This window comes from Oncorhynchus masou, chromosome 13, assembly GCF_036934945.1.
Source record: "Oncorhynchus masou masou isolate Uvic2021 chromosome 13, UVic_Omas_1.1, whole genome shotgun sequence".
In the NCBI taxonomy this organism is placed as follows: domain Eukaryota; kingdom Metazoa; phylum Chordata; class Actinopteri; order Salmoniformes; family Salmonidae; genus Oncorhynchus; species Oncorhynchus masou.
The window spans coordinates 52514488-52657387 of record NC_088224.1 but is presented as its reverse complement, the minus strand read 5'-3'; the positions used below and the strand labels follow the sequence as shown (position 1 = coordinate 52657387).

Below are 142900 nucleotides of genomic sequence, written 5' to 3'. Positions count from 1 at the left end.
GAGAGGGAGTCAGGAGAGTTAGGATGAGGTATAACTCACACACACACAGCCTGGAGAGAGAGAGGGAGTCAGGAGAGTTAGGATGAGGTATAACTCACACACACAGCCTGGAGAGAGAGGGAGACAGGAGAGTTAGGATGAGGTATAACTCACACACACAGCCTGGAGAGAGAGGGAGACAGGAGAGTTAGGATGAGGTATAACTCACATACACACAGCCTGGAGAGAGAGAGGGAGTCAGGAGAGTTAGGATGAGGTATAACTCACACACACACAGCCTGGGAGAGAGGGAGACAGGAGAGTTAGGATGAGGTATAACTCACACACACACAGCCTGGAGAGAGAGGGAGTCAGGAGAGTTAGGATGAGGTATAACTCACACACACACAGCCTGGAGAGAGAGGGAGACAGGAGAGTTAGGATGAGGTATAACTCACACACACACAGCCTGGAGAGAGAGAGGGAGTCAGGAGAGTTAGGATGAGGTATAACTCACACACACACAGCCTGGAGAGAGAGAGGGAGTCAGGAGAGTTAGGATGAGGTATAACTCACACACACACAGCCTGGAGAGAGAGAGGGAGACAGGAGAGTTAGGATGAGGTATAACTCACACACACACAGCCTGGAGAGAGAGAGGGAGTCAGGAGAGTTAGGATGAGGTATAACTCAGAGGGTGAATCTATGGGAACAAAAAGTGTCTGGTTCCAGATGTCATATTTCTTGAAAAAACGTTCATGAATGTGATGAATACACCTGCTTAATGGGTGGAGTATCATTTTTCATCCCAAAGCTCTCCAGCTACGGTAATCTATGGATAGCATGCCCTCCCTCCCTCTCTCTCTCTCTCTCTCTCTTGATTCACACCACTTCCTCCCCACAGCGGGAGAAACTTAAAATCCCTCATCCAAATGGAGATACACCCCCATTCCAGCAATCTCTCTCTCCATATCTGTCAGTTCATCTCCCTCTATCGGTCTTCATCTTTCCCTCCCCGCTTCTTTACCCTTCTCCCTCGCTGTCTCAGTCTCCCTCTTTCGCCTCTCCCCTCCCCTGTGTCATGCACTTCCTCCACCTCTCCATCGAGCTCCTTTCTTTCCTACTTCTTCTGTATCAGTAGCCCTCCCTTGTTTTTTCTCCCTCTCTCTGCAGGGGGACTTAGACACTGGGAACCTGGCCATGGTTTCTCTCTCCTCCTCCTCCTCCCTTCCTTCTCTATCTGGGAACAGGCTGTAACTCTTGCCTTCTCTCCTTCTCTCTGCACCAGCTTTTCTTCTCTGTTTTGTTGCCATTCTTCTTTTCATCTCTCTTTCTTCCTCTCCCTCTCTCTCTCTCTCTTGCTCTGTCTCTCTCACACTCTCTGCTTGTCTATCTCTCTCTCTCTGCTTGTCTCTCTCTCTCTGCTTGTCTCTCTCTCTCTCTCTCTCTCTCTCTGCTTGTCTCTCTCTCTGCTTGTCTCTCTCTCTGCTTGTCGCTCTCTCTCTGCTTGTCGCTCTCTCTCTGCTTGTCGCTCTCTCTCTGCTTGTCTCTCTCTCTCTGCTTGTCTCTCTCTCTCTGCTTGTCTCTCTCTCTCTCTGCTTGTCTCTCTCTCTCTCTGCTTGTCTCTCTCTCCCTCTCTGCTTGTCTCTCTCTCCCTCTCTCTGCTTGTCTCTCTCTCCCTCTCTCTGCTTGTCTCTCTCACACTCTTTGCTTGTCTCTCTCTCTCTCTGCTTGTCTCTCTCTCTCTGCTTGTCTCTGTCTCTCTCTCTCTCTCTCTCGCTATGTCTCTCCCTCCTCCCAGAGCTTATAAAGCATTCTCCTCAGCTGGGTGCAGAAGGGCACAGGCAAGCTGGTAGAGCTAACAAGCTCCCCAGAGAGACAGGTGTGTTGGTGTGTTGTATAGCAAGGAAATAATTGTTATGACTTCCAACGACTATAAAAGCACAAACCACAAATGCACGTAACACACACGCACACACATACACACCCACACACACACACACACACATACACACGCGCACACGACACATTCAATGAAAGAAGGTGACGAAGAATAGTGGTGCAATAGTCCTGCTACACACAACCTGACCAAAGCCAGTTAGAAGAAAAGCTGGTAAGTCAGGCCCTTGTTGTTGTGGCATTCTGTCCCTCACCTGCCCCTGTCCCTGGGCTAGGGAGCCAAACTCTCCTACATCAAACAGCCTGTGGAGATACAGGCCCACTCATCACTCTGCATCCTCCTTTCTTCCTCTCCTCTTTCCCCACCTCTCTCAGCCATTCCGGGCATACCTGCATTTCAGCGCTCCATCTGACCGCTCCGAGCGCTCAGTCTCGACCATCACCGCGAAGAGCTGCGGTCATTAAGTCCCCCATTTAACCCCAAAATAGGGCGAGACCAGGACCACAACCTGAACACTGGAGTACCTCGGTTGGATATGTACACTGGCTAGCACAATTGTTAAACACTTGCCTTTTAATACTGTTAAATATGGCACCATCTTGACTGTTCTGTAATAACAGTATAGTGTCAGGACAACATTATGCACTGTGTCAAACCACATTTATAAATCATCCTGAATGCTCGTATCTGCATTGCATTGAATCGGACACATCCCCAGACCTGAGTAATTCAGGTTGTTAAGTGTTACACTATTGTCACAGGTTATAGTGTCTTCAATGCTGAAATGGATGCAGGATATCAACTCTACTGCTCTCCTCCTACATTATAAATGTCCCACAGCACGGTTGGTCTGCATTGTACTGTAGTAGGGGAAGGCAATGTTATATTAGCGAAGAGCTTCAGAGCTGGGTGCAGTGGATCCATGTGGATCTTCCTGTACATTCACACGCCCTAGTGCTACAAGGCTGTGGCCGCTGGCCCAACACACACACACACACACACACACACACACACACACACACACAAACAGGCTTCTCATCTCACACAAACACACACACATACACACCCACACATACAGAACGACCTGATATTGCTCCTGCACTGAGGGCTGTGTCACCCCGCCAGTATGGGACCCTTTTAGGCCAACAACCATAGCCTGGGGTGGAGCTGGGAGGGGAAGAGAAGAGAACACATTCAGCCAGCGCTCTACCAGCGCTCTACCCCCAGGCTTTCCCTCTAGGTCTGTGTGAACTTGAACTTGAATGTGATAGGCCTATGTTCAATTTAACTGAATGTGAATTGATTTTCTAAGTGGTCAAAGTGGTTTGGGTGTGGTGTTTTGGAAGCACATTCATTATTACATTGTTATTACCATTATAAGGATAACTGAAAAGAAGACTGAAAAGATTTGGCATGGGTCCCCAGATCCTCCAAAAGTTATACAGCTGCGCCATCGAGAGCATCCTGACCGGTTGCATCACCGCCTGGTATGGCAACTGCTCGGCATCTGACCGTAAGGCGCTACAGAGGGTAGTGTGTACGGCCCAATACATCACCGGGGCCAAGCTTAGTTTTTACACTGCTGCTACTTGCTGTTTATTATCTATGCATAGTCACTTTACCCCTACCTATATTTACAAATGACCTCGACTAACCTGCCCCCCCCCCCCCCCCCCCCCCACATTGACTCGGTACTGATACCCCCTGTATATAGCCTCATTATAGTTATTTCATTGTGTTACTTTTTAATTTCATGTTTTACTTTAGTATATTTAATAAATATTTTCTTAACTCTGTTTCTTATTGTTGGTTAAAGGGCTTGTAAGTACGCATTGTATTCCGCGCACGTGACAAATCACATTTTATTTACAAGGTAGCCTATGCTACGCTGGACTATTCCTGGTCATCTGCAGAACTTCTACATATCATAGAGAGAGGATGGACTGCATTCATGAAAATGTGTGAGGCAGCGAGGCAAGTGTGCGTACCCACACACACACACACAGGGACAGACTGACGACAATTCCCTTGAATCCCCTCTCACCTTGTAAGTGTAGTAGTAGTTAACACATAGAAGACAGCCTTACTCCATCCACAGACACCATACAATGTATCTTGCTATTTCACATAAAGGATGTATTTGTTTACACCGTTATAGCCTACAGGAGGCTGTACTCTGAACACTTCCCTCTGCAGTTCTGGTTCAAACAATTCACTTCGCGGATGGGTCGTCTAGCCCCTTTTCAACGGGAAAGCAAAGCAATTACAGTGTAATAGGCTTAGAATCCCCAAAACAAAAAAATGGTGTAACCAAAGACCATGCTTGGTAAAGACGTGAAGGTTTGCTCCTGTAGCCTACAGAAAGGACACGCCCATGGAGCAACAAGTGGACGACACGCGACTATTAAGACGCACAGAAACAGTTGGGCACAGCGCCATTTGGAGCAAGCGGAGACATATTGACAAGAGAAACCGGGAAGTAGAATGTGGGCACCATTATTAACTATGTGGGAAGAAAACACCGACTGTAAAAGTCAGGGCAGGGTTAGCAACGGCCGAAAATAGCGCTTAATCGGTACGGCTTACCTGCGGTTTCAGAGAAAGGGCGACGATAAAAATCACGGTCCACTGCTGTCCCCGTTCTTTCCTCATCTCTGTCCTGGTGCTGATCCTCCCTCCTCCCCTGCAGCAATCAACCGGCTTTCGTCCGTGCGCTCGTTCTCTCTCCATCTCAACGTCAAAGGATCGAGGACGTAAAACAATGCGGTGTCCCCTCTACTCTATAATATCCCTTTCTCAACTCTCTTTGAGCGTCGGTTCATCGCGTCGTATTTGGCATTATTGTCTTTCTTGTGCTGTTCCCCTTGGGGAGTTCCTCCTGCCTGCCCGTCCCTCCTCGACCACTCTCCCCGGCTTCTCCCTCTCTTGGTGCGGTATCCAGAGTGGGTCTTTCCACAGAAGAAGAAAAAGCACTCTCACCCCACCGGGTCGATCTTCCCTCCACCTGCCGTTAAGGCTTTGAATGTCAGACCTGCTGGCTCCCTGACTTGAGCTCTCTTCCCAATTACACTCTCCCTCTGCGCAACGCACTCGCCCTTCAAACTAAACACATACGCATACACCCTTTCCTTCTTTGCGCAAAGGACTCACATTGATAGCCAAATGAAGTATAATCTCCCTCTCTAAAGTCAAGACTCTACTCTCTCTTGTTTATCCACTGCAAGCTTCGTCCCTCACTCTTTCCGTAGGCTTTGGTCACTTTCGCTCAGGGCTAACAGATCCGAATCACCCAGGTCCCGATCAAGTAACCGTGCGTATCGACGGTGGGAAAGAACTCAGCGAAAGGGGATGCCAGCCAGTGACAAGAGGCTGTGTGTGTGTGTCGGGGGGGGTTAAACATGAGAGAAAGTGTGTTAATGTGCGCGAGGGGTGTGTGTCCTCAGGCAGAGGATATCCGTCTTCTTGTTTTATATGTGCACGCGGTCTGTAATTCAACTGGACTAACGTAGTCGAATAATGTGTCCAGTGGCGACCCGTCATTCAGGGCAAAGATAACAAAAAAACTTGTTTTGCATGTTATTTTGGCCTTAATACATGTCACATATCGGTTTGCAAACAGTGTTAAAACAAAATAGCATTGAGTTAATTAATAAAGCTGCATTCAAACATGGTCTCTTTTTTGCTTTCTTGAATAAGGCAGCTCTAAAATGCAGGTGTTTCAGCCTAGCTCAGGGCATTATGTGGTAGTGGGGTAGCCAGCGGAAAACAAAGAGCGTAGGGGTTGGTAATGTTCTCTAGTTGCGCCGTAATTGGCTCAGTGTTCTGGTACTCATTGGGACACCACGTCACCGCAACATCTACGGGGAGAGCTAGAAAGTTCAAGCCCCTTGGGTGCTGCCACAGATTTACATAAGAAGTGCCCATCCAAGAAGGCTCAAGGTCATTGGCCACAGATAAAATGACGTCAAATCACGTTATATCTACTGTAATTTAGTTTGGACTGATCATGTCAACATCATACTTTCAAAATCTTAGCTAGCAGTCATCATCATGAATCAAGTCAACTATCTACTGGCAAATCTTTTTCAATCCTTTTCATATGAAGATACATTCTAGATAAAACATATCAGTTCTCATCGGCCATTGGACCTACACATTACACAACAAGTTGGTACTCTCAAATTCAACAATGAGTGGTTTGGAAGGAATCACTGGCTAACTAAAAGCAATGCAAAGCAATCACTGGCCTGCTATTCGTTGGAGAGGGTGTGCGGTCCAAGTCTGGGTTTAAGGGTCTCTTTTCCAAGCTGAAAAGGATAAACATTCATATGCAACAAATTAGCCAGAAAAGATGGAATACATTGTCCATGCTGTCAATCCAGCATGACTTCTGCCACTTTCAAAGCAACTGGAAACACAGAACTGGGAAATCTCAGACTTGAATGAGTTCAAGACAATTGGGAACTCGGGGGGGAAAAACGAGCTCCGACTGGGAAATACGTTTTGAATGTTCATTCAACCTGGAATTCCAAGTCGGGAACTCTGACCTGAAGATCACTGACGTCATGATTCAAACTTGTTTTTTTTCTGAGTTCCCAGTTGTCTTGAAAGCACCATAAATCCAGATAATCACAGATTTTGATGACAAAGATTGATGGCAAAATTTGTCCACAAGAAGGACCGCCGCTCCACCTTCCTGTTCAAGTGAGCATAGCACAAGGTGAGTCCGACAATGTATTTTATGCTGCTGCATAAATTATATAATATGCCAGGAAGATATGTATATTGTAGCTAAAAAAAGAATACTAAGTGTATGTGGTGTATTAAGCTGTTAGTAGCCCATGTGCCTCACCCAATTTGGTCCCTTTTCCCCTCATAACTTTATCCTATGCTTCTGACTTGGTGTACAAGGAGAACATTGTAAGAACTGCTCATGTTCTGAATTATGTTGCTGTACATTTCAAAAGCGCTGAACAAATAGTTATATCGACTACACCCATTTTAGCTAGCTCATTAAAGTCTGAATCTAAATTACGGATTGCTTCTTATCCTCTCATTGTTCCCTTATGCCATAGTATGTACATCTCAATTGTCAGTAGAAACCACATTTGTTTAAGCAAGTCAGCCATATCTTCTTTTTTTACGAGGCAGTGGATGAGGCTGAATGAACTGTTTCGCTGACAGACAAGGCTCCGCTGATAGCCAGGTGTAGCGGTGGTAAGGATTCATGCCATGGTGCTGAAACGAAACCTCTGCTGTTGGGACAGCTTTATGTAGACGATTTGCGGGCACCGTTATAGTGCAATCAATGTATTGTTCAATGTTGTGTTGTGTTGTGTAGTGGCTTTGCTGGCATGCATACATTTTTTGTTGTTGTTGAGTTTGCCCCGCCAAGATTTACATTCTAAAATCGCCACTGAATGTGCATTACCCTAGTTTCCAGCCTCGGTTAATCCAGTATAGATCAAAGCGCTGCTGTGCCAATTAAGTAGGCTGTCAGTCACAGCCTGCACTGTCAGTAACTGGTCGGCGAACTGAAAGAGTTTCCATGGGACTACCTCCGCGCAATTAGGGGACCACATATTATGTTAGTGGAGAATGAGGCCTGTCTGCAAAACAAAGCCAAGAAAAAATATCCTAAAGTTTGTCTGTTAGATCGAGTTTGAGTTTGAAGGGACCCCTTGCCATTGAGAGTGGACATACCGGTGGCTGAGCAAAGTATTTTGGCGTTCATGCTGTGCTATTCTTACAAAGCTAGACAGCGGTTGATGATTGGCTCGTTTTAAATGGTTTGATTATGCGTGTACACGCAAGGACAGTACACAATTTCTCCCAGCTTTGACCGTCTAGTGTCTGTGTGTGTGTGACTGCTTATGCATGTTTACAATTATACATGCCTGGAAAACTACACACATGCCACCGCTTCATTATACCGCCAACTATAAAGAGGTAGTTACCATATAGCCATAACAAAAGTTTTTTTTAAATGATTTCTTCTAAACCTTATAGCCTAGTTACAATAAACTATAACTGAACAAATCGACATTTTATATCGCCACCTTCAATATTGATCTTATATCCAATTTAATGAAGCATTGCATGTATTACTGCTTTGAATTTGTCCTCCGGTGTGACTTCACAATTAATGTCAATGTCAACGTTTTAATGATTTTCAAATAGACAAGAAAAGTATTATTACAAAAAAATACAATGTTCTCGATGATAACCAAGTGTCTCGCTGTCACATTTTGGTTAGGATTCACAGTAATTTCACTAAACCTTGATTTAAAAAAAGCAATTATCTTACTTGTGTATTATTATCATGTTATCTGGCTCAAGCGAAACAAAAAAAGCTGCCTTAACCGACATCCACGTCTTCGGCGCCCGGGGAACAGTGGGTTAACTGCCTTGCTCAGGGGCAGAACGACCGATATGTACCTTGTCAGCTCGGGGATTCGATCCAGCAACCTTTTGGTTACTGGCGCAATGCTCTAACCACTAGTGGATCCTCATTAAAGGATCTGAAGTGTAGCCTACTCGATTCCAGTTACAGGGCCACCAAAGAGTCCTGTATTGTTGTTTTCCCTCACCACCTCCCTGAATCAGGAGTGGAGAATGTGTGTGCCTGCTGACTCCCTTGGATGCGTAGACATTTCTCAGGCTCCTGCACTGAAATCCAACCCTGATTCCCCTTTACCCAGGGTCACCATGATAGGCACAGAAACAGCCTCAAATGGGCACACATTCGAATGATAAGCCTGTGCCAAAAAGCGAGAGTACACCCGTATGCATAGCAGTGCTGAGGCAGCACCAGCACCAAGACCCAAGCTCACTTGTGGGCCCTGAGTGGGAGGCCACAATCTACCCACAGCTGAAGCAGCATGAGAGGTGTTCTATTGAAGGGGTTTTGGAGTATACCTCACAGCAGAGCCAACTACCACAGCCAGCACCCAATATCTGCCTGCACCATCATAGGAACCAGGCAAAATAACTAGATCGATCCGGAGCAATGTTCACCTGGAGCAATGTTCACCCGGAGCAATGTTCACTTGGAGCAATGTTCACTTGGAGCAATGTTCACTTGGAGCAATGTTCACCCGGAGCAATGTTCACTTGGAGCAATGTTCACCCGGAGCAATGTTCACTTGGAGCAATGTTCACCCGGAGCAATGTTCACCCGGAGCAATGTTCACCCGGAGCAATGTTCACCCGGAGCAATGTTCACCCGGAGCAATGTTCACCCAGAGCAATGTTCACCCGGAGCAATGTTCACCTGCCAAGAGTGAGAAACCAGGCGTGGGAGAATGAATACATAAATATTGCACTCAGAACCACTTAAAATGATCAAATTGCAACAGGATACAAACAGGTCTAATGTAAATGAGTGTTATTTGATTAAAAATAAGTCCCAAAAAAATGATTTAAATTAGTTTATTAATGGGTTACGTCCCATGGAGTCACAGCTATTTCCTCTGGTGTGACACCATCTTAATTTCACACCAAGGGGAGAAAAAAAGATGTCACTGTTGGAAATCTCAGGCTGTAGGCTCCATTTTGGGTCTTATTGTTAGCAGTACAGCCATCCATATGATTTCACCATAACATTGTTTTCATTACTTTTTATACTTCAATTGTCCCCAAAAATTCTGATTGTTTTTATATATACGTTCTAAAAGCTTCACAGCAAATTACAAATACAGGTGCAATATTTTGCAAAATATTCCTGATAAAGTTTACAACCTGTTCATGCCATGTGCTCCAGCCAAGTCTTCCATACTTCCTTCTTGCAAGAGAACCCTCCCCAGTGCAATAGTGCCCAAATGCTGGCTTGCTGTTTAATCACATAATTGTGTCCCACACCTAGTGGACGTTGCTTTTAGGGACAAATATGTAATCAATCAGAACTATGAATAGACTTGGGGCCTATTGTCTCTTGAAATACACTTCTGTGTTAAAACTAAAATAATAGGTGAAGAGAACGTGACTCATTTAAAAATATATATAATTACAAAGTTCCGCAACCTTTACTTGGGACATTCACACCATTGGACTATCGTCACGTTTTGTTGAACATTTTTAGAAAACAAATAATACACTGCATGAATTCACTCATGACCAAGTAAAACAATGTTAAAAACTTTGAGTAGTTTAGGCTATTACAATTGTAGCCAATTGAAGTTGTTATATTTGTGTTTGACATCATGGTAAAAAGAAAAGGGGTGTAACGTCAACTACCCAAAGCATCTGGTTTCCTGTATTTGCATAAAGATAACATTGTATGGCGCCATCTTGACCTTGAATGGATTTTATATAAGTGGATGAGAAGCATACGATGAAAGAGAGGTGTAGGTTGCGTCTTTCAGGCATTTTGCCACTGGATTCACTAAATATTTTCCACCGTCCAACTAGTTCCTGTCCGCGCGTCCGTTGGAACCAACACTACAGGACAATGTGTCCGCTTCATGTCTGAAATATAATGAGCCAATTTTGGTGACCCCGGTCCTCCCCTCTCTTTCCCTCCCTTCACTGTGAGAGCAGGAGTGGACTTGTTGCTGACATTGACGCCCCTGGCAACCAGTAGGCCTAGTGTCTCCGTTGCCCCGCACTGCAACGTGACCCGTGGACAGAACAGAGGGCTCTTGAAGCGTGCAGTGCTTATTAGCATAGAGCACCAGTGACCTCGAGACGTGCTGAATTTCAATCATCCTCCCTCCCTCCCTCCCTCCAGAATGAAGCGATCTGCAGATCGATTCTACATTATATTGGCACCTGGTGACGAGTGAAGGGCCTGTTGTTGTCATCTACAATGGCAGCTCAATGTACAGAGCGACTTGGTCGATAATTGCTTTGAATACCCAACATTAGTGTTTGGGTGGTTGGCGCCATCTGATGGTGACACATAAGTAATGAAAGATCATCAAGGGGCCCCAAACTATCCAGCAGTTCTAACTGGTGACGTTTTAGGACATTTTAATGGGCACAAATTAAGGATGTGTGTATATATAGGGTCCATGCATCATTGGAGGCTGTTTTCAACAGGATCTAGGCTATCCGTATAATAGGCCCAGTATAACCATTCAATAACCCCATAGGCTACTTTACTTCAAAGCAATAACAAATGTACACAATCACAGTAGCCAGTTTACTGTTAAGTGTCAAAGCATGAGAACGGCCAGAGTGCTTTGAAGAGAGCTACAGATCTACTCCGGATAGTGAGTGATGGCCAACCAGTGCTCCCCAATGACGCAGCAAGCCCCCTACACAGATGAGCAGTAGGCTTCGTGTGAAAGACCCTTCAAACAGGACAGGAGTAGCCTATAGTAAACTCCCCTTAAAAATGAAAAAGGTGAAGTACTTAATTCAGGGTTAGCTTAAACTGCTATTGTCTTTGGAATGCTATCGATGTTCTAATCAATATATACGTAGACGTGCTTGGAGATGTCCCACGCAGATGGAGGATAAGGTGCCTCAGTTCCCCCGGCTGAAAGGTCCCAGTGTAGTGAATGGTGAGTCATTAGGCATGTCGCCAAGAGCATGGGACACTGACACACACACACACACACACACACACACACACACACAGTGCCCCAGCAGCAAAGGTCAGTGCTTTCTCAAGGCAAAATAAGGGAGTGTGGAAAGACTTGGGAAAACTGCAGAAGAATAAGCATTTTGTGTACACTGTAGAGCTGACCTAAAGAGAATGATTCAGGGAACAGTAGAAGTCAACAACATGAGGCCCTTGTTTGCACTGGATACAGTTGATGGTACAGGCCGCTCCCTTCTTAAACCCAGCTGGAGAGGGGAAGGTGCTCCTTCTTGACTAGCAATTACTCTCCAATATTCTAAGAGCCTGTTCTGACTAAGCCTGTAGTGAACACGATGGGAGACAGAGAGCTGGCTTGAAGCGCAGGGCGCAGCAGGTGTTTATTTGTAAAGGACCACAGGAGGAGGCAGGTAGCTGGGTCCAGGGGCAGTCAGAAGGTCATACACCGGGGGTCAAAAAAGGCAACAGTACAGGCAGGGAAAAGGCTAGTAACGTCATCCGGGAGATCAGGCAATAGTTTGATGATAGGACATCCGAAAGGCTAAAGTACAGGCAGGGGAATAGGCAAACGGTGTCGTTAGTGAGGCGGTCAAAAACAATCATCCACTGGAGGATTCAATTACGGGAAGCCCAGCGCTCAGAATAGAAGTGTGTCACCAAACAAACAATACCTCACAGTGATGGGGTGCAAAGAACTGAACTAAATAGTGTGTGATAATGACATACGGGTGTGTGAACAGGTGATCAGAATTCAGGTGATTGGGATCTGAGAGTGAGCTGCGTTCAAGGGATCTTCGTGTTTGAGAGTGTGAGTTGGAAGCAGATGTTACAAAGCCATGGGGAAAATCATGGGTCCGCCAATTCTAACTCATGAATAAACTAACTTAGGAAACTGGTATGTTTCATAAACATAAATGTGTCATAAGCACAGGCAAAATAGTATGGTTGATGTTGTCTTGGTTAGGTCAGGGTGTGACGAGGGTGGGTATGCTTGTTTTGTATTGTCTAGTGTTTTTTGCAAGTCTAGGGGTTTAGTAGGTCTAGGTATTTGTATGTCTATGGTGGCCTGATTATGGTTCTCAATCAGAGGCAGCTGTTTATCGTTGTCTCTGATTGGGGACCATATTTAGGTAGCCATTTCCCTTGGGTATTTGTGGGTTCTTATTCTATGTTTAGTTGCCTGTTTGCACTATCCATATTAGCGTCATGGTTTGTTATTTTGTTCAGTGTTTCGTTCTTTATTACAGAAGAATGTACGCATATCACGCTGCACCTTGGTCTCCTCCTTACAACGACCGTGACACCATGAGTAACTTGGTCAAAAAGAATGGAACCGAAAGGAAACTATTAACAATCCACTGTTTGACTATGTAATGCTTAAAATAATCATAATGAATCATCGTCTCATTGACTGAAAGTCAGATTCACTCCAAATGTGGTCTTTGGACACAATAGTCCCTATAAAGAGATAGAAAAAAAGGATGCTGATGCATTCAAAGATGGCCACACTATAGTGTGATTTTGGAATAAGTGGGGCAATGTTTGCATTTTGGTCTTCTGTAACCTCTTTTGACATCTATCCAACATAGATCTAGTTTTGTTCCGTGGAATAAAAATTGTGGATCTAAATGTTTTTCCTCACAATCCTGGTCTATCAGACCATCATTTTATTATGTTTGAAATTGCAAAACATAATCTGCTCAGGACCCCCAAAAAAGGATTATCAAAAGCTGCTCTATAAATTATCAAACAACCCAAAGATTGTTAGATGCCCTTCCAGACTCCTTCCACCTACCCAAGGACATTGGAGTACAAAAATCAGTTAACCACCAAACCGAGGATCTAAACCTTGCGTAAAACCCTAGATGCAGTCGCACCTCAAAAAACAAAAAAAAACTGTCACAAGAAACAAACTCGCGGGTATATAGAAAATACATGAGCCCTGAAGCAAGCTTTCAGAAAATTGGAACTGAAATGGCGCTCCAACAAACTGGAAGTCTTCCGACTAGCTTGGAAAGGTCGTACTGTGCAATATCGAAGAACCCTCACTGCTGCTCAATCAGCCAACTTTTCCAACCCGATTGAGAATAAAAACAATCCAACATATATTTTTGATACTGTCGCAAAGCCAACGAAAAAGCAGCATTCCCCAAGTGAGGATGGCCTTCACTTCAGCGGTGATGAATTCATGAATTTCTTCAATGAATAGATCATGATCATTAGAAAGCAAATGATATACTCTTTGAATATGCATATTTCTCCAGAACTCAGTTGTCCTGAGTCTGCAGTGAACTGCTAGCACCTAGGATCAATGGAGACACTCAAGTTTTTATATCCTCTATCTCTCAACATGTTCACGAAAATAGTAATGGCCTCTAAACCTCCCAGCTGCCTACTGGACCCTATTCCAACTAAACTACTGAAAGAGCTACTTCCTGTGCTCAGCCCTCTTATGTTGAACATAATAAATGGCTTCCTATCCTATGTGTACCAAACTCACTAAAAGTGGCAGTAATTAAGCCTTCCTGAAAGATGAAACGCTCCAGTCTGGTTTTAGACCCCATCATAGTACCGAGACAGCACTTGTGAAGGTGATAAATTACCTTCTTCTGGAGTCGTACCAAGGCTCTGCATCTGTCCTCGTGCTCCTAGACCTTAGTGCTGCTTTTGACACCAGCGATCTACACATTCTTTTGGTGAGATTGAAAACCCTAATTGGTCTACACGGACATGTTCTTGCCTGGTTTAGATTTTATCTGTCCGAAAGACATCAGTTTGTCTCTGTGGATGGTTTGTTTCGATGTTCCTCAAGGTTCCGTTTTATGACCACTATAGTTTTCACTATATATTCTATGTCAACTTTCACTGCGATGCAGACGACACACAGCTGTACATGTCGATTAAACATGGTAAAATCCCAAAATCACCTACCCTGGAAGCCTGTGTTTGAGACATAAGGAAGCGGATGGCAACAAATGTTTTACTTTTAAACTCGGACAAAACAGAGATGTCAGTTCAAGGTCCCAAGAACGAGATCTGCTGTTTTATCTGACAATTAATCTTGATGGTTGTACAGTCATCTCAAATAAAACTGTGAAGGACCTTGGCGTTACTCTTGACCCTGATCTCTTTTGATGAACATCAAGAAAATATTTAAAGGTTCTCCACCTTGGCGCAGGACCATGGCATGTTCGAGACATTGAAGACTGCCGAAGAACCTCTTCCATAGCCTTCCCCAGTTGCGCCAGCGGTCGTAGTATTGACGAAATAGGCATCCCTGGAGTTGACGTGACAATTACATAGACTTGCTCCTAGCTATCTCTCCAATTTGGTCCTGCCGTACGTACATACGTACATACGTACATACGTACATACGTACATACATACATACATACATACATACATACATATGCTACAATCACAAGACAAAGGCATCCTTATTGCTCCTAGAAATTCTAAGCAAACAGCTGGAGGCAGGGCTTTCTCCTATAGAGCTCCATTTTTATGTAATAGCCAGCCTATCCATGTGAGAGACACATATCCGACTCGGTCTCGACCTTTAAGTCCTTACTGAAGACTCATCTCTTCAGTAGGTCCTATAATTCAGTGTAGACTGGCCCATGGTTGCGAAGGTGAATGGCAAAGCACCGGAGTGATGAACCGCCCTTGCTGTCTCTGCCTGACTGGCTCCTCTCTCTCCACTGGGATTCTCTGCCTCTGACCCTATTATGGGGGCTGAGTCACTGGCTTAATAGTGCTCTCCCATGCCGTCCCTAGGAGGGGTGCATCACGTTGTGCCAGATTTTCTTTTAGCTATTCTCAACTTGAGTGGGTTGAGACACTGACGTGATCTTCCTGTCCGGTTTTGCCCCCCCCCTCAGGCTTGTGCGGTGGGGGAGATCTTTGTGCGCTATACCCCAGCCTTGTCTCAGGGTAGTAAGTTGGCAGTGGTGTGGGCCCCCCCCCCGTCTCAGTCTCCAGTATCTATGCTACAATAGTCTATGTGCCGGTGGCTTGGGTCAGTCTGTCCTATCTGGTATAGATCTCAGTCTGTCCTGTGTGATCTTAAGTATGCTCCCTCTAATTCTCTTTCAGTTCAAATTTGGTAGACTAGGACAGCAGGTTAGATAAACCTGGCCACCATTATTATATTCCTAATTACAATTCCAATGACAATTCAATTTTGTGTGATTAGGAAACATCTAACGATTTCAGAAATGTATAGTGTTTTGGACATATACAGTGCCTTTCGAAAGTATTCACACCCTTTGACTGTGTTGTTACAGCCTGAATATAAAAAATATGACATTTAAATGTTGTGTCACTGATCTACACACAATAGCCCATAATGCCCAAGCGGAATTTGTACTTGTGCTTTGATAAATTGTCCGATAAATTGCATGGATGAACTCTGTTACAGAATTTGTAGTTCTAAAAGTAGCCAGACCCTTTGCTATGAGACTCTAAATTGAGCTTGGGTGCATCCTGTTTCCGTTGATAATCCTGGAGATGTTTCTACAACTTGATTGGAGTCCACCTGTGGTAAAATTAAATTGGACATGATTTGGGAAGGCACACACCTGTCTATATAAGGTCCCACAGTTGACAGTGCATGTTATAGAGGCACAGATCTGGGGAAGGGTACCAAAGCATTTCTGCAGCATTGCAGGTTCCCAAGAACACAGTGGCCTGCATCATTCTTAAATGGAAGAAGTTTTGAACCACCAAAACGGGGTGCCGCCCGGCCAAACTGAGCAATCAGGGGAGAAGGGCCTTGGTCAGGGAGGTGACCAAGAACCCGATGGTCACTCTGACAGAGCTCTAGAGTTCCTCTGTGGAGGTGGGAGAACCTTCCAGAAGGACAACCATTTCTGCAGCACTCCACCAATCAGGCCTTTATGGTAGAGTGGCCGGACGGAAGTCACTTCTCAGTAAAAGTTACATGACAGCCCGCTTGGAGTTTGCCAAAAGGCACCGAAAGGCTCTCAGACCATGAGAAACAAGATTCTCTGTTCTGATGAAACCAAGATTGAACTCTTTGACCCGAATGCCAAGTGTCACGTCTTGAGGAAACCTGGCTCCATCCCTACTGTGAAACATGGTGGTGGCAGCATCATGCTGTGGGGATGTTTATCAGCAGCAGGGACTGGGAGACTATTCAGGATTGAGGGAAAGATGAATGGAGCAAAGTATTGAGAGATCCTTGTGAAAGCGCTCTGGACCTCAGACTGGGGTGAAGGTTCACCTTCCAACAGGACAACAAGCCTAATCACACAGCCAAGAGAATGCAGGAGTGGCTTCCGGACAAGTCTCGGAATATCCTTGAGTGGCCCAGCCAGAGCCCGGACTTGAACCCGATCGAACATCTCTGGAGAGACCTGAAAATAGCTGTGCAGCAACGATCCCAATCCAACCTGCCAGAGCTTGAAAGAATCTGCACAGAAGATATGGGAGAACTTTCCAGAAGGACAACCATCTCTGCAGCACTCCACCAATGAGGCCTTTATGGTAGAGTGGCCAGACGGAAGACACTCCTCAGTAAAAGGCACATGACAGCCCGCTTGGAGTTTGCCAAAATATATATATATTTGAAATTGATTTTTCACCTAAAAGTGTGGGGCTCAAAACAGGTGTTGCCCTGCCCTGAAGGACTGATCGCCACTGTCATCGAGTTCATCTGACTCTGTAAGTAAAAAAAAGAAGGGCTTAATGGCAAAGGCGCATAAAGACAGTGCAATTTGAAAAAGTAGATTGTGCTGATTTATTGTTTCAAGGCTGACCTGAACTCACAGGCACAATCAATGCTAAAGACATTCAAAGAGAAATGTTTTAAATTAAATCTCCAAAACTTCTTTAAACGAATTGAGCACAAAGGGAAAATAGCATTGATGAAATGGGCCATCCAGACATTGTTGTCTGATTCATGGTAGAAATTCAATGAAACTACAGTGGCTGAGGCCAGACAGGGCAGGAATTGAGTCCATAATGATGATTTACACGGTAGCACAGAGCCATTTGATTATGAAACAATGCTCCAGAAAGAATGAAATCTCATTACTTTATAGGTTATAATAATGAAATGGAAACGTTATCCCAAATATGTTTTACTTGATTGTAGAATTAAGGGGAGGGCATCAAGTTCTATCAAAAGTGCAGACAAGAGGCCAGATCAAAGTTTAGACTAACTGTCCCACCAGTCCACTTACTGCAACATGCTGGGAAAAGCATCATATTTCTCACTGCATGAGTTAGACACGTAGATGCAACATTGTAGTGTCTGTAAGAACATGGACATCTCCATTTTGCAGTAGTGTAAAGTACTTAATTAAAAATACTTTAAAGTACTACTTAAGTTGTTTTTAAGTTTTATTTTACTTAAGTCATTTTCTTTTAAGGTATCTTACTTTTACTCAAGTATGAAAATTGGGTACTTTTTTCACCACTGCCATTTAGACGTAGTCAATGTTCTTCTACTTGTATGAGATCGTAAACAAACTGAAAGGGTGAACACTGCCACCTGGAGTGTGTGTTTGAACAGGTGTAAAGCTAAGACTGGAGATGTAATGCCACCTGCAGTTATGGAACATTTAATTGCATATAATTCATTGGTTGATCCATAGAGATGGAAAAAGGCCTCATTACATCTGTGCCAGTATGGTGTCTGTGACAGCATGGGCAGTGCTGCAGGGTAGCCTAGTGGTTAGAGCATTGGACTAGTAATCGGAAGGCTGCAAGTTCAAACCCTTGAGCTGACAAGGTACAAATCTGTCGTTCTGCCCCTGAACAGGCAGTTAACCCACTGTTCCTAGGCCGTCATTGAAAATAAGAATTTGTTCTTAACTGACTTGCCTGGTTAAATAAAGGTAAAATTAAAAAAATTAAATTGAGGCCATCTCCATTTTGAAGTAGTCCATTGTCTTCACGATTGACTGATTCTTCCTGATGACCCAGTTGGACATGTCACCGGGAGGGATCAGACAATGAAGTTGGAAGTCTCATCCAGTTGACTACATACAAAAATGGTGGAAGCACTCAATGGCGCTGCCCATGTAAATACAGCCATAAGAGGCCTTGATCATTCTCTATGGGCTGATCCCTCCTGATGACCTGGATGGAATCATGTGATCCTTCCTTAAACCATAGGAAGTCCCACCCAATTGACTACTTCAAAATGGTGAAAGTCCTCAATGGCACTGCCCTTGCTGAAACTGGCTTTTGGGCACTAGAGTCCTCTATCATTCAATGTGGTTAGACACTAGACTCCTGACACGCCATGGAAAACACTGATGAACACTGCCTTCATCGTTGTGGTTTTGATGCGGAAACACTGATTCAGTATAAGATGTACATGAAGTTACAGTAGGCTGTTTGATACATTTTAACTAGGCAAGTCAGCTAAGAACAAATTCTTATTTACAACGACGGCCTACCCCAGCCAAACTAACAACGCTGGGCCAATTGTGCGCCGCCATATAGGGACCTCCAATCACACCCGGTTGTGATACAGCCTGGAATTGAACCAGGGTCTGTAGTGACGCCTCAGGCACTGAGATGCAGTGCCTTCGACCCCTGCGCCACTCTGGAGCCCATCCCTATAGACATAATGATAAATCTGGTCTAGAGATACGAGATGTACAAAAACCCATATCTGGGGCCATATGTAACAAACGTCTCGGAATAGGAGTGCTGAACTAGGATCAGGTGTTGTATCCACAAAGCATATCAGAGTAGGAGTGCTGATATAGGATCTGTCCATATAATCATAGTCATCATGATCTAAAAGTTGTGGATAGGGGCCCAGGTCCCACTTCTCCATGTAATATTAAATTGTGCTCTAGAAGAGATAAATCAGTAGACGGGTTGGCTGCCATTACAAAACAATGCGCTCATCGATGGGGCCGGAAGACATGCTGCGTTCTGATTTTGAACGTTCAGCTTGCAACAATAATGAGACGCTGCAATGAGGGGAATCGTAGACTGCTGGTTTTATCTTGTTTGGAGGTGTCGAGACTGATTTCATGTCAATGCTAATATGGGAAAGAGTTGCTAGGTAACCCACAACTGTAACAATGTATTTGAGAGACAAGTGCTCATTGTGCAAATGTATTTGTTTCCAGTAAACATTGAGACAAAATACAGATTGTCAAAAATCTAAGCCAACCTAGCCTGTTTTGTCTCCGAGTCACACACACACACACACACGTGTCGGTTTTGTTGCTAAACAACCAGCCCATCTGTATAGCCCCCGGGTGTCTCCCCGGACATAAAAGCAGAAACGTACACACAGCATTAGTCATTATAAAAAGCACACATTTTAATCAAACATAAAAGCTCCAGGTACAATGTCTGGATGAAACAGACCCTGGGTGCAATGCTTTTTAACAGATAAACAAAAATGAAAATATACTTACATACAAACACCAGATTTTGTCCTCATGGAATGGGTGCAGAAACTGACATACTTGAAAACGCATCTTAACCTGGCTATGCAAATGTCAGCTAACTAACCTCTATGTCGGCACCGAATCACTAAACCAACATAGTCCTGACACTTCATCGTTTTTGAGCCTGGCGTCAGCATTCCAATCATCACAATCCTGCCCTCATGCCGTCTTCTCTAAAACCGCTGGCAACCTACCATCAGATACAAAGAAAGTCATCTCCAGTTATTCTAAATTAGTACGGGAGCACAGGAAGGGCAGTAACAAGACAATTACAAGAAAAAAATAAGTCTATGCTGAACTTCAAAACTAAGAAGGTAAAAAGACTTGCTCTCTTATAGGCGTCGGTGATGAAGGGGATCGTCCAATCACCACTCCTTACCTTCTGGTGGAGGCTGAAACAATTCTTATGTCATAATCTGTAAGCAGAGCAAGGAGCAGCAACAAATGTGTAAGGGAGCCTGGGAGGGGAGCTTGGGGAGGGGGGACGACTTGTCCTTCACTAAGAAATCACAGTGCGATACAGGTTAGTAGTCGGCTCTATGCTGGTATAGTTTAATGGGGAAGAGGGGTCTCTGTGTGTGTGGGGGTGTGTGTGTGATTGTAAACCACTCAAGAGCACTCTGGTGTGTTATTTCTTGGCGAAAGAGATCTTCATGGCGTTGGTCTGGGTGATCTTGAAGCCCTGTAGTGCCTCCCTGGCCGCTCCAGCCTGCACGTCATTATCAAACTCCACAAAGGCGATGTCGTGGCGACCAGGCACCAGACGCACCTCTTTGAACCCAGGGAACCTAAAGTGGGAAAACAGTCATCAGGACAGAGCATCGGCGCAGACTTGTTAAAGACATCAAGGGTCTATACTTGTCAACATGTTCAATCTCACCATACACAAACACTAGTTAACATAACCACTATATTGGAAACTGAAAAGATATGTTCCAATACTACAGAACATGGAGGAATAAACATGACATTTTTCACACTGCACCAAGGAGTATAGGAGAAGGGGGTGAATAAAATGAAGAGGTACTAACTGGTTGAAGAGCATAGACAGCATGAGCTCGTTGGTCTCCTCTGGGAGGTTGGTGAGGAAAAGGATGTGGTTGGGAGGGTTTTCTGCAACCTGGAGGTAAGGAAGATCACATTTATATATATATAATATAATATAAATATATATTTTTTTCAAAGTTACAGAGCGAGATTATACAGTCAGACGAATGACAAGCAAACTCAAAATTACAATGTTCCACCTAACAGACTTGCTGCGTAGTTATTGGCTCAGCGTCGTCTGGGTTAGGGTTCGGCTGCGGTTGGCCATCATTGTAAATAACAATTTGTTCTTAACTTACTTGCCTAGTTAAATAAAAGGTGCAACAACAAAAAATATCACAAGATATAAACGAACACTGATAAACACACGTGATCCATACCTGGGCGTGGGGCATTTGCCCGGGCATCATCCCACCCGGAGGCATGGCACCAGGGAGCATCCCCCCAGGGCCCATCCCTGGAGGTGGCATCATGCCTGGCGGGGGCATGTAGGGGGGCTGCCCTGGCATTGGCATCATACGAGGAGCTCCGCTCATGGGTGGCATTCCCTTCAGAAGACCAAGAATGTTCAATGAAAAATCAGCTGCATTATCATTTAGCGATACACGTAGAATAACACACAATCCGCCATTTTAGATAGACATGTCTTAAAAGGAAACATGTTAAGCACAATGCCTAACAGTGGCATTGTGGATACAAACGTGGTTGTGTGTCTTCAGGCTCTCAGTACAACACTTACGGGCATTGGTGTTGGAACTCCAGGGCCCATGGGTACTACAGGGGTCCCTGGCACACCCTTTTTGGCCCCTGCAGCCTCTGGGCCCTTGACCTTGGCCCTCTTCTCCTTCTTACGGTCACGCTCCACATAGGTGCCCTTCATTTTAGCGATGATGTCAGAGTCCCCCTTGGCGTACCCAATACGCTGCCATGAGAAAGAGGTACAGTTGACGACGACAGGACTATTTACAGGATTGCATATTAGAGAATCATCATTATCTGTCAGGCAAAAGCTAGCCGATGTGTACCAAGTTGTTAAATTGGCAGTAGCTCACCATAGGTTTGTCATAGAATGGGAACCCCTGCATGGAACGCAGGGCATTGGAGGCACTGTTGACCTCCTTGAAGATGACAAAAGCCTGACCCCTCATCTTCAGGGAGCGGGCAACCAAAATGTCCAGGATTTGACCAAACTGAGAGAAGATTGCGTACAACGACTTCTTCAGTTCTGGGGGACAAATGGTACAAACAAGACATGTTTAGGCAAGGAGCCATTGGCATGGTTGTTGAGTAAACACAAACACGAGAGCGAAAGGGGGAAGCCAGCTTTAAGCTCTCACCATCTTTTTTAATCTTCTCGTTCAGGTTGTTGATGTATATGGTGTGGTTGAGGCGCATATCCGGAGCAGCCATCTTCTGTGAAATTAAACAGGTCAGTGTTAGCGCACTATTGCCTCGTCTGCAAGTAGCTAGATGAAGAATAAGTTGGTAGCGAACTAGCAAATGATAAAATATGTGAAATAGACAAAAGAAAATAACCATTAAGAAGTTGTATTTACCTTTCAGTACTGTGATGCACAATGTAATCAGTCTCGAAAGAGATGAATGAAACTAGCGACACGGGTTTTTGTGCTGGAGCTTGCTAGCTAACGTAACAGACACCCTTGATAGCTAACAACGCCAACTATTTTTAATTGGCTGGTGTAATTTCCGGATCCTGTCCAGAACAGCTTTTCATTTGATTGTTTTAGCCACCCTCTTAACATCATTGGATATGCAGTGCTACATTTCAGACGCACCCGCCCCTTTTAACATTGCCGCTCATTCGCGAGAGTCAGCCTGAGCAAGATGCTGCGCAGATGATCAAATGGATTGGCTTTTACGGCTCTAAAGAAATAGGCTTCAACATACCCTTATGATATTATCATCGCGCAATCTATTGAGTTTGAGAGCCCATCAATATGTTTCAAACAGCTATTATTTGGTTCAAAAGATGAACTGCTTTTCAATTATTTTGTTATTGATTGATAGCTAGCAAAGTAGGTATTCTGTTCTGTAACATTGCTGAAGCAAGTGCCACATTGTAGCCGCAGCTGCCACTTTAAATGATCGCCGAGTTTGTTACCAAATATGGCTTTATTCCGCAAGCAAGCTACCTGCTAGTCCTAACGTGTAAAAACTTCAAAATAGCTCCCAGGTCTGCGCTTGAAGTCGTCTCGTTACAACTAAAGCAGCCACGCTATAAGAGTGTTAATCAAACTGCATGTCATATGAACGTATTTCAGAAACATATTTCGCAACGTATGTCATGGTGTAACATATCTAGCTCGACGTTGCATCAGATGGAGAAGCTCTGGCAGTAAGTTAAGCAATAAGGAGATCAATTTAAATGTTTTATGTATCACTAAATCATTAATGCAACTTTAATCCATCAGTGGGCCATATGTGTCATTTCAATAGCTTCCTGTCATGTAGTTAAATAAAGGTTAACAAAATAATTATATATATTCCCTTCTCTCAGTCTCTTATCACACAGAATTGCACAGCAGTGACAGAGGGTAGTTCAATGGAACATCCACCTCCTCCACCACCACCAGGACCACCCCCACCGACAGCTGCCTCGGGGCCAAGCAAGAAGAAGCTGTACCAGGCCATAGCGGCAGGAAAGACCCCTGTCGAGGGGGATCATGCAGAGGCCCGGTTGCTGCTCAGTCAGAGGGAGGGCAGGTGAGGCGAACTGCCTACAGAGAAACAGAAGTTATCAGACAAGCGTAGCAGCTAAAGCCTATTTAGGATCTCCAACATGGAGGTTGGAAAATCACTGAAAGAACTCTGCAGGTAGCGTAGCTGTTTATTTATTTATTTAACCTTTATTTTACTAGGCAAGTCAGTTAAGAACAAATTCTTATTTTCAATGACGGCCTAGGAACAGTGGGTTAACTGCCTGTTCAGGGGCAGAACGACAGATTTGTACCTTGTCAGCTCGGGGATTCAAACTTGCAACCTTTCGGTTACTAGTCCAACGCTCTAACCACTAGGCTACCCTGCCGCCCCAATATGTTAACTGTAACCGAAAGGTTGCTGGTTCGAATTCCAAAGTCGACTAAGTGAAAAATCTGAGCAAGGCGCTTAACCTGTAATTGCTCCTGTAAGTCACTCTGGATAAGAGCGTCTGCTAAATTACTCAATGTAAAATGTCTATACAGTTTTTTTTAAATTTTTTATATGGCTTACAGGTTATGGAATGGGGTCATCAGTCACACATTGGGTAACACTCTCCGCCTTTATTATTAGTGTACTGGGGTGGGGGTGTTCTGCGGGGTGTTCTGCACCTGGGCATTCAGTTTCGAACAGTTTCTGTCCATGAAAGCAGCACTGTAGTGACCCTGTGGGAGTTTCAACTACAAATAGAACACAAATGCAAGAAAATAGATGACGCTCTGAGATATCCCACCAAGACCAAGCTACTGTACATACTACTGGGATATACTCACTATTCAATAACTCATTTGTTACCAGGTGGCAGTAGGACAGTCTGTTTTGCGGTGTGGCTGACTGTTTACTGGTTGATGTAGTTTCAGGAAGGACCTGCAGTGGATGCTGTTTAACAAGTATGTGCCTTCCCTCATCCAAGACGGCCCACAGTAAGTCACGTATAAAGCTTTATTTAGGCTATTCAAAATGGAGCCGTCCTCTGTTGAAGTAACCACTGATCTAATACATGTGCATTCCTCTTTCTTCCCAAAGCTGAGGTACATACCCCTGCCTGATTGTGTGTGTGTTTTTACCTGTAGATGTGGTCTGGTGGCTCTATGGATGGCTGGTCACCTACTACAGCCCCCTCTGAGTGTATCCATGGAGGCCGTGGTCCAGACAGCGATGGACAGGGGCTACACAGCACAGGGGGAGATGTTCTCCGGTAATGCTTTAGTCTTCTACGCTGCGTACTCTCAACGACACCAGCAGAGCTATACTTTATTAGTGAGACTAATGTGTATGTGTGTGTGTGTCTGATTCAGCTCGTGACATGGCCATGCTTGCAGAGGAGGTGTGTGGGTGCAGGGCTGAGCTCCTGTCAGGAGGGATGAGTGGAGACAACGCTACAGCCGTCCTGAAACACCTGGCTGACGGACAACCCGTCCTCATCCCGGATCCTTTATGCTCTCTCACATTCAGGCTGTTTGGAAGGACCCATCTGCTCTAGTCAGTCTGTCTCAGGTAGTGGTTGTTAGGTACTGATAGATGGTGTTCTTAAGGTATTAGGTTGTTATCGTGTATTTGACAATTTTACAATGACATTTTGAAGTAAATACCATGTTAATAGCTGACTTATCTGCAATATTTATTATACAGCATATGAGTAATGATGATGTGATGTGTACTGTATGTGTATTTGAGGTCTTTGACTGCATAAACACAGATATGACGAGGATTTCAACCATGAGCCATGCCAACGCACCGGACACAGGGCACACTGGGCAGTGGCCTCAGGTTAGACCGGAGCTCCGTGACTGCAACACACACACGCAATTCCCATGTCTTGACATTTGACCCTTCCTATAACCTCTCTATCTCTCCCAGGTGTCTTGTTGGGTCTGGACCAGGACAGCGTGAGCAGAGAGCACACCCAACCGGACCCCACCCTGCCCTGGCTACTCCTGCCCCAGGACAGCCCCTCATGCCCCTGTCCCACTGTGGGGGCAAGAGAAGCATACATCCTGGCCAAGCAGGGCAAGAGCCTGCGCTATCAGCTGTGGGGCCTGGACAAGGTGGCCCAAAGCAATGCTCAGCTGAGGGAGATAGATCCCCATAGGGCTGGGGACAGTACCCAGTACGTGGTACCCAAGGGAGGAGTGGAAGTTGGGCTGGCAGGCCAGGTCGTGTTGGTCCACACTGGGAGACAGACCAAGTGATCATGGGCCTTCTCTCCTGGTGCACTGCTATGGTACAAATTGAGACTCATTGGCCTGGACACAGGAAAGCACGACAGTCTATAATACTGTAAGTAGATGACATGTTGAAAGGGTCTCAGGATGCTTTCCTAGGTTGGCATTCATTTCTTCTATAGGACACCGGAGGATGATCATAAGGCAGTTCTTATCTGTCTACTACTTCTCAGTATGAAACGTTAGAATGTAAAGTGGACTTTTGCCAAATCTGTGGCTCCTCTTATGGAGCCTGTTTTCCAGTACCTGAACAGATCCTGTGCCTTACTGAAATGTTTCATTCACTTCACATGGTCGAACGGGGCTGTAATATTGCATACGATGAGAACCCCGTACCTGTCTGTATTTATACTGATTATCAAGCAACACAAGTGCACACAGAATAAACATATGTACTATTTACTATTGTCAATAGTTCATAACGTTGAAATGTGACCATGTCTATACGAGCGTTTCTGGGTATGTGTAAGAGTTAGACATGGTTTTTCCACAATGTAACGCTCACAGGAATCATAATATACTGTCCCCTCCATATGTATTTGGACAGTGAAGCCAACATTTTTTAAATTATACTCCACCATTTTGGATTGGAGATCAAATGTATCATGAGGTGACAGTACAGAATGTCACCTTTTAATTGAGAGTTTTCATACATATCTATTTTACGGTTTAGAAATGAAAGCGCTTTGTAAACCCCCCCCCCCCAATATGTTAAACAGCATCTCAATGTATTTTTTTTTAAATGCTGGAATATAGAGCCACATTTAAAAATACATTTGCTTCACTATCCAAATAGATGCGTAGGGGAATGTTGAAACCCTTTCCACCAATACGATTCATACTTCAGATAAGTTTTGTGTTGAGTAATGTGGAGACGAGGGGTTTCAGAGTAGAGAGACTTGAGCTTAGTTCCAGTTTATTGCAATCAATGGTATTCTAGACAGAGAGAGCAAGGACCCGTCTCAATCCTCTTAACATTCATATTTGTGCCCCAGCGTCTTGTAATGCACGGTCTCCTGAAGTACAGCACAGCGGAAGGGCTTACCCAAACTATAAAATATACATCTTAGGCCTACCCTTAATACACAGTCCAGCTCTCAGCCAAACACAACAACCCAAGCAGTCCGAAAGCTGGTAACAGTCAAGTTAAGATCAAGAAGAGGATACATGGTACGTAAAGACATACTTTGTAAACAATACATTGTTCCAGAATATATATATATATACTTCCAGAATGTGTGTTTTTTATGGTGTGGAATATTTGAGAGATGTCAACAGTAGAAACAGGATTCCAGCCATGTCAATGCTGACAGTCACATAATCGGTCACACACAGAACCTCTCTATTTCCTAGCTAGAGAAATCTGCTCACGCCACAAACACACAAACTGTGTTGTCGGACTCTGTTGAAGAATATGGAGTGAGACTAGGATGGGAATGTGACCTGACAGATCTACAAATCCAGAGACACAAGACCTGACACCGTACAGAAAAGGTGTCAAATACGGTCACCGGCAGAAACACTTTTTTTTTTTTACACTGACGACTGTCATTATGTGAGTTTGTGTTTGCATATTTATATCTAAACTTAGAGGAATGGCAGTGTTAAACCAACATTATCTCGAAAGAAAAAAAGTCTAACTAAACAAGGGCAGATGCAGAACCCGCCTTCAATTAGAAGAAAAAAAAAATTGTCACCACAATGTCATCTTTGATAGCAATGATTCTATATTAAATCAGATTCACATTAATGTCTGATGTGTGGATGAACGTGTCATAAGAATCAGTAGCTCATTCATTCCAGTTTCAGGTGACTTGTTCAACTAGTCATTTCAGTTGTCAGGCCAATCGTTACCCATCTCAGAAAAAGTAAGTATCATTAAACTAAAGGAATAATGATCACAATTATACAGATGAGTCAACTGCCACTCACCAGAAAATGGTTTGCTTATAAAGAACCTGGGACACCAGAGTGAATCCATATTCAGGGACACACAGGCAGGACTAGTTTTGTTCAATGACTTTTGTGAGGTATCCATTTGTGCAATACAGTCTAGTTATCGTGACCACCAAGGCATGTGCCCACTAGGAGGGAAATTAAAGAAGAAAAAACATTTATCCCATCTGTTAGTTCAGTGGTTCCCAACCTTTTTCAGGTTACCGTACCACCAACTGAACGTTGCTCTGCCCAGAGTACCCCCTGAAGTACCCCCTCGTGTGCATTTTACCAGTAGTCTTATGGTCTCCTGCGTCTTCTCTAGTACTCCCTGTGGATAGACCAAGTACACCCAGGGGTCCCAGTACCCCTGGTTGGGAATCACTGTTAGTTTATCTGCTGGGTCAACTCCGCCAATCAGACACCACGCGGGTCAGACTAAATCAACAACAGCCTCCAGTTTTCACCATAGAAAAAATATATATGTTACAGACATCAGTTCATACTTTGGGTTAACTCTCCAGCAAACTTTGGAATGATTAAAAAAAACAACAAAAAAACTATCTAGGCACAGAAAAAAAGCAAAGAGGCTATTTGTGAAGGCAAACAAATTAAATAAAACTGTATTTACATTAAAAGGCTGAGCACCGGATAAAGTTGAAAAATGTTTTTCCAGTGTTTCTAGTGTTGACATATATATAAAATAGTTTTAAAAGCATAAAGTCAAGTGGTCCATAGTGAAAATAAAACATTGCTCCTCTAAGGTCACTTGAGGAGGATATATCCCATTGGAAAAGTCCAGTACATTATCATCATACTTGTGATAATATGAAGGTAGTGTGTGTGTGTGTCAGTGATAGTTGACGTCATAGCTCTTATAATGAGAGAAATTGATGAGGGATGACACACCACTGGTTGTGTGGACAGGTTTCCTCACTGTCCACCATGCTCCGTGTGCTCCCTCGCTCTCTTTCGCGGTCATCATCCTTTCCCTTCATCTCTCCAGTCTCACATCTAGTTTGCGTAATGACCAGTTCCATCTGTTCGTCCCCAACTACAACCTCTGCTCTGACAAAGATGAGAGTGTTCTCTCCATCCTCTTTTTCTTCCTCTTCCAGGCCAACTCTTTGTTCTCTCTCACACGGCCCTCTCCCTCTCTCAAGGGCTGGGGGGGAGCATGGTACTGAGAATGTCTATGAGATTGTCCAGACCCCACAGGTAGCCATCCTCGTGGTTGCCCTCCATCCAGGGGGTCCGGTGGTCCAGGGTGAGGAGGGCAGGCAGGGGCACCGTCTTCCCAAAGTCTATCATCCACACACAGGCCTGCCCCGATGCATCATGCACAAACAGCAGGGAGCTGCCCACCACCTGGGAGAAAACAGGACAGTTGAGTTCAGTGTGAGTGTTTTAAAGATGCACTATGCAGAAATCGCTCCACCATTTCCTGGTTGATAAAATTCTAATAGTTCGCCTAATTTCAGATTGTGACAAAAGAAGCATGTATAGTGTACAGAATCATTGTACAATCTAAACCACTTTGACATATATTTTCCATAACCAAAAATATTGTATTTAAAGCTGTTTGAAGCTGGCCGTGCTAGGCCGTCATTGTAAATAAGAATTTATTCTTAACGGAGGTGCCTAGTTAAAAGGTTAAAAAGATCTTTAACTCACATTACTATGTGAATTTGGTCAGGAAGCCAAAAAGTTGCATATTGCAGCTTTAATAAGGAATTTGGATCATGTTCATATCAATTACATTGAATCATAACCCAGCAAAGAGGTTTGTTGAGGGTAAGTAATCATACCAAACGTTACTGTAAATATTGCCTTCATTTATTGCCTTTAAGTAAAGCAGAGTACAATGGCGTTTGTGTGTGTGTTACTACCTCATGTGTTCTGAAGAACTGGGATTTCTCCAGCACGGATCGCATCTCTTTCAGACGTTGCAGGTAGAGTTTCTACCAGAGAGAGGAGAAAGGGGAGACAAACAGTCAAACAGACAGTCAATCTGAAGGGGCTGAGTAGCTCCCCTAGAACCCAAGTTCCCTTATGTGCCACCTGACTAAATGTCCCTCTAGAAACACGTACCAGGATCTGAATGTTCCCATCCACAAAGTCTCCCAGGGCATGCATGACCTGTTCTCTGTGTTTGGTCGTCTTAAAGTTGGTGTTACACGTCCCGTCTGCTCTCTGCACAGCACAAATGACAAACAACAGTATTTAGTCTCGTTATTGATGCAGTGAAAATAAACATTTAAAATAAAATATGAAGTAAGCTTTGTGTGACATCTTTTTGAGTGCGGATTCATCATACCCATTTCCTTGTCCCATTATTGTGACCTGGACGAAGTTACTGTGCACATACATTTGAAAAACTACTTTTCCCCCCTTAAAACTACTATTCTGACCCCCAGTTGAACCCAGTGTGCCCCCTGACCTTGATGCCCTCGATGCGGAAGCCCAGGGTGGCAGTGGAGCTGAGGGTTTCTCTCCACTGCATGTATCTGGGCTTTAGGATGCCTTGTTGGGCTCTCTCCTGATCCGTAGGGGCCCCGGGGTCCACGGCCACCATCTTCTCATACATGTCCCTGCGGAGCCGCGGATGCTCCCTGGCCTTCAGTAGCTCCTCCTCCAGGTAAGTCCTGATAGGACAGGGAAGACAGGGTTAGTGGGCCAGCTCGTTATCTAACAGCGGAGTTATCCAACAATAGTGATCTCCTCTCCACCATTGGTCCTGGAGAGCATCAGGGCGTGCAGGATTAAGTTTTGAACTGATGAAGGTGGACTGACAGAAAGCTCAGCTACTTTTTTGCCTCCTGGACCTTCACTAAATCGGTTTTGAGTGTGTGGTAGATTCTGCCTATTATTTTCCAGCTCAGTACTGGAAACACCTAACTCGGGGCCTCCCAAGTGCCGCAGCGGGCTAAGGCACATCATTGCAGTGCTAGAGGCATCACTACAGACCCGTGTTCAATCCCGGGCTGTATCACAATTGGTCGTGATCGGGAGTCCCATAGTTCAGCGCACATAGGCCCAGCGTCGTCTGGGTTCGGGGAGGGTTTGGCCAGGGGTGCTCTAGCGACTCCTTGTGGTGGGCCGGGCACCTGCAGGCTGACATCGGTAGTCAGTTGAACAGTGTTTCCTTCGACACGTTGGTGCGGCTGGCTTCCGGATTAAGAGGGCGGGTGTTAAGGAGCGCGGTTAGGAGGGTCATGTTTCGGAGGACACGTGACTAGACCTTCGCCTCCCGAGCCCGTTGGAGAGTTGCAGCGATGAGACAAGATTTAAATTGGGGAGAAAAGGGCGGTAAAAAAATAAATAATAATACATTTAAAAAATACAAACTCTTCCCCCTGTCTCTCACCTGCTGCCCATCTTGCAGTCCATGATGGAGGGAGAGTCAAAGTCAGCCAGGAGGTCGTCCATTAGGTTGTAGTCCTGTTCGTTCCTCTGCACCACGCCGTAGTAGCCAGGGACATACGGCCGCAGAGTGTCCCCCATCAGCTTCGACAGGCACAGCTGCTCACACTCACAGTAGCGCTTCAACAAACGCCCATACTCCCCCGCCTGGAAGTTACCTACGAGAGAGAATGTGTGAAAGAAAGAGGTCAGGGACAGAGAAACACAGAGAGCGTGAGAGAGAGCAGAGAGTGGTGTATACCTGCGTGCCCGGCGAGCTGCACCCAGGGATAGCGCTTCTTAAAGGACACAACGAAGGGAGACCAGTGCACCATAGTTTTCAGCTTCTGCCACTGCTTGGTCTGGAAGGAGAGCAGCAACAAAATGGGTTACACACACCACCAGTCAGCTAAACTAGTGGTTTAAACATGTGGTCGTCCAGACTCATTCCTACTCGGGCCACAGCAGAGAACTGGATAGAACGTGTCGTCTCGCTTATCAGTGGGTCATAAGACCATTTGAGAGGTTGGTCAAAATAGTTTGAAAACAAAAGGATCTACAAAAAGACACACCACACAGAGACATTTCTGCAGAATCGACAGGAGGGGGAGAGAGAGGTCCCAGCCCGCTTGAGCCAAGGCCAGGTACACAACGTTCCTCACAGCCCCCATTCGCAAAACATTGACCAGAACTGGCACACTGGTTCCACAGTAAAAAAATAAAAAATAATAACAAAACACACCACCCCTGGCCTACACAGGAACACTGTGTGAGTTTGATTGAGTTGGTGTGAGAGTGTGTGGGTTTGCTGCGAGTCTGCTTGAGTATCTGTGAATGTGTGTACGTGCAGTGAGTGTGTGTGTGTAGAGTTGGTTTATCTTTATTGGAAAAATACAGCAAGGTCACTATGCAAGGGCCTTTGACGCAAGCAAGCAGAGGAGAATATACACAGCATTGATTATACACACACACGTCACTGACTAGGACATGATACTGTATGTGTGTGGGAATTCACAGGAGGGAGAGAGAGAGAGAAAGGGAAAGAGAGACAGCGAGAGAGATAGGGACAGAGATGGATAGAGAGGCAGAAGGAGAGCGCAAAAGGTAGGGAAGACAAAATGTTTGAGAAAAGAGACAAGAGAAAAGAAGAGGGAAAGCAGAGGTCCTCATCAAATAAGTAATTCAGTGGAAGGACAGTGTATCATAAACCAGTCTTTAATGATCATTAACAATCCCCAGTCTGTGAAAGAATGCATGCCCCACTACAGCCCAGCACAACCAAACAAACCCAGACCATGTTTGTCTGTCTGCCCGACTCACACATTCTTTCTACTGGACTGCTGTGACGTTGTGCTGAATACAGAGATAGGAAAGAGTATTACATTAAAAAAAGACTATTCATAAATTGTATCTCAGAATAGGACTGCTGATCTAGGATCTGTCCAGGGCTCCCGAGTGGCGCAGCGGTCTAAGGCAGTGCATCTCAGTGCAAGAGGCGTCACACTGCAGTCTCTGGTTCGAAATCCAAGCTGAAGCACATCCGGCCGTGATTGGGAGTCCAATAGGGCGACGCAAAATTGGCCCAGTATTGTCCGGGTTTGGCCGTCATTGTAAATAAGAATTTGTTCTCAACTGACTTTCCTAGTTAAATAAAAAATATATAAATATTATTCATTATTATCTAAAAGGCAAACTGATCCTAAATCAACACTCCTACTATGAGACACTTTGTGGATACTGAATGCATGGTAAAGAACAGAGACAGGGGAGGCCCGTAAACCTAGTCGTCAGAGTCCCGTGGCTGGTCAATGCCAACAGAGACTTCCGAGCTCCAAAGCTCTTTACCAGCTTAACCCAAACATAACCCTTGCCTCGGCGCGGACGACACATACAAACTCACAATTTTCAACCTCTCCCTGTCCCAGTCTGTAATCCCGACAGACATGTTTTAAGGTGACCACCATCATCCCTGTTTCGAAGAACTCTAAGGCTTCATGCCACAATGACTACCGCCATGTAGCACTCACTTCTGTAATCATTAAGTTCTTTGAAAGGCTGGTTAAGGCTCACACCAACTCCACCATCCCACTCACTCCAATTTGCATACCGCCCCAACAGATGCATAGATGACGCAATCTCAATTGCTCTCCACACTGCCCTCGCCCACCTGGATCAGAGGAATAACCGTGTGAGAATGCTGTTCACCGACTACAGCTCAGCGTTCAACACCATTATCCCCTCCAAGCTTAGGACTCTGGGTCTGAACACCTCCCTCTGCAACTGGATCCTGGGCTTCCTGACAGGCCGACCCCAGGTGGTGAGGGTAGGCAACATCACGTCCACCACGCACAGGACCCTTAACACAGGGGAGTGTTCTTAGTCCCTTCCTGTACTTCCTGTTCACCCACGAGTGGGTGGCCACACACACACACACGAATCCAATACCATTACCGAGTTCGCTAGCAACAACAGTGGTTGGCCTGATCACCGGCGACGATGAGTCAGCCTACGGTGAGGAGGACCTGACAGTGTGGTGCCGGAGCAACAACCTCTCCCTCAACGTCAGCAAGACCAAAGGAGCTGATTGTGGACAACAGGAAACAGTCATCAAAGACTCCAACCAACCAACCCATAGACCGTTTTCTCTGCTGCCGCACGGCAAGAGGTCCCAGTGCATCAAGTCAGACAACAGGCTCTTGAACAGCTTCTATCCCCAAGCAATACGATTGATAAATCGCTAACAAAATAGCTACACAGACTGTATTTGCACTGTCTCTATGCACACTCACAGGGCCCTACATACAGTCACTCCATGTGCTCACTCGTACATAATATACTGACTCTACACCCCCACCCCCATGCAAGCTGCTGCTACTCTGTTTATCTTATCTTAGATCCTGTTGTAGAGTCACCTCACGCCTATAGATATCTACCTGTGCGTTCAGCTAAGCCAATAACTTTATCTATCATCCTCTTTCTCTGAGCTGAGCATTGGGTGCCACTCCAGGGGGTCTATACCCCTTCTAAACGGCTATCTTCTCCTCTTTCACTCCTCCCTCTCATCCACTCGTTTATCTCCCACTCGCTCTCCTGCAGCTCAGGCCAGACAGCTTAATGAAAGGCCGGGGGGGCAGATGTAACTCAGTCCCCTCTATTATATTTCACCCCCCATCCTCCTATCTCCACCTCCTTCATTATTACCTGACCTGACTGACCCTGGAGGGGGAGACTGGTGACACGGAACCTCTCACTTTATCTTCTTTCTCGTTCCCTCAATCTTGCCCAAACTCTGCCCTCACTTCTCCTTTTCGTAATCCTCATACTTTTCCCTTTCTCAGTCTCTCTCTCTCTCTCCCTCTCCTGCCTTCACTCACTGCTTCCCACTGTCATCCTAATCCCTCTCTACTCCACTATTAACAGCAGGGCTCTACTCCACTATTAACAGCAGGGCTCTACTCCACTATTAACAGCAGGGCTCTGTCCCTTTGGCCCCTTCCTCCTACACCACACTCTTGGAATGTGTCTGGCCCCTGTCACGAAGATAGCAGCCATGAAACGCACATGCATACACACACACACACGCCAGTAGTGACATTCTGGACATCCGTGTTGTCCGCAAGAGGAACAGGAAAGCTCTGTTCTGGCAATGAGGCAAAAAAAAAAAACGGTTGTGAAGCTCTGGCCTACAGCCCCCGATGTCTATTCGGGCCAGCAGCCATCATCATAAACCCCCCCCTGGCTTACCACCGCCTTAGCCCAGAGAGAGAGACGGTGAAACCGCCAACGCAGAGCACCTTATTAAAAACACCCATTACTACAGCTTTTCCTAATAAAAAGACAGCTCCGAGGTGTCACAAACCCGGTCAAATAAAAGACCAGATCTGATGGTGTTGGACCTAATAGAGCCAATACACACCTGACCCGGCCTACAGACCCGTCCATATTAGCCCATGCCAAAGCAGATGTATTTCTCTCTGAAGGAGGATGATCTAACTCGTCTGTAGATACCTGCCTCAACTAGATAGGACAGGGTCTGTAGCAGCGACTACACGCATACCAGAGAGAGGAGATACTGTGTACCTGCCCACCTCATGGCTACTCCTAGAGAGAAAGGCAGCCTTATATACTGGATTTACACCAGGGGCCCGCTGTGGAATGTTCAGATATAAATACGCTATGTGGAACAAACGTGCCTCTCTGACAAGTCGAATAAGGAATCACATCGGCTCTACTTGTGACATTTGTATTGGCGACGCTCGACAATGTGGTCCTGACCACGTCCATGCCCACATGGACAGAGACAGTCTTCACCTGGCCATACCTAAGTATAGTATAGTATAGTATAGTATAGTATAGTATAGTATAGTATAGTATATAGGACTTTAGAAGGCCAGGGTCATCTGACTTCACCTCCTGGCTATACCATGCTAATGTAAAAAGGCCCGGGGGGGTATATGGCCAACGCCATCTTAAGCAACGCAGAGTGCCTGGATACAGCCCTTAGCCATGGTATATTGGCCATATACCCCAACCCCCGAGGTGCCTTATTGCTATTTTAAACTGGTTACCAATGTAGTAATTAAAAGAGTACAAATCTGTTGTCTTACCTGTGGTATACAGTCTGAAATACCACGGCTTTCAGCCAATCAAAACCACCCAGTGTCTAATGTACTGTATCTAAACCTGCCCTCACCTGTTGACATTCATCTCCCATCTCAGCTCTTCCCAATAGTAAATCTAATCTGTGTCTCATCTCTTACCTGGCAGACTGCGCAGTAGTGGAGCAGCAGACCGGCGCTGACACAGGCACACACAGACACAGAGAGGAGGTGAGAGCGTAGCCAGTCCCACACACTCCGCACAGGGTCTCCAAGCGTGACCTCCACGAGCGTCCGGCGCTCCATCAGACTGTCCCTCAGTTAGCCTAGCGGGGTTAGCATTTAGCCTTGCCCCTCTTTCTGTATGTCACTGTTAGCCTAGCACGAGCATTTAGCTTTACCTCTGACTGATAGAAGCTGTCTGTCCCCCAGTTAGCCCTGCAGCATTAGCAGTCAACCAATGGAATTGCCTGGCTTTGGTAACTTGTGTTCTGGTGAACCTCCCCTCTCATATGAGGTTACACTATAATCCCTCTCCCACTGAGCCCTCCCCCTCTCTCACTGCCTTATCTTTAACACCAATTCGTCTCGGTCTTCTCAGCTGCATTTTGTCACCCTCTTCCTGTACCACTGTCTCCCTACATGATATTCTCTTCTCCCTCCCCATCTCGGGCTCACTCTTTAACTCGTCACTCTGCCTAATCTGTAACTTAACGTTCAATTTTCCCTCCAAATTCATTATGATCTCTGCTGCCCCCCTGTCAATTTTCCCTCTCCAAGTTTCTTTCCCCTCTCTCACACCAACTGCCTTCCTGCCATCCTCTCACAATCTGTTTATAGTAGTCTCTCCCTTTCTCTAATCCCTCCATCAGCCTGTACTGAGCCGGTGTCCTCAGAAACCCAGAGTCCCTAGTGACATACATGACTGTAATACCTCTTTAGTCTACACTGCTTTTGACGACACATACTAGTCACAGGAAATATACTTCTGTAGTGTAAGGAACTTCTATGAGAGATGTCTCCCACACTAGCTCCGGGGGTAGTGTGGGAGACATCTGCCCCACATACACCCCCCTGAGTAGTATAGCGTAAAGACAATGGCTCTCCCACACTTCATGTTCCTGCAGGAATGACCTCAATACCAGCAGACAGCATTTTTTGCTCTGTTAGCTAAATTGAAAATAAAAAAGGTTTTCAAAATATCCACACATATTTTACTCATGTAAATCCAGAGAGACACGTGAGAGAGAGAGAAAGCGAGAGAGAGCAATAGTGGGGAAAAGGCAAAAACCTTTGAAGTGTGTGAGTATAATGCAAAAGACATCTATCTACCTAACTTAGCCAATTCTGCTTTGTCATCATGCTGGAGCCTAAGTAAATTACTGGATTGGATATTCAGAGGAAAACAACATTTCCAAATACCACTAACCCAGTTCTTTCCCTTTCTCTCTCAAACCCAGAACTCCTTGGAAAACAGTGGCAATTGTTACTGATTGGACTATCCGGACTAAATAAAGAAAATGTAAATCCACTAGAGTACTCCCCCTATAGCTCCCTCTAAACCCTTCCCCCGCAGTCCTGTCTCTCTTAGTCCCTCAGCGAGAGAGGTTTGAAGCGTTTGATTTACAAAGGGGGTACTCCCTGTTTTAGTGCTCACAACACCAGTGTGCTGTAGTCGTTAAACACGTCCTCCAACAAAATTCTGTTGAAAAGTGATATCCCAAGTATAAATACAGTGAGGTACACATCCTAAATGGCAAAAAAATATATAAAAAATAAAAACATTTGAGTAAAATAGTTTTTTTTTTTAAGACAACCGCAAACTTCAAGGAGTTAGTCAGTCGCTCTGGATAAGAGCGTCTGCTAAATGACTTAAATGTAAATGTAAATGATGGGTACATGTGATGGCAGATTGATGGCCCTCCCCCTTGCTTGAGGAACAATAGAGAACAAAAGAGGAAAGCCCCCCCCACACACACACAATGGCGTGCCATACCCGGACCACCTATTGAGATGTAGCTTTTGTTAAGTAAATCTTGGGATATCGCTTTTCAACAGGAATTTTTTGTAATTTTTTTTTTTATTATAAATTAAAAATCGCTGGATGAGGTCTTACTTTTAGGTGTGATGCTGCTCTTTTTCAGGCCTTGTTTACATGTAAACCAAATCCGCTCCCTTCTGCTCTCTGTGGCATGAGCACAGCTCAACCACAGCCCAGTCAACACAAAAAACAGAAGTCTGACACAAATGTGTGTTTTAATGCTTTTGTGAACACTAACAAATGTGTGAGAGTGCTGAAAGTTTGCAATTGTGAGTTGCATAACGGGAGTTTGTGTACGAGTTGGTTCTTGTGTGCGCACATGGAGCGTGCCCTGTATGAGCTGGTATGTGTTGTGGGGTATATTGTAGTGTGTGTGTGTGTGTGTTTAGAGAGAGGGTACTTTATCACTCCTCCACTCATCTATATTTTCCTCTGCATTCTGTTCCACTGCCTGTCAATCAGCGGAAAACCTTATGCCGTGGTGCAAGGCTAGACGGGGGGGAAGATCGTGTCAGAGAAATGAAGGGATGATGCAGGCAGAAATTAGACTATGAAATAGGTTAAAAGTAATGTGAATAATGCAAGACGTTACATTCAAAATACAGACCGAGAGAGAGAGAGAAAATGAAAAAAAAAGAGAAACAGCGCCATATATGGCAATGATGTCGCCTAGCAACGCAACTGCCTTCAGCCCAATTTTCCATGACACACTCTGAGCTGTGAACGCCAGACGGCAGAGTGTGTAGTGTGCGAGTGTGTGCCTTAAACTCTGAATATGTATTTGTGTGAGCAGGCAAGTGTCTACTTGGTATATCATTGAGCACAAGGTTTAACAACTGGTTTGGCCACACTTTGAAAGCCTACAGTAAGCCAATAACAACAAAGGCCCTAATACTACCACCACCGACAACACTCCTCAGTGATGCCGTATCACACCAGCTAGATCCAAAATGGATGCCCCAGTACAATCACTCACTCCTCAGTACTTCCCTCTGTTCCAGGTATTCAATCATAACAGTAGTGTGGGATCTACAAGATGGGAACTGCTGACCAACCCTCTTTCACCCAGATGACATTCATGCATTAACAAGGATGACACACGCGCGCAAATATGGAAATATCTGAACTCGCAGAAGATAAAGCGAATCGGAGATAAAGCAAATGTAGTGAGGAAAAGAGAGAGAGAGAGAGCGAGACAACGTAGGTAGGAAACGTTGACAAACAGCTTCTATCTCAAGGCCATCAGACGGTTAAACAGCCATCACTACCATTGAGTGGCCGCTGCCAACATACGGACTCAAATCTCTAGCCAATTTAATAATTACAAATTGGATGTAATAAATGTATCACTGGTCACTTTAAACAATGCCACATTATATAAATGTTTACATACCCTACATTACTCATCTCATATGTATAAACTGTACTCTATACCATCTTGCCTATGCCGGTCGGTCATCGCTCATCCATCTATTCATATGTACATATTCTTATTCATTCCTTTACACTAGTGTGTATAAGGTAGTTGTTGTGAAATTGTTATGATTACTTGTTAGATATTACTGCATGGTCAGAACTAGAAGCACAAGCATTTCACTACACTCGCATTAACATCTGCTAACCATGTGTATGTGACCAATAACATTTGATTTGAGTAAAGGGATAGAGCTATGGCTAAGTGCTGAATTCAGGATGTTTTGGGTACATTTTCTGGAGGCTCTCTCTCACACAGCATAGAAACCCACTGGAGTCACACATCAATGCCATCTAACTAGATCAGTCATTATGTGTTATTTGGAAGGCCATCTCCCTCTCAGAGACATGAACAAACAAGGACTGAACAGATGTCCTCCTGAAGTACTTTCTCTCACAAACAAAGGCACATTGATTATGCACTCAGAGAGAGACAGAAAGTAAAAGGGAGAGAGAGAACATGTGTGTGTGTGTGTGTGTGTGTGTGTGTTGGTGATATGTAACATGTGGAAATTCTAGTATTTCCACACAGTCTTTCTCGGTGGTGACTTCCAGGATTCACACCATTCCTGTTCAGGAAGAGAGCTTGCCTGATTTTCAATTGGTCCATTTCCAGGAAAGACATCCTGTTTTTGAGCTCATGTCATTCCAAGCATTTCTGGTCAGGGCGCATCAAAGGCCTCCGACTGGGGAGGGAAACGTCATAAATGTACCACTGTAAGAAGGTTAGAGCTGGATCATACATGGGACAAAACAAGAACAACTTGAGGTTAATCGAGCCGAGCTCATTAGTGATAATCGCAGTCAAGGGTCATAGTGGTTGGGGTCATGGGTAAAGAGTCACTCAGGAGTCAAAGGTTCACCGATCACCAATAAAATGCCCTATGCATTGGCTTAGGAGTATTATGTAAGAGACACCAAAAGTTAACCTGGCCCTCTGATAGGTGTAAACAATATGATGGAAATCGTCTGGCCTAACTGATCCTTTCTGATCTATGCATAAATACAATATGCACTCCAAACTCCTTCAGGCTAAAACTACATACGTGTTCCAAGAGTCATTTAAAATGAAATAAAAATGATACCCTTGACCTAATATTCACCACACCCCCTGCGGTAGGAGCACATGGCCTTGGTGGCTTTGTGTTTGTGACCCGAGTGAGACATCAGTAGGTCTGACACAAACACTGACATTGAGGAATTAACACCTTTGAGTGCGTTTGTTTTATTGACATGCACTCTGTAAGTCAACAAAATGGGAGTGAGGTGCTGGAACACACATTACCAGTGAAGGTTTGCTCTGCGCATTAGGACATCATTTTAATCATAGTGCATCTCATAAATGGAAGAAGAAGAAAAAAGAAGACTTGGCCTAATATCAATAACATGAGAGCATACAACTGTACCATGGAAGTGTGTGTGTGTGTGTGTGTTCAGAAAGTAGCCTAATAAAAAGCACGAGCTGGCATACACCCAGAGAAATGATCTTGTGTAGAGGTGCTGACTAACTGTGAATACACTGCAAGCTACACAAATAGAGAGTTTAGTCAATAAATCACCAGGAGTCTTTATTTATTTGTATACAGAGAGTAAATAGGCCTGTGTGTATATATATATATATATATATATGTGCCCATCTTTGGCACTTCCAGCCAACATTTAGGACCGATTATAGCAAAGGAGTTTAACATAATACTACTGTGTGCTTTTGTATGCAACTAAATAGAAGATAAACTCTAGTCAGTAGACCTCCACCGCATTTATCGCACAATAATTTATATATATATGGCACACTTACCCCCGTGCTTTCGTCTGGACTGCCCAGCGTGTTGCATATGACTGGGGACAGGCTGGTCTCGATGTCGCTGCCGTTGAAGTCATCCTCCGACTCCTCAAAGGACGAGGCGGAGGACAAGCAGCCGGCGGAGGAAGAGTTGGAGAGCTTTCTGTGAAAGCGCATTAGCGCCGGGGAGCCACCGCAGCCACTGTCCGAGCATGGGGACTCATCATCGGCGTGTGGGCCCAGCGATGATCCACCGACTCCGAGTCCCATGGTCCTTGCATCTAGTGTTTCCTGGGTCCGACTGGGGCTTAGATCTCTGGTTATAATAAGCTTTGGGATAGTACCGGGGAAACTTTGGCTGCCTAGTGGACTTTGGACCTGTCCGTGTGGCTGTATTGGAGAGTTGATCGAGGGGTCCTCCTGGTTCCCCGACTCAACTGAACAACCGTTTTGATCATTTTTCCTGACAGCTTCGGGCTCACGGGAAGCAGTGAGAATGTTAGATTTGGTCATTTCTACCTCTGTGTGGGGTAAATCATACCCTATCGGTTCTGACACGCCGTTTGTCAGAGGTTCGTCCAAACGCAAGCTCAGTGATGTCAGGGTCCGTCTTAAATTCTCATTGCCAGATGTGCGCCAATGGACTGAACCATCCGGTTGTACAGCCCCCGATACCCCCCTGACCTCCGAGGCAACCCCACCCTGTTTATCAAATCCGAATGGTTTGTTTTCCATGACCTTCGCCGGGGCATTCCAGACATGGTCTTCTCCCGTTGTTTCTGGGCGGCTGCGCTGCGTAACTGCGCAGCGAGTTCTGTTGAATCCTCTGGACCGTGTTTCCAAGCCCGTCGCATCGAAGGACGAGTCGGCCGCTCCCTTGCTCACAGCGTCACAGTCGACAGCCTGAATATTTTCATAATGAATTCCAGATGGGTATTCGGCGACCAGGGTGGTGTGGTCCACTACCTCCGACTCAGTTTGGCCTCTCAACAACTTCCCTCGCCCGTTACCACGAAGGGTTTCCGAATTTCCAGATCCGATTACCAGCCCTACCTCTGGTTGACCTGTGCCTGGCGAAGGCAACTGCTTCGTTTTCATCCGATTCTTGTAAAACCGGTCACACCTTCGCTCCTCACGGGTAAATCTGCGGATAGGGAGTCGTTTGGGTGTTTCTGTTGGTTTCCATTTCGCTTTGCCTAGAGCGGCGGTGGAGTACGAGAGACCACAGCACGTTTGACCCATTCTGTACACGGTAGTAGTAGCGCACAAGTCACACCTTCCAAGATGTATCACATTTGAAACAATTCGCACCGTGCAGCAAAGTAACACATGAGTCACGTGCTCCACTCATTGTTGCCAATGATGAATGACCATTATAGGAACATGTTTGATTGTCCCATATCTGCAAGAAAAAAAGATGAAAACAGTTTTAGAATATTTTGCCAAAACACAACATAGGCTAGTCTACTGCTTTCCATTTGGTCTGATCTATGTGATATTTCAATAAACAACTCCAAACAATGTCACGAGGTACAAGGTACACAATTTTGCTTTCATTAAAGAGATAAGTGCCATTTGTTTCTGTGGAGGGTGAACAAAAATACATTTGGCTGTAAAACAGGAACGCTTTTTTTTGTTTTTCTGTGCCTTTTGAGGCGAATGCTTTGCTCATGTTTCTTGCCTTGGGATTGTTGCCTCAATTCTGTCTTGTTTGGCTTGAGATGGATGGTTTATGCCAGAGCTCAGAGCCCTATACTACAAATCAGGGTTGAAGAGTTAAAGCCAATGTATGCATGATCTGAACATTTGGTCTGAGGATTCGTATGGCGGGCGTGACGCAATTCGTTGAGCCCCTGGCGGCATGCGGAGGCCAAATCTACCGCCATACAACATTGCTGTGTGCCTTAAATGTTGTAACAATGCGAAGTGCTCTGTATAGCTCCGCGTTGACATAATTGTTTGACGGTATGTGGGGGCGTGAGGTCCTGTATAAACACAAACTCACTTCCTTGGCAACTTCCTTCACAGCAGCTCTGCGAAGCATAAAAAGTATGTTTGCTATGACGTCTGTGGAGGCCACATCGCAGTAAATGCTATACTGCCACTGCAGATGGCTGATTGATCATGCAAAGAATTTGACCGAGATAACTTTGGTCCACTCTCGAGTTCAACTCGGGATAACCAGTACCACGAAAGTGGCTCATCTTTCAGTCAGGTACATTTCTATAGCAACGAATCCTTCAGAACTAACCTGCTCCAGGGCGGGCTAACTCCATTTATCCTGCATGAAAAGTCTGAGCCTCAAGTTGAGGACCAATGAAATCAGATTCCCTCCATCTCGCAAAGATTGCATAGTCATCGACATCGTTTGCGGAAGATGACTGATTCAATAGTTTATTAATTAAATGTTGTTTTGTTTGTAAAACCTTTTTTTTATGTTAAAATACCTATCACACAGAATGCATTTGAACCTCCACACACAGTAAAACTTTTGTATGGAAATTATATTATTTCATTGATAGGAGTCGGGGATAAGCACACCGAAGACGGCATTGACTATCAGTAATTAAATAAAGACTGCACTTCAAAAAGCCAATTTCACACCATTGCTGAATTAAAACCTAAACTTGTCTTTCATTTTGATCTGGGCACAAATTAAAATGTGGCACTGACTCGCACATGGTTTGATGTTTCAGAATTGTCTCAGCATGCGCAGTTACAAGCCTACAAACCTTTTTTTTCAATTTTCGCCTAAAATGACATACCCATATCTAACTGCCAGTACCTCAGGACCTGAAGCAAGGATATGCATTTTTTCTTGATACTTTTTTAAAGGAAACACTTTGAAGTTTGTGGAAATGTGAAATTAATGTAGGATAATATAACACATTAGATCTGGTAAAAGATAATGCAAAGACAATTTTATTTTTTGTTTTGTTTCATCATTGAAATGCAAAAGAAAGCCATTATAGGCGCAATCTAAATATTTTCCACTAGATGGCAGCAGTGTACGTGCAACATTTTAGACTGATTAAATGATCCATTGCATTATTGTTAAAAATGTTGTATTAAGTCTGCCCAAGTATGCCTAATTGGTTTATTGATACATTTTCAAGTTCATAACTGTGCACTCTCAAACAATAGCATGGTATTCTTTCACTGTAATAGCTACTGTAAATTGGACAGTGCAGTTAGATTAACAAGAATTTAAGTGTTCTGCCCATATCAGATATGTCTATGTCCTGGGAAATGTTCTTGTTACTTACAACGTCATGCTAATCACATTCGCATTGGGGGGGGGGGTGGGGGGGGGGGGCACACCAATTCTGTAGAGGCTAGAGTAAGCGCCAGGCGGATGAGCAATATCCTCCATCATAGGACAGATGAAGCCTGAGCTGAAATGTAAAGCTAGTTTAAGCTGACTAACTAGAAAACACTGAGTAGATCTAGCTTGCTTCATAGTATACAACTCTTGTCTAGGCCTACCTAAAGCAGAGAGGAAGAGTCGAAGCAAGAGGGTTTACTCCTCCAAAAATCTGTCCACATTAAGCAGATCATTATTTATTAAGCTAGTGAGGAGTTTTTTTATGGGGGTGGGGCAATGAGTGTCGAATTTAGTCAAGATACAAAATATATTGCTATTTTGATACCTAAGGCTTATTTGATCTATTAGACGTTTTGTAATGCTTAGGTTGTTACGAGTGTACTGATATAAGTGTGATGTGTGTGACACATATCCCGGGAACTTTATACCGGAGTTGTTCCTGTTGAAATGTTAGACGATCTATGCATCTCACTCTCCACTGAATACAGGTGGTTGACGTCAACACTCCTCATCAAATATTTTTTTGAAGTATTAAAATAAGATGTATCTACCAATCTAAAGAGAGGAATAGGCGGGATCTTGATAGTCTGCCGTTCCGCTCTGTGGGCAACGGATCCCATTGTTAGGGCGGTGGCACAAGCATCTCGCCATTATATCTACACTGAACAAAAATATGAACGCAACATGCAACAATGTCAAAGATTTTTCTGAGTTATAGTTCATATAAGGAAATCAGTCAATTGAAATAAATATATTAGGGCCTTATCAATGGATTTCACGAGTGGGAATACAGATATGAATCTGTTGGTCACAGAGTAGGGGCGTGGATCAGAAAACCAGTTAGTATCTGATGTGACCATCATTTGCCTCATGTAGTGCGACATACTTCCTTCACATAGAGTTGATCAGGCTGTTGATTGTGGCCTGTGGAATGTTGTCCCACTACTCTTCAATGGCTGTGTGAAGTTGCTGGATATTGGCAGAAACTGGAACGCGCTGTAGTACACGTCCATCCAGAGCATCCCAAACATGCTCAATGGGTGACATGTCTGGAGAGTATGCAGGCCATGGAAGAACTGGGACATTTTCAGCTTCCAGGAATTGCGACATGGAGCTGTGCATTATTATGAGAAAACATGAGATGATGTCGGCGGATGAAGGGCACGACAACGGGCCTCAGGATCTCGTCACATTATCTATGTGCATTCAAATTGGCATAAATAAAATGCAATTGTGTTCATTGTCCGTAGTTTATGCCTGCCCATACCATAACCCCACCGCCACCATGGGGCACTTGTTCACAACGCTGACTTCACATCTCACATCTCCCTCACAAGCTTTAAGCACCAACTGTCAGAGCAGCTTACAGATCACTGCACCTGTACATAGCCCATCTGTAAACAGCCCATCAAACTACCTCATCCCCATACTGGTATTTATTTATTTATCTTGCTCCTTTGCACCCCAGTATCTCTACCTGCACATTCATCTTCTGCCGATCTACCATTCCAATGTTTAATTGCTATATTGTAATTACTTCGCCACCATGGCCTATTTATTTCCTTAACTTACCTTATTTGCACTCACTGTATATAGACTTTTTGTTTTCTTTTGTTCTACTGTATGATTGACTGTATGTTTTGTTTATTCCATGTGTAACTCTGTGTTGTTGTATGTGTCGAATTGCTACGCTTTATCTTGGCCAGGTCACAGTTGCAAATGAGAACTTGTTCTCAACTAGCCTAGCTGGTTAATTAAAGCTGAAATAAAATAAATAAATAAATATAAACACTCGACCACAAGACGCCATACATGCTGTCTGTCATCTGCCCGGTGCTGTTGAAACTGGGATTCATCTGTGAAGAGTGCACTTCTCCAGCGCACCAGTGGCCATCGAAGGTGAGTATTTTCCCACTGAAGTGGGTTATGATGCTGAACTGCAGTCAGTTCAAGACCCTGGTGAGAACTACGAGCTCACAGATGAGATTCCCTGAGACGGTTTCTGACAGTTGGTGTAGAAATTCTTTGGTTGTGCAAATTCAGTTTCATCAGCTGTCCGGGCGAATCTGCAGTTCGTTTTATAACTAATATCATGCGATTCTACTCATTTTGCCATTGGGCAGAGTGAAACGTGCCGTTTTACAGCTACTTTCCTGCAATTCTACACATTTTGCAATAGGGTGGCGCCGTTTTCAAATGATAACTGGTGATCAATGGGCCCCACCCCAGTGGGTAAATCGACCATGCTTACTACGAGTTTTGATAGCTGGCTGCTAGGCAAACTTACCAATCTAAAAATATTTAGACGACATGGGCAAATTAAGTGACTGCTGATGCATAACCAAAAGTTCTAAATTGCACCTTGTTACTCTAACTCTCAACAGTAAGTTGAGACCCCGACTGAGTCCCCCCCCCAAATAAAAATAAGTGTTTATTTTTTATTGGGCCGCCAGTTGTCCCTCCCTGCCCTACAGAATAGAGAGAATCTAGACATTGGATTGGGGTTAGCTCAGTTTCTAGTTTGTGACTCTGACATTATGACTCACCAGTGTTGCAATCACCAAGAAAAATGAACAGAACACAAAAAGGCAGGACTAATGATATTTAGTCTTTCACCACACATTGTAATGGGGATATGTAATATGACTAAAGTTCATATATATTTGTAATTGATCAACACAATGTTTAGGACGTTTTGAGTTTCTGTAATGTACCATTTCCAGTGTTCTGTTTGACACTCAAGGTGTGGATTGATGGTCGCGAGACTTGATGCTAAAATGTTATGGATTATTCTCATATCTGTTGATAGTGAATGACACCAGACTGGAGGTACAAGGACACACTCATTTTCCACTGTTCATGACATTTTGTGAACACTGTGATTCTATGGCAGATGACAAAGTCACTGCCTTTTTTGATGACTTCCTACAAGCCTCTCAGGCTGGTGTTTGAGAAATGGATCAACTGTGTGTTGCAATGTGACCTGCTGACCTGGGTTCCACAATAGACAAGAGGCTTGAGTTTTTCCACATGTGGATTTGAATAGTCCCTATTCATGATCTATGCATCATGCCAATACAATAAACTGACTCATAATCATGCAGTCTGACTATAATATCCAGACAGAACGAGAGCAGCATGACAGTAGAAACTCCTTCCTGTCAAGTCAGGAAGGAGTGCTTAGGCACAGGAAATTAGATGGGAAGATAATGGAAAGATTTCATATGTTTTTATATTAGTTTATTTAGTAAATATTTTCTTAACTCTAATTTCTTAAAACTGCATTGTTGGTTAAGGGCTTGTAAGTAAGTGTTTCACAGTAAGGTTTACCTACACCTGTTGTATTTGGCTCATGTGACAAATACAGTTAGATTTGCTAAGGATGATGACAACACTGTGCCGCGTTGACACACCCCTTACGGATAGGGATGTTAGGTCACATACAATGTCCTTTTAGGGAAACTGGTCAATCCATATAGCTGTGCATGGAGGAAATTGCAGAGATTACTGATGGTAAGATACATTTAGCAACCAAGCAGACACCACAGAATAACCTAGTATGGTCATACAAAAAGATTAATGATGAACACATTAACAAGTTAGCCTAATGTAACAGGTTGAAGGTTGCAGCCGCTGTGCCACCTTGTTTAACAAGGTGAGGTCCTCGGATAAATATTAAATACTACTAAACATGAACAGAACACAGGTTCTTCGCATCAGGGGTGGAACATGGAAATGATAAGACATATTGCAATAGAAAGCTTTTTTTGTTCTGTTCTGTTGCAGCAAGCTTATTTTTTATTTTCTGTAGTAGCAAGAATGTTCTCAATATCCCCATTAATAATCAACAAGCAATAATCGCAGTGCTCTGCGCTACCGCTTGAGCAACAACTTTTGCAATAGTTAGACTCAATATCAGATTTCAACAACAATTAGAAAAGTGCATAGTTGAGGAAGGCGTTCTCAGGACGACGGAGAGCGGATCTGGAGGGATATGGGGACTCACGGCGCAAGAGCACTTACAACGGATATGGATTAGGCCACACTTGTCCCCACTCTTGTCCTCCAAGAGCACACAAACCTGTAGCTGGTAGACAGGTCAGCTGAACTCTTCTTTATTTAAATTGGCTGATCGCAACCAACTGAAAGGTGCATATACCGCCACCTACTGAACTGGGGTGTGAGGCCGGTCACAAGCCCCCCTATTCAACTATTTCTCTTATCAAGCCCTGTGTTTCTGCCACAGGAGGTTGGTGGCACCTTAATTGGTGAGGATGGGCTCATGGTAATGGCTGGAGCGGAGTAGGTGGAATGGTATCAAATACAGAAAACACATGGTTTCCATGCGTTGGATGCCATTCCATTCGCTCCGTTCCAGCCATTATTATGAGCCGTCCTGCCCTTAGCAACCGCCACTGGTTTCCGCCTAATGTTCTGGAGTGTGAATTCACTACACTTTGTGACACAAAAAGGGAAAGGAAAAAGTATGGTAAAAAGTGAAGAAAAATTGCCCTAACAACTAACCCTACACCCGTTAAAACCTCATCACTATTCCACTATTTGGCCCTATCTGATCCTTCACCAGGCCAGCAGCCTGGGAGGACAGGACACTATCGTTCAACACACCTTGTAACTCTTCTTCAGTAAAATCTCCTACACCCAAGTCTTCTCTGCAGCTGCCACCACAATATCTATTTTCTGCCATTTATGTTCCATTTCTGAGGTACAGTTGATAACCATGGCTATGAACGCTAAGAAACCAACCTTACTGAAGAACATGTTATTCACTCTATCACTCTCTACTAGTCTTAGCCAACACACAGGGAGCCTCATAGAATCCCTCACCCTGCACCCATCTCCTTTAACTACTTTCTTCACTGCCTCAGCATGACACCTTCTGTAATACTCTGATAATGGCCACATCAACCTGCTTTTCTCTCACCAAACACTTCTGATGTTCAGCACCATTGGTTAACACACAACTTATTCAATTGATACTACACATTTCTTTTGTCTCATGCCCTCTTGCACACTTCTCACATCTAGGAATCTCCCTCTTACACACTGCTACAACATGACCATAAGCGTGGCACCTAAAACACCATAAAGGGTTCAGTACAAAAGCTCAAAGGATAACTGACACATCCTAACTTGACCTTGTCGTGTAGACTCTGCATCAAAACTCAGCAGGACAGACAGTCTTCTCTGTTTTACCACGCTCTCCACCAGGTCTGCATCACACCAAACGGTGGACATCACAGACACCGGGAATCTTACATTTCAGTTGATCCTCCTTAACGCCACCCCAGTTATCCCTCCTTTCAACTGCGCCCTGCTCCGAAGAGCAAAGCAAGTCACAGTTTTTGTCCCGAGGCATGTGACGTGGAGCACCCACTCCCTCTGGAGTGAATAAATGCAAAGAATCACCGCGAGTCCACTTTGAGTTACTTTCACAGAGTCAACAGTCCCCAACCTCTTCATCACCCAACCTAATACCACATACGGATCAGCCGGTAGGCAAGGATCCATTCCTTCCAAAAATCTCACTCCGACTGTGCCAGAATCATATTTTTTAAATTATTTTTATTTTACTAGGCAAGTCAGTTAAGAACAAATTCTTATTTTCCAATGACGGCCTAGGAACAGTGGGTTAACTGCCTGTTCAGGGGCAGAACGACAGATTTGTACCATGTCAGCTCGGGGATTTGAACTTGCAACCTTCCGGTTACTAGTCCAACGCTCTAACCACTAGGCTACCCTGCCTCCCCTTTATCATCATTGGGATGAGGCTCGAACTCTGTGGTCTTCACTGCACCTGCCACCGGCTGGTAATTCATCCTCGCTCTCGCCGGGTTAAACTTTTGAGCTACTGAGTATGTTTTTTTTGTACTAGACACCAATCTTCCCCACCACACCGCTTCTCTCTACCCTGAGATATTTTCCTTCTCTTTCCAATAATATCCATATCTCCATGCTCTTTAAACTCCTTCACCTGCTGTAGTAGCAAACTGTTCAAATGTTTCTTGTATGTTGAATTTGCCGCCACGTCGCATAGACTCAAAACGCTTTAACTCCGGACATTTATACACACACATAATACCGCCCCACACTCACAGGCAGCACCTGGAACTAATTGCAATTAAGTGACGCATGTCACACTAAGATATACACACTATGATGATCACAATAAATGTTATAAGATACGTATAGGCTACAGATATTGTAACATGAAATCCATGGTCAAATAGTATACTGATGATTAGAGAGCCAAAGTTTAGATTTGATGTTATCGCCCCTGATATCAATAAGAGATCAAATGGGCTTTAAAGCACCACAGAAAACAACTACTTCTCCTAAGAGTATTAGATTTGTCTCCATAAACTGAAATGAAAACTTACCATCAGTCAAGTGTCTGCCAATAACCTGTTGTTTATCCTTGCTTGTTAGGCTGGGAACAAGAGTCTTAGTGAGATATCTATCTGTATCTGGGTGTGGAGGGGATGTGAATGCAGCTTATCGCTTTGATGTGTGTGTGTGTTCAAATGATAGAGGAAGAACATGTCAAAATAATTGCTCACTAAGCATGCAGTGTTTTAAGTTGCTTTTCTTGTTCTTCCTCTTCTATGGTATTATGGTGGTCCGCAAACTTACATTAGAGGTGCATGCCGTCACTGTACAGGGTAGTGTGCGAGATTTTAGACGACACTAATATTGATTCCAAATAATTAACAAAAGACAAAGAAACAAAATCAATGTACTTCTTTAGTCAGGTTAAAATGTCAACTCTGATCCACACAGGCTATGGGACCTGAGAAGGAAGAGCATTTTCAAACAGTATTCCTTGCAATGTACTGGAGACCCAATAACTTTTCAGCAGCAGATACAATTATGGCCAGTTTCGTGGACTTCTTGTTCAGTTGGGCGGTACAATTAATCACATGCGCAATAAACGCCACAAAAATCCACCTTCTTTACGATCAGCATATCAGCTTCCCTCAACTGTTTGAACGACACTCTGAATCTCCAAAGGCTGCAGGGTCTCCACTGCCACATCTTAAGCTCCACTCTCTCTTTCAACTATTTAACATGCCTCCATGTCAGAGACCTGTTGTACAGCCCTGACCCTTGCCACTTTAAACTCCTTTACCCTAACCGGGCACTCCGGGGAATTGGGAATGTGATTTCCAGCACAATTGCAACATCGTACTGCCAAGTAGTGAACATTAAATTCTCTGGCAACAGCTCCGGTGGACATTCCTGCAGTCAGCATACTTTAGACATCTGTGGCATTGTGTTGTGTGACAAAAACAGGTGCACCAGAGGAATGAGCATGCGGTTTAATCAGCTTCTTGACATGCCACACCTGTCAGGTGCACGGATGATCATGGCAAGGGGGAAATGCTCACGAACAGGGATGTAAACACATTTGTGCCCACAATCTGCGAGAAATAAGCATTTGGCGCATATGGAGATTTTCATTTTGCACGTCCTTTTCTACACGGGCAGGATAGCAGAGATCCACGAGGTGAGTTAATCATGATCTGGCTCTGATTTATTGAAGTAGCTAGTTAGAGGTGTGTGTGTGTGTTTTTAGAGGGAGGCAGACAGACAAAAACAATTATGTTTGGTCCTCTAACTCTACAGGTCAAGGGAAAAGAGTCAGCTGGGATTACAACATCAATATCCCAGGTATGGAGGTACCTGGCAGAACGATGTGTTAGTGGCAACACAGATCTTATGACCAGGTTCCCTTTTTGACAGATATACCATAAGTCACAGTAACAGATCAATGCCAGTGTACCCAACAGCTGTTAGGATGTATTTTTGCTTTTAACTTTAACCCCAGTTTACTGCTCTGTCCTGTCCAGGCCATGTGGACCATCGAGGTGGAGCGAGCCCTGCGTGTTTTGGACGGGGCGATCCTGGTCCTATGTGCGGTTGGAGGGGTCCAGTGGCAGACACTGACCGTGAGCAGACAGATGAAATGCTATAACGTTCCCTTCCTCACCTTCATCAACAAGCTGGACCGCATGGGAGAAAACCCCAGCCCCGCCCTGCAGGCCATGAGGTCAGCAGATATACAGATAATGTGGAGTAGACAAGACTAGTCTGGTTTTCCATTAGCTCTGTGTTACGACTCCTCTGTTCCCGCTTTCAGGGCCAAGCTGAACCATAATGCGGCCTTTGTGAACATTCCCATCGGTCTGGGGAGGGGGGGGGGGCAAAGGACATCATAGACCTATAGGAGCGTAGAATTTACTTCAAGGGCCCATTCGGTTAAGAGAATGGAGAATATGATCGTGGCAGGGATTTAGCGAAGACTTACATTACCATCTCATCTCTGAAATATTTACATCGCTGGAACCCCCCCCGGGCTGTCTGAAGAAGACGGAGTACATCGTCAACACACGCATAGGCAAGAAGGTCCACGTGCAGAGGCTACTGCGCCTCCATGCCGACCAGAGGTGAGAACCAGGAAGTGAATGTAAACCAGAAGTAAATGGAGTAAACTGACAGTTTCTGTACTATGAAGCCCAATGATTCCCCAACCTGACGTACCCTAGTGATAACATCTCTAGATTAAACAACTATCTATACATTTGTTTAACTGAAACAATCTTAATTTTGTGTCATAAATTGTGTAACCCCCACCCTCTCTCTGTTTGGTCAGGATGTGGAGGTGTAGTATGCAGGGGACATCTGTGCCCCATTTGGGATCGACTGTGCCAGCGGAGACGCCTTCAACTCCCGGACCAGCGCCAACCTCTCCATGGTACATCCCTATGGCTATTGTCTAAAGTAGTTAAACAACCAGTCAGCACTCACTAACATGTATTTTAACATGCAATCTGTTGTGCACTGCCTGTGTGTGCATAATGTTATGACTTTGAGCTTCATTCAACACGTTTCTCCCACAGGAGTCCATCCACATACCAGAGGCTGTGATCTCCATGTCTATGAAGCCATCCAACAAGGCCCTCTCACATTCGATGTAGTATGAGGAGACAAAATGACCACACTAAGGCTCGATACTATTTCAGTAGAGTATATGAGCTTGTATGACCTCATCCTCCCTCTTCCTGTGGATCAGAATGACACGGGTAAGTTCTCTAAAGGCATCAACCGCTTCACCAGAGAAGACCCCACGTTCAGGGTCCACTTTGACACAGAAAGCAAGGAGACCATCATCTCTGGTACGGGAGAGCTGCACCTGGATATCTACTCACAGGTACTAGTTCAGGGCTCCACTCTCTGGCGATCTGAAGATCCTTCTGTCCGCAACCTTTGCGTTTTGGCTTCATCTTATTTTTTTCTTCAACAGTGTCCGAAGTTGTCCTGAAGGATAATAGAATGTATTACGAGTTCCAAACATCCAGAACCTTCAATGGCATTTTGGTGCGGTAAATCAAGCTGACCTTATTTTCTCTCGCTGTCTTTCTGTAGAGGGAGTATAACTGCCCCTGTGCGATGGGAAAGCCCAAGGTAGCCTTCAGGGAGAGCGTGACCAGTGCGGAACCGTAAGTACCACTCGTAAAACACACGGCAAACAAATGTCCAAATGAGCCACTCTCAGAAGCATTACATTGTGTACAGCGACGGCTTTATTGACGAAGTGAAGCGGGCCAATGGAGTATATGAACAACAAGTTGAAACACATTGTTAGAGCTTACCAAGAGTCTTACAAGCTGACCAGTAAAAGCAGTGCGTTCGGCATATAGCTGCCATTGACGTGTGCCCTCTCATCTCCTCTGAAGCAGTAGTGGCGGTGAAGGTAAACATAATTACTGAAGCCAAGACAAGTGTGAAGTGTAAAGCTCAGCTTTTCAAAGCAGGTAGAAGGTGGCTTTTAACCTTCGAGTCCTAAGAAAGAGATGTGCTGTACTCTTCCCTGCAGTACTTGAGTAAGGCTCTGGAGTGTTTTCCCCTGTGTATCTCAGTTGGTGGTGTTTGGAGGAGCCTCGCAGTGGTGGCACTTTGGCTGCAGCTCAGTCTGCAGGACTTGAACTCCCTGTTCTGGGGACCAGGTGACTAGCAGCTTCCAGTGGATGATCTCCTGCGCGAAACCACACACATACAACGAATGCACCTTTTGTATTAACAAACATGACGTCTGAGTTCTGTTAAGACCGATGGCAGAACGTTTTAGTTACCTGGGAAATCATTTCGTGCAGCAGGACATGGTAGTTGAACCTCAGCTGGTCCTTCTCAGTCTCCTGTTGAGGGACAGACAGAACCAGGGAACCAATTGTGTGAGAAGGACGGATGGAAAGGAATGGGTGGGGAGTTGTGTCAATTTGGAATTTGGGCAGATATCTCCATGGTTACACGGAGGTTCTTCTCAAGACTACATCAGACGCATGCCTGATCATACCACGCCCGGATAGGTGTTTAACGTATCAGCTAACCATATATGATCTAGCAATCTGATGCCCAACTGCACGGTAACGAACGGTCGAACCGATCTCTTGGCTGCTCACCAGCTGTGTGAAGTTGGCCACCTGGGCCATGTTGTAAAGCGTGCTCTCATTGGACTCCCTCAGCATGATGAAACTGGAGGCCACGCCCCCCAGTTGCCAGAAGGGCTTCATGCTGGGCTCCATGTGACCGTAGCTGTCTGTCAAAGAAACCACAAACGTCAGTCAGAAGAGAGATGGGGGGGGGTCAGGTGTGTGTGTGTGTGGCTCTATATCTACCTGGTATATTGTTTCCTGACACAAGGTTATTGCTGGCTCTGTGTTGCTGGTAGAAGGCCTCTTCCTGAGCCGTGGTGTTGCTTTGATGCAGTCCCTCACAGGAGGCCTGGACCTGGGGAGCACTCTGCCCCTCTCCCCCTGGAAAGAAGAGCTCCGCAGAGCATTGCCCTGAAACCTTTTATAGGGAGAGAAAAGGGTGAGGTAATTGAGGAGAAAGCGAGAATATGAAAGGAATGATGTTGCGGCACGTTAGGGGGAAGATACGGGAGGGGGGGGGTATCTAACACAGGTGTTTATCACCATGACAGTGTAGACAAGGTTACTTAACACACCGTGTATTTATTCACACGGCTGTTCTGTGCAATAGTGTGTCACTGAGAATGTGAATCGGATCTTACGTTACTGATCATCTCCTGCATGGTAAGCTCCAGTTGATACTTCCTCCCCATGTCTGCCACATCCTGACAGCCGGGGAGAGAGAGAGCAGAAATTAACCACTTAAGACAAAATGTAAGCAAACAGAACTATGTTCCATAAAGCCGTCGCCCCCTCAAGTGGGGCGGCAGGTAGCCTAGTGGTTAGAGCGTTGGACTAATAACCGAAAGGTTAGAAGATCAAACCGACAAGGTTAAAAAAAATCTGTCATCCTGCCCCTGAACAAGGCAGTTAACCCACTGTTCCTAGGCAGTCATTGAAAATAAGAACATGTTCTTAACTGACTTGCCTAGTTACAAAATGTAAAATAAAAATAAATAAAAATCCCCCACTGTATGCGGTATTGAGAATTGACTTATGCGCACAGACCTCCCGTATCCACCCCCTTCAAGTATCCTTCCATGCCTTGCAATATTAACTGCCCCTTGCCCAACACACTCCCCAAGGTATGCTGATCCTCCACTCCTACCTCCGTGCTGCCGCTGTGTACTGTGCTGAGAAAGATCCACCTGTAGGGTGAGCCGTAGCGGGTGTTCAGGTAGTGTTGGACCACCGTGGCTGCCCGGCGGGCAGGGTAGTGACTCGGGTTCAGCACGCCAGTCGTCATCACTTCCTCCAACACCTCGCTTTCCCCCTAATCCGCACCGGAGAGAAGGGGAATGAGAGCAAAGAGGGTGGGTGAGGACAGGTAGGGAGAGTCAGTCTGCCACGATGGGACTTTGACCTCTGTGTGTGCTGGTGCAGGGAGTCGAGTCCTGCCCTAGTTTTAGAGAAAGAGGGAGAATACAGAGAACTATAGTGAGTAAGGGGAGGGTAGAAGTGTCAGAGAGGAAGAAAGTGTGCCGGGAAAGGCTGTACCTCCCTGTTGAGGCTGTTGCGGTTTGACAGCTGGAGAAACAGCCACATGCAGGGGGAGGACTTCCTGCTTCCTCCCAAGCCAATAATTCAGTTAGTACCGCCCTTTAAAAGAGACAGGCCACACATTTCCCTTCTCCTCACTAACATAAAAGCATGGCAAATGACCATACAGCTACTTTGTTTGTCTATGTTAATGTGAGTTGATTGTTTTGGCAACTATGGCAGTTCTTTACCTACAAATGCTTTAATGAAAATCCTCTAAATTAGTTAGTGATTATGGCTATGTGCTAGTCTCTGCAGGTTTGACTTCACCCATAAGAAGCAGTCTGGTAGTTCTGGGCAGTAGGGTAAATTGATAGGAGTTCTTAAACCTCTGGACCAAGAAAACTACACAAAAGTAGAGTTTGAAGACCAGACTGTTGGAACCAACATCCCCAAACAGTTTGTGCCGGCTGTTGAGAAGGTGTGCATGCCTGGCTGTAGTCTGAATCACATAGGCCCTTCAGTAAGTGGAATTAGGATTGTAAAAATCCTGTATCTTAATCAGGTTGAAATTCTAGTAGACTTCTAATCTCATACCCCAAGAGTGGGAACACTTTTTAACTTGAGGGCCACATCGGGATTGAAAAATTCAAGAGGGACAGATTTTTATTTTGACCGATTTAGTTTGTCAAATATCTATTTGTGGGCTACAGAAAGGGCATTCATTTGAATATATATGTCCATTATATTGACAAACCTACTGAATGTCTCTTCTCTCCTTCCATCCATGTCCCCCTCTTGGTAGCCATGGAGAAGACCAACATTGCTGTGCTGGAACCAATCATGTCAGTAGAAATTGTGGCGCCCGATGACTTCCAAGAGACAGTCATCGCCGGGGTCAACCGTCGCCATGGTGTTATCAGTGGGCAGGATGGGGCGGAGGGCTACTTTACGCTGTGTGCTGATGTGAGTGCAGCTCTGTCCTACTCATACTTCCTATGCCTTTTTCTTTCTGCTAAGACAGGATAGGTTAAGTCTGTCCAGTCACTGTATATTTGATGGTCAATCGCCATTTTCTCTCCCCAGATTCCACTGAATGACATGTTTGGTTACGCCACAGAGCTCCAGTCCTGTAAGGCGCTGGCTCCTCTAGTCAGATGTCAAGACGTCAATTAGTCATAAAAATGTCCAAGATATCAAGCCATGCACTTTCAGTGATATTGAATTGAGTTTGTATTTGCTATTTTTTTTCTGTTAATTTATTTGGACTAAAGTTATCGCTCAGTCTATGATCCTTTCTGGAGAACTGATGTGGGGGGTGTGTTGTGTCCAGGGGAAAGGAGAGTACACCATGGAGTATAGCAGATACCAGCCATGTCTGCCTGGCACTCAGGAGGAGCTCATCAACAGGACAGCTGCCTGCCAAGAAGGGGAAGTGGAAGAACTGAGGATGGACAACACACACAATCAATGAATTGTAAACACATTACAAAGGGTTTGAATGGAGCTGAATGTTGGGACTAATAACAATATAACTAATGTAAAACATACGGTGTGCATAAAACATATATAGGGTAAGAACTTTTGTGAAAGAGCACAGTTTGAAAGAAATGGCAAATAAAAATCTAACCGGATGGACATCAGAAATAGATGGGAAAGGTTGAGGGTAGAGGAAGGACAGGAGTAAAAACAAACTAAGTAGAACTATTGTAAAATAAACTGTCCATAAAATGTATATAGTATGTATAAGCTGGAAGTAGAACCCTAAGAGTTGTTGTTTACTACAATTAGGATTGGGGTGGTAGGGTTAGAAAGTAATGAAGGAAAAAAATAATTAAGATATGTATTTGTATGTACTGTACCAGTCAAAAGTTGACACCTACTCATTCAAGGGTTTTATTTTTACTATATTGTGGAATAATAGTGAAGACATTAAAACTATGAAATAGCACATGTGGAATCATGTAGTAACCAAAAAAAGTGTTCATTTTATATTTGGTGCTTTGCTGGTGACACTGTCCGTGATTTATTTAGAATTCAAGGCATACTTAACCTGCTTGGCTACCACAGCATTCTGCAGCGATGCACCATCCCATCTGGTTTGCGCTTTGTGGGACTATCATTTGTTTTTCAACAGGATAATGGCCCAACACACCTCCAGGCTGTGTAAGGGCTATTTGACCAAGAAGGAGAGTGATGGTGTGCCGCATCAGATGACCTGGCCTCCACAATCACCCAACCTCAACCCAATTGAGATGGTTTGGGATAAGTTGGACCACAGAGTAAACGAAAAGCAGCCTTCAAGTGCTCAGCATATGTGGGAACTCCTTCAAGACTGGTGCAGAAGCATTCCAGGTGAAGCTGGTTGAGAGAATGCTTAGTGTGTGCAAAGCTGTCATCAAAGCAAAGGGTGGCTACTTTAAAGAATCTGATAAACAAACATTTATTTGTCAAACACTTTTTTTGGTTACTACATGATTCCATGTGTTATTTCATAGTTTTGTCTTCACTATTATTCTACAATGTAGAAAATAGTAAAAATAAAGAAAAACCATTGAACGAGTAGGTGTGTCCATACTTTTGACTGGTATGTATGTGTGTATGTATAAAGAAAATGGGAAATTTGAAATAATGCAGACAATTACATAGATTGTAGCTTTCGTCAATCTTCAGTATTAAAGCTCGTCTACCCCCTTAAAGAAATAACATTACAGTACTGCAATGGAATGCTTGACAGATGCACACAAACCTACACAGTGCTCAATCAACTGTAAACATACTCTGCCTCGCCAAGGGCTCCTGAGTGGCGCAGCGGTCTAAGGCATCACTACAGACCCTGGTTCGATTCCAGGCTGTATCACAACCTGGCCACGATTGGGAGTCCAATAGGGCGGCGCACAATTGGCCCAGCGTCATCCGGTTTAGGGTTTGGCCATCATCGTAAATAAGAATTTGTTCTTAACTTGCCTAGTTAAATAAACGTGATATTAAAATAATATATATCGTATGTGCATTGAAAATGCTACAAATGATCAGAGATGACCAAGTGAATTCCCTTGATTCACCCCCTTGTTTCCCCCCCACACTGTCCTAAAGTATTTATTATGACTATTTCCATTCAGCCTATGCTCTCCAGCAAACAGCCTTGTCCCACAGCCTAGCAGTTTTTATGAAGACTTGAGGCAAGTTCAAAGTTCGGACTTCAACTTGGGCATGTATATTAACTGGTTTTGTACTATGTACAGCATATGTTGTAATGATGATTAAATAAGACTGACCTAATACTACCATTTCAACAGGGTGTCATTGTTCCTTCATTTACTTAGTAGATGGTTATGTGGTTGATGTGTTCATTTTAGGTTGCCTGAATTTGATCTAATCCGGATTCGACTGGAAAACACAACTCTGGTTGTGAAATACTATCCAATGTGCATCACAGCAAGAAGCTGGACAAAGTTAAGTCAAACCAGTATTTTCAAGCAAAACAAACTGGAGACTCATTCTCCATGTTATGTAGGCCTATACAGCAAGTCTCCCGAGTCTATGCTGATGTGCTTCCTCTCAGAATAGAGGATTCTAGGGGTTTGTAGCTCACTCACCTCTGTAGTGGTCTGTATGTCATCTCCCAGAGGAACACTGTTTGGGTGTTGATCGAACCCCACTGTTGGTCCTGACCCAGTTCTGACCATCACGGTCGGGTTCCCGTGGACCACGGTCAGAACAACCAGAAGGATAAGCAGCGTCCAGCCCATACTCCACACTAAGATCTGAGAACAGAAAACTAATGCCAAAGAGGATTGCGGAGTCCTAAGGAAGGCAAGCTGAGTGTAAATAGGCATCCAATTCAGGGTTACGTAAGAGAGGGTGGGAGTGAGAGGAAACTGACACTGTCCAGCTCCGCTGCCTGTTCTGTTTTCTTGGCATTTATCTAAACAAACTGCTCTTCTGGTCTCATCTAGGCCTAGGCATGTAACGTGGAGTAGAACAGTCCCCCAGAAAAGTGATTTATTTAAAAAGGAGTGCAGCCAAACGTGATATTTCACACTATTAGGTCTCAATAACAATATGAAATTGTGAATATGATAAAGCCCTTTTAATGCGAAAGCTTTTTAAATGGGCCTCATTTATTAATATAGCATAGAAACCATTCTAAAACACTACTTAAACGGAATTTAGAATGTTCGCACGCATAGAAAAAGTGTGATTTAGCAAACAATTGTACGAGCGTCATAAGTACGCCAGGAGGAGATAACCATTGATAAATACAAATTCTTCTCAGCCTCAGTGATCATGCACGACCTTGGCTGTTTGTATTTCATATATACACACACAACGCCATACCATAGCATACAAAGGCGCAAACAAAAAAAGCTACGAAAAAAGACAGATGCTAGTGTCAGAGATATCTACAAAGAGAGGACCATTAGGACAACTTAAGTTGCTTTAGCAATGGCAAATATACTTAAAATGAGTAGGCAACATGGAAAATTTACTTAAAATGATTATGCAGCACACCAATAAGCCACCTGTTCTGCAGAATGAACGAGTTGCGCGTTCCACCTAGCCTTTTCTGTTCACATAATTGATTTCGTTTTGGGGGTGGTAATATTATGGCAATATGGATGCCTTGTATTGAACCATTCGTATTTGGGAACCCCGCTTGACTTCAACCTGTTGTGTGATGGTGTATGCGTTACCTTTCGTTTTGCTGATGATTGCATCTAAAACATTGGCTCATCCAGGGCTGTGAGATGCCGATTAACAAACTCGCTTTGAAAAACACCCGAGGGTGGGTAGCATTTGGATATGCACCAGAATGGCACGTATTTGGCTTTTTAAGTCTAAACAAAAATCCAATAACATTGGTGTTAAGATGTGTGTGAATAGCTCACGTCAGAGAGTTAGATAAACTGCAAACGTAATCATTTAGTCAGGGGTTACAGGTCATGAGATCCTAATCAGTCACTCATAATGCACCTGTTTATCCTAGATAGGTGCCCCACTAGCGCCATCTCTGGGTTGACATTATGCCCATCATCTGAACATCTTCCTTTTCATATAGAATTCTCGAGCACCTCATACCATTTTAATACCACATTGAAAAAACCTATTTACATCAACACCCTTTTCCTTTATTTTTCCCCCCACCTACTCAATATCCTAATCAACAAATTGGATGCAGTCTATCACAGTGCCATCCGTTTTGTCACCAAAGCCACATATACTACCCACCACTGCTACCTGTACGCTCTCGTTGGCTGGCCCTCGCTTCATACTCGTCGCCAAACCCACTGGCTCCAGGTCATCTATAAGACCCTGCTAGGTAAAGTCCCCCCTTATCTCAGCTCGCTGATCACCATAGCAGCACCCACCTGTAGCACGTGCTCCATATCTTTCTGGTCACCCCCAAAACCAATTCTTCCTTTGGCTGCCTCTCCTTCCAGTTCTCTGCTGCCAATGACTGGAACGAACTACAAAAATCTCTGAAACTGGAAACACATATCTCCCTCACGAACTTTAAGCACCAACTGTCAGAGCAGCTCACAGATTACTGCACCTGTACATAACCCATCTATAATTTAGCCCAAACAACTACCTCTTTCCCTACTGTATTTATATATTTATTTTGCTCCTTTGCACCCCATTATTTCTATCTCTACTTTGCACATTCTTCCACTGCAAATCAACCATTCCAGTGTTTTACTTTGCTATATTGTATTTACTTCGCCACCATGGCCTTTTTTTGCCTTTACCTCCCTTATCTCACCTCACTTGCTCACATTGTATATAGACTTATTTTTCTACTGTATTAATGACTTTATGTTTGTTTTACTCCATGTGTAACTCTGTGTTGTTGTATGTGTCGAACTGCTTTGCTTTATCTTGGCCAGGTCGCAATTGTAAATGAGAACTTGTTCTCAACTTGCCTACCTGGTTAAATAAAGATGAAATTAAAAATAAAAATAAATCTCTTAAGGGTCTTATGCTAGCCCTTGTCCTGGTGTGGCGCACTGGTACGTTGGGCACCTCTGGGAGCCTCAGGGCCTCTCCTTCCTCTTCCACATCCTCCTGAAATTGTGGAGGCACGGTCGGCAGAGATAACTGACCTGGTGGGGCCTTCCCCGTCTCCTCGTGTGTCCTGCCCACACCATCCAGAGGATATTCTCCCCATGGTTCCTTCGATCCTTTCGGCCTTTTACTTCCACTTCACATGACCTTGCGCTGATGTGCCAAGAATCCATGTGACATACTTGGCTTGAGATGCCAGAAGCACTCTGACAGCTTGGCCTTGTTAAATTACAAGCAGATTTTTTGCATTATCGTCATGGTAATGTTTTGACTTATTCTGACATGCAAGTTTGTGTGCCTGAACATCATTAATGACCTTTGGTGCGAGGAGCTTGGCAGTTTTTGACAACAGAGACATTCAGCGCTGTACAGGACTGCTGCCGAAGCCCTCTGTGGGAGTATTTATACACGGCAAAATGGCTTGCCACACATCTGTGCCTTCCTGCATAGCCTTTGTGATGAGAGTCTTTGCTGTTTCACTGCTGACTCCGCCTAACCATTACTCTGACTGTGGTAGGGTGACGAGGTCACATGATGGAACTCCGGGGCATTTGCAAAAAAAAAGCTATGTTTTTACTTGATTGAACTGGGGCCCATTATCCGAGTCAAGACTTTGCTTTTTTTCAAAAGCCTGGGAGTTCCATCATGTGACCTCTTCACCCTATCACAGTCAGAGTAATGGTTAGGCGAGTCAGCAGTGAAAATAGCAGACTCTCATTCATTATCCGTAACAACACCACCGTCAGGTTTGCCATATCTGCTAAACTGCTGTTTACAACAGTCGATGATGCAAGTGGCTGTTGTGTCAATCATTTTCTCCACCTCCTAAAAATCTGAATAGTAGTCCATAATAATCTGAAAAGGAACGTTCAATAAAATGTTGTAAGACTACCCATCACATTCCCAATGTGTCAGAAGCTTACATACACTTTTCTCCCCAATTGGTACTTACAGTCTTGTCCCGTCGCTGCAACTCCGGTACAGACTCGGGAGAGGTGAAGGTCGAGAGCCATGCATCCTCCGAAACACGACCCTACCAAGCCGCACTGCTTTTTCTGGGAGCCAGCCACACCAATGTGTCGGAGGAAACACTGTACAACTGGCAACCGTGTCATCGTGCATGCGCCTGGCCCACCAGAGGAATTACTAGAGCGCGATGGGACAAGGACATCCCGGCCGGTGAAAGCCTCTCCTAACCCAGACAACTCTGGGCCAATTGTGCGCCACCTCATTGGTCTCCCGGTCGCGGCCAGCTACGACACAGCCCGGGATTGAACCCGGGTCTGTAGTGACGCCTCAAGCACTGCAATGCAGTGCTGCGCCACTGGGGAGCCCCCCGAAAAGGAACGTTATTGACTATGAACAGAACCATTCCCACTTTAGACCAAGGACATGTTGATACAGTTGATGTCAGAAGTTTACATACACCTTAGCCGAATACATTTAAACTCAGTTTTTCACAGTTGCTAACATTTAATCTAAGTAAAAATTCCCTGTCTTAGGTCAGTTAGGATCAACAGTTTATTTTAAGAATGTGAGATGTCAGAATAATAGTAGAGAGAATGATTTATTTCAGATTTAATTTCTTTCATCACATTTCCAATGTGTCAGAAGTTTACATACACTCAATTAGTATTTGGTAGCATTGCCTTTAAATTGTTTAACTTGGGTTAAACGTTTCAGGTAGCCTTCCACAAGCTTCCCACAATAAGTTAGGTGAATTTTGGCCCATTCCTCCTGACAGAGCTGGTGTAACTGAGTCAGGTTTGTAGGCCTCCTTGCTCAGACACGCTTTTTCAGTTATGCCCTCAAATTTTCTATAGGATTGAGGTCAGGGCTTTGTGATGGCCACTCCAATACCTTGACTTTGTTGTCCTTAAGCCATTTTGCCTCAACTTTGGAAGTATGCTTGGGGTCATTGTCCATTTGGAATATCCATTTGCGACCAAGCTTTAACTTCCTGACTGATGTCTTGAGATGTTGCTTCATTTTACCCACATAATTTTCTTTCCTCATGATGCCATCTATTTTGTGAAGTGCACCAGTCCCTCCGGCAGCAAAGCATCCCCACAACATGATGCTGCCACCACCGTGCTTCACGGTTGGGATAGAGTTCTTCGGCTTGCAAGCATCCCACTTTTTCCTCCAAACATAACGATGGTCATTATGGCCAAACAGTTCTATTTTTGTTTCATCAGACCAGAGGAAATTTCTCCAAAATGTATGATCTTTGTCCCCATGTGCAGTTGCAACACGCAGTCTGGCTTTTTTATGGTGGTTTTGGAGCAGTTGCTTCTTCCTTGCTGAGCGGCCTTTCAGGTTATGTCGATATAGGACTCGTTTTACTGTGGATATAGATACGTCTGTACCTGTTTCCTCCAGCATCTTCACAAGGTCCTTTGCTGTTGTTCTGGGATTGATTTGCACTTTTCACACCAAAGTACATTAATCTCTATGAGACAGAACGCATCTCCTTCCTGAGCGGTATGATGGCTGCGTGGTCCCATGGTGTTAATACTTGCGTACTATTGTTTATACAGATGAACGTGGTACCTTCAGGCGTTTGGAAATTGCTCCCAAGGATGAACCAGACTTGTGGAGGTTGCCAATTTCGATTTCTTGGCTGATTTCTTTTGATTTTCCCATGATGTCAAGCAAAGAGGCACTGAGTTTGAAGGTAGGCCTTGAAATACATCCACAGGTACACCTCCAATTGACTCAAATGTTGTCAATTAGCCTATCAGAGGCTTCTAAAGCCATGACATAATTTTCTGGAATTTTCCAGACTGTTTAAAGGCACAGTCAACTTAGTGTATGTAAACTTCTGAACCACTTGAATTGTGATACAGTGAATTATAAGTGAAATAATCTGTCTGTAAACAATTGTTGCAAAATTACTTGTGTCATGCACAAAGTAGATGTCCTAACCGACTTGCCAAAACTATAGTTTTTTAAGAAGAAATTTGTGGATTGGTTGAAAAATGAATTATAATGACTCCAGCCTAAGTAGTATGTAAACTTCCGACTTCAACTGTATGTCATGTGGCTGCAGCGTTTCCCATTGCTGCCTTGGTAGATTAGCTTTACATATACTGCACACAGCCATAAAATGATTAATTTATTGGGTGCATGTTGGGCCAGAATGCTGAGTCTCTGGCTTTCCTGAGACTGGCTTCGACCCCAGAGTGCCCTGCATGGATACGAGAATCATTAGGCGTCGAGTTTCTAGCACTACCACCCTGTCGCCTTTGTTGTCGACCTCTTCCTGCATTGTGAGTTTGTCTCTATATGTCCAGTAGTCCCTCACCAGCATGGTAATACTCTTTCTTGTGTCTGGCCAGCTTCTTAGGATATAATGCTAAAGCATTAACCCTTCATTCCCCTCAAAAGGTTCTGTCAGACAGGCATGTGAACATCCCGTTTATCCTGTCTGCTTACGACCCCCCGGCAGTAGTGGGGGAGTCTGGGCCTCGCGCCTGCATGCTCTGCCCTGTGCGGGCACTGGCTGCCTATGTGGAGCGGACACGGTCAGTGAGAACAACAGACCAGCTCTTTGTCTACTATGGTGAGTCTCCTGGGGGCTGGGTTATCAAAGCAGAGGCTCTCTCACGGGATCATGACACAATTACGACAACATACCGCCTGGCTGGCTGGCCAGTGTTGGGGTCTGTGGTGGCACACTCAACACGAGGTGTGTCTGCGTCCTGGGCTCTACTGAGAGGAGTGCCCTCGCTGATCTGTGCTGCGCCCAGTTGGGCTTCCTCTTGCACCTTTGCTAGGTACTAAATCGGGTAAATGTGACACCTCCCTCTGAGGTTGGTTCAGCGGTCCTGGGCATTGCCTCCCCTTCCGGGGACTGTGCCTGGACACCCCCACGCTGAGACTTCGCCGCTGGCTGGCCAGATCCCTCTCGCACCGACGAAATCTGGTACAGGTATTCCAATGTAGGGAAACATAACGGAGGTTACGTATGTAACCACGATTATGTGAGCTATAGGATCACTCTCATCCTCCACGGTGCTAGAGGCGCCTCAAAAATGAAGAGAACACGTGTCGCGGCCATGGGGTCCAGCCGTGACACAGGTAGATGGGAGTAACTCTGTAAATCCTCACCTCCGGTGTATCCCTCAGCTGTGGAGTGATACCAATATATTGGAGTGATCCATGTCGCTCACATAACCATGGTTACGTACATAACCTTTGTTTTGCCCCATAGTTGCGCAAGCATCAGTTTTGTTGCTGAACAACCAACCGGTCTTTAACATCATTGCAATGCATTAACTACCCCAAAAAAATCAAGACCGCAAAGTTGAATAATACACTTTAATCAATTAAAGATTCTTTGCTTCACATTTTATACTGGAATGTTACGATTCCCCATCTGTATTTCTTTACAGATAAAATGTCCCATCTAGCCATCTTCAAACCCCATTATCCAACCAACCGCATTGAAATTCTGGGAATACAAACAAAACATCAAAACCAAAACATATGAAACCACTACATGTTGTCCTTTTGATTAAGTGGATTTTAAAGAGCATCCGTTCATTATGGGAGTAAATGACTGACTGGAGTCATCAGAGGGAGGTGGTGTCACTGGCAGGAGAGTCCTCATCGCAGTAGGACCAAAGTATTCCCTCTATTGATGGTTGTTTGATATGAACCACAGTATATCGATCGGCTCTTCCTTTTCAACAACTGATACGTTTGTAAATAGTCAACGGCGAGCTTGCTAAGGAGCTTTTAAATGATTACTTTTCGAGAACTTCTATAGCCACAAATGCAGTGGTTCGCCTTGTGAATTGGCTGCTTACTCTTTTCCATCTTAGCAGTTTCTTAATACCACAGCCAATACCTAAAGCTACATATTGAGATTAATCAATCTAAATAAAAAACAAATGCCTTTAGTGGGTAAACAGGTGCCATTAAAATGGATTTGTGGTGAACCTGCAGTTATGAAACAAAAACAGTAAAGACCACCTGGGTAGTCCCGATTTCTTCAAAATCTGGTCCAATGTATAAAATACAAAATGTCTCTGGTAGAGGACGCATGACTCTTTTGGAGGTGGGGATGATTTTAATTACTCAACCTCTATAGCAGGGAAGATGAAACAGCTGAATACCGACTAGCTCCTCAGCCAGGGTCATGTTCATTAGGCCCCAAATGGAAGAAAACTGACTGAATCAGGGAGGGACTACCTGGACTTGTATAATTAGGAAAGGCTCATTTTAGTTTTCCTCAAAATGAGAAAATATATATTTCTTTGTTTTCTGTTGCAAAACAGTGCAAATCTTTTTCCGTTTTGTGTTCTAGTGAACACGTCCCTGATGCCTGTCTGTAGCTAGCATGGTTCCTACCCCACTACTTAACCAAGAGCACCACCCATCTCCCTTCCCTGCTGCCCCTTTAGTCATCGTGTTTTAACTTCCCACCTCTTCTCGGCGAACAACAGCATGTTTCGCTGCCCGTTAAATTGAACTCTATATATACACACACTGTAGATCTTTTTCTCTATCATACAAACATAAATACACCAACACTGTGCTCCACCGCGGGAAGGGCTTTTGAAGGGCTGGATCCTGTTGATGTGTACAGTCTCAAAATGTTCCACAGGCGGGCAGGCAGGCGAGTATTTATTTTGTCTTCTCTGGAGCTTTGACGTATATATTTTGTTTTTACAGGATCTCGTATTTGTCGACGAGGAACGAAGTTTCTAAAGAGAATTTCACTGGTGCGTCTCCTTCTACGTGAGTCACTTTAGCAACCTGAGGGAATAGGAGGGGAAAGAATCAATGTAACGAGTGAAATGCAGGGATCGCAAGAGCATTGTGTTCCATCATTGACTGTAGGCCTAAACGTCCATAGTTAGTAAGCTTCGACGTAAAAAAAGATTAAACTTGCCTGTATGTCGCAGTAATTGCGTTTGGATACAAAGGACACGTTGACGGGGAAGAAGTCGCTGGGTTGCCCGGCGACACTGAACTCCAGGCTGCCGCTTTTGTTTTTGGCATCTATGACGGGTAGGCTCCACTCTAGAACGTTCCGTCTGCTGTCGTGCTTATACTCTCCGTCCACGTCTCCAACCACAGGTGCCCCAACTCCAGATCTGCACCAGGAAATACAACCATATACTGTAAACAACGCAACCATCAAACTTTAGGCTGGTTTACCTGGTCACAAATAAAGCATTGTCTTATACTAAAAACCAGCTCAATGGAGGAACTCCATTACCCATACTTCTTAGTCCAGGGCTATGCTTAAAAACCGGTCTCTGGGAAACCAGCCAAAAGAAAACCCAGCAAGGTTATTATACAGTCAACACATTACAAGAAAAGTCATTTTTATCATCACCCATGTACTCACGGTATTGGGATAGCAATAACTACGTCGTTCAGTTCAAGGCTCTCCTCCTGCAGTTCATATTCTATGTTCACGTCGCAGCCTGTAGCGCTCTCTGAAGGCCAGCAGTTTACTACAGGCAAAACGAGGCACAATGACATTTAAAAAATAGACTGTAGTTAACACCGAATAAATCCTACCACAGTAATTGCCGATCGAAGATGGTGCCGGCAGGACGACGGGTGGAGAAAGGCATTGGAATGTGACTCACTGGTTAGAGGTATGAGGGCATCGTCTGTGCTTTGGAGCCTCCACTTCAGCACCCCCACGTCGTTGTCGAGGGGGAAAGACTTCTCGGGGTTCTTCAGACCAATCACAGAGTCTGAAGTGAAGAGCTTCTTATCTACGTTGGGATGTGTCTAAATACCAGGGGAGATACAATCAATTCCAACACAGTGGACATACACTACCACGGCAAAAGTTTTAGAACACCTACTTTATTTTTTTTTACTATTTTCCAAATTGTAGAATAGTGAAGACATCAAAACTATGAAACAACACATATGGAATCATGTAGTAACAAAAAAAGTGTTTGGGATTTCTTCTTCACCTCCCTTATCCTACCTCATTTGCATACACTGTATATAGACTTTTTTCTATTGTTTTATTGACTGTTTGTTTATTCCATGCGTAACTCTGTGTTGTTTGTGTCTCACTGCTTTGTTTTATCTTGGCCAGGTCGCAGTTGTAAATGAGAACTTGTTCTCAACTAGCCTCCCTGGTTAAATAAAGGTGAAATAAATCATGATAATAAAGAAGCCACCCTTTGCCTTTTGCGGCAAAGAAATCAATTCAACCATGAAGGTCTGATTCATGCAGTCTCCTCTGAACAGTTCATGTTGACGTGTGCCTGTTACTTGAACTCTGAAGCATTTATTTGGGATGAAATATGAGGCTGGTAACTCTAATGAACGTATCCTCAGCAGCAGATGTAACTCTGGGTCTTCCTGTCCTGTGGCGGTCCTTTATGAGAGACAGTTTCATCATAGCGCTTGGTGGTTTTTGCAAATGCACTTGAGGAAACTTTCAAAGTTCTGGAAATGTTCCACATTGACTTACCTTCTTGTCTTAAAGTACTGGACTGTCATTTCTATTTGCTTATTCAATCAAATATATTTATAAAGCCCTTCTTACATCAGCAGAAATCCAGCATAGAACCCCAAACAGCAAGCAATGCAGACGTAGAAGCATGGTGGCTAGGAAAAACTCCCTAGAAAGGCCGGAACCTAGGAAGAAACGTAGAGAGAGGGCCAGTACTCTTCTGGCTGTGCCGGATTGAGATTATAACAGAACAAGCCAAGATGTTCAAACGTTCATAGATGACCAGCAGTGTCAAATAATAATAATCCCAGTGGTTGTAGAGGGTGCAACAGGTCAGCACCTCAGGAGTAAATGTCAGTTGGCTTTTCATAGCCAAGCATTATTTGAGCTGTTGCCATAACATGGACTTGGTCTTTTACCAAATAGGGCTATCTTCTGTATACCACCCCTACCTTGTCACAACACAACTGATAAATAAATTCCACAAATGAACTTTTAACAAGGCACACCTGTTAATTAAAATTCAATACAGGTGACCACCTCATGAAGTCGGTTGAGAGAATGCCAAGAGTGTGCAAAGCTGCCATCAAGGCGAAGAATAATATCAAATATAAAAATTATATTTTGATTTGTTTAACACCTTTTTAGTTATTACATGATTACATGTGTTATTTCATTTCATAGTTTTTATGACTTCACTATTATTCAACAACGTAGAAAATAGTTAAAAAAATTAAGAAAAACCCTTGAATGAGTAGGTGTTAAAACTTATGACCGGTAGAGTACATCTCTCTGATATGGGATGAATTGTTACAGAAATCTTCGAATACATTGGGCCGTGTTCAGAAGGAGCACACGGGGAGAAACATTTTGTAATCGTGCTGGGATACTAGTCAAATAAGAACACTGGATTTCTCCACAACATTCTGCCCTACTAAACACCATCCAGGAGTCTTTACAAAAGGTCATGGGTCAGTCAGGATCTGAACAACTCACCTGCAGTTGTACTCCCTTCTTGTCGTAGTTGTTGACCATCAGGCGGATGCGGCTGACCTTGTCGTCGGTCACCCTCAGGGTGATCATGCCTAGGAGCTCCATGTTCTGTAGACCGCCGTCACGTCCACAGGTCAGGCTGATCTTCTCCTCAACTCTCATGTGGACACTGAGGAAAACATACACAGGTGTCAAGATTGAGGTTTTATCATCACACACATCGCAATCACACACGGGAATTATGTCAATAGTAAAGCACATGCACAGACATTGAATGCAAGATAAACCTTGGCTCACTATCAAAGATTAAAACTTAAGAGGAGTAATGTACCTCTCCACATTAACTGGTGGCGGTAGGACATTGGACGCAAGCGAAGGCCTTTTCCCTGTGTTGGACGTGATGGTTTCCCCCTCCCCCCTGAGCTTGTCCACAAAGTTGTCCACCTCTTTCCCCCTGGCGCCCAGCTTGAGGGCTTTGCTGGATCCGGTCGGCCTGTGGGAAACACACGATCATCAGTACCATCATCTGTATCTGTGGCCCAGAGTTTTTCAAGGTCAGGTCTAGGGCTAGTCAGGTCTAGGGCTAGTCAGGTCTAGGGCTAGTCAGGTCTAGGGCTAGTCAGGTCTTTCCCGAAATGGTCAGCCGGTGATTGTCAAGCAAATAACTATTGGTCTCACAGTAATTGACTGTTAATTAACAAACACATTTAGGATCTCCTGGCTTCCACCTATTAATAAGCCATTTAAAAAAGTCTAATAAATCCATGTAATATTACCTACGACACTTTCCCAATAAATCCATTATTATATTAGACAGGTCTAAAGAAGTATGACATGAAATAAATGCAGTCTATTTCAGAATTAAAGGTCCTTATGTGGCTAAGCCAAATGGCTGTGGGCTACACTAGTTAATTTAGCAGACAAGATTTGTTTAGAATTCCATGGCATTATTTTATAGTATGAAGAATACAATTGAACAAAGCTAAATAAAATATGATATTTTTTCCAAAGCGATTTGAGGGAGCACGCACACTATTCTGTGTTGAGCGGTTAACAAAGAAATAGGGACTCCTATATGCTTAATTTAGAGTTATTCATGTAACTTCAGTTGTTCTACAAACGTTGGGCTATATGTTTTTATTTTTAATACATTGTAAGGCTGCAGGATGAGACTAATGATGATTTGAAAAAAGTTGCTTGAAGAAAGCTCTGCTTTGTTTTTTTGCGCAAAAGTCGAATTCACAATTTCCCAAGCACTTGATAATGCCTCGAATTTCACGCCATCCCCTTTTATGGCCGTAACGCACCCCAAAAAAATCCATTCCTTTAAAAAAAGGCCCGGACTAGTGCGTTGTGCCCTGCTCCCAGAGTGTGCTGCGCAATCCAAAGCGTCTCTCACTCACATGGCTCGCTGTCACGTGGTCGGCTATTTCTCACAGGCTACAAGTGAAGACAGACATCGGGGACGCAACTGCACACGCTTTTATCCAATTCCGAGATACATATTGAAGATATTGGATGAACTGTCCACATTTACTTTTCGTCAGCCAACAACAAGTAGGTCTAACGAACAGCAAAAGCACTAGCCAGAGTCAATCGACTATCCCCCATTGTACAAACGTCGACCTATTTTGTGCGAGAAATAAATATTCCAAACCGTCTGGGACAGTTGTGGAATGCGATAGATCCCAAATTAATACAACCACTAGCTTCAAAATACATTTTTTATGCAATGTGGCTGACACAACAGTTCAGAACATTTAGCTTAAAATGTTGATAAACTATTAGGCTATTTCTTCACATTATAAGCACAGCAATTTGCGCATGGTAGTAGGCTAAAAGCACGAATGTTTCCCGGGAAAACACCATTATCAAAAGTGACCGAAAATTTGTATTATGCATGTAATGCTATTATTATAAAGGTGCATTTTTATGGTGAAAATTAACTTCACCAAACTTGAAACTCACGCGCTGCTTATATATGCCAGTTAGGCTCTACACCCTTTGTAAAGCGGATTAATGTGCTTCATTTGAAGAAGTTATTTGGCCACTTTAGTGATACAAACCTTATTAAAACATATAGGCCAGGCTACATAAGGTGTGCGACCATGGTTCGAAAAAAGGCAAAGGCATTGTTTCTTATGCTGAGCATCATTCACAAGTGATACTATATCATTCACAAGTGATAGGCTAATATTGTCACTCATCAGACTATTCTTGGTTTAATCTAGTCTTTACATATACTAAATAATAATGCGTGTGTGATATTTGTTAGAATTTAGAATGGACCATTAACATGCACCTGTATCGAAACAGGGGCAGCGGGGAATAAATACATGTCATCTTTGCGCTTAAATAGCGAACGGACGACGCATTTCTCAGTGGTTTATTTTCATGGCTATACTCCTGATCTAAATATATGCAATGTGCTTAATATTAGGAAAGTTGAGAAATCAATAGGCCTAGCTTATAGAAAGCTGATGGGATCCTCTTTTTATTAGCAGCCATCACACTGTTTTCTCCCTATTTGCATAACCTATAGAAATGTCGCACAACATGAGCTGATGGGCTCTCGTTAACTGTTTGATTAGATTTTTGAATGCATTTGCATTGATGTCAGAGTGATTAGAGGGACAAAAGAGTGCTGAGTACCAGGCAGTTAGCAAGTTTGGTAGGCTGCTAATGAACAGCATCAGAGCTTGGAGAAACCTAATTACCGTGACTAAATGGTCATGTGGAATTTGACTGCCTTCACGACTCGTTGACCTCCGGTGTGGCTGTAACATGGTAACCGCAACAGCCCTAGTCAGGTCACGTTCAGGGTGAGAAATGAACACCCACCATTTGCGGGCAGAATTTTGGGCATTGGCGGGAAAGAATGTCTTTAACCAGCCACATTGGTGGCTGGTAGAAGTTGGTCGAATTGACGAAAGGCTACTAAAGTGTTTGTCTAGTTACATCATTTTTGTTCAAACGCCAAGTTGTTTTTCCAACATTATTTTGCTGCAACTGTCTGTTGCTAACGCAGATGCAGAGATTCTCAATCACCGTTACCATGGTAATGGCCCCCCTTGAAGGGGCAGCTGAACATTTGTCTCACCTTATGACTCAAATTTTTCTGGGTTACACACCAAAACCATTTTATTCATAAACTTTATGTCATGTCTTATCATTAAAACACTCACATATTTTAATTGTGCTCAATTTATTTGTGTTCTCATAAATATCAACTTATGTACACTTTGTAAAAATGGCAGTGTCAGAGCTCTGAACTAATAACAATAAGTAAGCCATTTCACTCAGAATTTTGTGGCAGGGCAGGCACTTTGTTGATTCTTAATTTTCAGTTGTAGAACAGTTTGTTTCACTATTTTAACTAAATGATTGCTTTTAACATACATAGGTTAAAAAAAATTAGGTCACAAAAATGAAATTGAATGGAGCAATATACCACATTACTTCTTACCACTAATACATTTCTTGTTTTAGAAACACTACAAAAGAGTTGGCTGGTCGATTTTCTCATCTAACTGCCACAGTGGCTGTTGGACCAAAAATAAAATTTCCCACCCTGGTCACATTATCAGGACAAACTGGGCCCTAACTGCCAATCACTGTGTATTGGAGCACAGTCTAAGACAATTATACACACAATCAAATTCAACACCGAAATTCCATCATTTCCATACCTGACTGGGACGGTAGCCATCTTGGGTTTCTCTGGCTCGATGATGGTGTCTGTGATGATGGACCCGGAGGACATGCTGCTCATCCCGGCACTGCCGAAGCCGCCGAAGCCCGGCACCTTCTTCCCCGAGCGCTCGGCGTCTCGCCTGATCTGCTGCAGCTCTTTAGCCTTTCGCCGCATCTCTGCTTTGGCCTCGCGCTCCTGGGTCTGTGGGGACAAGCAGATGAGGAAGAACGTTTAAATCGTGGTTGCTATAAGCTAATGCCACATGTCCTCTGGACGTTATGTGCGTTTTAGCAACAAGTGTCTCACTTCTCTGACTGCCCGGAACACCTTCTCCTCGTGAGAGTCCATCTCGGTGAAGGTGCGGATCTGGGCCAGGTTGACGTTCTCCCTGTAGCCCAGGGCCACGATCTCGTCGAAGGCAAATATCAGGTCAAAACAGTGGTCTGAGATTTCCCCTTCCTCCAGCACACGGCAGTACTCTGGGATCTGAAAACAGAAAAACACAATTGAATGCTTCCATATCAAACCAAAAGTCATAATACCGTTCTAGTGGGATATGATCCCATTTGAAGTTATTGGTGGGATGGATAAACTCTGAACTGGTAAGCAGCAATGGGCTGCTATAGCGTAGGGTTATCCCCTGTGCTGCTCCCAGCCTGTCGCGTGTGTGGGTCCTGGATACTATGGCTGCAAAATCTCTGTGTAATGGACCAATAAAGATGTGTCGGATCGTATCATTACCACGCGTGAGAAGAGCCGCAGCGTCTCCAGGTCTTCCAGGATGTTGCTGTTCTTGGTGGTGACCAGCACCATGTAGAGCTTGTCCAACGGCTGGTAGACGTAACGCACGCTCTCTGTCTCCACAAACGTGTGCTGCTTGCCCAAACCCATGAGCTTGGGGAAAGCAGCCAGCAGGCCCTCGACACGCGTCCGGGTCATCTCCACAAACTGCCGTGACACGATGGCTTTGCCTGCCTTGGTGCACACCGCCGCTGCCAAAAGCACCTGCAGCGATCAGAGAGAATCACAAACATCCGTTTATAAGTGGGATGTCTCCATTAATGCATGAAAGAGCGATAGACAGGGTAACCATATGTGGTACAAATTTGTGGGCCAAGAAAGGTAGTTATGTGCCAATTTACTTAGAAAGCAGATTCCGACCCTATCGTTAAGCTTGTTTACACACTGAGCTGCACTGGGGTCAGAAAGCAATCATAGTTACATTAAGACACCGCGAAGCCAGCGTGTGATATGGGTCGGAAAACGTACCTCAATGCAGGGACGGGATATGCTACGGCTAGCTAGCATGAGGACAAAAGGGTAGTTTCCCAGTGGGGAAAAAAGCAGTATTTCAATTTTCTTGATCTATCAGGGTGTAAAGGTAAAATTTGGAGTACAGTGGCATATCCCATCCCTATACGTTTTCTGACCCATATCTCACACAAGCTTCATGGTGTCTTAATGTAACCATGATTGTGTTCTGACCCCAGTGAAGTTCAGTGTGTAAACAAGTGTAAAGATATGCCCACCTTATGCTGGCTACAATTTGCTATATGTAAAAAATCACTTACCATCACAGAATACCAGGACCAAGGCACGATAACGCATTGATCCAAATGCCTTAATTTACTAGACTTACATTTACTAGATTACGCAATGCAAATCAATCACAATGTCATTCAGCCAAGATCCATTGGTTGAAATATCACGATAACTAATGTTAACTAGCCTACCAAGGCCAAGTATTTAACGTTACCAGCCAACATAGCTTAACACAGTTAGCAGACAGCCAACAGTAGACAACCAGTGAAATGTAAAGATCAATCTAGCTAACTTAGTTAAATTGTAGCTAGCTAGTTACCTAGTTAGCTAGTAAACTTAGCCAGCGAACGCTAGCTAACTGAACTGTCACCAAGCACTAGTAGCTGACATTTGTGTTAACGTTAGCTAGTTAACTTAGCTAGCTTACTAACATCGATACGTTACATTACATTACAACTCTGCTAAGTAATAGCAGCATTATATAGTTAATAAGTTAGCAAATAACCTTGAGTGGCTACCTTTGTGGTTGTTTGTCAAGTGAAGTTTGATTTGCTTCTCAATTCATTGTGCCAAGGGACTAGCTAATGATAGCAAGCTAACGTTTGTTGTTATGATTAAGCTAAGCGGAAAAAATAAAGACTTGAAATGTGACTGTGCTCACCATTGTTGGTCTCTCTTTAGGAAAACGGTCTTTAATCTCAGATGGTTAGGAAAACGATCTTCAATCTCCGATGGTGTTTGCTCAGTCGAGTTCCAGTAAATCTAAAGCGCCTTTAGAAAGAAAATATAGTTGGACAGCTAGCGAAACTGCTTGTTGCTTGTAGTGCTTCACTTTGAGTTACTTCAATATGGCAGCCAAGCAGAGCCACGTCTCCAACCAGCGGAGTTGCTTCCTTGATAAACCACTCGTTCGCTTTGTCGTAGAAAACTTCAGAACGTCAAAAGTTGCGCGATGTGTGCTTGAACCAAAGAGATCGAGCACAGATAGAACGAGACCGATATTTCACCGGATGTAGAAATGTGAAGCATCCGCTTGGCGTTTCATCTCACTACCATATTTGGTAGTGAGAGGAAGCCCACTGGCCAGCAGTGGGAGAAGATGGAACCAGGTGGATTTTGGCTGAGATTCTGCACATTTTCTCATCGATGAAACATTTGAGCTCAATACAGTTTTCTGTTCCCAACACTAAAATCTGTTATGAGCAGAGTGGAGTAAGTTTTGTAGACTTTACCCTTTACAACATGTATTATTATTTTTTTTAAAATTGCGTTATTTAGAAGGAGTGCAAAGGGGAATTGAGTTATTGCACGTGTGCACTTCACAGAGTAAGCGTTCCCTAACGGAAATATGCAGATACATGCTAGAACGCGCCAAAAGGATCTCACTAGCTCATGCTTGTTTCTGCCCACCTCCTTACCTGTTCTTCCCACGATGACGCACTTGTTCCCATTGGAAATGACTACCTTGGTTTAGTTATAAAACTCTTTGGATCGCATCCAACTTGTAAATGCATACACCGCCACCTACTGTACTGGTCCGTGAGGTAATTCATGGACTACCAACATTCAATTATTTGATGTGGTAATACAAGTTGGGGAAAAGCACTCTAAATAAATCCACCACCCCACTCCACTATTTAACCATATCTAGTCTTACTCCAGACCGATGGTCTGAGAGTACATGACACTAACACTCCCTACAACTGTTCTGCAGTAAATCCCCCAATCCCAAGTACTTCTTCGCCACCGCAAACTCTATTTTCTATGACTTTCGATCCACTTCTGCAATACAATTGACAGTCATGGCTATAAATGCTATAAAGTCCACCTTACTGAGGCACATATTCTTCCCATCACTCTCTCTTGGTCTTTGCCTACTCACACGAATCCTCTCAGGATCCCTCACCTTGTACCCATCTTTCTCTACCACTTTCTTCACTGCTTCGGCATACAACACTTTCTGTACTACTATAACTCTGGCGACCTCAATCTGCCTTTCTCTCACCGGACACCTCCGAACGCCAGCCCCATGGGCACCCCCAAAACTGAGACATATAACTTTCTCCACCGATACCACACATCCCTCATCTCATGCCCACCGGCACACTTCTCACATCGAGGCATCTCCCTCCACACTGCTGCAACATGCCCATAAGATTGACACCTAAAACACTTTTTTTTTTGGTGTTGTCGGAACAAAAACTCTCACAGGAAATTGACACTTCCTACCTTGACATAATCTGGTATATACTCAACATGACAGATAATGTTTTCTCCGTTTCCCCATGCTCTCCACCGGATCTACGTCTCACTAAACGGCGAGCGTCACAGACACCGGGAATCTTCCATTTCAACTGCTCCTCCTCAACACTTAATGCAACCCCGTTATCACTCCTTTCAACGGCGCCCTGCTCCGAAGAGCAAAGCAAGTTGCAAATCTTGTCCCTAATCGTGTAATCCAGCGCGCCCGCTCCTTCTGGGTGGAGGAAACACGATACATCATTACGAGTCCACTCCGAGTCACCTTCACCAACCTCTTCTCCACCCAATCTGACACCACATATGGATCAGCAAAAATGCAAGGATTCATTCTCTCTATAAATCTCACTCGCACTCAGCCAGAATCATCCTTATTCTCCCCAGGATGAGGACTGAACTCGATGGTCCTCACCGCAGGTACTTCATCCTCACTTTCGCCAGGTTCCGTCTCTGAACTACTGGAGCATGTATCCCTCTTTTTGCACATGACGCCAGTGGCAAACAAAAACAAAAAATGTGGGATGCATGCCAGCAAAGCCACTACACTTCGCTCTGGATAAGAGCGTCTGCTAAATGACTTAAATGTAAATGTCAATGTACTACACAATACATTAATTGCACGAAAACGATGCCCACAAACTGTTAGGGCCTACTGTACATAAAGACGTCCGAACAGCAGCGGAGCTTTGTCTGGCAGCGAAACAGTTCATTCAGTCTAATTTACTGCCTTGAAAAGAAACATGGCTGATATGGCTGACTTGCTTAAACAAATGTGACTTCTACTGACAATTGAGATGTACAAACTATGGCATAAGGGGATGACAAGCAGATAAGAGGTGATCCATAATTTCGATTAAGACATTAATGAGCGAGCTAGGATGACATAATCAATGTAACTATTTGTTCAGCACTTTTGAAATGTACAGGGACAGAATTCAGAACATGGGCAATTCTTACAGTGTTCTCTGTGTACACCAAGTCAGAACCGTATGATAAATAAAGGGGATATAAAGCAGACAATGAAAGCTCTAACAATATTAGATGATTACATTTCTCTAAAACAGGTTATAGGCTACATGTGCACCACCAAGTCAGAACAGTAGGTGAAATGAAGAGGTGAAAATATACAAAATTACTAGGGTGAAGCACACGGGCAACTAACAGCTTACTACAGAACATACACTTAGTATTACTTTCTTAGCTACAGTATAAATATCTCTCTGGTATATTACATAATGTATGCAGCTGCATACAAGACATTTTTGGACTCAAGTTGTTGTGCTGTGCTTACTTGATCAGAAAGGTGCCGAGGCGGTCCTATGTGGGCAAAAAAAAATGTCACAAAGTCTGGCATGCTCTGGATTTATGGTGCTTTCAAGACAACTTGGAACTCGGAAAAAAACAAGGTTGAATCATGATGACTTTAAATGGTGGAAGCCCTCAATGGTAATGTCCATGCTTAAACAGTTTATAACTATTACTATCTCTATGGCTTAAACACATTTTTGAACAGAGAAAAAAACTAGAAATAGGCTAGATAGATAATCCAACATTTCAGAAAAGAGGATTGGGCTTGGAAAGTAGCTAGCTCTCCAGTCTTGACCCTTTCTTTTATAGCTCAATGACATTGGTCTTGAAGAAGACAGTGGTCAACTGCACACATTTTACTCATAAATTGTCAATGCACAAAAAAGTCCATTCTTACTGAATTGGCTCATTTTGCTAGTGAAATGTACTTTAAATCAATAAAACACCTTAATAAGAAAACCAGCAAATAAACTCAGCAAAAAAATAAATGCCCTCTCACTGTCAACTGTGTTCATTTTCAGCAAACTTAACATGTGTAAATATTTGAATGAACACAACAAGATTCAACAACTGAGACATAAACTGAACAAGTTCCACAGACATGTGACTAACAGAAAAGGAAGAATGTGTTCCTGAACAAAGGGGGGGAGTCAAAATCAAAAGTAAGTCAGTATCTGGTGTGGCCACCAGCTGCATTAATTTATGCAGTGCATCTCCTCCTCATGGACTGCGCCAGATTTGCCAGTTCTTGCTGTGAGATGTTACCCCACTCTTCCACCAAGGCACCTGCAAGTTCCCAGACATTTCTGGGGGGAATGGCCCTAGCCCTCCCCCTCCGATCCAACAGGTCCCAGACATGCTCAATGGGATTGAGATCCGGGCTCTTTGCTGGCCATGGCAGAACACTGACATTCCTGTCTTGCAGGAAATCACGCAGAGAACGAGCAGTATGGCTGGTGGCATTGTCATGCTGGAGGAAGGGTACCACATGAGGGAGGAGGATATCTTCCCTTTAACGCACAGCGTTGAGATTGCCTGCAATGACAACAAGCTCAGGCCGATGATGCTGTGACACACCACCCCAGACCATGATGGACCCTCCACCTCCAAATCGATCCCCCTCCAGAGTACATGCCTCGGTGTAACGCCCATTCCTTCGATTATAAACACGAATCCGACCATCACCCCCGTTGAGACAAAACCGCAACTCATCAGTGAAGAGCAGTTTTTGCCAGTCCTGTCAGGTCCAGAGACAGTGGGTTTATGCCCATAGGCAACGTTGTTGCCGGTGATGTCTGGTGAGGACCTGCCTTACAAGAGGCATACAAGGCCTCAGTCTAGCTTCTCTCAGCCTATTGTGGACAGTCTGAGCACTGATGGAGGGATTGTGCATTCCTGGTGTAACTCGGGCAGTTGTTGTTGTCATCCTGTACCGCAGGTGTGATGTTCGGATGTACCGATCCTGTGCAGGTGTTATTACACGTTGTCTGCCACTGCAAGGACGATCAGCTGTCCATCCTGTCTCCATGTAGCGTTGTCTTAGGCGCCTCACAGTACGGACATTGCAATTTATTGCCCTGGCCACATCAGCAGTCCTCATGCCTCCTTGCAGCATGCCTAAGGCACGTTCACACAGGGACCCTGGGCATCTTTCTTTTGGTGTTTTTCAGAGTCCGTAGAAAGGCCTCTTTAGTGTCCTAAGTTTTCATAACTGTGACCTTAAATGCCTACCGTCTGTAAGCTGTTAGTGTCTTAACGACCGTTCCACAGGTGCATGTTCATGAATTGTTTACGGTTCATTGAACACGCATGGGGAACAGTGTTTAAACCGTTTACAATGAGGATCTGTGAAGTTATTTGGATTTTTACAAATTATCTGAAAGACAGGATACTGAAAAAGGGAGGTTTCTTTTTTTGCTGAGTTTAGGGCTGTTTCCAAATGGTTACAGTGTGTGACCAAGAACACATTTGCAAGTACCATTTTTAGATGTTCGTGAACGCAGCCAAAGTACAAAGAAGTTAAATGAGGTTCCATGGTGTGACGTCAGAAGGGCACTGGCAGTCGGCAGAATTTACTCTAGTTGCACAGTACCCTAGAACACAGTAGGCAGCAGATGGACTATCCAAGCCTCAACAGAAGACGGCAGGCATGCTAGCTAGCCATGGCAAGGAGACCAATTGCTTGATTAAATATTGATTACAAATTGATTGCTCTGGTTTATGCCAAAAGATTTAAGAAAGGAATATGTACTATTATAAATGAGACTCAAACAGGATTTATGAAGGGCCGTCACATATGCTCTAACATTCATTTAGTCTTGGACCTTCTAGATTATTCAAATGCAATTGACTCAGATGCGGTTGTCTTGTTTTTGAACTTCTGTAAAGCCTTTGACACAATTGAACATTAATTTCTCTTCAGGTTACTTAAACTTTTTGGCTTCGGTGAAAATGTTAAAGTCATTTGCATGTTTTACAAAGACAAATAGTTCTGCGTTACTTAACCTTAATACATCCAAAAGATTCAGTATCAACAGAAGTGTTTGACAGGGATGACCAAATTCGCCATTTTTATTCATTTTGGTTGTGAAACCTCTATCTCTAGATATTCTGAATAATGCAAATCTGTATGGCTTAACCATTTTAAACAAAGAAATCAAAATTTCCCAACTGGCTGATACTGTTTTTAGGAGACCAAGACCAGGTTGCCCATGCCCTTAATGCTACCACTGCATTCTCTATTGCATCACGATTAAAACTGAATGTTTCTAAATGTGAAATCACATGTTTATATGACTGATGAGAAATAGAAAATATTCCTTTAAAAGGACTGTATTAAATATTTAGGAATACATCTGTCAAAAAACCACTTAGACAACATATGAATTTCTCTCCTAAAATTAAGAAAACCCTAAATATATATAAGAATTGGCTACAAAGGGATCTTTTCGTACATGGGAGAGTGCTTCTGTCCAAGGCAGAGGGACTGTCTCACTTTGTGTACCCCTCTTTATCTTTATTTGTAAATCCCTCTACTTATAAAGAGATCAACAAGACCTTTGACTTCATCTGGGAAAATAAGTCAAACTGAAAAAGTCAGTCCTAAAAGAGCTGAAGGCAGTTTGGAAGTGTTGGGTTTTGTTGACAAATAACATTTTCAAGATCAACTGGTTGAAAAGATGTTTGATCAATATTGATTCAATATGGTATTTCGTTCCAAATAATGTGTTTAAATTGGGAGGTCTTCAATTTGTACTGAAATGCAATTATATTCCTGAAAGATTACCCACTAAATTGGCGTCGTTGGTGAGGACGGCCAAAAACGACGATACACAGGAGGACTAAAACGGAAATGAACAGCGCTCCAAGTAGACCTTGTAACAAAACAAACAATACCTCACATTGATGGGGTGCAAAGAACTGAACCAAATAGTGTGTGTAAATGACATACAGGTGTGTGAAAAGGTGGTCAGAATTCAGGTGATTGGGATCTGGAGAGTGAGCTGTGTTCAGGGGATCTATGTGTTTGAGAGTGTGAGTTGGAAAGTGGGCTGGAAAGTGAGCTGCGTTCAAGGGATCTACGTTTTTGAGAGTGTGAGTTGGAAGCATACATTACTCAGGGGTAATATTCTTACATATGAACAATTCATAACATTGAATGAGTTTCCAATACCTTTCAGAGAGTTTATTTCTGTGATCAAAGCCATTCCCAGTGGATATAAACAATAAACAACGAACCGTGACAACAGAGATGCTAAGTGCACTAACAAAACAATATCCTATGAACCCAGGTGGAAAAAACAGCTACTTAAATATGATCACCAATTAGAGACAATTACCAGCTGCCTCTAATTGGGAATCATACACAATCACCAACATAGAAAAACAAAACCGAGAACCCCACATAGAAATAATATACTAGACTAACCCCCCAGTCTCGCCCTGACCTACTCTACCATAGAAAATAAGGACTCTCTGGTCAGGACGTGACAGTAGTACCCCCGCCAATGGCACAGGGAAAGGCTCCGGCCATGGAGGTGGAGGTTCCGGACTGGGAACCGTCGCCGGAAGCGCTGGACTGGGAACCGTCGCCGGAAGCGCTGGACTGGGAACCGTCGCCGGAAGCCTGATGCATGGCCGGCACTGGTGGTACTGGACTGGTGACACGCACCTCAGGGCGAGCGCAAGGAGCAGGCACAGGACGTACCGGACTGGGGAGGCACACTGGAGGCCTGATGCGTGGGACTGGCACAGATTGCACCGGACTGGTAACATGTTCCTCCAAACGCCTGCGTTGCCGCATACTCCTTGCCAACTCCATTCTCCGGTATCCCTCCTCGCACTGTTCCATTGACTCCCAGGAGGGTTCTGGCACTCTTCCTGGGTTGACCGACCACCTCTACCTCCTCCCATGTTGTCACTGGTTCTCACCTCCCTTCCCATCCAGAATCTCCTCCCAAGTCCATGTTACCCTCTCCTCCTGGGCACGCTGCTTTGTCCTGTTGTGATGGGATATTCTGTTACGTTCGTTGGAATGAATATCGGACCAAGGTGCAGAGGATGTTGAGTTCCACATTATTTAATAGAAAGTGAAACGAAACCAAACAAACAAACAAACGTGACAACAGCGATGCAACATGCACTAACTCAAAACAATATCCCATAAACCCAGGTGGGAAAAACAGCGACTTAAATATGATCCCCAATTAGAGACAACGATTACCAGCTGCCTCTAATTGAGAATCATACACAATCACCAACATAGAAAAACAAACCTAGAACCCCACATAGAAATAATAAACTAGACTAACCCCCCAGTCTCGCCCTGACCTACTCTACCATAGAAAATAAGGACTCTCTATGGTCAGGACGTGACAGTAGTACCCCCGCCAATGGCACTGGGAAAGGCTCCGGCCATGGAGCTGGAGGTTCCGGACTGGGAACCGTCGCCGGAGGTTCCGGACTGGGAACCGTCGCCGGAAGCGCTGGACTGGGAACCGTCGCCGGAAGCGCTGGACTGGGAACCGTCGCCGGAAGCGCTGGACTGGGAACCGTCGCCGGAAGCCTGGTGCATGTGGCCGGCACTAGTGGTACTGGACTGGTGACACGCACCTCAGGGCGAGCGCAAGGAGCAGGCACAGGACGTACCGGACTGGGGAGGCACACTGGAGGCCTGATGCGTGGGACTGGCACAGATTGCACCGGACTGGTAACATGCTCCTCCAAACGCCTGCGTTGCCGCATACTCCTTGCCAACTCCATTCTCCGGTATCCCTCCTCGCACTGTTCCATTAACTCCCAGGAGGGTTCTGGCACTCTCCCTGGGTTGACTGACCACCTCTACCTCCTCCCATGTTGTCACTGGTTCTCACCTCCCTTCCCATCCAAAATCTCATCCCATGTTGTCACTGGTTCTCACCTCCCTTCCCATCCAGAATCTCCTCCCAAGTCCATGTTACCCTCTCCTCCTGGGCACGCTGCTTTGTCCTGTTGTGATGGGATATTCTGTCACGTTCGTTGGAATGAATATCGGACCAAGGTGCAGAGGATGTTGAGTTCCACATTATTTAATAGAAAGTGAAACGAAACAAACAAACAAACAACCGCGACAACCGCGATGCAACATGCACTAACTCAAAACAATATCCCATAAACCCAGGTGGGAAAAACAGCGACTTAAATATGATCCCCAATTAGAGACAACGATTACCAGCTGCCTCTAATTGAGAATCATACACAATCACCAACATAGAAAAACAAACCTAGAACCCCACATAGAAATAATAAACTAGACTAACCCCCCAGTCTCGCCCTGACCTACTCTACCATAGAAAATAAGGACTCTCTATGGTCAGGACGTGACAGAACCAACTTACACCTAGGGGAAAATATTTCTGGAACATGCTTATTCCTGACATTGTCTGGAAAAAAAGCTTGGTTAAAGGTCTTGCAAATATTGTATACCAAACAAATTTAAGGAAGTACACTTTCAAATTCTACATAAGATATATCCATGTAATTCTATGTTGTCCATATTTGTGCTTATCGATATCTGCGTTTTCTGTGAAAAAGGTGAGAATCTGACTCACTTGTTCTTTGAATGTAAATTTGTGTCAGAATTTTGGGAAAACCTTGCAGAATACTTATTTATCATTTTGAACACTACCAATGTTTTTAACACGAAGGATACAGTATGTTACTTTTGCAATGATAACAAGACCATTGAAATAATAGCGATTTTTCTTATTCTTGTTGCCAAATACTTTATACACAAACAAAAAGTACAGAATTCTATACCAAAATTACACATGTTTTTGATTGAATTTAATCATCTTGTTAAGACATTATCCCTAGTTAATAACAAGAATAACATCTTCCTGAATCATTATAATTCGATTTTTTTCAGAATGAATACAATTGCACTAGAATTGTTCATTTAAAAAAAATATTTTATTTATATTTTTTAGTATGTATGTTTTAGTGTTTTCTTGTTAATACCATACCTGTGTTTTGTTTTGTTAGACATGTTTGATGTAGCAATGTAAGTTGATTTTTGTATTATGAATAATACAAACATTTAACCTGTTAAAAATAAATTACCCTAGTTACAAATGCCAATTTCATCCCTGTTTACAAGGAATTAGCTATTGTCTCATGGATTGCATGTCGCGAACAATTGTCACTGACAAAGACAATACTCGCGGATCGTTATTGCTACACTGAGATGCCGAGAGAGGAGAATTCCCAGGTCAGAGACTTGGCTAGTTAGCTAGCACTCTGCATAACAGTCATACCTCACTGATAATATTCCGCGCAGTGAGACATGCGCCGTTTTTACAACCAAGCCGGAACGCTCTGATTGGTTCACTCACGCGCCTTTCTGCACCTCGGAGCTCTACCATTGGACAATACATCTCATATATCAAAGAGTTTCATTACAAATAATATCTGCCTCACCAACCTGTAGATTAGAAGCTAATGTCATGTTACGTTTTAGCTGTCCCTTTCTAAATGGCAGATTGCCAGTTCCTGCAGTACAAATGATGTGCGTTCATTCATTAAACTAACTCTAAATAACAGCATAATATGACGTTGCTGCCTGTCAGAGTTTCTACAGCGGCTGTATTACACGCCTGCAATATTCAGTGTGTCAACTCCTGTCTTCTATAAAACCTAAAGGTTGCCAGCTTTGAATGGGATCGGATTTAAACAGAAAACACTATCCTTTTCACATTGTTGCTTTCCACATACATACAGTACATGCCAATTTCGTAACCATTTGGAAAATGCCTAAAACAAATTATCTTTCTAAAGCCATCACTACCCCTCCCTGCTCATAATAACTGACACAATGAATCGGCACTCTTGACTTATCAGCTAGGACCAGGGAAATGGGGGTGTAGGGAGTTAAGATGCATAGTTGTTCCGTATCTCTCGGGCTAGGCCACATGACTTGCCACTGCTCCCCACATAGACACAGCAGGCTTTCACAGCTCTACAGACGACACAACGTGCTGCTCTGCTTGTAATAGCTAAGGTTTACTGAGAACTATGGAGGGACCTTATAAGTACATCAGGGTAAGAGGAAAGCAATTCAAGCAGAGTTTATATAAATGTTATTGTATGGAGCAGTTATATGTGGTTTATAGTGAAAGGAGTTGACACAATACGAAGGGAATTAACCTCCATGAACTGCAATTACAAGTAGAAGTTTAAAAACTCCATTATTGGAAAAATGGCTGTTGTAAATGTATTGCTTTCATGTTCTCCCAACAGGATGGGAATGGGAAAGTTAGCCGGGTCATACGAATTGGAACCCGAAAGAGCCAGGTATGATACCTTTGGTGGTTGAGTGGAACCAAATTGCATTTTTTGTTGTTGTTGATTTCAGGTAATATCATTTCTCACTTTAACTATTTTCCCAGTGTCAGTGAAACTACTGTTGAGTTACACTTTGGAATGGCGAAACAGCTTTTGAATGAGGGGGCAGAGAGCATGGCAACTCCTTATCAGATGAGGTTCCCCTCTCTGTTCCCTCTGATACAGCAGTCAGGGACGTCTGCACCTCCTGCATCGTTCACGGCTCCAGTAATTTCTAGCCTTTTACTACAGCTTCTTATGCTCATGTCCCACTGATTTGGTAACTCACGGCTGAACATTTGCTTCTTGAATAGCCTATGATATTCAATATTATCCAAGAAGTAAACTAGCTAGAAACCAACCATCCAAAATGCAGACACACCAATGATGTAATCCAAAATGAATTGATTTATGTTCATTTGTTGACCTCAGCTGGCTTGTATTCAGACGGACAGCGTTGCAGAAAAGCTGAAGGGACTGTACCCCGATGTCCACATAGAAATAGGTGAGTCCAGGTGTCCCGCAATACACTCTTAGAAAAAAAGGTGCTATCTAGAACCTAAAAGGGTTCTTCGGTGGTCCGTATAGGAGAACCCTTTGTAGAACCCTTTTGTGTTCCCTGTAGAAGCCTTTCCACAGAGGATTCTACTTGGAAACCAAAATAGTTCTACTTGGTACCCAAAACGGTTCTATCTGAAACCAATAATGGTTCTCCCACGGGGACAGCCGAAGAACCTTTTGGAACCCTTTTTTCTAAGAGTGTATGAAAAAAAGGTTTTATAGAGTATATAAAAGTAACTGGAAAAATTATAGAAACACTTGAGTAATTGAGAGATAAAAAGTATATTGAAAGCAGGTGCTTCCACACAGATGTGTTTCCTGATCATCATCCCATCCTACTTAGGGTCACGTATAAAAAGGCTGGGCAGGCCATTATTTAGGCAATATTTGGGCTACCATGGCTATGCACCCATAGGATGACAATGCCCCCATACACATGGCATGAGCAGTCACTGAATGGTTTCATGAGCATGAAAATGATGCAAGCCATACGCCATGGCCGACTCAGTCACCAGATCTCGTCCCAATCTAAGGGTTATGGGAGATTCTGGAGCGGCGCTTGAGACAGCGTTTTCTACCACCATCAACTAAACACCAAATTATGGCATTTCTAGTGGAAGAATGGTGTTCCATTCCTCCAATCGAGTTCCAGACATTTGTAGAATATATGCCAAGGTGCATTGAAGCTGTTCTGGCCCAACATCCTATTAAAACACGCTATGTTGATGTTTCCTTTATTTTTGCAGTTACCTGTATGTTGTGTTACTTATAGTGCAGTACTTTGCATTTGACTATAGAGATGCATCACCAATAAGATATGTACAATACAGTAATTAAATGACTATGTCACTTTGATGACGTCATTGTCTTTCTGTTTCAGTTGGCATGACAACAACAGGGGACAAAATCCTTGACACAGCGTTATCAAAGGTAAATCTATTTATATACTAAAGCGTGCCTCATGAAAACTAAATTGTTGCCCAAATTGTTAATTTTACTTGACTCAGTAGTGTGCAAAAACCACTGCCATTAAAATATACAGTGTTTTCTCCATTGTGTACATATAAACTTATGGTCTGAACTGAAAATGTTATGGGGTTAACAGTTAGTAACCTATTTGCTTTCTAAATGCAGATCGGGGAGAAGAGCCTTTTCACCAAAGAACTGGAGACTGCTCTGGCGAGGAACGAGTAAGTCTAATTTTGTCATTTGGAACTGGCATTTCAGTTGGATCCACTTGTCAGGCTTGGGTGTTGTCAAGAAAAATGTTGTCAAGAATGGTGATTATAGTGGTCTCTTGTGTGTGAATAAGCCTTGTAATACACAGTCGCTAGTGAAAGTCCACACACTCCTTGCGCAGTCTTCACATTTTGCTGCCTTAAAATGTCATCTCAAACGGGAATATATTTGATTTCTTTCCTATCGAGCTACACAACCTACTCCACATTTTCAAAGTTAAATCAAAATTAATAAGAAAATTGTTGATGTATTGATAACGTATGTCTTCACACCCCAGGGTTAATACTTGGTGGAAGCACCTTTGGCAGCCATTACAGCGGTGAATCATTTTGAATAAGATTCTACCAACTTTGCATGACTCTTAGGGAAACATTTATTTATTGTTTTTGTCAAAATGACTCAAGCTCAGTAAATTTGAGTGGGAGTCATTGATGGAGCAACATTCCAACCTTGTCTCTGATTTTCAAGCAAATTCAAGTAGTTTTTAATTTAGGCCAAAAAGTCAATTTCTTTGTGTTGTCTTGCAATATTACTTCACAGCCTTGTTGCAAACAGAATGGATGATTTGAAGTGGCTTTTCTAATATAGGCTTCATTTTTTTTCACTTTGTCATACAGGTCAGTAATGTGGAGTGAATATAATATTGTTGATCATATGCGTTTGAGTATTGTGGTGGCAGCATCAGGTTATGGGTATGCTTGTCACCGGCAGGGACTGGGGAGTTTTTCAGGAGAAAAAAATATGAAAGGTGCCTCCCGAGTGGTGCAGTGGTCTAAGGCGCCACTACAGATCTGGGTTCGAACCCGGGCTGCTTCACAACCGGCCGTGATCGGGCGGTGCACAATTGGCCCAGCGTCGTCCGGGTTAGGGGAGGGTTTGGCTGGGGGCTGTACTTGGTTCATCACGCTCTACTGACTCCTTGTGGCGGGCCGGGAGCCTAGAGGCTGACCTCGGTCTTCAGGTGAATAGTGTTTTCTCCGACACATTGGTGCGGCTGGCTTCAGGGTTAAACGGGCGGGTGTTAAGAAGCACGATTTGGCGGATCATGTTTCGGAGGACGCATGACTCAACCTTCGCCTCCCGAGCCCATTGGGGAGTTGAAACAATGGGACAAGATTAAAATTGGGGAGAAAAAAGGGGGTAAAATATATATTTAAAATATATATAATATGAAAGGAGAAAAGCCCAGATAAAAAGTTACACGAAACATTGCCTTAGTCTTCTGAATACCTAAACCTGGGATAGAGTTTTATTTTTCAGCGGGACAATTACATCAATTGTAATGCCAAAGACACATCAAAATGGCTTTACAATAGTTGTTGAGTGATCCTGAATGGTTCAGTCTCAGTCCTGACGTAAATCTGCTTGAAAATCTGAGACAAGATTGGAATATTGCTGTCCATCAATGACTCCCAACCAAATTTACTGAGCTTGAGCAATTTTAACTGTGGATACATGTTGCCCTAAGAGTTGTGCAAAGTTTGTAGAATCTGATTTAAATTCTTTCACAGCTGTAATTACTACCAAAGGTACTTCCACCAAGTATTAACTCTGGGGTGTAAAGACATACGCCATCAAGACATCTTAGTGTTTTTTTCATACATTTTGAAAATATTCTATAATTTTCTTTCACTTTGGAAATGTGGAGGAGGTTGTGCACATCTGTAGGAAAAAATATATAATTTAATACATTTTCATATGTAATTTGAAGGCAGCAAAATGTGGAGACTGTGCAAGGGGTGTGTAGACATTCACTACGCACTGTACATTCAAACTGTAGGCTACATTACTATTAGCCCGAATCTGGAAAGCTACTACTGTTGAAGTACTTTCTTTATTACAACTTAATGGCATACATGTTGAGTAGCTTCAACACTTCAGACAAAACCATTGATGTCTTCAAGACTTTGATTTGTGCAGGTGTTAATGTCCAGAGTCTTCGCTCTGAAGTGTTGCAAAATAAATGACTCTGTTGTACTGTGTCTCCTATAGGGTAGACTTGGTGGTCCACTCTTTGAAGGACTTACCCACGGCTCTGCCTCCTGGCTTTACCATAGGAGCTGTGCTAAAGTAAGTCGACACAATAGTGCCTCTGTAAGGATCCACAGAGAAATCAAACACACTGTCCTAATTCATCTGGGCTTCTTTTGTTTGTGTTCAGACCTTACACTGATTTGGTGTGAAACACTATCAGTTTAACTCACATATTGTAATATATTTAAAGATCTTTCTTTCAAAGTGTATACAGGTTCCTACACATAGATTTCATTGACAATGTAGATTTGAAATCATGATCTAGCTAGCCTAGCTACATGTGTAGACATTTATTTTGAATACTCCGAGCGCACTGGAGTGTATCACTTTCTGAATATCTACTATTGAAGTAGGATTGTCTTTACCACAACTGTGGAATGAAGTAGCCTCCGATATTTTAATGGTAAATATTTGTTTTGAGGGGTGGCAGCGTAGCCCAGTGGTTAGAGCATTGGACTAATAACCAAAACGTTGCAAGATCGAATCCCCGAGCTGACAAGGTACTAATCTGTCGTTCTGCCCCTGAACAGGCAGTTAACCCACTGTTCCTAGGCAGTCATTGAAAATAAGAATGTGCTCTTAACTGACTTGCCTAGATAAATAAAGGTATTTTAAATATCTATATTTGTTTTGCTTCTTGTTCTTTTAAGGCGGGAGAACCCCCATGATGCAGTGGTCTTGCATCCCAAAAACACGGGCAAATCCCTCGACACCCTGCCCGACAATAGGTACGAAACACAGTTGAATTTTTCTCATGACACTGTTTGAAGATTATTTTCCTATCTTTTTTAAAGGAGTGGCTTGACATTGATCTTGATTTATTTGTATTTTTATAGTGTGATAGGCACAAGTTCGCTGCGACGGGCTGCTCAGCTAAAGAAAAGATTCCCCCACCTTGAGTTTAAAGATATTGTATCCTTTCACTCACCGCCACTCACAGTATAGCGAAATGTCAAAACAGGATCTTCATTTCAAATCTGATGCACATCATATCAGTAATGACTATATCTATAGAGAGTTGTGAGTTTGTTTCCTTAGTGGGGTTTTTTCCAGCGAGGAAACCTTAACACGAGGTTGAAGAAGCTGGATGAAAAGGACGACTTCTCTGCCATTATTCTGGCTGCAGCTGGACTCCGTCGCATGGGCTGGGAGAGCCGAGTCAGCCAGGTAGCTACTTCCAACATTCCACTTCAGAACACCTTGTCCATACCAAGATTCATCTTAATTAATAAAGATTCAATTGTATGTGGTTTATAGTCAATATGTAAGCCCTACTGTATACGGTGCCTTCGGAAAGCATTCAGACCACTTGACTTTTTCCACATTATGTTATGTTACAGCCTTATTGATAAATATTTTTTTTCTCACCAATCTACATACTACCCCATAATGACAAAATACAAACAGATTTTCAGAAATGTTTGCAAATGTATTAAAAATAAAAACAGAAAACTTACATAAGTATTCAGACCCTTTGGTATGAGACCAGAAATGGAGGCCAGGTGCATCCTGTTTTCATTGATCATCCTTGAGATGTTTCTACAACTTGGTTGGAGTCCATCTGTGGTAAATTCAATTGATTGAACATGATGATTTGGAAAGGCACACACCTGTCTATATAATGTTCCACAGTTGACAGTGCATGTCAAAGCAAAAACCAAGCCATGAGGTTGAAGGAATTGTCCGTAGAGCACCGAGACAGGATTGTGTCGAGGTACAGATCTGGGGAAGGGTACCAAAACATTTCTGAAGCATTGAAGGTCCCCAAGAACACAGTGGCCTCCATCATTCTTAAATGGAAGAAGTTTGTAATTAACCAACATTTTCCTAGAGCTGGCCACCCGGCCAAACTGAGCAACCGGGGGAGAAGGGCCTTGGTCAGGGAGGTGACCAAGAACCCGATGGCGACTCTGACAGAGTCAGAGAGAGTTCCTCTGTGGAGATAGGAGAACCTTCCAGATGGACAACCATCTCTGCAGCACTCCACCAATCAGGCCTTTATGGTAGAGTGGCCAGATGGAAGCCACTCCTCAGTAAAAGACACCGGACAGCCTGCTTGGAGTTTGCTAAAAGGCACCTAAACACTCAGACCATGAGAAAAAAGATTATCTTGTCTGATGAAACCAAGATTGATCTCTTTGGCCAGAATGCCAAGTGTCATGTGTGGTGGAAACCTGGCACCATCACTACTTTAAAGCATAGTGGTGGTGGCCGCATCATGCTGTGGGGATGTTTTTCAGCGGCAGTCAGGATCGTGGCAAAGATGAATGGAGCCAAGTACAGAGAGATCCTTGAAGAAAACCTGCCCCAGAGCGCTTAGGACCTCAGACTAGTACAAAGGTTCACCTTCCAACCGGACAACAACCCTAAGCACACAGCCAAGACAATGCAGGAGTGGCTTCGGGGCAAGTCTCTGAATGTCCTTGAGTGGCCCAGCCAGAGCCCGGACTTGAACCCGATCAAACATGTCTGGTGAGACCTGAAAATAGCTGTGCAGCAACGATCCCCATCCAACCTGACAGAGCTTGAGAGGATTTGCAGAGAAGAATGGGAGAAACTCCCCAAATACAGGTGTGCTAAGCTCGTAGCGTCATACCCAAGAAGATTCAAGACTATATTCGCTGCCAAAGCTGCTTTAACAAAGTACTGAGTAAAGGGTCTGAATACTTATGTAAATGTGATATTTCCGTTTTTTAGTTTTAATACATTTGCAGAAATAAAATAAAAAACAGTTTTTGCTTTGTCATTTTTGGTTATTGTGTGTAGATTTGATGAGGGGGAAAAAATGATTGAAACCATTTTAGAATAAGGCTGTAACGTAAGAAAATGTGGAAAAAGTCAAGGGGTCTGAAACCTTTATGAATTCATTGTATCTTTAATTTGTGTCTTTGCATTTGAAGATCCTGGGCCCTGAGGACTGTATGTATGCTGTTGGACAGGTGGGTAGATCTATTTTATGAAGGAGAAATGTACAACTTTAACTTTTATACCTGTGGTCCTTATTCCATTGTGTAATAACAAAAAACGGTAAACTGTTATTAAAACTGAACTTTTTACCTTGAAAGGGTATATCATAGTTGCTAACCCATTATCTCCAGGCCTTCGTCCGAGACCCCTTTTGGCACTGTATACAGTTGAAGTCGGAAGTTTACATACACTTAGGTTGTAGTCATTAAAACTTGTTTTTCTACCACTCCACAAATGTCTTTCTTAACTAACTATAGTTTTGGCAAGTCAGTTAGGACATCTACTTTGTGCATGACACAAGTCATTTTTCCAACAATTGTTTACAGACAGATTTCACTTATAATTCACTGTGTCACAATTCCAGGGGTTCAGAAGTTTACATACACTAAGTTGACTATGCCTTTAAACAGCTTGAAAATTATGTCATGGCTCTAGGAGCTTCTGATAGGCTGATTAACATCATTTGACTCAATTGGAGGTGTACTTGTGGATGTATTTCAACGCCTACCTTCAAACTCAGTGCCTCTTTGCTTGACATCATGGGAAAATATAAATAAATCAGCAAAGACCTCAGAAAAACAATTGGAGACCTCCACAAGTCTGGTTCATCTTTGGGAGCAATTTCCAAATTCCTGAAGGTACCACGTACATCTGTACAAACAATACTACTCAAGTATAAACACCATGGGACCACGCAGCCGTCATACCGCTCGGGAAGGAGACGCATTCTGTCTCATAGAGATTAATGTACTTTGGTACGAAAAGTGCAAATCAATCCCAGAACAACAGCAAAGGACCTTGTGAAGATGCTGGAAGAAACAGGTACAAAGGTATCCATATCCACAGTAAAACGAGTCCTATATCAACATAACCTGAAATCCCGCTCAGAAAGAAAGAAGGCACTGCTCCAAAACCGCCATAAAAAAGACAGACTACAGTTTGCAAATGTAAATGGGGATAAAGATCGTACTTTTTGAAGAAATGGTCTGATGAAACAAAAATAGAACTGTTTGGCCATCGTTATGTTTGGAGGAAAAAGGGGGAGGATTGCAAGTAGAAGAACACCATCCCAACCGTGAAGCACAGGGGTGGCAGCATCATGTTGTGGGGGTACTTTGCTGCAGGAGGGACTTGTGCATGTCACAAAATAGATGGCATCATGAGGAAAATGTTGGGTCTTCCAAATGGACAATGACCCCAAGTATACTTCCAAAGTTGTGTCAAAATGGCTTAAGGACAACAAAGTCAAGGTTTTGGAATGGCCATCACAAAGCTCTGACCTCAATCCTATAGAACATTTGTGGGCAGAACTAAAAAAGCGTGTGCGAGCAAGGAGGCCTACAAACCTGACTCAGTTACACCAGCTCTATCAGGAGGAATGGGCCAATATTCACCCAACTTATTGTGGGAAGCTTGTGGAAGGCTACACGAAATGTTTGACCCAAGTTAAACTATTTAAAGGCAATGCTACCAAATACTAATTGAGTGTATGTATACTTCTGACCCACTGGGAATGTGATGAAAGAAATAAAAGCTGAAATAAATCATTCTCTCTACTGATATTCTGACATTTCACATTCTTAAAATAAAGTGGTGATTCTAACTGACCTCAGACAGGGAACTTTTACTGGGATTAAATGTCAGGAATTGTGAAAAACTGCATTTAAATGTATTTGGCTAAAGTGTATGTAAACTTCCGACTTCAACTGTAAGAATTATCAGCGTGGTCTTTACTGACTGAGGGTTGATTGCTTGGCTGTGTTCCAGGGGGCTATTGCCATTGAGGTGCGGGCCAAAGACAAGGACATCCTGGAGATGGTGTCTGTTCTGCACGACCCCAACACGGTTCTGCGCTGTATAGCAGAGCGAGCCTTCCTCAGACGACTGGCAAGTCTCACTCTGTCTCCTAGATGTTTTATTATAGTGTTTGTCCAGTGTATCTGTGAATTGTTGGCTGCTGGTGGATTGTTGATGCTACTTAATGTAGATACTCGTACAGGACCAGTTTCCCAGACTCAGACTTGCCTCGAGCCTAATCCTGGACTAAAAAGCATGCTCAACAGAGAATCATCATTGAAAGGGTTTTTTAGTCTCGGACAAGGCTTAATCTTTGCTTAGGAAACCGGCATTTGAGGTACAATTGCAAGTGAAAGTAGAAGTCTTTACATTAAAAATAATAATAAAGTAATGGTAGGCTTTAAAATTATGTCACATAAACAGTACTTAAAAGGGCAATCCGGAGTTGAAACAATCACAACGCATACACCCCACCTCTATTTTGGTAAAAAGCTGATGGAGGGGTCTGGAGAAATGTAACCACTCACAAATTCGTAGACAGAGCTATGACTAACCATCTAAAATTTTAAAAATTGTAGTTTTAAACATGTTTGGAGGCAATACAGTGTTTTAAAAATATATATATATATTTACAATGTTTCCAAACATTGGAGTAGAACAAGGTTATATTTTGGTTTCTGATTGGGTACGACAGTTGAACTAAGCTCATGAGGCATTTCTAAATTATATTCCTCAAGAATAAATGGGTATAAATCATTACAGTGCATCAGTTTACCAGTACATCACTGGGCCGAACACCCTGCCATTCAGGCGGTGTCAGAGGAAGGCCCTAAAACTTCATGCATCCAGCCACCCAAGTCATAAACTGTTCTCATTGCTACCGCACGGCAAATGGTACCGATGCACCAAGTCTGGAACCAACAGGACCCTGAACAGCTTCTACCCACAAGTCATAAGACTGCTCAATAAACTGAACAAAAAATACCGAGGAGTATTTCTGTCTGTAATAAATCCCTTTTGTGGGGGAGTACTCTTTCTGATTGGCTGGGCCTAGCTCCCCAGTGGGTGGGCCTATGCCCTGCAAGTCATGTAAAATTCACACATTAGGGCCTAACCAGTTTATTTCAATTGACTGATTTCCTTATATGAACAGTAACTCAGTAAAATCTTTGCAATTGTTGCATGTATGTTTATATTTATGTTCAGTATAGTTAGTCCAGGTAGCTTTTGGTTAACTATTTAACGATCTGACCATTTTTTGGTCTCATCACATACACCGATGCTACTGTTTATTATCTGTCCTGTTGAATAATCACTTTATTCCTAGTTATACCGTATGTACATATCTAGCTCAATTACCTCATACCCCTGCACACCGACTCGGTACTGGTAATCCGTTGTATATAGATAGCAAAGTTATCAATACTCATTGTGTATTTATTATTACTTGTTGTAACTTTTCTATTATTTCTCTATTTTATTTGTCTCTGCGTTGCTGGGAAGGGGTCGTAATCAAGCATTTCACTGTTAGTCTACACCTATTGTTTATGAAGCATGTTACAAATACAATTTCATTTTATTTCATTAATTAAAGCAACTGCAGATTACCCCCTTTAACCAAATGTCAATATTTTCTTGTATGTCCCATTATATTTGACTGTCTACACTCCAGTGTAATCACTTTCGCTTGTTGTAGGAGGGGGGTTGCAGTGTACCAGTTGCTGTCCACACTGAAGTCAAGGGCTCTCAGGTGAGGGCTTATGACATTTGCTAACGTGTATGCGTGTGTCATCGCATATCCATGGTTGCCTTCTTGCGTGTGTGCCTTTTGCAACTGTTGTTTTCTATTTACCCCAGCTCTACCTGACGGGTGCAGTGTACAGCCTGGATGGTTCAGACAGTCTCAAGGAGACCATGCAGACCAGCATTGCTTCAGACAATAAGGTCCGACTACTGATTTCTCACTCCCAGTCAGAACACAAATGAACCTCTTCTCATTAAACGTGTCAGCTCACCAAGGGGCTCCCTTCTCAGGGCATATTTATTTGGTTTATTTAAGCAGTCTTTCCTCTGTGGTAGGTGGAAGAGCGAGTGGATGAGTGGGTCCAGCGAGTTGGCGTCACAGCGAACAACATGCCAGGCCCGGCCCAGGATGCCTCTGAGAAGCTCGGTCTAGACCTGGCCAATCTACTGCTGAGTAAAGGGGCTAAGGAGATCCTTACCGTGGCCAGGGAGCTCAACGATGCGCGATAAACTCACTCTGTGCTCCCAGCTGGGTCTGGAGGTGTAACCCGCACTTACCGGTAGTCCATACTAATATTAAAGCCCACACATGGCTGACTGAGGACTCATTATATAGAATAGCACCACTAGACCTGGGTTCGAACAGTATGTGTTTTCATTTAGAGTTTGATTTAGCCTGCTTTCAGCTCCAGAACATTAATGTACAGGTGACTGCCAAAATAATGGAAACACTTGAGTAAATGACGGCTACAAAGTATATTAATATTAAAAACAGGTGCTTCCACAGACGTTTGGTTCCTGAGTTAATTAAGTAATTAGGATCCCATCATGCTTAGGGGTCATGTATAAAAAATACTGGGTAGGCCATAGGATCACAATGCCCTCATCCACAGGGCACGAATGGTGGCTGAATGGTTTGATGAGCATGAAAACAATGTAAGCCGTATGCCATGGCTATCTCAGTCACCAGATCTCAACCCAATTGAACACATGGGAGGTTCTGAAGCAGCGCCTGAGAGTGTTTTCCACCACCATCAACAAAACACCAAATGATGGAATTTATCGTGGAAGAAGGTTGTCGCCTCCTGCTAATATAGTTGCATTGAAGATGTTCTGGCTCGCGGTGGCCCAACGCCCTCTCGAAACACTTTGTGTTTCCTTTATTTTGCCAGTTACCTGTACACACGTTGAGGGACTCCATTTCTAACTGTTGTTGGGATCACGCTACCGCTTTCATCAACAGAGCTCTGATAATCTTGTTTGGTGAATGACGTGTGTGACATATTAGTGATGTCTGTTTAACAGACCCAGAGCAAGCTACAGTGACAAAACTCTAGCCTATGAGTACTATCAGACCAAGCCCAAGGCCACCTGTCTACAACACCAGAGCCAATATTATTATTACGTGTATATATATATTTTTTATTTCCCTTGATCGATGGAATACTATGTCAAGACAATTAGGAAAGCGCTGCATATAAACAAACGCGAAACACTGGATGCCGTACAAAAACTAAATGTTGGATACCTGTGGCATTTTCCTTTCAGCGTGTTCACCTAAGTTTCATGTGTTTTGATCCTGGGAGGATTTTTATTGCTTACTTGTTTTGCTGTACCAATTTGAAGAACGTAAAAGCAGCGTAAAATGACACCCAACAAACGTCCTCCGCATTCTTCAAAACAGGGCCAGTATTCATGAAGCGTCTCAGAGTAGGAGAGCTGACCAGGTACTCCCCGGCCATGTGGTCTTATTCATGATGTTCAAATCTGATCCTAGATCAGGTGTGGTATGTTCACTGTGTGTACTTGATCCAGCCTACCACTCCACAACTTCAGAATTGAACAAGAATTCCATAACCATCCCACTAGATATTGCTCCTATGGTAACTATGTGTGTGTGTGTGTGTGTTATGAAGAAAATAGAGAAATTAATTGAATGTACTATAGTTGTAGGCTACCTTTTAGATATGTTGTGGCATTTGTTAACAAACCTTATGCTGTCAGATAGCATAGTTTTGTGCCTTACTTTAGTTTCTGTCTATATGGCTGCTGCGTGTACAGCTTTGCTTACAACCTTATTACCTTGAACTACACATAGGCCTTTCCCCTTGTACCTGCACAGGTTTTCCTGGGTGTCGCCCCATTGTGAGCCCTCTAACTTATATTTTTGCAGAATTCAATTATGTTGCATCATGTTATATTAAGTGGCGTTATGTTGTCTGACTATCGATACTCGGAAGGCGTAGAGAGGGTGGTTGTGCCATATTTCTGTTTTGCAGCTTTCTGCTTTCCGCTGTAGTGCTCAGACATTTTAAGGAGACGCTGGTCAAATGATACTTGCCATACCATCTAGTCATTCAATATTGCAGCATTCAGCATATGACATGACAGAATGTGGAAATGTATTGCAATCTGAAAGGGTGATGCTTTTGCTTTGCCACCTTCGTTAATTCTGTGTCATTAAAAGGAGGCAGCCTCAATTAAAGCCACTTGTTACTCTCAAGCTTGTACATTGAAAGTATTTCATTTGATTCGTAGTTTATTATTTAACCAATGTTTGGTAGAGCAGCAGAGTTTTCAAATAAGCGTTTTAATTTTCTTAATCCTCTTCGTTCTTCTCGGGTCTTAAAGGAGCAATCTGCAAGCGCTTCAACCATTTTGGGACTTCTGATTAAATGTACCCATTGATTCTTGAAGAATATAACTTAGAAATGCCTCACAAGCTTAGTTCAACTGTCGTACCCCATTAGAAACCATAACATAAGCTTTTTTCACTCCAATGTTTGTAAACAAAGTAAATATAAACAAACATGCCTCAAAATATGGGTAAAACCATAATTGTAATATAATAGATGGTCAGTCTTTGCATCCATAGCTCTGTCTATGAATTTGAGAGTGGTTACAACCCTATCCCTCAGCTTTTTACCAAAACAGGCATGGGGAAAACACATTGTTATTGTTTCAACTGCTGAGTGTAGATTTAAAGGGAAAGTTCACTATTTTACAAATGAATGTTAGATGGTTGGTTCCTCACCCTGAAAGTGATCTGGCCTAGCAGAAGCGAATTCTTTAAATAGCCACTACAAACTTAAGATAACTTTGGCCACCGAAGCTAAAAATCAACAGAAGTGGTGGGGGCTAACACAGCAGGGTCATCAGACAATGGAAACGTCTTGTTCACATTGGCAGTTTGAAGTGACTCAAATCATATTTTCTTGCATGTCCGATTCAAATCTGTTGACAGTTTGACAAGAACATGTGGTAGCTAACTAGCTTGTTAATTGTTTACAAACCAATTAGTGAATGTGCTAGAAAGCTAAACCGCTAACCAGCTAGTCGACTGCTGTGGATAGCCAAAAAGTACTCGTTTTGAAACTTGGATAATCTTATCCTTTGAGGCTTTCAAAGTGTTCTTACACTATAATTGTCAACATTCAAAGCAACTGGTAAACGTCCATGGCAGGCATTGTTGTCACCTTAGCTTGCAACATAACTCCTGAGTGATAGGAAGCACGAGCGCCACCACCAATCAGCCTACACCACTGAGCACACACCCTTAGTTGCTATAACAACTAGCATAGCCAAGTAAGCAAATGACTGCTGTCTGAACACACACAAATCCGATATTGTCACTTGAAACTTGTTATTTGGACAGTCAGTATTCCAAAATGGATTTGAGAAACAAAACTGATTTGAGCATTAAGGCCTGCAGTATGAACAAGGCTTAATTGTCTACTGACTTTAAGTTACTCCCTGCAGCTTCCGCATGGCTCCTTGTCAGATCCCCTTTTCCGGTCATATAGGCTGACGGCAATGTCGGTCATATGACATGCAGTTCCTCACCATCAGCTTGATGGGACATCTAAATCAGCTATTTGGTCCCCCCCTTTGCTGCTATAACATCCTCCACTCTTCTGGGAAGGCTTTCCACTAGATGTTGGAACATTGCCCCGATGACTTGCTTTCATTCAGCTACAAGAGCATTAGTGAGGTCGGACACAACAGCCCCAGTTGGCACTATGCATTGGGGAAGGTAGCAAGGTAGCCTTCTCCTGGCATCCTCCAAGCCCAGATTTGTCCGTCGGACTGCCAGATGGTGAAGCATGACCCATCACTCCAGAGAACGTGATTCCACTGCTCCAGAGTCCAATGGCAGCGAGCTTTACACCACTCCAGCCGACGCTTGGCATTGCACATGGTGATCTTAGGCTTGTGTGCGGCCATGTATACCCATTTCATGAAGCTCCCGACAAAATAGTTATTGTACTGATGTTGCTTCCAGATGCAGTTTTGGAACTCTGTAGTGAGTGTTGCAAACGACGATAGACAATATCTATGCGCAACAGGTACATTTTTCATGTTGTTGGACCCAGCATGAATCGAGCCCATGATCCATGGCGGTGCAATTAAGCGCTGTGCTCTACCGACTGACCCACACAGGGCTACAAGTAGCCATCCATGCTGAAGCATCGTGATGATATTCAAAGGGGAATTCATGTTAAAATAGTGACTATATTTTAGCCGTCATTACATTGTAGACAAGGTGCCTACCAGGCAGCAGTACCAGCAGGAATGTGGATATGAGAGCCACCAAAGGTCAACAAAGCCCTCTCACATTTCCATGATCAGATTTTGCACCAGTGTTTGCAACTTTTGTGATTCCACCTCTGAGGCCCGCATCATCTTTTTTTCCAGCTGGATACATTCATCAATAGCCAAAAGTTGCAGCTAGCAAGCTAGTTATTTGCTTGCCAGCCATAGTTAACGTTGTCAGTTCTGGTCAGTGATATGGTATCATCACAATTGGCGAAGTAACTAGCTAACAACAAACTTAGCAGTTATAGAAAGGGCAAGTAGGAGGGTAAACAAAAAGCTAGCTAGCTCGCTACCTTCCATGGTATTGCAGCTGCATGACTGCAAGACGTCCCCTGCAACACAAGAACACACAAACTTAACACCATCACCCCCATGGCAGACTGAAGACAGCAGTGCAGAACGCCTCAAGATAAAAATTTAATATTCAACATCTGTAAGTTTGACTAAATATTAGCACTTCCCTCCACATACCTTCAATCTGGATAACAACACAAAACACAGTATGAGGCTAGAGAAATGTGTTGACCAATATCACCAATACAAACAACACCAAAACATGTCAGAGCGTAAGCATGGAGAACCAATCCCCAAAAGAAAAGGAGACTCCTTGACGGACACAGACGTCATCTTCAAATAATATTTTTTTTGCCGAAGATCGTATCTCCGCCGAGCTGGGCAACCTTAGCTTTTGCTATCTACATTCATTAATTGTGTGTCTAATTAAATATATTTTATTTTATTCATAGTTCTTCATTCATCATTTGTTTAACAGTCTTCAAAGAGGTGTTTTCATTTTCTTCGTCCTCATCTTCAATCTTCATTCTTCTTGGTCTTTACCAAGAAAGAACAAGGAACCCATGCCTTGGCTTCGTATTTACTATGATGTCAGGGTAAATGTTCATCATAAAATTAAATGGAATTCAAACAATTAGATAATTATTTCATAACCATGTAAATAATTTAAAAATGACATAAATTGTAGCACAAACTGTGGCACGTTTTCAAATCACAATACAGTATTGATCAGAAGCTACTGTCTGTTCCAACATGATCACATAAAATACATTTTACACGGGTTGAAAATCACTGTCACAGAAACCAGCCAATATTTACAGTGCCTTGCGAAAGTATTCGGTCCCCTTGAACTTTGCGACCTTTTGCCACATTTCAGGCTTCAAACATAAAGATATAAACTGTATTTGTTTGTGAAGAATCAACAACAAGTGGGACACAATCATGAAGTGAAACGACATTTATTGGATATTTCAAACTTTTTTAACAAATCAAAAACTGAAAAATTGGGCGTGCAAAATTATTCAGCCCCTTTACTTTCAGTGCAGCAAACTCTCTCCAGAAGTTCAGTGAGGATCTCTGAATGATCCAATGTTGACCTAAATGACTAATGATGATAAATACAATCCACCTGTGTGTAATCAAGTCTCCGTATAAATGCACCTGCACTGTGATAGTCTCAGAGGTCCGTTAAAAGCGCAGAGAGCATCATGAAGAACAAGGAACACACCAGGCAGGTCCGAGATACTGTTGTGAAGAAGTTTAAAGCCGGATTTGGATACAAAAAGATTTCCCAAGCTTTAAACATCCCAAGGAGCACTGTGCAAGCGATAATATTGAAATGGAAGGAGTATCAGACCACTGCAAATCTACCAAGACCTGGCCGTCCCTCTAAACTTTCAGCTCATACAAGGAGAAGACTGATCAGCGATGCAGCCAAGAGGCCCATGATCACTCTGGATGAACTGCAGAGATCTACAGCTGAGGTGGGAGACTCTGTCCATAGGACAACAATCAGTCGTATATTGCACAAATCTGGCCTCTATGGAAGTGGCAAGAAGAAAGCCATTTCTTAAAGATATCCATAAAAAGTGTCGTTTAAAGTTTGCCACAAGCCACCTGGGAGACACACCAAACATGTGGAAGAAGGTGCTCTGGTCAGATGAAACCAAAATTGAACTTTTTGGCAACAATGCAAAACGTTATGTTTGGTGTAAAAGCAACACAGCTCATCACCCTGAACACACCATACCCACTGTCAAACATGGTGGTGGCAGCATCATGGTTCGGGCCTGCTTTTCTTCAGCAGGGACAGGGAAGATGGTTAAAATTGATGGGAAGATGGATGGAGCCAAATACAGAACCATTCTGAAAGAGAACCTGATGGAGTCTGCAAAAGACCTGAGACTGGGACGGAGATTTGTCTTCCAACAAGACAATGATCCAAAACATAAAGCAAAATCTACAATGGAATGGTTCAAAAATAAACATATCCAGGTGTTAGAATGGCCAAGTCAGACCTGAATTCAATCGAGAATCTGTGGAAAGAACTGAAAACTGCTGTTCACAAATGCTCTCCATCCAACCTCACTGAGCTCGAGCTATTTTGCAAGGAGGAATGGGAAAAAATTTCAGTCTCTCGATGTGCAAAACTGATAGAGACATACCCCAAGCGACTTACAGCTGTAATCGCAGCAAAAGGTGGCGCTACAAAGTATTAACTTATTAAGGGGGCTGAATAATTTTGCACGCCCAATTTTTCAGTTTTTGAATTGTTAAAAAAGTTTGAAATATCCAATAAATGTCCTTCCACTTCATGATTGTGTCCCACTTGTTGTTGATTCTTCACAAAAAAATACAGTTTTATATCTTTATGTTTGAAGCCTGAAATGTGGCAAAAGGTTGCAAAGTTCAAGGGGGCCGAATACTTTCGCAAGGCACTGTATCTGCCGATTAAGACGTGTTAAGCGAGTGAACCTCCCTGCTAATGATTTAGGTGTTAGTAAGTGACTTAGGGTTGAGTATGGGGTTAGTAAGTGACTTAGGGTTGAGTATGGGGTTAGTTAATGACTTAGGGTGTGGTATGGGGTTAGTTAGTGACTTAGGGTGTGGTATGGGGTTAGTTAGTGACTTAGGGTGTGGTATGGGGTTAGTTAGTGACTTAGGGTTGAGTATGGGGTTAGTTAGTGACTTAGGGTAGAGTATGGGGTTAGTTAGTGACTTAGGGTGTGGTATGGTAGTGACTAAGGTTCCGGCATGGGGTTAGTGTTTTAGGGTTATGCATGGTAGGGACTGAGGAAAGGCTTAGATTAGAAAACAAAAAAACGAACACATCAGGAACAACATCACGCCCGGATTCGTACCTCTGCCACTTGCGGATTGCAAGCTCGGGGTGTACATTGTAATTTTCTGGACAATGCAGTAATTTTGTTCTGGGATGTAACAATCAATATTTGCAGAAATAATGTCCAAATAGGTCATGGTGTGAGTAGTTATACAGCATGTACAAAATGTTTGTGACAGCTGATATATTTAATGAATGACTGAGGATTGACTGGAAAAGAAGTCATGCATGCTTTTTTCCTTACTGTATTTTCCTTGCTGTATATGTATTAGCTTTACAGAGAGAGAAAGATGCAAACAGACAGATGGTCCAACCAATTGTATTAACCGACTGAAAAAACATTCCACCATTACTCACCCACATTAGATCTGAGTGTAGCCCCCCCAAGTCTGAACAAGGAGCTCCCAGAAAGCTTTCTCAGTTTTGTTCCCAGCCACACCATTCACACTCACCAGGAAGGGATCGTAGTTTGGTGTCCTCTGTGTAAGTGAAACGGCAAAAACAACACGGTTCTTTTTTATTTGAGATGTTGTGAAATGCCAGAACACCACAACTATCTTTGACATTGAAGACAAGTGCAAAACGCAGTATCACTCCATGCCATGCAATGCAACGAATGACAACTACAGAACATTACATTTTCTACATGACTTCTTGCTGCCAAGTTCCCAGATTTCTAACGGTTGCCACTCACAAAGCGAGAGCCCGAGATGACCACTGTAAATCTCAGGATGATGAGGTCATTTGGGTCTGGGATATAACAGCCAATACCTGCAGAAATAATGTCCAAATAGATCAATGTGTGAGTAGTTATCCAGTATGTGCAGCATTTGTGTGACAGAGGTGTTGTTATATTTTATGAACGTCATTGTAAATAACATGCATGCTTTTTCCATTATTTGCATCAGGTGACTTGTCCCTAAGCAACCCCCCCCCCCCCCCAAAAAAAAGAAGGGACCATAGTTGCAGTCCTCTGTGTAGGTGAAACTGCAAAAACAACTGTGTTCACCAATGACATCTGACATACAATACAATCACTGACACATCAACTGCTAAGAATCTAACAATACAGCATCTAACAATGAGACAATGTAACCTCGTAATCTACTAACTTGAATCCTGCATTGGTCTCCTGTTAGTCTTCTCGCGCCACCGCTACGGATCCCTCTGAATGCGACATCAGTACTGTAGGTCCCATTGGGTGTGTTTGAGATGCTGTTGACTACGACCAGCTCAACGGAAGACTGTTGAAATGGGCATTTACAAAGTCAACTATACTGTAGTGTATAGGTTATAGAGAAGACTTTACTAAGAGGTAGTAAGTAAATATATTTGACATTACTTTCAGTCAGGATCCCAGGAACCAGCAACAGCAGAGCTGTGGAGAGAACAGGTGCAACGGTCCTCATACTCATCATGTATTCAGGTCCGGTTGGAAGTGTACAGTACGACATTTTTATGTTGAACCAGTAGCTACTCCTTATCTGTAGAATGGCAAGAACAGAAAATAATAAGATGTACTTCCTCTTCCCTTTGTCTGATGCTATTGTGCAATGTATGGGTAATGTATGTTTTGAACTGGCATGTGGCATGAGTGCCAATCTGTTTACAAGTGCGATCATACCAACTCCTTGTCACACATTGCCATGCCAAATATTCAAATTTTAGATGCCAATAGACTAGGCGCTTTAGCTTCACTTTCTCCACTGGGGGTCACCATTCAGCAATTACTTAGAATGAGGGCCACAACAATTAAGGTAAAGCATATTGAACAAAAAAAGATAAACTCAACATGCAACATTTTTAGTTCATGTAAGGAAATCAGTCAATTCAAATAAATTCATTAGGACCTAATCTATGGATTTCACATGAATGGGAATACAGCTAGGTGCACCTGTGCAATGATCATGCTGTTTAATCAGCTTCTTGATATGCCACACCTGTGGATGGATTACCTTGGCAAAGGAAAAATGCCCAGTAACAGAAATAAGAGAAATAAGCTTTTTGTGCATATGGAACATTTTAGGGATCTTTTATTTCAGCTCATGAAACATGGGACCAACACCTTACATATTGCATTTATATTTGCATTCAGTGGACGTGCTTTCAAATCAATCGAGATATGCTCAATAATATATTTCCCTTTTTTGAAATTGTGCATGTTAAATAAATTAAATACTGTATATGAATAATGAATTATGTATTTTTTTTACAATATCTCCATATGAACTTATGTTAGTCATACACGTATGACAATACGGTCGATCGGATAATAGTTAGTGTGTCGTTCTGTTGCGTACACTTGAGAAGGGATATGAACTCTAGTAAGTCTCACTAGAGAAGTCTCACCTGGGCAAAGTAACTAGAAGCTACAGCAACAACATCAGTGGAACAGGTGCGGGTCTTAAAGGGACAGTGCAAATTAAAAGTTATGTTGATGTAAACAAAAATCACAGTCACTCTATATTGTGAACCCTACTAAAAAGGGTGTTTTATATTGTTGGTCGGTTGTTTAAAGAACATAATTGCATGTTAATTACCAGTTCATTATTCTTATTGAGAATTCACACAATAAATCACAAAACTTTCGAGAAGCACTGCAGGTAAGCCTTATTAGTGAATTCATCAGGAATCAAGGTAAGACCCAAGTGCAGACAGTGTGAAGTAACAATGTTTATTGTAACCACATGGGCAGGTAAATGACAGGTTACGGCAGGCAGGGGGTGATAATCCAGAGCAGAGGGCAAGGTACAGGACGGCAGGCAGGCTTAGGGTCAGAGACAGGCCAGCAGGTACAGGTTCAGGACAGGCAAAGGTCAAAAACCAGGAGGATGAGGGGGGAAAAAAAGAGACGCTGGAAAACCAGGAGGATGAGGGGGGGGGAAGAGACTAGGGAAAACCAGGAGGATGAGGGGGGGAAAAAAGAGACTCGGGAAAACCAGGAGGATGAGGGGGGGGAAGAGACTCGGGAAAACCAGGAGTTGAGACAAACCGCCGGTAGGCTTGAACAAACAAGACGAACTGGCAACAGACAGACAGAAATCACAGGTGCAAATACACAGGCGAAGATGGGCGACACCTGGAGGAGTTGGAGACAACACAAGGACAGGTGAAACAGATCAGGGCGTGACAGAATTCTTGAATCTACACGCATCTTTTTTCAATAAAGATGAACCAATTTAATGAGGGCTTTTTAGAATTACACAGTGGCATTTAACTTGTTTGCTTCATTACGCCCAGAAGAGCCTTTAATCCAAAGAACACCTTCCATTCTGACATTGGAAGCAGAGGAGCACTCCTACCACCAACCATGCCCTGGTGGTAGGAGTGCTAAATCTAAGACAGTATTAAACAAATTACCAATAAAAAACCACGTTGCCTTTGCATGCCTTGTGTGTGTGTGTGTGTGTGTTGTGTGTGTGTGTGCGCGTGTGTCAGTGCTCCTCCCTCCAGCCTACTCCCTTTTAATGAGGTAAGGGCTGTAATCAGTCAATTCATTTCTATCGAACAGCATCAATACTTTGAGGTGGTTGATCCATCCAAACAAGAGCATGGTACCTTAGGTCCATTTTATGTAAACTGAATAGTGCCTCTGGTTATGTACACAAGCTAATGTTAGTGATTACTGGCTATGGCCATAGAGGTACCTGTATTGTATTGTACTTCACTATTACTATATTCCCAGAGCTTTGGCTATGTGGAGTATAGGGATCGAAGTCTCACACAGAATAGTCTAGTTAAGGAAACAGAGTTCATATACAGAAGGTTCATTTCCATGAACTATCTGTTATGTGAAATTATCCAGACTGTTTATTGTTCTTGATTATTTTGCGGGTCACCCCCCCCCCCCCCCCAAATATGCCCCTGCATCAAATATTATTGTAAATAAATCTATAGTGGGCTCTTTAAGATAACTTTGCTTCTCCACCAGGGGTCACCATTCCAGTATGTAACAACCTAAATGGACGGCCACAACAATTTTGATAAAGAATAAAGGCATGCTTCCAAATCATTCAAAGTTAGCTCAATAAAGATTTTTTTTATGATGAAATTGAGCATGTTGATTTGTTACATATAATAATCATTTCCAACCATTTGCAATATACAGTGCATTCTGAAAGCATTACATTTTGTTATGTAACAGCCTTAATCGAAAATTCATAAAATATTTTTTCCCCCTCATCAATCTACACACAATACCATAAAATGACAAAGCAAAAACAGGTTTTTACAAAAGTTTGAAAAGTTATTAAAAATAGAAAACAGAAATACCTTAACATAAGTATTCAGACCCTTTGCTATGAGACTCGAAATTGAGCTCAGGTGCATCCTGTTTCCATTGACCATCCTTGAAATGTTTCTACAACTTGATTGGAGTCCACCTGCGGTAAATTCAATTGATTGGACATGATTTGGAAAGGCACACACCTGTCTTTATGAGGTCCCACAGCTGACAGTGCATGTCAGAGAAAAAACATGTCATGAGGTTGAAAGAATTGTCTGTAGAGCTCCGAGACAGGACTGTGTTGAGGCACCAATCTGGGGAAGGGTGCCAAAACATTTATGCAGCATTGAAGTTCCACAAGAACACATTGGCCTCCATCATTGTTAAATGGAAGAAGTTTGGCACACAGCCAAGACAACGCAGGAGTGGCTTCGGGACAAGTCTCTGAATGTCCTTGAGTGGCCCAGCCAGAGCCCGGACTTGAACCCGATCAAACATCTCTGGAGAGACCTGAAAATAGCTGTGCAGCGACGCCTCCCCATCCATCCTGACTGAGCTTGAGAGGATCTGCAGAGAAGAATCGGAGAAACTCCCCAAATGCAGGTGTGCCAAGCTTGTAGCATCATACTCAAGAAGACCCGTGGCTGTAATCGCTGCCAAAGGTGCATCAAAAAGGACAGAGTAAAGGTTCTTAATACTTATGTAAATATATTACAGTAATTTTATACCTTTATTTAACTAGGCAAGTCAGTTAAGAACAAATTCTTATTTTCAATGACGGCCTAGGAACAGTGGGTTAACTGCCTGTTCAGGGGCAGAACAACAGATTTGTACCTTGTCAGCTCAAGGATTTGAACTTGCAACCTTCCGGTCACTAGTCCAACACTCTTACCACTAGGCTACCCTGCCTCACCATGGATTTAATCCATTTTAGAATAAGGCTGTAACGTAACAAAATGTGGAAAAAGTCTAGGGGTCTGAATACTTTCCGAATGCACTGTATCTTATCTCCATATGAACCTACAGTACATTATGGTCGCACTTATGAAGCTATAGTAGATCTGATCATGCTTTATTGTTAGATAGTGTGTTGGTGTATACACTTGAGAAGTCATCTGAACTCTAGAAACCTCAAGCCTCACCCAAAGTAACCTAGACTCTGCAGCATCAGCATCAATGGAACAGGTGCCGGCTTAAAGGGGCATTGGATGTGGACATAAACCAACAAGTCCTCAGAATAAGCATGTACGTTCTGAGGGAACCCGGAGTGTGGTTTTCCTTCATCTGCAATTGATTGAATTATAGCGTACATCTTCCCCACACCCCACACGCCAGGATTCAATGCAGACAAATTCCTGCCCTGTAGCTGTGGAGGGACACGAAATGACAACGAAACAATGCAACAGTGGACGTTTGTGCATTTTCAGGTGTTCAAGCCTCAACTTGCCATGCAGCGTTCAGAGGGCTGAGACTGTCTCTTAGAAATGCAGCCCCCAGTCAACTAGCTGTGGCACGTTGCCATTATCATCACATCCCTGCATTTATCCGTGGAATTCGATTGTTGTCTCCAACAACCTAAAGGAACAACAATATTATGAACATTGCTTGAAGATATAAAACACATACACACACGCACTTGTCAGCCCTCATAGTTTGCAATATTTTTGAGATGTAGGCTAACAGACAGTGGGCCTACGTTTCAGAGTAAGGGGACAAGACTGGTCTGATACAACTGATTTAGGCTATACAAAGGCCTACATAACATAGATTATAAAATGGCAAAAAAATATAAATAGGCCCTGCATAGCTACATTAAATATCAATTTCTAAGATATTAGAAACTATTACTATAAGACTATTCTGTAGATTATCAATTGATGTAGTATACAGTTTACATCACTTCCCCTGTCATCCTGAATTAAGATGAATGGATCTGTATTTCCAAGAACAATGTAGCAGGCAGCATGGCCTCGATTTTATTTCCCCATGCGAAAATAGTCCTAGCATCCATATCTCTGTCTATGAATTTGAGAGTGGTTACATTTCTCCAGTCCCATCCCTCAACTTATTAGCTAAACAGTGGCGGGGTGTGCTTTGAAATTGTTACAACTGCTGATTGACGCTTTAACATCTCGCCTCAAAACGAACCACTGGTCCACACCCAGAACGCCCGCTAGGAACGCCTTAGCGACACAGGCAGAGAGCGCTGAATGCTAGAAGCTGGCAATACCGCCGACCGTGTAGCCTAGCAGCCTATGTTGCGGTACGCAGTGCGAAGATAGGCTGAATACCGCCAGAAAAAGCAAACTTATTGGGAAGCCGTGAATGTAAGGTCTGTCATTGTATTAGTTGTCTTTTTTTTTTAGTTGAACGTTGCATTTTGTCACAGAACCCCAGGTTGGGATATCCATTCATTCTCTTTCCGAAATGGGACTCTGAATGACGGAAAGTCGTCACATCTCGGGAAATGAGAGCGGATCTTTCTATTTCAGGACAGATCTGCCAGTTCAAGTGCACCTAAGGATTTAGAAGAAGAGAGCGAACTGTCACCTTCACATCCTAATCGTAAGGACGCATCAACATGGACCAGACGTTATTGTGATCCGCATGTGCTACTTGACATCGAACGTCACCTGTCATTTCTGTTATTTTGTATGATTCAATCATTTTCTTTTTTTACAAGAGCTGTTAAATGAATCCTGTCTTGTCTTAATTCACATGATAGAGGAACAGAATACATTCCTCTTATCCTGAGTTAACTTCAGGTGAGTTATTTTATAACGATTTTAAAAATGATTATTATGAAGTATTATGACATTTGTCATTGTATCAAAGTTAATCAGATGCATTTATTACATATACACTAACAGAAAACGGTAATTGAAATGGTAATTTGAGGTATTATCAACAGTAAATAAATAAAAAAACTCAAACGTTATGGTGCTTTGTGGGAAAAGTTATGGTATGTTATGGTGCATTGTGAGAAAATTGCTCTTTTTAAAATGGTACTGTAATTCCACTCCACAGAATACAGTACTGTACCATATCTTTAGAGCACCAAAAACCTTTTGACCTCTAGTGGTTGCATGGTATTGTTGTTTCTGGCTCATTCGTTTATTTTGAGGTGTGCCTTTTATAAGGCTATATTTGTTGCATCCATGAGGGGAGGAATGCTGTAGCAATTTAACGCCCTATCTGATCATAGTGCCCCATCAATTTAAAATGTAAAGATTTAGAGAGTTTAATAATCACAATCACAAGGTTGCAGATGTAAATGCAGGGTACAGAGAAAATCTTAAACTCTTATCAACAACAGTGGAGATCAAAAGGAAGTGAATGAACAATAAAAAAAATAAAAAAAGAATATATACATATTTACAACTGTAACATGGTAAATTATCATTGGGGTGAGGGCAGGGTAAATGTCTGTTGGGGGGGGGGTCTCCATAGGGGGAGCAACAGGGGAGGAGCCCAGGGGTGCAGTAAGGGGACAGGCAGAGCAGGTATCTGATCAGTGGTGGCTTTTAGGCAGCCTGATGGTCTGGGTGTAGAAGCTATTGGCCATTCTTTCAGTTTTTTTCCCATGATGATCCTATACTGCCTGCATCTGAGTGATGGAAGCAGAGAGAACAGTCCGTGGCTCGGGTGGCTGGGGTCCCTGATGATCTTCCTGGCCTTCCTGCGACACCTGGTGTTGTAGGTGTCCTGGAGGGCAGGCAGTGTGCACCCAATGGTGCATTCGACTGAGCGTACCACCCTCTGTAGCGCCTTGTGGTCGGCAGTGATACCAAGTTGCCGTACCAAGCTGTGATGCAGCCCAACAGTATGCTCTCTATGGTGCCCCTGTAGAACACTGCGAGGTCCCTCAGGGACAGGTCAAATTTTTTCAGCTTCCTGAGGTTGAAAAGTCACTGTTGTGCCTTTTTCACCACCGTGTCTGTGTAGTTTTACCATTTCAGCTCCTCCGGAGATGTGTACACCAAGGAACTTTAAGTATTTGACCGTCTCCACGGCGGCCCCGTTGATGAGGGTGGCCAGCCTGGTTCCTCCTGAAGTCCACAATCAGTTCCTTTGTTTTGCTGATGTTAAGGGAGAGGTTGTTTACCTTGCTCCACTCCGTCAGAGTGCCTACCTCCTCCCTGTAGTCCGTTGCGTCGTTGTTGGTAATCAGGCCTACTACTGTCATGTCATCAGCGAACTTTATGATGGAGTTAGATGCAGTCGTGGGTACACCGAGAGTACAGAAGGGGACTGAGGACGCACCCTTGCGGGGTCCCCCGTGTTGGGGATCAGTGTGGAAGAGGTAGTTGCCTACTTTCCTCACCTGGGGGTGAACCATCACAAAGTCTAGGACCCAGTTGCATAGGGAGCAGCTCAGTCCCAGGGCCTTGTGCTTTTGTGGTGAGCTTAGAAGGCACTATGGTATTTAAGGCCGAGCTGTAGTCGACGAACAGCATCCTCACATATGTATTGGTTTTGTCCAGGTGGGTGAGGGCAGTGTGCAGTGCAATGGTGATTACGTCGTTCGTGGATCTGTCGGGATGGTAGGCGATTTGGAGACGGTCGAGTGTGTCACGGAGGGAGGAGGTTATGTGGTATTTGACTAGCCTCTCGAAGCACTTCCGGATGACGGATGTGAATGCTGCTGGTCGGTGGTCATTCAGTTCAGTTACTGTCCCTTTCTTGGGCACGGGATGATAGTATGCAAATTCCTACAAACAGAGCTATATCTATCTATAGGGGACAGGTTGGAGTGGCAGCTCGTCTTAAACCTTAAATGGTTGAGCATTTTGGTCCTTTTGGCCTGTTTTGCCCTGTAGTCGCTGCCAGTTCGGAAGCCTTTGTTAAGACGTCTAGAAGTCATTAATATGCTGTAATGTGTAAACACTTTATCTAGCAGCCAACCTGTTTGCATCAATCCCTTGTAATTACAGTTAAATACTGTGAAATAAAAAACCTCTCCCTTCACTGAATTTAGTTAATTTATCCATTCATTCATTCATCCATTAATTAATTCCAATTACAGTAGCATTTACTTTTTACAGTAAAATACAGTACAATCTACGGTATTGTACTATGTGTCATGACACAGTACTTGCTTTGATACTGTTTTTATATCACAGTAGGTGTACTGTAATATTAAATACAGGTTTTTACTTGCCCCGAGCTGCCTGTCAGATTCATGGTAACCCCTTTACGATGTAGATATAGCTATTTTGACTGGTTAATTCACATAGATAGGGTCTAATTGTGAGAAATGGAGCCAATCAGGGACCTGTTTATAAGATATCATAACATCAGTGGGATGCATTGATTTGCCTGGTGTGTCATGCCATTATTTGTTTTACTTCCATGGATTTGGACATGATGACATGGTTTAACCGACTCCTTTCAACTCCACTGTTTTAACGTGGCAAATCAGCGTGTTCTATATGTGGTGGGGGGACTGTGCTGTACAGACAGTTAAAATGTGAGCCTTTCTCCACAGACTCTTCTACTCTTCTACGAATTTAGGTCTTACTAGAAGACTACATAGTAAGTCATAAGAGACCAAGCCCACTTCCCTGTTGATCTCATTATTCTTCAGGCAGAGGTTCTACATTACTTATCAAAAAGCTTGCCTTCCTCAGCTCTTAGTTGAAATATGGTCATCTTTTGCTCTCCGTCCCGTGATAACATAGTGATCAAACAAATTCATAAATGTAGTCAGATTGATGTGATGTGAAAGGATATGTGATAGGATATGGTTCATATGACAACAGTAGAGGTTAGACCTGTAGATCTATTTCTCCACCCCATTGTGTTCGCCAGCTCTGTCTTTAGGGTATGTTGTAACAGTAGTAACTTAATTGAACCCTTCTTGACTTCCTGAACTAACCAACGTTTACACACAGTCTGGCACTATTAGAAAAAAAGGCTCCAACAGTTCCTCTCTACACCGGGACAAGGGTTCGACATGAAACCTTTGTCACCCGAGAAGGTTCTAGGGGTTCTACCTGGGACCATTACATGGTCTTCTACAGAGACAAGCTGAAGAACCATTTAAAACCCGTCCTGATTTAAATACTTGTAAAATGATCACAATTATCCTGGCATTCAAATATAACAGGTAAGATGTTAATATCTTCCTGAACAAAAATGTATGAACAATAAGGGGCGGCAGGGTAGCCTCGTGGGGCGGCAGGGTAGCCTCGTGGTTAGAGCGTTGGACTAGTAACCAAAAGGTTGAAAGTTCAAACACCAGAGCTGACAAGGTACAAATCTGTCGTTCTGCCTCTAAACAGGCAGTTAACCCACTGTTCCTAGGACGTCATTGAAAATAAGAATTTGTTCTTAACTGACTTGCCTAGTAAAATAAAGGTTAAGTTTAAAACAATGAAAAAAATAATCCATATGACAGTATCTTAAGGTCCTAACTAGATATGTACCGTAGGCCTGCTATGGAATATTTTGGGTTGAATGATCTCAGGCCTGGTAAGTGAGGTCAATTCAGAAGAGGACAGGCATGGATTATCCTAGAGTATCTTAGTTTCTAGTTTGGCTGTCATGACTCGTGACATATTAGGCCCACGTCTTTTGTCAAATCTGGGTGCCTTGAGGCCAATAGGGTTTCCTCTCTCCCCTCCGTCAGTAGAATGTGTGCGCCGAGATTTGTAATAAGGGCAAGTCGAGGATCACACCATTCCCATACATTATTGGAATGCCCGTGCTTGGCAGTGTACCTGTAACGGCTGCAACTTTCCCAAGACTCAGCTCCAGGCCTTAGCTCCCAGAATCAGCTCCCAGCCCTCCCAGATCAAAGGGTAAAAGAAAGTTCATGTTAATCCTCAATGGATTAGGAACCCATGAGTGATTAAATGTGACTTCTGTCTTCAGAAAAAAAGGACAAATTACTATACCACCTTCATCTGGGAACTTTACAGTGGGCTCTTCTCGGAACAAAATCCAGATTACATATCTCTATTTCCATCGTCTTTATAATAACCGATTCATCACGTTATGATCACGGAAAATATTGCATTTCTCAGGCGCTCATCATCTCCCGAGACAGTGGAAGTCCTAGGAATACAGTTACCCCTACATGTAATTCCCAACGTTCCCAGGGAACGTTATACAATCCTACAATTCTTATCAAAGTGAAACTACAGCTAGTTCTTATCACAAGCACATATCCCCCTGACAGCTTGAGCAGAACCGAATCCATGGTGTTTGACTCTGAGGATTGGGTAGACAGACAGACAGACAGACAGACAGACAGACAGACAGACAGACAGACAGACAGACAGACAGACAGACAAACATGTTTGTTCATTGCCTCTGCAGTTAGCCAGTGGTGTTTCCTCTCCTCAAAACAACCTCCTGGGACTTGCTGCTACTCAGTGATGTCTATGCATCAGCACAGCCCCTTTAGACTGCAACCAGATACAGTATGTGCTTCTTGCCAGAGCACCAACATCTAGACCAGCTCCACCTTACAGACCTGTACTTTATGGATAGGAAGGAAGGAAGAATACATTTTGTCGGATGATGCCGGATGATGTTCTTACCAGCTGCACAGTTGCCAGCGTGTGTGTGAGTGGCACATTTGGATCACCTGGGGCGGCAGGGTAGCCTAGTAGTTAGAGCGTTGGACTAGTAATCAAAAGGTTGCAAGTTCAAATCCCCAAGGTACAAATCTGTCATTCTGCCCCTGAACACACAGTCAACCCACCATTCCTAGGCCATCATTGAAAATAAGAATTTGTTCTTTACTGACTTGCCTAGTAAAATAAAAAAAACATATCCTATCAGAATTGCACCACCATGTGGTTAAAGGTAATCTTTATTATTCCATATGGAGATTTGGTTTGCAGGCAGGATAAATACACAACACACAATACAAAAGAGGCAATGTGAATAAAATTAAATATAAAGATATATGGGGAAAAAATGGCAAATATTTTTCATTCTCCCTCCTGTAGTGCCTCAAACACACCCCTACACCTCCGTTGCAGAACGGTGGTATGGCTGATAGTGGAACGGCCGTCAAGCCTCCTGAACCTGAATCAGTCAGCATCCCGATGGAGGAAACCATCTGTAATGGGGGAACACAGGAGCCTTCTCTGTTGACAAATCTGAAGAAGGTGGAGAACCACATCACAGAGGCCCAGCGTTTCTCCCATCTCCCCAAGCGTTCGGCGGTGGACCTGGAATTCACAGAGCTCTCCTACACCATCCGTGAAGGGCCGTGCTGGAGAAAGAGAGGTACAGTAACATACACCACATTGTCTGTCGACGATCCTCAAACGAACAGGTGTATGGGGCAGGAGATCTTCCTGGCCACGTGTCTGACCAGGAAAAACTCTGGACTTTGGTTATGGCCTGGAACTAGGGCCCTGAGTCTTTTCCTAGTCAGTTCTTGTTGTCAGTAAAAGCTCCTTGCCCTAGTTGAGGCTTCCTGAATCGTTTAGGACCAATTTGCTGCTGGATTGACTATTTGTTTCTTGGTGATAGCAGTCAGAATAGGTGCGAATTAGAGATACCTCAGTGTCTAGATTTGCATTGCATGATTAAATAGATGTATGTTGACAAAAGCAATGACTGTGAGCAGATGAGCTCTCCACTTACCAGTGTGCTGTACTAGTGGGAGTGGTCCTTCTGAGGACACTAATGAGAGGATAACTCATGCGCTAGGACTGTGACCTTAAAATGGCAACTCCACCACTTTTCAACCTAATTTTCAATATCTCCACAATACCAGCTACATAGGTGAAAACTGCACATTTTTATGTTTTGTAGAAAAGTAGAAAAGAACAAACGTTCTACCCAAAAACAGTGATTTTCAAACACTTTGAGATATGTGGTGACATGGGGAGAAACCAATTACACTCTCTCTGGCTAGAAACGTGTTGCATTTCCCCCCCCCCTTCTTTTAATCCTACCCTGTGATGTCACAGGGAATCATTTCTTTTTAGGAACTTTCTTCTTTTCTTTAAAATACATGTAGACACTGGTGTGGTGCTGGAGATGATGAATAGGAAGTTGAAAAGTGGCAGAATTTTCCTGTTCTGCCTGTGCTCTTCTGTCGAAGCAATTGCAGTAAATAATTCACCACCATTACACTAAGCTGTGGGCCCTCAGAATGCTCTGCAGGAAATGGGCTGTGTTTGAGCGGTTTATGCTTTATGGTCAAGAAAATGATATTCCATCACAAGTGTCATGCCAAAATGAAACATTGACTATTGACTATTGACTCAGGATTTCGGATTTAGAAAAGTCACGTGACATTTTCTCTATAAATCTCTCACATGGCAAGAAATCCACATCCAAAGCGGGTAACATCTTAATTCTCTCAGGTGTGCAAGATAAGCTAAAAATGAACTGTCTGCACATTCTCTCTTTACCTCTTCCTCTTTACTCTTTTTATTCTCTATCTCTCTTGCACGCTCTCTCTCCCTCTCTTTCTCTCTCTCCCCGCCACTGGGCACACACTGGTTGAATCAACGTTATTTCCACGTTTTTCTTCAATGAAGTTACGTTGAACCAACATGGAATAGACATTCAATTGAAGTCTGTGCCCAGTGGGCTCTCTCTCTCTCTCTCTCTCTCTCTCTCTCTCTCTCTCTCTCTCTCTCTCTCTCTCTCTCTCTCTCTCTCTCTCTCTCTCTCTCTCTCTCTCTCTCTCTCTCTCTCTCTCTCTCTCTCTCTCTCTCTCTCTCTCTCTCTCTCTCTCTCTCTCTCTCTCTCTCTCTCTCTCTCTCTCTCTCTCTCTCTCTCTCTCTCTCTCTCTCTCTCTCTCTCTCTCTCTCTCTCTCTACCTTCTCACTGTTCCTCACAGTCACAAGCCATGCAGTATAGTGGTAGAGAAACTATCCCCTTCAGCCAGCACAGCCAGCCCCCATGCTAATACACACAGCTGTCTTATTCAGCCTTTGATGTCTCTGAAATCCAGGAACACTGATCACAGCTCCTATATGTTTAATTTTGGGGGACCTCATCATTACTGGGGGAAGGGACTTGTGGCTTTACATCCGTATACACAGGTATGCGTCCCAAATGGCACCCTAATCCCTATATAGTGCACTACTTTTGACCAGAGGGCACTACTTTTGACCAGGGCTCTGGTCAAAAGTAGTGCAGTATATAGGGAATAGGGTGCCATTTGGGAATCAGACATAGTGGTTAAGAGTGCCATGGTGCCACACACTGAGTGTGTAAGTATCCCCTGGACTAGCCTAGGAGTTTGACAGGTTTGCAAACAGTTGTCAGTTGCTTTGAATGGCTCTGTCCCCCCTAATCCACATCTCACTCTGGGGCTGCATGTACATTGCTGGCAGACAGGGATAGATCAATATAGTAACTGTTTTATGTCCCCCATCATCAATGAAAAAGCAACAAATCAGTTGATTCTTGCCAAACAAGTCACGTGTGGCAGCCGCGGAATTTAAGTACAGCTAATCGTTTGATAATAGATACCTGGGTCAGAGAATTACACTAATTGACTGAGTGTAGATGTTGTACTGTGTTTATGTACTGCATGCACCGCTGTACATGGTGAAGGTTTAGTGGAGCATTAGGTTCAAGGTCAACACAGATGACTGACACAGAGGTATGCCAGCTAGCACACAGACATACTAGTCATCTGTTATGAAACCCATGGATTGACCATCATCACCCAGTCACAATTAGGGCCAGGAGTTTTTCCAGGAGTTTTTCCTAACCAGATGACCTGGCCCTAGTTGCACAACAATGAACGGCAGACCTGAAGATCTGAATTTTCAAAGCCATGATCAAATCTCACGCTAGCTCTCCGGGACTAGTAGACCTGTAGCTCAGAGCTGGCAAAAAAATACTCTTCCACTCCCCTTACTAACTGGGCACCTTCCCAAAAGCCATGAGCAAACCTTGAATAAAACACTTTCCAATGTCAGTGTTTTGTCATTTGCCCTCGGTCCAGCAGCATCACTGCCTCGATAAATGCAGTGCCGGACCAGTCTGTGTCATATAGGCTGGTTCTCTCATTCTACACAGGCTGTCTGATATCACATAATGGAATGTCAGCTGCATTGAAGGTTGTTTGAAATGTCATTGCCTTATTTAGCATTGCAGTCTGAATCAGACTTTGGAGAGAGCACTCGAGAGTAAGTGGCAGATTCCAATTCAATCAAATCCACGGAGCACATAATGCATATTTCAGTCTGGTTCACATGCACACGGACACATGCACACACATGCACACACACCCACGCATGCACGCGTGCACACACACACGCGCACACACTTGCACGCACACCATCCATCCATCCATCCATCCACTGCACTCTCAGTGAGACACTGATTGATGTGGTGCAGCTAGCTACTGATAAGCCCTTTTCTAAACAAAGACATGTGAATAAGTAGCATACTGAAACCTAGCTGAAATCCTGCCTCAAAGGTGTTCCTTAAAATAGACAACTAAGCTGCTGTGCTGTGTGAGGATATAACGTGGAGGGTTAATAGAACAGTGTGCTTCCTGGAATTTAAAGAGGTCTTAAGCCATGGGGAGCAGACTGAGACAGGAAAAGTACCTGTTTTCCTGCATAATAGCAACATTATATTTTGGCATGCGACAATGTCTTACACTGCTAGTGTTCCAGTTTCCTTTAAACTGTTCTCCAAAGCAAAGACTAAGATGTAAACACCTCTAGCCTCTTTTTCTGTGTGTGTGTGTGTGTGTGTGTGGACTTGTTGTCCTTTCTTGTCAGGACCAGAATGTCCTGACATGATAGGAAAACAAGAACATTTATGAAATATCTGGATGTTTTGCATGTCCTGAAAAGTGAAAATGCTACTTTAGGTTTAAGGGTTAGGGGTTTTTAGGGTTAGGGTTAGGGGTTTGGGGTTAAGGTTAGGTTTACAGTTAGTGTTATGTTTAGGGATTTGGGAAAATCGTATTTTGAATGGGAATACATTTTTACTCACCAAAAAGTCTTGACAAGTAACGTAAACATAGCTCTGTGTGTGCATGCATGTGCATGTGTTTCATTCATCTTGACACTGCCCTAGTATTGTGTTCACTTCACATGACATCACATGCTGTCATCACCTCACATGACAGAGATCAAGGACAAGGTGGAACTAGCTAATTGAAAATACACTATAAATATACATACACTATATAAACAAAAGTATGTGGACACCCCTTCAAATGAGTGGTTTCAGCTATTTCAGCCACACCCGTTGCTGACAGGTGTAGAAAATCGAGCACACAGCCATGCAATCGCCATAGACAAACATTGGCAGTAGATTGGCTTTACCGAAGAGCTCAGTGACTTTCAACGTGGCACTGTCATAGGATGCCACCTTTCCAACAAGTCAGTTTGGCAAATCTTTGCCCTGCTAGAGCTGTCCTGGTCAACAGTAAGTGCTGTTATTGTGAAGTGGAAACGTCTAGGAGCAACAACAGCTGGGCCGCAAAGTGGTAGGCCACACAAGCTTACAGAACGGAACCGAAGAGTGCTGAAGCAAGTACATTGTAGCGCGTAAAAATCGTCTTTCTTCGGTTGCAACACTCACTACCGAGTTCCAAAGTGCCTCTGGAAGCAATGTCAGCACAAAAACTGTTCATTGGGAGCTTTATGAAATGGGTTTCCACGGCCGAGCAGCAGCACACAAGCCTAAGATCTCCATGTGTAATGCCAAGCGTCGGCTGGAGTGGTGTAAAGCTCGCCGCCATTGGACTCTGGAGCAGTGGAAATCAGTTCTATGGAGTGGTGAATAACACTTCATTACCTTGCAGTCCTACGGACAAATCTGGGTTTGGCGGGTGCCAGGAAAACGCTACCTGCCCTAATGCATAGTGCCAACTGTAAAGTTTGGCGGAGGATAAATAATGGTCTGGGACTGTTTTTCATGGTTCGGGCTAGGCCCCTTAGTTCCAGTAAAGGGAAATCGTAACAATACAGCTTACAATTACATTCTAGATGATTCTGTGCTTCCGACTTTGTGTGAACAGTTTGGGGAAGGCACTTTCCTGTTTCAGCATGACAATGCCCCCATGCACAAAGCGAAGTCCATACAGAAATGGTTTTTCGAGATCGGTGTGGAAGAACTTGACTGAACTGCAAAGAGCCCTGACCTCAACTCCATCGAACACCTTTGGGATGATTTGGAATGCCGACTGCGAGCCAGTCCTAATCGCCCAACATCAGTGCCCAACCTCACTAATGCTCTTGTGGCTGAATGGAAGATAGTCCTTCATAGCAATGTTCCAAAGCCTTCCCAGAAGAGTGGAGGCTGTTATAACAGCAAAGAGGGGACCAACTCCATACTAATGCCCATACTTTTGGTCAGGTAGTGTACTTCCCCTCCACTTCCAATCTATTAAGGCATGTAGAGTGAGTTTCTCTTAACACTGAGGATAGAAGAACACCTTTACGCACACCTTATGAACACCTTAAGAACACCTTATGGCAACTGTAAGGAGTATTAACCTGATGAGGAGATGAGGTCACTTGTGGGGCTGCTGCACAGGAGGAGAATAAATATTCCCGCCATAGTTGCCTGCTGAGATCACAACCGTTTTTCGTTGCCTCCTGGGTGCTGTAGTTTGTTTTACAAGTGTTATTTTTTTCATTAAGTAGGAGGATTTATTAGCCTCCTGGGTGGCGCAATGGTCTATGGCACTGCATCGCAATGCTAGCTGTGCCACCAGAGACTCTGGGTTCGAGTCCAGGCTCTGTCACAGCCAGATGTGACCGGGAGGTCCATGGGGCGACACGTCGTCTGCCTAGCGTCGTCTGCGTTAGGGAGTGTTTGGCTGGTAGGGATATCCTTGTCTCATCGTGCACTCGCGACTTCTGTGGCAGGCCAGGCGCAGTGCACGCTAACCAGGTACACGGTATTTCCTCTGACACACATTGGTGCGGCTGGCTTCCGGGCTGGATGCGCACTGTGTTAAGAAGCAGTGCGGCTTGGTTGGGTTGTGTTTTGGAGGATGCGTGGCGTTCGACCTTCGTCTCTCCCGAGCCCGTTGTAGCGATGAGACAAGATAGTAACTACTAACAATTGGATACCACGAAAAGGGGGTAAAATTAAAAATATATATCTTTTTTTAAAAAGGAGGATTTATTGACTGGATGCAACAACAACAACGACAAAAAACGTCCAGCTTGAAAGCTGAATGTAGAAAGTAAATACTTTGGTCGCTGCAGGATGAGCTCAACTCAACACTCACATTTTACCCTCTCATTTCATCAACAATAACTTTATCCTTTGAATTTCTCCTTATCCTTTGGGATAGCATTGAGATGCTATGTCAGCCGTGTTTAAAGACCATTATTGACCACACATCAACTTCCAAACAATGTGCCTATAGCCCTTCATACCATTTTTCCTGGTCATTAATCAAATTCAATACTTCTCTAGGCTAGGGAATCCTTCTCTGTGTTCTAGATCAGCTTTCCAAGCTGAGTTAAACCACATCTAGGTGATTCTGATGGTGATGATGATGTGGACTGTAATCACTTGCCATGACAGGCCAAAATTTTATTTTTGAATTTTTTTGATTTCACCTTTATAAAACCAGGTAGGCTAGTTGAGAGCTTTGGTGACAAATCGGATGGCATTGTGATAGACTGCATCCAATTTGCTGAGTAGAGTGTTGGAGGCTATTTTATAAATGACATCGCCGAAGTCAAGGGTTGGCAGGATAGTCAGTTTTACAAGGGCATGTTTGGCATCATGAGTGAAGGATGCTTTGTTGCGAAATAGGAAGCCAATTCTAGATTTAATTTTGGATTGGAGATGCTTAATGTGAGTCTAGAAGGAGAGTTTACAGTCTAACCAGATACCTAGAATATGTGGACAACTACAAATACCTAAGTCAGAACCGTTCAGAGTAGTGATGCTGGATGGGCGGGCAGGTGCGAGCAGCGATCGGTTGAATAGCATGCATTTAGTTTTACTTGCATTTAAGAGCAGTTGGAGGACACGGAAGGAGAGTTGTATGGCATTGAAGCTCGTCTGGAGGTTAGTTAACACAGTGTCCACAGAAGGGCCAGCAGTACACAGAATGGTGTCGTCTGCGTGGAGGTGGATCAGAGATTCACCAGCAGCAAGAGCGACATCATTGATGTATGTGTGTATGTATGTATGTATGTCCTAGACGTTCAATTCTCATGGCTTTTAGCCGTACCCTTATCCTACTTCTCCTCTGTTCCTCTGGCGATGAAGAGATGAATCCAGGCCCTGCAGTGCCTAGCTCCACTCCTATTCCCCGGGCACTCTCTTTTGATGACTTCTGTAACCGTAAAAGCCTTGGTTTCATGCATGTTAACATTAGAAGCCTCCTCCCTAAGTTTTTTTTATTCACTGCTTTAGCACACTCTACCAACCCGGATGTCTTAGCCGTGTCTGAATCCTGGCTTAGGAAGACCACCAATAACTCTGAAATCTCCATCCCTAACTCCAACATTTTCAGACAAGACAGAACGGCCAAAGGGGGTGGTGTTAGCCTGCAGAGTTCTGTCCTACTATCCAGGTCTGTACCCAAACAATTTGAACTTCTACTTTTAAAAATCCACCTCTCTAAAAACAAGTCTCTCACCATTGCCGCCTGCTATAAACCACCCTCTGCCCCCAGCTGTGCTCTGGATACTATATGTGAACTGATTGCCCCCCCCCTTCTATCTTCAGAGCTCGTGCTGCTAGGTGACCTAAACTGTGACAAGCTTATTAACACCCCGGCCATCCTACAATCTAAGCTTGATTTCCTGCATCCGTAATGGGTCAGCGGTCAAACGACCTCCACTCATCACTATCAAATGCTCCCTGAAACACTTCAGCGAGCAGGCCTTTCTAATCGACCTGGCCCGGGTATCCTGGAAGGATATCGACCTCATCCTGTCAGTAGAGGATGCCTGGTTATTTTTTTAAATGCCTTCCTTGCCATGGCCTTCGAAAGAACTGGAACAAAGCGCAGCGTGGTGAGCGTACATTTTTCCTTTATTTTCCTTGACGCCAACAAAACAATAAACCATACGAAATGGCCGTGAAGCTTAAGGGCTATAGTGCCACAAACAAAGTGAACAACCCACAAAGACAAGTGGGAAAAAGGGCTGTCTAAGTATGGTTCCCAATCAGAGACATATACATATGTATATACAGAGACATATACAGCTGTCACTGATTGAGAACCATACCCGGCCAAAACAAAGAAATACAAAACATAGAAAATAGGACATAGAATGCCCACCCCACATCACACCCTGACCTAACCAAATAGAGAAATAAAACGGCTCTCTAAGGTCAGGGCGTGACATTCCTCACCATCTTAAATAAGCATGCCCCATTCAAGAAATGTAGAACCAGGAACAGATATATCCCTTGGTTCTCTCCAGACCTGACTGCCCTTAACCAACACAAAAACATCCTGTGGCATTCTGCATTAGCATTGAACAGCCCCCGTGAAATGCAACTTTTTAGGGAAGATAGAAACCAATATACACAGGCAGTTAGAAAAGCCAAGGCTAGCTTTTTCAAGAAGAAATTTGCTTCCTGCAACACAAACTCAAAATGTTTTGGGACATTGTAAAGTCCATGGAGAATAAGAGCACCTCCTCTCAGCTGTCCACTGCACTGAGGATAGGAAACTCTGTCACCACAGATAAATCCACTATAATTGAGAATTTCAATAAGCATTTTCCTACGACTGGCCATGCTTTCCACCTGGCCACACCTACCCCGGCAAACAGCACTGCACCCCCCACAGCAACTCTCCCAAGCCTTCCCCATTTCTCCTTCTCCCAAATCCAGTCAGCTGATGTTCTGAAAGTGCTGCAAAATCTGGACCCCCACAAATCACCTGGGCTAGACAATCTGGACCCTTTCTTTCTAAAATGATCTGCCGAAATTGTTGCAACCCCTATTGCTAGCCTGTTCAACTTCTCTTTCGTGTCGTCTGAGAATCCCAAAGATTGGAAAGCAGCTGTGGTCATCCCCCTCTTCAAAGGGAGGACACTCTTGACCCAAACTGCTACAGACCTATATCTATCCTACCCTGCCTTTCTAAGGTCTTCGAAAGCCAAGTTAACAAACAGATCACCGACCATTTCGAATCCCACCGTGCCTTCTCCGCTATGCAATCTGGTTTCAGAGCTGGTCATGGGTGCACCTCAGCCACGCTCAAGGTTTTAAACGATATCTTAACCGCCATCGATAAGAAAAAATACTGTGCAGCCGTATTCATTAACCTGGCCAAGGCTTTCGACTCTGTCAATCACCACATCCTCATCGGAAGACTCAACAGCCTTGTTTTCTCAAATGATTGCCTCGCCTGGTTCACCAACTATTTCTCAGTGTGTCAAATCTGAGGGCCTGTTGTCCGGGCCTCTGGCAGTCTCTATGGGGGTGCCACAGAGTTCAATTCTTGGGCCGACTCTCTTCTCTGTATATATCAATGATGTCGCTCTTGCTGCTGGTGAGTCTCTGATCCACCACTACGCAGACGACACCATTCTGTATACTTCTGGCCCTTCTTTGGACACTGTGTTAACAACCTCCAGATTAGCTTCAATGCCATACAAATCTCCTTCCTTGGCCTCCAACTGCTCTTAAATACAAGTAAAACTAAATGCATGCTCTTCAACCGATCGCTGCCTGCACCTGACCGCCCATCCGGCATCACTACTCTGGACGGTTCTGACTTAGAATATGTGGACAACTACAAATACCTAGGTGTCTGTAAACTTTCCTTCCAGACTCACATAAAACATCTCCAATCCAAAGTTAAATCCAGAATTGGCTTCCTATTTTCGAACAAAGCATCCTTCACTCATGCTGCCAAGCATACCCTCGTAAAACTGACCATCTTGCCGATCCTCAAATTTGGCGATGTCATTTACAAAATAGCCTCCAACACCCTACTCAACAAATTGGATGCAGTCTATCACAGTGCCATCTGTTTTGTCACCAAAGCCCCATATACTACCCACCACTGAGACCTGTTGGCTGGCCCTCGCTTCATATCCGTCAACAAACCCACTGGCTCCAGGTCATCTACAAGACCCTGCTAGGTAAAGTCCCACCTTATCTCCGCTCGCTGGTCACCATAGCTGCACTCACCCGTAGCACGCGTTCCAGCACGTATATCTCACTTCTCACCCCCAAAGCCAATTTGGCCGCCTCTCCTTCCAGTTCTCTACTGCCAATGACTGGAATGAACTACAAAAATCTCTGAAACTGGAAACACTTATCTCCCTCACTAGCTTTAAGCACCAGCTGTCAGAGCCGCTCACAGATCACTGAACCTGTACATAGCCCATCTATAAATAGCCCAAACAACTACCTCTTCCCCTACTGTATTTATTTATTTATTTTGCTCCTTTTCACCCCAGTATTTCTACTTTGCACACTCATCTACTGTCAAATCTACGATTCCAGTGTTTATTAATTGCTATATTGTATTTACTTCGCCACCATGGCCTATTTATTGCCATTACCTCCCTTAACTCACCTCATTTGCTCACATTGTATATAGACTTATTTTTTCTACTGTATATTTGTTTTACTCCATGTGTAACTCTGTGTTGTTATATGTGTCGAACTGCTTTGCTTTATCTTGGCCAGGTCGCAGTTGTAAATGAGAACTTGTTCTACCTGGTTAAATAAAGGTGAAATAAAAAAATAAAAAATAAAAATGTATGCAGAGGAAAGAGTCGGCCCGAGAATTGAATCCCGTGGCACCCCCAGAGGTCCGGACAACAGGCCCTCCAATTTGACACACTGAACTCTGTCTGAGAAGTAGTTGGTGAACCAGGCGAGGCAGTCATTTGAGAAAGGCTGTTGAGTCTGCCGATAAGAAGTTGACTGTGCCTTTAAACAGCTTGGAAAATTCTGGAAAATGATGTCATGGCTTTAGAAACTTATGATAGGCTAATTGACATCATTTGAGTCAATTGGAGGTGTTCCTGTGGATGAATTTCAAAGCATACCTTCAAAATCAGTGTCTCTTTGCTTGACATCATGGGAAAATCAAAAGAAATCAGCCAAGACCTCCACAAGTCTGGTTCATCCTTGGGAGCAATTTCAAACTCCTGAAAGTACCACATTTATCTGTACAAGCAATAGTACGCAAGTATAAACACCATGGGACCACGCAGCCATCATACCACTCAGGAAGGTGACGCGTTCTGTCTCCTAGAGATGAACGTACTTTGGTGCGAAACAGGTACAAAAGTATCTATATCCAGAGTAAAACGAGTCCTATATCGACATAATCTGAAAGGCCGCTCAGCAAGTGTGACGACCCTCCCACTTTGTCTGCCGTATTCTTTCTTTTTGTTCTTGTTTTCCTTAATAGGATGCCGGTCGGCGGAGCCGGGAGGGTCGTCAGTGACATGGGATACACCGGGTGTGTCCCGGGATAAATACACCTCTTCCCCATTCATTGAGGAGACTCTCTCCATGCAGACACACTTATAGATTTTGGTTGTGGCATTTTTGCGGCCGTTTGTTTGCTTTGGCACCTTTCCACACCCCTCATTATCACATTTATGCACGCAAACACTCCCTTACACTACTGATTACTGACCACACACACCATTGTTAATTGTATTTAGTTTACCTCAGTTAACAAATATATTTTGTTATTCCTTATCTTTCGTTATTCCGTTGTCTCCCTTTTTGTTACAAACTTCGAGCCGGTTCGTGACACAGGAAGAAGCCACTGCTCCAAAACCACCATAAAATAGCCAGACTACGGTTTGCAACTGCACATGGGGACAAAGATCGTACTTTTTGGAGAAATGTCCTCTGGTCTGATGGAAGAAAAATAGAACTGCTAGGCCATAATGACCATCGTTATGTTTGGAGGAAAAAGGGGGGGGGGTGGCTTGCAAGCTGAAGAACACCAACCCAACCGTGAAGCACGGGGGTGGCAACATGTTTTGGGTGTGTTTTGCTGCAGGAGGATCTGGTGCACTTTACAAAACAGATGGCATCATGAGGTAGGAAAATTATGTGAATATATTGAGGCAACATATAAACCAAAAAGATTGACCTAAGTTAAACAATTTAAAGGCAATGCTACCAAATACTAATTGAGTGTATGTAAACTTCTGAACCACTGGGAATGTGATGAAATAAATAAAAGATAAAATAAATCATTCTCTTTACAATTATTCTGACATTTCACATTCTTAAAATAATGTGGTGATCCTAACTGACCTAAGACAGGGAATTTGTACGAGGATTAAATGTCAAGAGCATCCTGATGGGTTGCATCACTGCCTGGTATGGCAACTGCTCGGCCTCCGACCGCAAGGCACGACAGAGAGTACTGCGAATGGCCCAGTACATCACTGGGGCCAAGCTTTCTGCCATCCAGGACCTCTATACCAGGCGGTGTCAGTGGAAGGTCATAAAATTTGTCAAAGACTCCAGCCACCCTATTCATAGACTGTTCTCTCTCCTACCGCACGGCAAGCGGTACCAGAGCGCCAAGTCTAGGTCCAAGAGGCTTCTAAACATCTTCTACCCCCAAGCCATAAGACTCCTGAAATTCTAATCAAATGGCTACCTAGACTATTTGCATTACCCCTCCCCCTATTTTACACCGCTGCTATTCTCTGTTGTTATCATCTATGCATAGTCACTTTAATAACTCTACCTACATATTACCTCAACTAACCGGTGCCCCTGCACATTGACTATGTACCGGTACCCCCCCTGTATATAGTCTCACTATTGTTATTTCACTGCTGCTCTTGAATTACTTGTTACTTTTACATCTTATTCTTATCCATATTTTTTTAAACTGCATTGTTGGTTAGGGGATCGTAAGCAAGCATTTCCCTGTAAGTTTTACACCTGTTGTATTCGGCGCATGTGACTAATATAATTGAATTTAAGTTATTACTGAAATGAATCAGCTTGTCAGGGCAATCACTCATACCATTTGTGACATATATACAGTGGTGGAAAAAGTACCCAATTGTCATACATGAGTAAAAGTAAAGATACATTAATAGAAAATAACTCAAGTAAAAGTGAGTCACCCAGTAAAATACTACTTGAGTAAAAGTCTAAAAGTATTTGGTTTGAAATATACTTTAGTATCAAAAGTAAATGTAATTGCTAAAATATACTTAAGTATCAAAAGTAAAAATAAAATTATAAATCGTTTCAAATTCTTAATATTAAGCAAATATTTTTTATTATATAGCCAGGGGCACACTCCAACACTGACATAATTTACAAATTAAGCATTTGTGTTTTGTGAGTCCGTGAGTCTATCAGATCAGAGGCAGTAGGGATGGCCAGGGATGTTTTCTTGATTAGTGCGTGAATTTGACCATTTTCATGTCCTGCTAAGTATTCAAAATGTGATGAGTACTTTTTGTTGTCAGGGAAAATGTATGGAGTAAAAAGTACATAACTTTCTTTAGGAATGTAATGAAGTAAAAGTAAAAGTTGTCAAAAATATAAATAGTAAAGTAAAGTACAGATACCATAAAAAACCTACTTAAGTAGTACTTTAAAGTATTTTTACTTAAGTACTTTACACCACTGCATAGATGGACCTATTCCTTACACAATACAATATCACTGATCTCTCTGAGGGATTTTCTAAGTGTCTGGTCTTTTTCCAGGTTTTAAAGCCTTACTTAAGTGCCTGTCGGGGAGGTTCTGCAGCCGAGAGCTGATCGGAATCATGGGGCCCTCTGGGGCCGGCAAGTCCACTCTGATGAACATCCTGGCTGGCTACAGGTGAGAGGGCTGTTATCATTATTTTGCATAGTTTTTGTTTTAAAGGAGAATGGAACACCAGTCTACCATACATATATTGTTTATGTTTTATTCAGATATATCAGAACACGAGAGGGAGATAGGTGTAACAGGGTAAAGGGTTGAGGCAGGAATTGAATCCTGGTCTCTAGGGGTCCTACATGTGCATATGAGCGGGTAACGTTACCGCTCAGCAACGGCTCTGCACTGCTTTTGCATAGCTTACACTACCTGCAAGCACTTATTTTTGCTTATTCAATTATTCATCCCCATTTTCAACCAACACCTCTTGTCTGACATCAATTTCCCCAAAAGTCTTCCCACTCTGTTTCATTCCACTGTGATTGGAATGTTAACCCATTGTCTTTGTTTTACAAACGTCTGCCTGCACACATAACATTATTATTGTAAAAACTGGAAGCATCTAAAGTAACTGTGAGGAAGGTCTAGTACCTAGTATTAGGTTTTTACAGTACCCAAAACCATTTCGGGGTGTTTTACACAATTGTGGGATGTGTTTGACCATGGGAAAAGAGCCACAGATAATGTGGGTTTGATGGAAATAAACCCATGTGTGTTTATTATCAATCATCATGTCACTGCACCGGGAGTAGTCAAATTAATACATTTGTATTTGTCCATTCTCCACTCCTGTGTCTCCTCCTTAGGGAAACAGGCATGAAAGGGAAGATCTTGGTGAATGGGAAACCCAGAGATCTCCGCACGTTTCGTAAGATGTCCTGTTATATCATGCAGGATGACATGCTGCTGCTGCACCTCAGTGTCCGGGAAGCCATGATGGTGAGAGCCTTGGGTCGTGTTCATTAGGGCACACAGTTGAAAACATTTTTAAACGTTTTGCACCTTAAAACTAAAAATTATTATTGGACAAACCTCCCTGTTTCAGTCCGTTTTCTTCCGTTTGGTGTCGAATGACCATGACCCAGACACATGTTTGTATTGGGAGAATAGGTTGTATGTTTGTGGTTTGTTATTATGCAGCAATGATGGACTAAATTACTGTATTCTATGGATTTAATGTTGTTTCAGGTTTCGGCCAACTTGAAGCTCAGTGAAACTATGGAAGTGAAAAAGGAACTGGTGAGAAATGAACAACTTGCAAATGTGTGAAATTATACATACAGTGGGGAGAACAAGTATTTGATACACTGCCGATTTTGCAGGTTTTCCTACTTACAAAGCATGTAGAGGTCTGTAATTTTTATCATAGGTACATTTCAACTGTGAGAGATGGAATCTAAAACAAAAATCCAGAAAATCACATTGTATGATTTTTTAAGTAATTAATTTGCATTTTATTGCATGACATAAGTATTTGATCACCTACCAACCAGTAAGAATTCCGGCTCTCACAGACCTGTTCGTTTTTCTTTAAGAAGCCCTCCAGTTCTCCACTCATTACCTGTATTAACTGCACCTGTTTGAACTCGTTACCTGTATAAAAGACACCTGTCCACACACTCAATCAAACAGACTCCAACCTCTCCACAATGGCCAAGACCAGAGAGCTGTGTCAGGACATCAGGGATAAATTGTAGACCTGCACAAGGCTGGGATGGGCTACAGGACAATAGGCAAGCAGCTTGCTGAGAAGGCAGCAACTGTTGGTGCAATTTTTAGAAAATGGAAGAAGTTCAAGATGACGGTCAATCACCCTCGGTCTGGGGCTCCATGCAAGATCTCACCTCGTGGGGCATCAATGATCATTAGGATGTGAGGGATCAGCCCAGAACTACACGGCAGGACCTGGTCAATGACCTGAAGAGAGCTGGGACCACAGTCTCAAAGAAAACCATTAGTAACACACTACGCCGTCATGGATTAAAATCCTGCAGCGCACGCAAGGTCCCCCTGCTCAAGCCAGCGCATGTCCAGGCCCGTCTGAAGTTTGCCAATGACCATCTGGATGATCCAGAGGAGGAATGGGAGAAGAAGGATGAGTACAACCCCAATAACACCATCACAACCGTGAAGCATGGAGGTGGAAACATCATTCTTTGGGGATGCTTTTCTGCAAAGGGGACAGGATGACTGCACCGTATTGATGGGTAAGATTGATCAGTAAGAGCATTGAAGATGGGTCGTGGCTGGGTCTTCCAGCATGACAATTACTCGAAACGCACAGCCAGGGCAACTAAGGAGTGGCTCCGTAAGAAGCATCTCAAGGTCTTGGAGTGGCCTAGCCAGTCTCCAGACCTGAACCCAATAGAAAATCTTTGGAGGGAACTGAAAGTCCGTACTGCCCAGCGACAGCCCCGAAACCTGAAGTATCTGGATCAGGTCTTATTGAGGAGTGGGCCAAAATCCCTGCTGCAGTGTGTGCAAACCTGGTCAAGAACGACAGGAAACGTATGATCTCTGTAATCGCAAACAGGTTTCTGTACCAAATATTAAGTTCTGCTTTTCTGATGTATCAAATACTTATGTCATGCAAATTAATTACTTAAAAATCATACAATGTGATTTTCTTGATTTTTGTTTTAGATTCCGTCTCTCACAGTTGAAGTGTACCTATGATAAAAAATTACAGACCTCTACATGCTTTGTAAGTAGGAAACCTGCAAAATCAGCAGTGTTATCAAATACTTGTTCTCCCCACTGTACGACTGTAATTTGTGTTTACCTACTAATGGTAGACAGTGTTGGTGCGTGTGCTTGCGTGTGTGTGTGTAGGTGAATGAGATCCTGACTGCTCTAGGGCTCCAGGAGTGTGCTCACACTCGCACCAGCTCCCTATCTGGGGGGCAGTGTAAACGGCTGGCAATCGCCCTTGAGCTAGTCAACAATCCCCCGGTCATGTTCTTTGATGAGCCAACCAGGTAAGAGGCTCTCTATGTCACCATGTCCACCTGCTCCATCAATTATGGGACAAGATAAGCCCTTGTACATTCTTGTTGGTGTGGCAGTGTTACTTGATCTAAGGCCTGGAGGAAAAACTCCTGGTCTTACTTGGAGTCAGGAAGCAGGTGCAGAAGGTACGTTTAATGATAAGAGAAGGGAGATAAACACAACAGGAGGGTACTGAACGTGAACGAAACCAGCACTGCCTAATGACTGATGCTACTGAGGGCTAAATAAAGGGAGAGGAATCAAGACGATGATGAGGTCCAGGTGTGCGTAATGATGGCGCCAGGACAGCTGGTTAGTAGACCGGCAATGTCGAGCGACGGAGAGGGGCAGCGGGAGTAGTTATGACACTACTGATGATGTAACATGACCTCCACCTCCACCACGGATTAAATCTCCCTTCCCCCTCAGAATATGTGAAATGTAGCCATGCACTGAAAGTGCCTTTCTATCTGCCCCCTCAGGGATTAATAAAATTGTATGGAATTGAATTAAATTGAATTATTTAGCCATCAGTAGCCTGAGTTTTGGGGCCGGAGTAAATTGGACATAACCCCGTAGTGGTATACTGTACATTCCATATTCATTTGAAATAGAGGTTGTTTGTCAACTACCGGAATCCTGCTGGTCCTGCTTCCCTAACTCTCTCCCTGTCTATGTCTGTTGTTTCCAGTGGACTGGACAGTGCCTCCTGTTACCAAGTGGTTTCTCTTATGAAATCTCTAGCCCTGGGGGGACGCACCATCATCTGCACCATCCACCAGCCCAGCGCCAAACTCTTTGAGATGTTTGATAAGGTACAAACAGGCCTCTCTCTGTCCACTTCCATCAAATGATTCGACAACACATGAACACTGAGAGACCATACAGAGCTGTGGCAGTTGTCCCCTGGTTGTAGGGAGGAGTTTTTCCTAACCCTGTAACCTGACCAGACCACAACATTTCCAGGCCCCCCTAGTTGTATAAAAGCCCTGCATTTTTTTCTGGTAGGGTCACGTGTCACGACTTACGCCGAAGTTGGTTCCTCTCCTTGTTCGGGCGGCAGTCGGAGTCGCCGATCTTCTAGCCATCATCGATCCACTTCATTTTCCTTTTGTCTTGTCTTCCCACACACCTGGTGTCAATTCCCTCATTACATGTTGTGTATTTAACCCTCTGTTCCCCCCATGTCTTTGTGCGGAATTGTTTATTGCAAGTGCACGTTTTCTCTGGTGCGCGACGGGTTTTGTACCCATTTGTTTGTTCTGGTTTCCGGTGGGTTTATGAATAAAACTGCTCCGTTGATTACCCAGTTGTGCTCTCCTGCGCCTGACTTCCCTGCCGCCAGTTTCGCACTCCCTTACATCACGTGATCAGGAAAAACCCATGTCTCCACCCACGGACCAGCTGTGTCTTTCTCTCCACCTGATGTGTTGTTTCGTCCTTCCACAGCTGTACATCCTGAGTCAGGGCCAGTGCATATACAAAGGCACCGTCCCATACCTCATCCCCTATCTGAAGAACCTGGGGCTCCACTGCCCCACCTACCACAACCCGGCAGATTTCAGTGAGTTCAACGGGACCTCAGAACAGAGCACACACACTTAATATCCATTAAATATCTTTCTCTTTTGCCCCACATTGCAGACCTCTGCCGGGTTGCGTTAATACCCTCTTCACAATGCCTTAAAAATACAGTTGTATTGCCCTACTAGCTATGCATAGTGTGTTTTAGTAACAGGGTATTCATAGAAAGTGTTAACAGGATTTTCTGTCCAGTCATCGAAGTGGCATCGGGGGAGTATGGAGACTGGAATCCTGTTCTGTTTGAGGCGGCCCAGGGTGGAATGTGTGCCATAGAGGAGAAGGAGAAGTCATGTGACAAAAATGACACATCCGCTGTTTGTCCAACAACGTGCCTCAAGGTGAGTACTAATGCTACATACAACTGAGGATCGCTAAGGAATAAAGCCCCGTTCACTGACGCGCACGCCCACTCGCGCGCCCTCTGTTTTGTCTTGACATGCCCCCTGTCTGCCTCTTTTCACAGGACTCAGGAGCCATTGAGAGCCATTCATTTGCCACAAGCACTTGGACACAGTTTTGCATTCTCTTCAATAGAACGTTGATGACAATATGTCGAGACCAGGTATGTGAGTAGAGTGACAAGGGGTTCCTCGGTTAGCTGGGTCGCTAACAGTAAGCAATAGCACGCATGTATACATCAACTTTTTTGGGCTAGTCTTAAGCCAAGCCATGGATTAGTGGACAAGTCACTTTTAAGTGAGATCTTCCATTGAGCATGCTTATAAACCCGCCCCATGCATCCATCAGTGACATGAGGATGAGTGAATTGTATAAGAGAGGGGGGCATGCATGCCGTGAGTCATTGTAAGCGTTTCTGTTTCAGGTGTTGACACACCTAAGGCTGATGTCACACATCTCTATAGGAGTACTGATCGGCTTGCTCTACTTGAACATTGGCAACGACGCCAGCAAGGTCTTCAACAACACCGGCTTCCTCTTCTTCTCCATGCTCTTCCTCATGTTCGGAGCTCTGATGCCCACCGTGCTCACATGTGAGTTGACCGAATTGTGAGGGGGACTTGTTCGTTCACCAGGAGGAACTTTGCAGTCAATAGTTTCGTCCTTAAATGGCACCCTATTCCCTGGTCAAAAGTAGTGCACTAAATAGAGAATAGAATATAATAAAGCCATTTGAGATGTAACCAAGTTTTCTGTCTCTGTAAGTCTTTTCACAATGCATGTTCTTAGCCTAGGCCCGAGGGATATCATTAACCCTGGGTTTAAACAAGCTAGCTTACTCAGAAGGGTCACATAAGCATTTGTTAACTCTGCTAGGCTAACTAAAACCAATGTCAATTCACCTTGATTTATTTAGTCAGCGTAGTCCATTGGATAGTCCATTCAGCAACGAACGTCATTGTTTCCCAGGGAACCCCTAGGATCCATGACATTGGTAATTATGTTAAAGAAGGCAAGCTGTTTTAATTATTGTTTGCCATTTCGTAATGTCTGACCTGCAGTTCCTCTGGAGATGTCAATTTTTCTGAGGGAACATCTAAACTACTGGTACAGCCTGAAGGCTTACTATCTGGCTAAGACTATGGCTGACATTCCATTCCAGGTGAGTTGGTCATCCAAACAAAGCAGGCACACAGCAAAGTGTGTGTGTGTGTCTCAGAACCCCAACAGCATAATACAACATAGATACAGCAGCGCCACCCAGTGTTAATGTACAGTACGGCCCGCTCTTCCCCAGGTCCTCTGCCCCGTCATGTACTGCAGTATAGTGTACTGGATGACCGATCAGCCTCCGGAGGCCACCCGCTTCCTGCTCTTCCTGGCCCTGTCCATCTGCACGGCCCTGGTAGCCCAGTCACTAGGGCTCCTGGTTGGTGCTGCCTCCACCAACCTCCAGGTACCTCCTGGAACTAACTAAATGCGAACTAATGCTAATGTTTCACCATCTGGCTAATTTTCATGACACTTTGCACTGGCACATGTAGCCTTCATGGGTATGTGTCTCCTAGTCTGTACTAGCCTAGCGCAACCTTTGCATGAACAACCAGATCTACTTTTGTCCAGGATGACTTGTCACTTGCAACGTGTGCAGACCATTAGCCCCTCTACCTGTCTGTCTTTCCACAGGTGGCCACTTTTGTCGGCCCCGTCACTGCCATTCCTGTTCTTCTCTTCTCGGGTTTCTTTGTCAACTTTGACACCATTCCCAAGTACCTGCAATGGAGCTCTTATGTGTCCTATGTCAGGTATGTCCCACTCGTGCTGTAGCCGGGTCTAGTGGTAACCCTGCTGACCTTGAACTACACATGACATGACCACTACCGGTGGAGGTTTGACCCCCCAGAGTCCAACGCTTTACGTCTTCTACAGTGGGAAGGAAAAGTATGTGAACCCTTTTGGAATTACCTGGATTTCTGCATAAATTGGTCATCAAATTTGATCTGATCATCGTCTAAGTCACAACAATAGACAAACACAGTTTGTTTAAACTAATGACACACAAAGAATTTATTTTTTTGTGTCTTTATTGAACACGCCGTGTAAAAATCCACAGTGCAGGTTGGGAAAAGTATGTGAACCCTTGGATTTAATAACAGGTTGACCCTCCTTTGTCAGCAATAACCTCAAACAAACATTTTCTGTAGTTGCAGATCAGACCTGCACAACGGTCAGGAGGAATTTTGGACTATTCCTCCTTACAAAACTGTTTCAGTTCCACAATATTCTTGGGATGTCTGGTGTGAACCGCTCTCGAGGCCGTGCCACAGCATCTCAATTAGGTTGAGGTCAGGACTCTGACTGGGCCACTTCAGAAGGAGTGTTTTCTTCTGTTCAAGCCATTCTGTTGATTTACTTCTGTCTAATGGGTTGGTGTCCTGTTGCATTATCTACCTTCTGTTTAGCTTCAATTGTAAGACAGAGCCTTACATTCTCTGTCTTGATAAACTTGGGAATTCATTTTTCCGTCAATGGTAGCAAGCTGAGGCAGCAAAGCAGTCCCAAACCATGATGCTCCCTCCACCAAAGTTTACAGTTGGGATGAGGTTTTGATGTTGGTGTGTTGTGCCTTTTTTTTCTCCACACATAGTGTTGTGTTTTCCTTCCAAACAACACAACTTTAGTTTCATCTGTCAACAGAATCTTTTTAGCGCTGTGGAACATCCAGGTGCTCTTTTGCAAACTTCAGACGTGCAGCAATGTTGTTGTTTTTGGACAGCAGTGGCTTCTTCCATGGTGTCCTCGCATGAACACCATACTTGTTTAGTGTTTTACATATTGTAGACTCATCAACAGAGATGTTAGCATCTTCCAGAAATTTCTGTACGTTTTTAGCTGACACTACGATTCTTCTTAACCTTTGAGAATTCTGCGCTGTGCTCTTGCAGTCATCTTTGCAGGACAGCCACTCCTAGGGAGAGTAGCAACAGTGCTGAACTTTCTCCAATTATAGACAATTTGTCTTACTGTGGACTGATGAACATCAAGGCCTTTAGCGCTACTTTTATAACCCTTTCCAGCTTTATATACGGTAAGTCAAAAAATCTTAGGTCTTTTGAGATCTATTTTGTTCAAGGCATGGTTCACATCAGGCAATGCCTGTTGCTCAAACCAACATCTCCAATCTCATCTCATTGATTGGACTCCTGGTGAGCTAACTTATTAGCCAAGGGGTTCACATACTTTTCCCAACCTAAACTATGAATGTTTAAATGATGTATTCAATATAGAAAAGAAAAATACAATAATTTGTGTGTTATTAGATTAATCACACTATGTTTGTCTATTGTTGTGATTTAGATGAAGATCAGATCAAATGTTATGTCAAATTTATGCAAGATATCCATGTAATTCCTAAGGGTTCACATACTTTTTCTTGCCACTGTACCTATAAGTGTCTCCACTACTCACTTCATGCCTGCTTATCTCAATAAAATATGAAACGAGAGAGGGGGGGTAAAATGTCGCAATGCACAGGAACACTGTGGTTGTTTGCATTGAATTGACCTGTAAATAATAACAATACAGGTACCTGTCATCTGGTTGAATCTAGATGTTAGACCAATTAGTCTGTGTTGCCTCCCAGGTACGGCTTCGAGGGGGTGATCCTGTCCATATACGGGATGAACCGTACCTATCTGTATTGTCCGGGGAAAGTGTGTAAATTCCAGAAGCCTGAGGAGGTCCTCCAACTGTTGGACGTGGAGGACGCCAAGCTCTACATGGACTTCATTGTTCTGGGGATCTTCTTCGTGATTCTCCGATTGGCCACCTACCTAGTGCTGCGCTACAAGGTCAAGTCAGAGCGATAGGTCTCACCCTCAAGGCCCCCACCCTGTTTTGTGCAAAGCTATTGTACTGTACCACGTGGGCCCAACATATAATACTGGATATCAATACCATAAATCGCTGTTTGGAAAAACTGGAATATATCACTTTTCTCTGAAGTCATGATGTGACCAGAGAAGAGACATCTAACAAACATAAATGTTTTACCTCAGCAAGTAGGACTCCAAACATCTACAAGCATCTCTATGTACAGTAGGGTAGTACTGATGAGGGCACGCAGACTATTCAAAGGACTGACCTGCAGGAACAACCAAAAACAGAGAATGTTTACACATCATTTAGCCTTGGCATAGCCAGAGGACATTCTACTGTTGCACTGGAGTGTGTCTGGTTTTAAAGACAGAATGAATCAGTATTTTAATCAAATTTCCTCAACTGAACGGAACTATTCACTTTTCTTCCTATCTTTGACTCTCATCTATGTTTTAGTTACAGTTTTGAGAACTAGAAAATAAATATGACTTATTTTACCTGGTAACAATGTATGAAAAACAAATCTGTACATTATTAGGCTATTGACTTGTTTTTATACTGTCTGAAAAATGTACCTTTCTCTAAAATGGATGATTCTCCTAATGATATATTTTTTGGTTTCTCTAATCAATTAACTGTTCACGTCCTACATGATGTACTGTATGTATGCAACATTGTTGAGTTTAGTTTGGGTAATAGATTAAATAGGTAATATTATCCTCAAACATAGTCCTAAACCTGTCTCCACTGCCACAGTAATGTATATATTTATAGTGTAACCAGAGATGCAACATTCAAACTTTACTTCTACCTAACAATGGATGACTTTAAAGGCCCAGTGCAGTCAAAACCGTTACTTCCTGTGTTTTATATATAATTCCAAACTATGAGGTTGGAATAATACTGTGAAATTGTGAAAATGATGATAGTCCTCTTAGTGTTAGAGCTGTTTGGGGGGGGGAAAACACCTGAAATTTCAGCCAGTTTTGGTGGGATGGAGTTTTGGCCTGCCTGGTGAAATCACCAGGCGGTAAATTAGTTAATGGACCAATAAGAAAGAGTTCCAAACTTTCCTGCCAATAACAGCTAGTTTTCTGTTTTCCCCTCCCCACTCAGATCACTCCAAGACATTCCTAGCAAAATTATTACTTGAGAAATTGCTCTTTGGTAAAAAATAATCCCAGTAAAAGGTACTTAATTGTTACCCAAAAATGATTTGATATTGAGATAAAAATGACAGTATTTGACCTTTAATAATATAATGGCTGTTTTATATAAACCTTCATTACAGTCTAGTCATCCATGGCTAACTGCCACCTTGCGCACAAGCATTCACGGTCTCAGTTCGTAGGACTTGCTTGATATTCTTATGAGTGTGTGTGAGTTGCATATTTGACCGTTGTTGGAATTGGGATACCCGGATTTCAGGAAAACAAGCCAAGAGAATGAGTTACAGTAGGCTATGTTGCAAAATTTTGTTGGATTCTGAATTTTCAGTTACAATAAACTGTGACATTCCTCAAATATTTTAATTATCTCACATATTTTGACCTCTTTCTCCCCACCAGCCGTCCCTATGTTGAAAGCCTTTGCTATATGACAAACTTGATCATTTGTACAGCATCGCAAATGGCTGGTATTTCAATAAAGACTTTAGATTTTACTCACTTATGATTGTGTTGCAATGTGTTTGTCATGGATCATGGGGAATATATAGCCAAGATCTCAACTCCAAGAATTTAAGCTCTGACTCTTTCAAGTTGCTAGCAAAATGTAAATTCTTAAACCCTCACCATGTGCCTATGTTTGTTTTCTGTTGTTGAATGCCTTTCTTTGTTTGTGAAAACCCATTGCTTTCTAATGAAACGTTAGTCAAAATACAATCACTGATAGTTACCTTGATGAGATTCAATTGGCACATGAGCATTCGCACTGAGTTGCCATCTTAGAGCAACAGCAATGAGGCACTCTCTGCGGAGACGGAAGAAAGCAAATGTTTCCAATTTTCCACTTAACTTCCATTTCCCTGAAAAACATATGTTGGGACTCTGCTCAGGTGCCTTTAAAAATATATATATATATTTTATTTTTGCATTTTCCAATTAAGAACATTCAAAATAAAAATGACAAAGAAATTAGACAACAATATAACAAAGTGAAAATAAAATAACCTTACAAGACAACAGACAATGATGTAAATGCAATAAAAAATAAAAAACGTATATAGTATATGAAAAAAACTACAATAATAAAAAATGAATGAGACATTGGATCACATGGTCACCTGCCGTAGGCTACATATTATACATATTAAGTGTGAAACATTACATGAGGATTATATGCAATCAATGTGATGTGAGGGGAGATTCTCCATATAATCAATAAAAGGTTGCCAAATTCTGTAAAATGTCTTTAACTTATTCCTCAAACAGTAAGTGATTTTCTCCAGTGGGATACAACTATTACCTTCTGACAGCCACACTGCAACTGGCAGGGGGAATCCGATTTCCATTTCAAGGCAATACATTTCTTAGCAATCGCTAGCAATATTTCTGTTAGCTTTATAGTATGGCTTTGCCTAAGATTGGAATGAGTAA

General features: G+C 43.5%; 9 protein-coding genes across 15 annotated transcripts in view; 4 read left to right on the top strand and 5 right to left on the bottom strand.

Moving 5' to 3' along the window:
- Positions 1–5203, bottom strand: part of LOC135552551 (protein jagged-1b) — a 41148-nt gene extending 35945 nt beyond the window's left edge. Inside the window, exon 1 of the mRNA XM_064984248.1 lies at positions 4466–5203. Within this exon, the coding sequence (XP_064840320.1) occupies positions 4466–4609 (144 nt within the window). The 5' untranslated portion in view covers positions 4610–5203. The remainder of the gene's footprint in view (positions 1–4465) is intronic.
- A 14509-nt stretch (positions 5204–19712) lies between these two features.
- On the bottom strand, positions 19713–22593 carry snrpa (small nuclear ribonucleoprotein polypeptide A). The gene is made up of 7 exons (XM_064984242.1): positions 22471–22593; positions 22252–22327; positions 21967–22139; positions 21654–21836; positions 21295–21462; positions 20899–20987; positions 19713–20655 (listed from the first exon to the last, which is right to left on the bottom strand). Exons 2-7 carry the CDS (start codon positions 22322–22324, stop codon positions 20496–20498), a joined length of 846 nt encoding a protein of 281 aa, XP_064840314.1. The 5' UTR covers positions 22325–22327; positions 22471–22593; the 3' UTR covers positions 19713–20495.
- A 157-nt stretch (positions 22594–22750) lies between these two features.
- actmap (actin maturation protease) lies at positions 22751–26257 on the top strand. Its single transcript, XM_064984241.1, has 7 exons — positions 22751–23270; positions 23433–23638; positions 24487–24555; positions 24706–24830; positions 24931–25060; positions 25332–25402; positions 25493–26257. The coding sequence occupies exons 2-7, from the start codon at positions 23478–23480 to the stop codon at positions 25822–25824; spliced, it is 888 nt and encodes a 295-aa protein (XP_064840313.1). The 5' UTR covers positions 22751–23270; positions 23433–23477; the 3' UTR covers positions 25825–26257.
- Positions 26258–26747: 490 nt separating this feature from the next.
- LOC135552546 (inositol-trisphosphate 3-kinase C-like) lies at positions 26748–50911 on the bottom strand. Its single transcript, XM_064984237.1, has 8 exons — positions 50813–50911; positions 41105–42491; positions 31457–31556; positions 31160–31373; positions 30233–30437; positions 29884–29985; positions 29682–29753; positions 26748–29160 (listed from the first exon to the last, which is right to left on the bottom strand). The coding sequence occupies exons 2-8, from the start codon at positions 42329–42331 to the stop codon at positions 28951–28953; spliced, it is 2130 nt and encodes a 709-aa protein (XP_064840309.1). The 5' UTR covers positions 42332–42491; positions 50813–50911; the 3' UTR covers positions 26748–28950.
- An 827-nt stretch (positions 50912–51738) lies between these two features.
- On the top strand, positions 51739–59672 carry LOC135552550 (elongation factor G, mitochondrial-like). 5 transcript variants are annotated; one of them, XR_010457470.1, is made up of 8 exons: positions 51739–51939; positions 52059–52103; positions 52283–52482; positions 52800–52879; positions 53086–53187; positions 53333–53932; positions 57189–57349; positions 57470–59672. XR_010457470.1 is itself a non-coding variant. In XM_064984244.1 (7 exons), exons 1-4 carry the CDS (start codon positions 51880–51882, stop codon positions 52828–52830), a joined length of 336 nt encoding a protein of 111 aa, XP_064840316.1. In that variant the 5' UTR covers positions 51739–51879; the 3' UTR covers positions 52831–52879; positions 53086–53187; positions 53333–53932; positions 57189–59672. The 5 variants fall into 5 exon arrangements, 4 of the variants coding, with proteins under 4 accessions (XP_064840316.1, XP_064840315.1, XP_064840319.1 ...); XM_064984244.1 differs by having other exon boundaries at positions 57189–59672; XM_064984243.1 differs by lacking the exons at positions 52800–52879; positions 53086–53187; positions 53333–53932; positions 57189–57349; positions 57470–59672 and having other exon boundaries at positions 52283–52780.
- LOC135552547 (latexin-like) lies at positions 53999–60215 on the bottom strand. 2 transcript variants are annotated; one of them, XM_064984238.1, is made up of 7 exons: positions 59983–60215; positions 56013–56177; positions 55507–55569; positions 55109–55283; positions 54893–55029; positions 54566–54628; positions 53999–54468 (listed from the first exon to the last, which is right to left on the bottom strand). In XM_064984238.1, the coding sequence occupies exons 1-7, from the start codon at positions 60133–60135 to the stop codon at positions 54349–54351; spliced, it is 876 nt and encodes a 291-aa protein (XP_064840310.1). In that variant the 5' UTR covers positions 60136–60215; the 3' UTR covers positions 53999–54348. The 2 variants fall into 2 exon arrangements, with proteins under 2 accessions (XP_064840310.1, XP_064840311.1); XM_064984239.1 differs by lacking the exon at positions 59983–60215 and adding an exon at positions 56402–56487.
- A 6546-nt stretch (positions 60216–66761) lies between these two features.
- On the bottom strand, positions 66762–77086 carry LOC135552544 (coatomer subunit delta-like). The gene is made up of 10 exons (XM_064984236.1): positions 76784–77086; positions 75322–75585; positions 74887–75066; positions 74576–74781; positions 71218–71379; positions 70890–71055; positions 69064–69211; positions 68817–68925; positions 68355–68559; positions 66762–68218 (listed from the first exon to the last, which is right to left on the bottom strand). Exons 1-10 carry the CDS (start codon positions 76784–76786, stop codon positions 68129–68131), a joined length of 1533 nt encoding a protein of 510 aa, XP_064840308.1. The 5' UTR covers positions 76787–77086; the 3' UTR covers positions 66762–68128.
- Positions 77087–87153: 10067 nt separating this feature from the next.
- On the top strand, positions 87154–100382 carry LOC135552543 (porphobilinogen deaminase-like). Of its 2 annotated transcripts, XM_064984234.1 has the most exons (15): positions 87249–87267; positions 87466–87519; positions 87615–87777; positions 87982–88054; positions 88991–89040; positions 89245–89300; positions 91342–91419; positions 92034–92111; positions 92220–92295; positions 92437–92550; positions 94284–94322; positions 96118–96237; positions 97844–97897; positions 98005–98091; positions 98227–100382. In XM_064984234.1, exons 2-15 carry the CDS (start codon positions 87467–87469, stop codon positions 98398–98400), a joined length of 1215 nt encoding a protein of 404 aa, XP_064840306.1. In that variant the 5' UTR covers positions 87249–87267; position 87466; the 3' UTR covers positions 98401–100382. The 2 variants fall into 2 exon arrangements, with proteins under 2 accessions (XP_064840307.1, XP_064840306.1); XM_064984235.1 differs by lacking the exon at positions 87615–87777 and having other exon boundaries at positions 87154–87267.
- Positions 100383–117049: 16667 nt separating this feature from the next.
- Positions 117050–142083, top strand: LOC135553350 (ATP-binding cassette subfamily G member 4-like). The gene is made up of 15 exons (XM_064985501.1): positions 117050–117073; positions 117809–118091; positions 131456–131573; positions 132260–132392; positions 132642–132692; positions 134286–134431; positions 135133–135256; positions 135891–136005; positions 136218–136363; positions 136489–136587; positions 136849–137017; positions 137486–137586; positions 137722–137880; positions 138111–138229; positions 140068–142083. The coding sequence occupies exons 1-15, from the start codon at positions 117050–117052 to the stop codon at positions 140291–140293; spliced, it is 2013 nt and encodes a 670-aa protein (XP_064841573.1). The 3' UTR covers positions 140294–142083.
- Positions 142084–142900: the final 817 nt, after the last annotated feature.

Bases quoted from the DNA above. Each gene is read 5' to 3' on its own strand.
- LOC135552547 (XM_064984238.1), bottom strand. From the start codon at position 60,135: ATGGGCTGGACGCTGCTTATCCTTCTGGTTGTTCTGACCGTGGTCCAC. The intron at 55,570-56,012 runs GTAGGAGTGGAG...CCCGGCTGTCAG, and splicing joins TACACAGCGGCAGCACGGAG to GATGTGGCAGACATGGGGAG. The intron at 55,284-55,506 runs GTAAGATCCGAT...TCCCTATAAAAG, and splicing joins TGCAGGAGATGATCAGTAAC to GTTTCAGGGCAATGCTCTGC.
- LOC135552543 (XM_064984234.1), top strand. From the start codon at position 87,467: ATGGGAATGGGAAAGTTAGCCGGGTCATACGAATTGGAACCCGAAAGA. The intron at 92,551-94,283 runs GTAGCTACTTCC...TTGCATTTGAAG, and splicing joins GGGAGAGCCGAGTCAGCCAG to ATCCTGGGCCCTGAGGACTG. The intron at 97,898-98,004 runs GTGAGGGCTTAT...TATTTACCCCAG, and splicing joins CTGAAGTCAAGGGCTCTCAG to CTCTACCTGACGGGTGCAGT.
- LOC135553350 (XM_064985501.1), top strand. From the start codon at position 117,050: ATGGTGTTTGACTCTGAGGATTGG. The intron at 136,588-136,848 runs GTATGTGAGTAG...TTTCTGTTTCAG, and splicing joins TGACAATATGTCGAGACCAG to GTGTTGACACACCTAAGGCT. The intron at 137,018-137,485 runs GTGAGTTGACCG...TCTGACCTGCAG, and splicing joins GATGCCCACCGTGCTCACAT to TTCCTCTGGAGATGTCAATT.
- LOC135552550 (XM_064984243.1), top strand. From the start codon at position 51,880: ATGGAGATTTTCATTTTGCACGTCCTTTTCTACACGGGCAGGATAGCA. The intron at 51,940-52,058 runs GTGAGTTAATCA...CTAACTCTACAG, and splicing joins GGATAGCAGAGATCCACGAG to GTCAAGGGAAAAGAGTCAGC. The intron at 52,104-52,282 runs GTATGGAGGTAC...TGTCCTGTCCAG, and splicing joins TTACAACATCAATATCCCAG to GCCATGTGGACCATCGAGGT.
- actmap (XM_064984241.1), top strand. From the start codon at position 23,478: ATGGAACATCCACCTCCTCCACCACCACCAGGACCACCCCCACCGACA. The intron at 24,831-24,930 runs GTAATGCTTTAG...TGTCTGATTCAG, and splicing joins ACAGGGGGAGATGTTCTCCG to CTCGTGACATGGCCATGCTT. The intron at 25,403-25,492 runs GTTAGACCGGAG...TATCTCTCCCAG, and splicing joins ACACTGGGCAGTGGCCTCAG to GTGTCTTGTTGGGTCTGGAC.
- LOC135552544 (XM_064984236.1), bottom strand. The intron at 71,380-74,575 runs GTATGGAAATGA...TGTTTCCCACAG, and splicing joins ATGGCTACCGTCCCAGTCAG to GCCGACCGGATCCAGCAAAG. The intron at 68,560-68,816 runs GTGAGTACATGG...TTCCTGGTGCAG, and splicing joins GTTATTGCTATCCCAATACC to ATCTGGAGTTGGGGCACCTG.
- snrpa (XM_064984242.1), bottom strand. From the start codon at position 22,324: ATGGCTGCTCCGGATATGCGCCTCAACCACACCATATACATCAACAAC. The intron at 21,463-21,653 runs GTAAGTGTTGTA...GGTCTTCTGAAG, and splicing joins GAGTTCCAACACCAATGCCC to GGAATGCCACCCATGAGCGG. The intron at 20,988-21,294 runs GTATGGATCACG...CCTTACCTCCAG, and splicing joins GGCAAATGCCCCACGCCCAG to GTTGCAGAAAACCCTCCCAA.
- LOC135552546 (XM_064984237.1), bottom strand. From the start codon at position 42,331: ATGGGTCAAACGTGCTGTGGTCTCTCGTACTCCACCGCCGCTCTAGGC. The intron at 30,438-31,159 runs GTGAGAGACAGG...CTGTCCTATCAG, and splicing joins GACTGCAAGATGGGCAGCAG to GACTTACCTGGAGGAGGAGC. The intron at 29,986-30,232 runs GTCAGGGGGCAC...TGTGCTGTGCAG, and splicing joins TCCGCATCGAGGGCATCAAG to AGAGCAGACGGGACGTGTAA.